This window comes from Eptesicus fuscus, chromosome 6 (assembly GCF_027574615.1).
Source record: "Eptesicus fuscus isolate TK198812 chromosome 6, DD_ASM_mEF_20220401, whole genome shotgun sequence".
Taxonomy (NCBI): Eukaryota; Metazoa; Chordata; class Mammalia; order Chiroptera; family Vespertilionidae; genus Eptesicus; species Eptesicus fuscus.
This window is the reverse complement of record NC_072478.1, coordinates 2,322,618-2,458,422: the sequence shown is the minus strand read 5'-3', so window position 1 is coordinate 2,458,422 and position 135,805 is coordinate 2,322,618. Positions and strand designations below refer to the sequence as shown.

The window sequence follows — 135,805 nt, the reverse complement described above, 5'->3', positions numbered from 1 at the left end:
CCTCACGCCCTGTCTGACCCTCGGGCGTGAATCGTCTCCGACATCGCTGGCTTCCCTCGCCTGTCTCATGCAGAACGTCTGTGTGGCCCACGCTAACCTGCCCTGTCCGGGAAGGGGATGGGAATGGAGCCCCAGCCCAGGAAGTTGTCACTTACATGGTGCAGCCACCCAGGGCTACAGAGGAGAAGAGCGAGGAAGGAGGGAAGTATTGGGCGTAGGGGTTGAAATGTTAGGAGTGTCCAGGGCCCATGTGAAGCTGCCCTTAGGTCACAGTGTGGAGAAGGTGAGGGTACCTGGAGGGAGTATTCTGAGCAGCCCTGCATCCCCAGGGGCGGGACAGCTGCTCTCAAGGCTCCCCATGGTCCCACCCCCATCCCCTCCCTTACTAACCCCCCCTCTCCCTTACTAACCCTCCCTCTCCCTTACTAACCCTCCCTCTCCCTTACTAACCCTCCCCTCTCCCTTACTAACCCTCCCTCTCCCTTACTAACCCTCCCCTCTCCCTTACTAACCCTCCCTCTCCCTTACTAACCCTCCCCTCTCCCTTACTAATCCCTCCCCTCTCCCTTACTAACCCCTCCCTCTCCCTTACTAACCCCCCCTCTCCCTTACTAACCCTCCCCTCTCCCTTACTAACCCCTCCCCTCTCCCTTACTAACCCTCCCCTCTCCCTTACTAACCCTCCCTCTCCCTTACTAACCCTCCCCTCTCCCTTACTAACCCCTCCCCTCTCCCTTACTAACCCCTCCCCTCTCCCTTACTAACCCTCCCCTCTCCCTTACTAACCCCCCCTCTCCCTTACTAACCCCCCCTCCATTACTAACCCTCCCCTTTCCCTTACTAACCCCCCTCCATTACTAACCCTCCCCTCTCCCTTACTAACCCTCCCCCCTCCCTTACTAACCCTCCCTCTCCCTTACTAACCCCCCTCCATTACTAACCCTCCCCTCTCCCTTACTCACCCTCCCCCCTCCCTTACTAACCCTCCCCTCTCCCTTACTAACCCTCCCCTCTCCCTTACTAACCCTCCCCTCTCCCTTACTAACCACCCTCTCCCTTACTAATCCCTCCCCTCTCCCTTACTAACCCTCTCCTCTCCCTTACTAACCCCCCCTCTCCCTTACTAACCCTCCCTCTCCCTTACTAACCCTCCCCTCTCCCTTACTAACCCCCCCCCTCTCCCTTACTAACCCCCCCTTCTCCCTTACTAACCCCCCCTCTCCCTTACTAACCCCTCCCTCTCCCTTACTAACCCTCCCCTCCCCCTTACTAACCCTCCCCTCTCCCTTACTAACCCTCCCCTCTCCCTTACTAACCCCTCCCCTCTCCCTTACTAACCCCTCCCCTCTCCCTTACTAACCCCCCCTCTCCCTTACTAACCCTCCCCTCTCCCTTACTAACCCCTCCCCTCTCCCTTACTAACCCTCCTCTCTCCCTTACTAACCCTCCCTCTCCCTTACTAACCCTCCCCTCTCCCTTACTAACCCCTCCCCTCTCCCTTACTAACCCCTCCCCTCTCCCTTACTAACCCTCCCCTCTCCCTTACTAACCCGCCCTCTCCCTTACTAACCCCCCCTCCCTTACTAACCCCTCCCCTCTCCCTTACTAACCCCCCCTCCATTACTAACCCTCCCCTCTCCCTTACTAACCCTCCCCCCTCCCTTACTAATCCTCCCCTCTCCCTTACGAACCCTCACCCCTCCCTTACTAACCCTCCCCTCTCCCTTACTAACCCTCCCTCTCCCTTACTAACCCTCCCTCTCCCTTACTAACCCCCCCTCCATTACTAACCCTCCCCTCTCCCTTACTAACCCTCCCCCCTCCCTTACTAACCCTCCCCTCTCCCTTACGAACCCTCACCCCTCCCTTACTAACCCTCCCCTCTCCCTTACTAACCCCCCCTCCATTACTAACCCTCCCCCTCTCTTACTAACCCTCCCCTCTCCCTTACTAACCCTCCCCTCTCCCTTACTAACCCCCCCTTCTCCCTTACTAACCCCCCCTCTCCCTTACTAACCCCTCCCCTCTCCCTTACTAACCCTCCCCTCTCCCTTACTAACCCCCCTCTCCCTTACTAACCCCCGCTCTCCCTTACTAACCCCCCCTCTCCCTTACTAACCCTCCCCTCTCCCTTACTAACCCCCCCTCTCCCTTACTAACCCTCCCCTCTCCCTTACTAACCCTCCCCTCTCCCTTACTAACCCTCCCCTCTCCCTTACTAACCCTCCCCTCTCCCTTACTAACCCTCCCCTCTCCCTTACTAACCCCCCCTCCATTACTAACCCTCCCCCTCTCTTACTAACCCTCCCCTCTCCCTTACCCTCCCCTCTCCCTTACTAACCCCCCCTCCATTACTAACCCTCCCCCTCTCTTACTAACCCTCCCCTCTCCCTTACCCTCCCCTCTCCCTTACTAACCCCCGCTCTCCCTTAGTAACCCCTCCCCTCTCCCTTACTAACCCTCCCCTCTCCCTTACTAACCCTCCCCTCTCCCTTACTAACCCTCCTCTCTCCCTTACTAATCCCCCCTCTCCCTTACTAACCCCTCCCCTCTCCCTTACTAACCCCCCTCTCCCTTACTAACCCTTCCCCTCTCCCTTACTAACCCTTCCCCTCTCCCTTACTAACCCCCCCTCTCCCTTACTAACCCTTCCCCTCTCCCTTACCCTTCCCCTCTCCCTTACTAACCCTTCCCCTCTCCCTTACTAACCCCCCCTCTCCCTTACTAACCCCCCCTCTCCCTTACTAACCCCTCCCCTCTCCCTTACTAACCCTCCCCTCTCCCTTACTAACCCTCCCTCTCCCTTACTAACCCTCCCCTCTCCCTTACTAACCCTTCCCCTCTCCCTTACTAACCCTTCCCCTCTCCCTTACTAACCCCCCCTCTCCCTTACTAACCCCCGCTCTCCCTTACTAACCCCCCCTCTCCCTTACTAACCCTCCTCTCTCCCTTACTAATCCCCCCTCTCCCTTACTAACCCCTCCCCTCTCCCTTACTAACCCTTCCCCTCTCCCTTACTAACCCTCCCCTCTCCCTTACTAACCCTCCCCTCTCCCTTACTAACCCTCCCCTCTCCCTTACTAACCCTCCCCTCTCCCTTACTAACCCCCCCTCCATTACTAACCCTCCCCCTCTCTTACTAACCCTCCCCTCTCCCTTACCCTCCCCTCTCCCTTACTAACCCCCCCTCCATTACTAACCCTCCCCCTCTCTTACTAACCCTCCCCTCTCCCTTACCCTCCCCTCTCCCTTACTAACCCCCGCTCTCCCTTAGTAACCCCTCCCCTCTCCCTTACTAACCCTCCCCTCTCCCTTACTAACCCTCCCCTCTCCCTTACTAACCCTCCTCTCTCCCTTACTAATCCCCCCTCTCCCTTACTAACCCCTCCCCTCTCCCTTACTAACCCCCCTCTCCCTTACTAACCCTCCCCTCTCCCTTACTAACCCTCCCTCTCCCTTACTAACCCTCCCCTCTCCCTTACTAACCCTTCCCCTCTCCCTTACTAACCCTTCCCCTCTCCCTAACTAACCCTTCCCCTCTCCCTTACTAACCCCCCCTCTCCCTTACTAACCCCCCCTCTCCCTTACTAACCCCTCCCCTCTCCCTTACTAACCCTCCCCTCTCCCTTACTAACCCTCCCTCTCCCTTACTAACCCTCCCCTCTCCCTTACTAACCCTTCCCCTCTCCCTTACTAACCCCTCCCCTCTCCCTTACTAACCCCCCCTCTCCCTTACTAACCCCCCCTCTCCCTTACTAACCCCTCCCCTCTCCCTTACTAACCCTTCCCCTCTCCCTTACTAACCCCCCCTCTCCCTTACTAACCCCCCCTCTCCCTTACTAACCCCTCCCCTCTCCCTTACTAACCCTCCCCTCTCCCTTACTAACCCTCCTCTCTCCCTTACTAATCCCCCCTCTCCCTTACTAACCCCTCCCCTCTCCCTTACTAACCCCCCTCTCCCTTACTAACCCTTCCCCTCTCCCTTACTAACCCCTCCCCTCTCCCTTACTAACCCCCCTCTCCCTTACTAACCCTTCCCCTCTCCCTTACTAACCCTCCCCTCTCCCTTACTAGCCCCCCCTCTCCCTTACTAACCCCTCCCCTCTCCCTTACTAACCCCCCCTCTCCCTTACTAACCCTTCCCCTCTCCCTTACTAACCCCCGCTCTCCCTTACTAACCCCTCCCCTCTCCCTTACTAACCCCCCCTCTCCCTTACTAACCCTTCCCCTCTCCCTTACTTTTTTTTTTTTTTAATTTCTTTATTGATTAAGGTGTCACATATTTGTCCTCATCCCCCCATTCCCATCCCACCCCTCTCCCCACGCATGCCCCAATCCCCTGTTGAACTTAACTATTGGATAGGCTCATATGCATGCATACAAGTCTTTTGGTTGAACTCTCCCCCTCCCCCCACCCTCCCCCTACCCTCCCCTATCCTCCCTCTGAGGCCCGATAGTCCGATCGATGCCTCCTTGCTTCTGGTTCTGTTCTTGTTCCTCAGTCTATGTTGTTCATCATTTCCCCTAGATGAGCGAGATCATATGTCACTAGATATATACTAATAAGAACTGAATGTGAGACGAGCAATAATAGTTATGCTGACAGGCAAATGAATCAATCTGTAGCGAGCTTCCCCCTGGACCAACAGTTCTTTTGAGACCCAATTTCAATGTCCAGTAGTTCCTTATGTGTACATGTCAGCACTGACCCCTCAGCTCTGGATGGTGGACAAATGGTGGTAATGGAGGTCCGACTCCCTCTAGTTTGGTCTCGGCCGAACCCAGGGGCACGGCGTCACCCGGATTAAGGGGCACGTGGCCTCACCCATACCCAAGGGGCGCGTGGTCTCACCCGGGCCTGGGACCCAGCCTCACCCGGATGGATCCAGGGGCGCATGGCCTCACCCGGACCCAGGATCTGGCTTCACCCGTACCCAGGGACGCTTGGCCTCTCCCAGACCCAGGGGCACGTGGCCTCACCCGGGCTTAGTTGCACAAGGCCTCACCTGGATCCAGGGACACATGGTCTCTCCCGGACCCAGGGACGCTTGGCCTCTCCCAGACCCAGGGCCACTTGGGCTCACCCGGGCCTAGGTGCACGAGGCCTCACCCGGACCCAGGGACGCTTGGCCTCTCCCAGACCCAGGGGCACGTGGCCTCACCCGGGCCTAGGTGCACGAGGCCTCACCCGGATCCAGGGACACATGGTCTCACCCAGACCCAGGGACGTTTGGCCTCTCCCAGACCCAGGGCCACTTGGGCTCACCCGGGCCTAGGTGCACGAGGCCTCACCCGGATCCAGGGACACATGGTCTCACCCGGACCCAGGGACGCTTAGCCTCTTCCAGACCCAGGGGCACGTGGCCTCACCCGGGCCTAGGTGCACGAGGCCACATCTGGATCCAGGGACACATGGTCGCACCCGGACCCAGGGACGCTTGGCCTCTCCCAGACCCAGGGCCACTTGGGCTCACCCGGGCCTAGGTGTACGAGGCCTCACCCGGATCCAGGGACGCATGGTCTCACCCGGACCCAGGGACGCTTGGCCTCTCCCAGACCCAGGGCCACTTGGGCTCACCCGGGCCTAGGTGTACGAGGCCTCATCCGGATCCAGGGACGCATGGTCTCACCCGGACCCAGGGACGCTTAGCCTCTCCCAGACCCAGGGGCACGTGGCCTCACCCGGGCCTAGGTGCATGAGGCCTCACCCGGATCCAGGGACACATGGTCTCACCCGGACCCAGGGATGCTTGGCCTCTCCCAGACCCAGGGCCACTTGGGCTCACCCGGGCCTAGGTGCACGAGGCCTCACCCGGATCCAGGGACACATGGTCTCACCCGGACCCAGGGACGCTTGGCCTCTCCCAGACCCAGGGCCACTTGGGCTCACCCGGGCCTAGGTGCACGAGGCCTCACCCGGATCCTGGGACACATGGTCTCACCCGGACCCAGGGACGCTTGGCCTCTCCCAGACCCAGGGCCACTTGGGCTCACCCGGGCCTAGGTGCACGAGGCCTCACCCGGATCCAGGGACACATGGTCTCACCCGGACCCAGGGACGCTTGGCCTCTCCCAGACCCAGGGCCACTTGGGCTCACCCGGGCCTAGGTGCACGAGGCCTCACCCGGATCCTGGGACACATGGTCTCACCCGGTCCCAGGGACGCTTGGCCTCTCCCAGACCCAGGGCCACTTGGGCTCACCCGGGCCTAGGTGCACGAGGCCTCATCCGGATCCAGGGACGCATGGTCTCACCCGGGCCCAGGGACGCTTGGCCTCTTCCAGACCCAGGGCCACTTGGGCTCACCCGGGCCCCTCTCCCTTACTAACCCTTCCCCTCTCCCTTACTAACCCCCCCTCTCCCTTACTAACCCCTCCCCTCTCCCTTACTAACCCCCCCTCTCCCTTACTAACCCCTCCCCTCTCCCTTACTAACCCTCCCCTCTCCCTTACTAACCCTTCCCCTCTCCCTTACTAACCCTCCCCTCTCCCTTACTAACCCCTCCCTCCGGTGGCAGAGCGATGAGCTGTTGCTGAGGGGACATTGCAGAGGACTCTGACTTGTGTCTGCGGCCATTCTTGGACTCCCTCCTTGAATTGCTCTGATGAAGCCAGCGGCTCTACTGGAGAGGCTCTACCTCTCCCGACACCCGTGAGGACCTGAGGCCGCAGCCCAGCAGCCCACGAGGAACTGAATCCTGTCAGCAGCCAGTACGTGAGCTTGGGCGTGGGGCCGAGAGGACCAGATCTCCCCCCCCCCTCCCGTTGGTGGCAGCCGGGGGGGTGCGGGGAGACCTGCACCCGAGAGCCTGCTCAGCCGCACCCGGCTCTGGGACCTGCGGGGAGCGTGAGAAGTATTGTTACAGCCAGTAAATCCGGGGGTGATTTGTGACCCCGCATCTGTAACTCACATACTGGGCACGTCCAAGGAGCGCAAATGAGGCCAGTCTGGCTGCAGGGAAGCGACGAGTAGGAAGCGAAGCCAGAAAGGAAACGGCTCCTGAGGCCTTTGGTCCTTGTGCGGTTTTGAGGGTGTTTAGGAGTAAGCGTGGCAGCCGCTGGGCAGTTTTGAGTGGAGGAGTGACAAGATGGGACCTGAGGCTTCCATGTTCACAGCTCTGGAGGGGACCCCAGAGCAGGGGTGGGCTGGGGCTAGATAAGAGATGGGTGGGCTCACTGGCACCCGGGCGGAAGCTCATGATCCATTCTGGGTATGTTGTGTGGAGCTGACCGTATGGGATGGTGGGTTGGCTGTAGGACATAAGGACAGGGGTACGGGTATGGGAAGGTGGCCTCAAGGCCTCTGGTCGTTGGCTGAGGTGAGGATGGTGGAGCCGCAGCTGGGCCCAGGCACGGAGCACAGTCTGTTCAGAGCGCTGGAGACGCTGCCGAGACAGCAATGCACGTAGGATGGTTGAGGGTGGGTCCAGGCTGTGAGCCGGGCGTGCTAGGGAGGCTCTGGGCTGGAGAAACAAACATGGGAGCTGGCGGACTGCACGGCACTCAAAGCCATGACTTGGCGTGCTCGTACCCAGGGGCCCCATGTAGACGGGACATGGGACCAAAGACTAAGCCCTCGGGCGTGTCGACATTGACCTTCCAGGAAAACCAGCAGGAAACGGCACAGGCGGTTAAGTGAGGTCGGGAGGAAAGCAGGGGAGTGTCCTGAAAGTCAAGGAGGACGTGTTTCAAATCCGAGGGAGTGACCGCTGTTCGTGGTACCAGTGAGATGGGGGTGGAGACGTGACCTGGGGTTCAGCAGGGCAGGGCACGTAGGACCCTGTTAAGAGCAGTTTCAGAGAGAACGGGAGGGGGGAGAATTGGAGATCGTGGACTTGGAGAACTCCAAAGAGGACGAGAGAGGTGGGCTCCAGAGAGGGGTGTGGGATCAAGAATGGGTTATTTCTGAGCGGAGACGTAAGGCGCATTTGTATTCTGATGGGAAAGACCCAGTGGAGATGGGTGCGGGGAGACTTGGTGCCTGGCCAGGTGGGTCTTGGGCGCACAGTGGGAGTGGGCCTGGGACCGGTGAGCAGTTCACCTGCCGAAGCAGCAGTCCAGGGCCCAGATGCTGGCAGGGAAGGCTGTGTCCTGGGACCTTTGTCATCTTCTCATCCACTAATCCAGCCCTCCCTGCCTGAGTAACAGAAAGCAAGTTCATCAGCAGAGTGAGGGGGGGGAGGAGTGTTGGGTGTGGAGAGGAGAGGAGGAGGTGGAGTTAGGAGAGCGTGTGAATGCATTGAAGGGCAGCAGGGTCCCTGGGCCACACCAGGGCCTGCGTGGGGTCTTGTAATGAATTTAAGTTCATTTCCACTTGAAAAGGAGCAGGGCTGCATTTTCTGCTCACCAAGCTCAGCTGCACAGGTGCAGGTGTGAAGGCGATGAAGAGCTGGAATGAACTAAGGTTGGGGTTTGCCAGGAGAGTAAGCAAAGTGAGCAGGGAAAGGGGTGTGGGCAGGGACGAGAGAGGTCTGTTGACCTGCCATGGAATCTAACCCAGGGGAGGAGGGGTGATGACACCTGAGAGGAGCAGGGGACATTGGAAATGTAGGGTTCGTGAATTTTGAGGTCATGGAGGGTCAAAGGAAATTTGGAGCTGCGGTACTACAGTAAGTGCCTCCACTAAATATCCATAATATACATATTCATTAGCAAGAATCATGCTGAGCCTTGTATGGTTTAGCATAGACATGGAGCTGCCCAGGCGTCCTGTGATCCTAACCCGGCTTCTCCGTGTCACCTGGAGAGGGTTGGCCGGCTTCTCCGTGTCACCTGGAGAGGGATGGCTGGCTTCTCCGTGTCACCTGGAGAGGGCTGGCCGGCTTCTCCGTGTCACCTGGAGAGGGCTGGCCGGCTTCTCCGTGTCACCTGGAGAGGGCTGGCCGGCTTCTCCGTGTCACCTGGAGAGGGTTGGCCCGGCTTCTCCGTGTCACCTGGAGAGGGTTGGCCCAGCTTCTCCGTGTCACCTGGAGAGGGTTGGCCGGCTTCTCCGTGTCACCTGGAGAGGGATGGCCGGCTTCTCCGTGTCACCTGGAGAGGGCTGGCCGGTTTCTCCGTGTCACCTGGAGAGGGTTGGCCGGGTTGGCCGGCTTCTCCGTGTCACCTGGAGAGGGTTGGCCGGCTTCTCCGTGTCACCTGGAGAGGGTTGGCCGGCTTCTCCGTGTCACCTGGAGAGGGTTGGCCGGCTTCTCGTGTCACCTGGAGAGGGTTGGCCGGCTTCTCCGTGTCACCTGGAGAGGGTTGGCCCAGCTTCTCCGTGTCACCTGGAGAGGGTTGGCCGGCTTCTCCGTGTCACCTGGAGAGGGATGGCCGGCTTCTCCGTGTCACCTGGAGAGGGTTGGCCGGGTTGGCCGGCTTCTCCGTGTCACCTGGAGAGGGTTGGCCGGCTTCTTCGTGTCACCTGGAGAGGGTTGGCCGGGTTGGCCGGCTTCTCCGTGTCACCTGGAGAGGGTTGGCCGGCTTCTCCGTGTCACCTGGAGAGGGTTGGCTGGCTTCTCCGTGTCACCTGGAGAGGGTTGGCCGGCTTCTCGTGTCACCTGGAGAGGGATGGCTGGCTTCTCCGTGTCACCTGGAGAGGGTTGGCCGGCTTCTCCGTGTCACCTGGAGAGGGTTGGCCGGCTTCTCCGTGTCACCTGGAGAGGGTTGGCCGGCTTCTCCGTGTCACCTGGAGAGGGTTGGCCGGCTTCTCCGTGTCACCTGGAGAGGGTTGGCCGGCTTCTCCGTGTCACCTGGAGAGGGTTGGCCGGCTTCTCCGTGTCACCTGGAGAGGGCTGGCCGGCTTCTCCGTGTCACCTGGAGAGGGATGGCCAGCTTCTCCGTGTCATCTGGAGAGGGTTGGCCGGCTTCTCCGTGTCACCTGGAGAGGGCTGGCCGGCTTCTCCGTGTCACCTGGAGAGGGATGGCCAGCTTCTCCGTGTCATCTGGAGAGGGCTGGCCGGTTTCTCTGTGTCACCGGCTTGGCTGTAAAATGCGCTTGTTGGTGGGAGATGGCCTCACAGTTCATTAAATATCATGCTGATTGAAATAAGCCAGTCTGAGAAAAATATCACATGATCTCACTCATTTGTGGAATCTAATGAACAAAACTAATTGACCAACAAAATAAGACCCAAAGCAGGGAGGCATGGAACAGACTGACAAACCTCGATGTTGGGGCGGGGGCAAGAAGAGATAAACCAAAGAACTTATATACCAACTAGAGGCCTGGTGCACGAAATTTGTGCAAGGGGCTTGGCTCTCACAGCTGCGGCTTTGTCCGGAAGGACATCCGGAAGGCCTAATTAGCATATTACGCTTTTATTATTATAGATATGCGTAACCCATGGACACAGGCAATAGGGTGGTGAAGACCTGGGGGTGTGGGGTAGGGGCTGGGAGAAGGGGCGTGAAGGGGGCAGAAATGAGAGACATCAGTAATACTATCAATAATAAGATATATATTAAAATATATTTAACATCTCAAAAGCTTGACTTTTTAAAAAATATATTTTTATTGATTTCAGAGAGGAAGGGAGAGGGAAAGAGAGAGAAACATCAATGATATGAGAGAATCATTGATTGACTGCCTCCTGCACGCCCCCTACTGGGGTTAGAACCAGCAACCTGGGAATTGAACTGTGATCTCTTGGTTCATATGTCGATACTCAACCACTGAGCCACACTGGCTGGGCAAAAGCTTGATTTTCTGTTTCTTCTCAGAGGATTTGTGATCCTTAACCTTTGGTTTAATCTATTTACTACGGAGGCCTTTTTGTTTGTTTGTTTTGGTTTGCACACCTTTTTGTAAAATATTGTTTATTTAATACTTAATATAGTAATATATTACATTAAAATGGGAGATCTTATTACTGTTTTAGAGTATTTACAAACTATTATTTGTAAAATATTTAATGCTTTTATGCTAGACATTAAAATAATATGAAAATTTAATGATCACTTGCTAAAATTCTCTTGTGTTTCTTTGCTTTCCTCTATAATATAATATATAATGTTTTATGATTTACTGTAATGCTCAGATCCAGAATTCCTCTGACCCACCATCTATAAGGATTATAAATATCTATATATTTTTAAGTGAAGTTATTTATTTATTTATTTTATATTTTTATTGATTTCAGAGAGGAAGGGAGAGGGAGAGATAGAAACCAGCTGCCTCCTGCCCGCCCCCCACTGGGGATCGAGCCTCAACCCAGGCAGGTGCCCTTGGCTGGAATCGAACCTGGGACCCTTCAGTCCGCAGGCCAACGCTCTATCCATTGAGCCAAACCTGCTAGGGCATAAATATCTATATTATATAAGCTTGTATTTATATAGAACAAAGGAATGAAAATTAGAAACATCTAATTTTCATGAAGCCACTAGGTGGCGATGTTACCCTATTATTTAGGTCTGTTTAAAACTTTAAGGTTTAAAATTAAATACACTCATTATTGTGCATGAATGTTTTGTAAATGAATATGTGGATAATAACCTGAAAAAGTCAGCATATATAATGGTTCTAGCAACCCTCATCTCCACTCTACTTTTATATGATCAGTATACACAGTGAATATTGAAAACCTCCGGTTCCTCTGGAAAGGAATCTAATAAAACCGGAACACCACACACCTTTTTTACATGTGAACTTGATATGCAGGTTTTTAAAACACTAAATTAGCCAAGTAGAGGTGTAACGCCCTTCCTGATATGAGGTATTTAGGTTGATACTTTTTTTCGACTATTTTATTTTAAATCTTGGTTGTTGGAAGTATTACATAGGTCCTCCTTGAGTTGCTACTTTTGATGTGGGGTGTATCACAGTCCACGGATTCTGCTGGGGAAACGACACTCTGCCCAGTCCACCCCAGGACAAGGGTGTCCGCGCACGCGTCTCCCCTGGCGCAGTGCTTGCTGCGTGTGCGAGCTCCGTGAGTGAGTGCCCAGCGGGGAAGCGGGCTGATGAAAGTAAAAACGAATTCTGGGAAATTACACTCTTTGTTCAAAAGGAAAAATGAACTGCAAGGGAGTATATTAAAGCAAAAATGACTAATGTTTTTCGACCTTGGGCACATCTTTACCTCTGTCTTTGCCAAAGTTTTAAATTGAGTTTTTTCCCCCTCCCGTGAGAATACATTTCAAATTTTATAATGGAAATCATTTCACAGAGAAAATTTAATGGCCCATTTTGGAACTGATCCTGTTAGTCAATATTTATAATTGGAATAGATTTTCAGTGCCTTGAATCTCAGGCTTAGAGGTTTATATTCTCCATGAGACAGTAAGGACTATAGTGATCAATTTCTATTTGATCCTCTGAGAAACTTAAGCTTGAGCTGAATCTAGAAATAACATTCTTTTACTTTAAAACAAAAATAAAAGACTTCGAATGGTATATGAGAATACTTCAATTTAATATGTAAGATGTTTGAGTAGTTATTCCTTAATTCTACCCAAGTAAATGCGTAGAACACCAAGTGGAATTAGTGAAAGGGGCAGAAATAGAAAGTGGGGACCAGCTAGGAGGTAAGGAATATCAATCCTGCTCTGTTAGCCGTGACCGTGTTGTTCTGATTAAGGAAGGCACATTCCACCCTGGCTGGCGCCGCACTCTGGACCTGGGGGCTCACCTGGGGATGCAGCCGCCCTCCCCATTTGGAGCTGTTATCACGGAAAGAAACAACTTTGCTGCAGAAACCGGAACCAGCCCTTTTGCATGCCTGCAGGCCTTTGCAAATCTCCACCTGCTCACGGTAACTGCCCGTTTGGCCCGTCCTTTGGCTATTTCCCCTGTAACCCCTGCCCCTTTGCATATCTGTAAACTGCCCTTTTGCCCTTTTGCCTACTTTCCTTTGTCCTACCCCATATAAGCAGCTGGCTTATGGGGGGCAGCGCAGATGTCTGTGGGTGACCTGCTGCTCCCCCTGCTGCCGGCAGGACTGGAATAAACGCTCACATAGGATCCAACCCTGACTCTGCTGAATCGGCTCAGGAGTGACTGGCGCTGGATCCATGGTTTGTCCGGTTACATTAGGACCAGAGGAGTGACTCTTACATTTTTCTGATTTAAAACCCTCCCATTTATATGATAATTTATGTAAATAGAGAGTACGCCTTAGAAATCCAAAGAGCCCTGAAAGAAATCCCAGAAATTCAGTCAGTTTGATTAAAGCGATTAGGAAATGTGGACACTCGTCATTCCTTAGGGCCCTGAGCAGCGTGGCCGAGAAGGTCCGGGAGGGAATTGGTGGGAAATGGGCAGAGGCCTCAGGACGTGACAATAAGACAGCAGCTGATGGTTGTGTGCACTTTTCTGTGCGTTCGTGAGCACATTTCCTCCTCACAGTTGTGTGAGGATTCCTGTCATTATCTCCGTTACCAGACGAGCACATGGAAGCCCAGAGAAATTCAGTGATTGACATGCGGACAGGCCTGGGCGTGCGTGGAGCCCACTGGCTCAGTCACCTTCCTGCCTGGGAGGAAGAGGAGGGTCATGGGGAAAAGGTGAACATCACTCTGGGCTGGGATCTCAGATCTTGGCTTGGCTTCCTGTGAGCCTTGGGAACCACGTCCATTCTCCCCAAACCCGCTTCTTCTCTGTAAAAGGAAGCAGGCATGTCTCCCTTTGCGGTGGTTAGAGAATCCCTAAGAATCCCCTCGTAAGTAGAGAGCTGTCTGTAAAGGTTAGGTGGGATTTGTGTGTGTGCGTGTGTTTTTTATCTTACACTTAAAATTATTTTGCTAATTTTAATTCGTTATTAGGAGTTCATGATTATTTGAAGTCTAAATTTGATTCTTGTTACTTAGAAGAAAGATATAGAGTTGTAAGTCTTTGCATGATTGGGGAAATATATATCTTTGTTAGTTAAATTTATTGATTTAAAAATTTACACTTTTTCTGATACTTAAATGTAGAAAATATGCAATATTAAAACTTTTATCCTTTGCCCTTTTCCTTCCCCATTATTATTGTTAAATCAGTTCATTCATTCAACAAGTGTTTATTGAGCACCCGTTATGTGTCAGAGACTAGGCACACCGATGTGAGGGAAAATCAATGAAAGAAACAGACAAATACACCTGCGTCCAAGAAGCTTATTTGAGAAGGAGACTTGACTTGGGGTGATGAATGCACAATACAATATGCAGATGATGTATTGTAGATTTGTATACCTGAAACCTGTGTAATTTTATTAACCAATTTCAACCCAACAAATTCAATTAAAAATGATTTCTCCCAAAGCTTTCAAAATGATCTATTAAAATTGAAAGACAGAAAAACAAATTTTAGCCCAGCTGAAGTGTCGTCTCTTACACTAAAGGGTTTTGGGTTTGATCCCTGGCCTTAGTCGAGTCTTTTACTTTGGCCATAAATACTGCCCATTGTTTGTCTCAGCGTGACACGCGCACTTTGTTCATTTTCCATTCAGTCTATTTTGATGAGTTCAGGAGGCAATCAATTGATGTGTCTTTCTCATATTGATGTTTCTCTCTGTCTCTCTCTGTGTGTGTCTCTCTCTATGTCTCTCTCTTTTGTCCCTCCTTTCCTCTCTCCTTCTCTCCCTTCCACTCTCTCTAAAAATCAACGGGAAAAATATCCTCGGGTGAGGATTAACAACAAAAAAATAATAAATAAAAAAAGAAGGAGCTTATTGGAGTAGGAGACCACAGATGGAATGAAGTCAGTAAATTATGTAGTTACAAGGTTATAAGTGATATAGTAAAAAATAGGTCAGGTAGCAGGAACCAGCAGTGCAGGGGAGTGGGGAAGGGTGAATTTTCAAACGGGTCGCTGGTGTTGGACTTTTAAAACGATGACATTTGAGCAAAGAGCCAGGTAAATTGCAGGAGTTAGCGACGTGCACATCTGTGGGAGCGGCAGGATGCCAGCCCACCTGTTGCAGACAGAGAGCGGGTGAGCCAAGGCCCTCAAGTCCAGGGACATCAGAGCCTTGAGCTCCGGCTGAAGGATTGGTAACCGGAGACGCCTGGGCCTCAGCCGTGGTCTGTCCTCGCCCCACCGGACGAACCGCCTCCCTCCCGTCTGTGGTGGTGGCCTCTGGGCTACTCCTCGCGGACCTTCAGAGTCTGTGAGGTCAGAGGGCTGCGGACCCAGAGGCCTGTTCCTGGGGTTTCTGCCGAGCCCCTTTTCTTTTTTTTTTTTATTATTCCTTAAATACATCCATTTATTCCCTTTCTACTTCCACAATACTACATTGAGGTCCTCCCCATATTCATCCAATTCTTAATCTTATTTTCAGTATATAAGCTCAGCCCCTACAGATTCTGCCCCAATCCTCTTGCTGGGTGTGTGGTGTTTGTATTTTTTTTGGTTTATCTATTGATTCTGTGGTGTCTTACTCCTGTGTGTGTGTGTGTGTGTGTGTGTGTGTGTAATATATATATATATATATATATATATATATATATATATATATATATCCTATCTAATAATAGAGTAGTATGCAAATTAACCGTACCTCCGCGACAAAAATGGCGGCCCCCATAGCCACAAGATGGCGGCGACCAGTACGCTCAGCCCCGCCGGAGTTCCCCAGTCCCAGGGAGGACTGCCGCTGAGAGCCGGGCAGCTCGGGGTGTCCGGCTGGGAGGCGTCCGCGCCCCCACGCCACCAACCCCGCCTGGAGGCCGCCCGGGGTGTCTGGATGGGAGGCGTCCGCGCCCCCACGCCGCCATCGCCGCCCGGAGGCCGCCCGGGGTGTCCGGATGGGAGGCGTCCGCGCCCCCACGCCGCCATCGCCGCCCGGAGGCCGCCCGGGGTGTCCGGATGGGAGGCGTCCGCGCCCCCACGCCGCCATCGCCGCCCGGAGGCCGCCCGGGGTGTCCGGATGGGAGGCGTCCGCGCCCCCACGCCGCCATCGCCGCCCGGAGGCCGCCCGGGGTGTCCGGATGGGAGGCGTCCGCGCCCCCACGCCGCCATCGCCTCCGGGAGGCCGCCCGGGGTGTCCGGATGGGAGGCGCCCAGGACCCCACGCCGCCATCCCCTCCCGGAGGCAGCCCGGGGTGTCCGGCTGGGAGGCGCCCAGGACCCCACACTGCCATCCCCTCCCAGAGGCAGCACGGGGTGTCTGGATAGGAGGGGCCCAGGACCCCACACCGCCATCCCCTCCCAGAGGCAGCCCGGGGTGTCTGGATAGGAGGGGCCCAGGACCCCACGCCGCCATCCCCTCCCGGAGGCAGCCCGGGGTGTCCGGATAGGAGGCGCCCAGGACCCCACACTGCCATCCCCTCCCAGAGGCAGCACGGGGTGTCTGGCTGGGAGGCGCCCAGGACCCCACACTGCCATCCCCTCCCAGAGGCAGCACGGGGTGTCTGGATAGGAGGGGCCCAGGACCCCACACTGCCATCCCCTCCCGGAGGCAGCCCGGGGTGTCCGGATAGGAGGCGCCCAGGACCCCACACTGCCATCCCCTCCCAGAGGCAGCACGGGGTGTCTGGCTGGGAGGCGCCCAGGACCCCACACCGCCATCCCCTCCCAGAGGCAGCACGGGGTGTCCGGATGGGAGGCGCCCAGGACCCCACACTGCCATCCCCTCCCAGAGGCAGCACGGGGTGTCTGGCTGGGAGGCGCCCAGGACCCCACACTGCCATCCCCTCCCAGAGGCAGCACGGGGTGTCTGGATAGGAGGGGCCCAGGACCCCACACTGCCATCCCCTCCCGGAGGCAGCCCGGGGTGTCCGGCTGGGAGGCGCCCAGGACCCCACACCGCCATCCCCTCCTGGAGGCAGCCCGGGGTGTCCGGCTGGGAGGCGCCCAGGACCCCACGCCGCCATCCCCTCCCGGAGGCAGCCCGGGGTGTCCGGCTGGGCGGCGTCCCGACCCCACGCCTCCAATGCCTCCCATAGGCAGCCCGGGGTGTCCGGATAGGAGGCGCCCAGGACCCCACACTGCCATCCCCTCCCAGAGGCAGCACGGGGTGTCTGGCTGGGAGGCGCCCTCAACCCCACGCCGCCATCCCCTCCCGGAGGCAGCCCGGGGTGTCTGGATGGGAGGCGCCCACGACCCCACACTGCCATCCCCTCCCAGAGGCAGCACGGGGTGTCTGGATAGGAGGCACCCAGGACCCCACACTGCCATCCCCTCCCAGAGGCAGCCCAGGGTGTCTGGATGGGAGGCGTCCATGACCCCACACCACCAACGCCTCCCAGAGGCAGCCCGGGGTGTCTGGATGGGAGGTGCCCTCAACCCCACACCGCCAACCCCTCCCAGAGGCAGCCCGGGGTGTCTGGATGGGAGGCACCCACGCCCCCCAGGGAGCGAGTCAAGTACTGATGATTCTACCAAAGGAAAAGTTTAGAGAAAGAGAGGATAGAAAAGGAATAGAAGGAGAAAAGTAAGAAAGGACAAAAGATGAAACATCAAGCAAAAGAAAGAGAAGAAAAAAAGGAAGAAACAACCACAGGATATCACCTTTCCAAGTCTCATGAAATTCCTGTTTAAGGAGTTTATTTTATGATTCTTTTAGTTTGGGTTTACATTTTTACTGTTTTGTCAAGACCACAGCAGGTACACTGTCCAATATGTTTTTTTAAATAAATTTTATTGATTTTTTTACAGAGAGGAAGGGAAAAGGATAGAGGCTAGAAACATCTATGGAGAGAGAAACATCGATCAGCTGCCTCCTGCAGTATGTGCCCCCAACCAAGGTACATGCCCTTGACCAGAATCGAACCCGGGACCCTGAGTCTGCAGACCGACACTCCATCCACTGAACCAAACCAGTTAGAGCTGTCCATTATGTTAAAGAAAAAACCCTATCTAATAAAGAGAGAATATGCAGGGGAGGGCATTTGGGGGTGACCGGGCTGTCAGGGGAGAACAGTTGGAGATGATCTGGCTGGCAGGGGAGCAGTTAGGCGTCGATCAGGCTGGCAGGGGAGTGGTTAGGGCAGTGATGGCGAACCTATGACACGCGTGTCAGCACTGACACACGTAGCCATTTCTGATGACACGCGGCAGCATGCCGAGGATGAAACATTTGCTGCTCCTGAGGATGAAACATTTGCGACTAGAGTCTTGAAGTTAGTTTTTTCCTCAAAGTGACACACTACCCGAGTTATGCTCAGTTTTTTGGCGAAGTTTGACACACTAAGCTCTAAAGGTTGCCCATCACTGGGTTAGGGGGTGATCAGGCTGGCAGGCAGAAGTGGTTAGGGGCAATCAGGCAGGCAGGCGAGCAGTTGGGAGCCAGCAGTCCCAGATTGTGAAAGGGATGTCTGACTGCCTCTTTAGGCCCGATCCCTGTCGGGCCTAAAGAGGCAGTCAGACATCCCCCGAGGGGTCCCAGAGTGGAGACTGTGCAGGTTGGGCTGAGGGACACCCTCCCCCAGTGCACGAATTTCGTGCACCGGGCCTCTAGTATATATATATATATATATATATATTCAGGCCTAATCACTCCACTCTTCTCTGAACCCATCCCTTCCTTTTCAAGGGTTTTGCTCCTGTCTAAGTGTCCTCTCCATGCTGTACCTTCAGCTTCTCTATACTGAATTATTTCCAGGAATATACCAACTCACTCAGTACCTCCATTTCCCACAAATGTCCTTCTCACTATCACCAATTTGGTTTTTAACAGGAAAACTTCTAGAAAATATCTCTACTCACTATCTTGACACTATTAGCTTTAGCTTCCATCCCTACCATTTGATGAAGTTCCTCAAGCCACTCCCTCCTCAAAATACTATTTTATCTTTGCTTTCATGATACCATCCTTTTCCTATCATTCTTGAACACCTCTTTTACCTAATCGCTAATCTCTTGCTACTCAGAATGCGATCTACAGGAGCAGTGGCACAAGAGCACCTGGAAGCTTGTCAGATTTGCAGACTCAGACCCCAGACTAACTGGATCAGAATCTCCAGTGAACTCCTGGTAACTCCCAGGACATTAAAGTTACAGAATCATTGCTCTAAATGTTCACGCCCCAGAGTCCTGTGCTGTACTCTTCGTCTAGATGACCCCACCCAGGACACTGGCTTTAAATACTATATTTTCCTCCAAATCTCTCTCTCTCTCTAGCACTGATTTCCCTCCTAAATTCCAGATTCATAACTCAATAGCTTATATCTCCATTTAAATGTCTCAAATATTTCAAACTTAATATGTTGAAAACAGAAGCCCTTGCCCACGTCACTACAAAGCCCCACCAAAATAAGACAGCTAAGTTTACAGAGCCCTCTAAGTATTGCAGGTTCTATACTAAGTGCTTAACATTTATCAGTTCCTTTAGTTCTCACCCCACCACCAGGAGACAGGTACCATTATAGTTCTCATTTTAGAGAAGAGTAATTGAAACAAAGTAAGTTGCCCACAATCATACATCTCTTAAGTACACAGCCAGGATTTGAAATTAAATCATCTGATCCAGGAACATGCTCCTGTTATTCTTAATTCCATCTGCCCTTAGCGCAAAGAATTCTAAAAGTCATCTTTTAGTTCTTTATCATCCACTTCCAATCCTGTACGTTACATCTCCAAACATGGTCTTGAGTAGAAGTACTTCTCTCCATATCCACAGCTATCACCCTTGACATAGCCATCATTTTGCTCATGTGTTCATTAACCTCCTAACTGGTCTCCCTCATTCCACTCTGCCTGGTCTTCCCTCACAGCAGTGAGTTTTCTTCTTCCTTTTCTATAATCTGGAAGCTGGGTTTCCTGGGAGGGTGGGCATCTCCCTGGGCCTGCTTGCTCCGCCTTTCCCCAGGACTAGAGGCATCTTCCTCCCCCAACTTGTCCTGCTGCCACAGTTCCTCCTGCTTGTCCTCTTGTGACCTTGGCCTTGGTGGTGACTTCTGCTGCTGCTGGCTTTCCTCTGCGGGACTGGAAAGAGCATCCCTCTCCTCATCCTTCCCATCCTTCCGCAGCCGGATCAAGCCCCGGAGGTCCATTACTGGTGAATAGAGGTCCCAGGCTGGTAGGGGTGCCTTGGGGTCCCTGTAGCCCCAAAAAGAGCAGCTGCACAGGGTGAGCGGGCCCAGCGAGCACTGCACAGACCTGTCCACACGTGGGCTCACCTGCACGCCCACCTCCTTGGTACTGGCCTTGCACAGCCGCAGGCCCAGGCTGGGGTTCATCTGGGAGAGAATGGCCTTAAGCTGTGCCCTCTTGGAAGGGTCAGTGCAGTAGGCCCAGGCATTCGTGGGCACCACCAGCCCCGTCCTGGCCAGGAAAGTGGGGGCACCAGTGTTTTGCCTCCAGTCAGGCTGCTGGTGGTCAGAGAGTCCCGGCTGGCCCAAAGGCAGTGTGTTCCCATAGTGTGCTCCCTGGTACAGGCCCTGGGGAACTCGGACAAAGCGCTCCATCTGCTGTCCAGGCTTAGTGCAATATATCCTGGTATAGTTTGCTTATGTCCTTATTCTGCCTTCCACCTTCATCTGCCCCTTCTTTCTCCTGGTCAAGTTCCCGAGCCCCTTTTCTAAGTTCTGTGCCGATGCCTGCGGTGGGAGCTTGGCCTTTGGAACTTAAGCTACTGGCACCTCCTGTGCCGTGGCTCTCCCACCCTCGGTCCCAGGGGCCCTCTCCGTTTAAAAGGGTTACGAGGACCCTCCAGGGGTGTGCTCATAGGGGGATGCTGTCAGTGCGCACTGCATTAGACATCGAAACCGAGGCATTAAAAGATTAAGTGATGTGCAAGTAATAAGAGCAAACCCATAACAACTGTACTTTTAATGAAAAATAACTGTTTTCCAGAACAAATTAGTGAGAAGGGTGGCGTCGTGTTACCTTTCTGCCAGTCTCATTAACGTCTGGCTGAAGAGAAGACAGCTGAGTCTGATTTCTATTTTCCATTCAGTCTGTTTTGATGAGTTGTCTTTGTTGAAGTGTATAAAGGACATGTGGCCCCACACAGATATGCACTTGGGAAGGGGAGGTGTATCTGTGACCTTCAGATAGCCGTGACCTTTCAGATAGGCGTGCTGTTCTCCTTGGATACTACACGACACCGCGACGCGGGGTATCTCCCGAGAGGAAGTCTGTGGTGTGGGTCCGAGGCCAGGCCAATGAACGTTGCATATTCTGCTCCCGTAAAAGCTGTGCGTCCCTCTCGCCCCAAGAAGGGACCGTTCCACATTAGAGTGGTGGTACTCGGTGCAGCTATTGGGTCCTTTGGAGAATGTGGGCCCACTGAGCGACGCGGTGCTCCCCACGCTGACACATTTCACCCTGTAAAGGTGAGTCCTCCGTGTCCCCGTCGCCGTCCATCTCCTCAGAGAGAGCATCCAGTGCCAGTCAGCTGCTAGGCTCCTGGGAGCGGGTGCGAGTCCGCAGAATTCTCATGTGACCTCGAACGCTCACCTTTCACTTTGGCCATAAATACTGCCCATTGTTTGTCTCAGCGTGACACGCGCACTTGGTTCATTTTCCAAAAACGCCTGGCAGTTCCTCAAGTCTGAGTGACCAAGGTTCTCTGCCAGTCCCTCTTTCAGCTGAACCGTCTCCAGAAAGGGTGCGATGACGTCATAAAAGCCGGGGCATGGACGGCTGGCGTACTAAACAACAGCACCGCTGAAGTCGGGGAGATGAGTTCCAGATGGAGAGCTCGGGGGGCACCCAGCAGGGGGGGGACCCGAGAGTGTCTGATGTCCCGGACGGGCAGGGAGCGGAGGAGAGAAGAGAAGTCGGTGGGAAATGTGGCTAAATGTCCAACTCCCACCCCTCTTCCCGCAGTGTTAATACCAGAGACACCAGCGAACACGTGGGAAGCTCGGAGCCCGTGGGGGCCGCAGGGCGTCTGGGGAGGAAGCGCCCTCCGGTCCCGGGTCTGGGCGCCCAGCCGGGTTCCCTCTCCTCCCAGGCCCCGCGGAGGAGATCTGACCAAGTGACAGTGTTAAAGCAACGTCCGCATGTCGCCCTCGGCAGTTCCCACATCTGTCCGTTCCCAATCCCCGCGGCCGCCTCCCGCCTCCCCGTCTGTCCCCGACACAGCCCGGCTGAGGGGCTCCCGAACCACGGGGCCCAGACGCTCCCTTTTCGCATCACCGTTCGTTGTTGCGCCTGTGAGCGCCATGCTCCTGTCGGAAGCAATGCCAGGTTGGTTTGTTGTTAATTTTAAAAAACTCAGAGGGAAATAATGTTTCCAGTCACTTCATTCAGCGTGAATGACAAGAACCGTGCAGCCATACACACTGAGCCGCCCCTTCGCTTCCTCCCGCGGGATTGCGTGTACCAGCAACACGGGAGGAAGTCTGTCCAAAGCTGGTTTCACATCACATGCTCTCTCACTCCTTCCCGTGTGTCCTCAGGTCACGCTCAGATACCGCGGCAGCCAGTGGGGGTAGGACGCGGGCAGTGTGCGTGTCCTGGGAATGCCACGCTGCCTCCCGGACACGGAGCGGCCGGAGTCCTCGCCCGGGTTTCCCGCTCCAGGTGGCCCGGTCCCTGCGCTGTGAGTGAGGACACTGTGGTGTGCGCCCCTCCTTTTTTCATTACACAAGCATGTGTTTAACCTCTACCTGAAAGCCTGAGCTGGTCAGCTGGCCCAGTTCACCTGGACCAAATCATGCCCTTGGCAGTTGTTTTCAGAAGTTTAAATGCACATCTCGTCATTAGAATATCAGTTTATCAGTTTTCTATTCTTGTTTCCTCTCTTTATCAGCAGCAATGTCCAGTGAAAACATGCTGCACGTGGCTGCTGGGCCCAGCCTCACGTTTGCCCCTGGGCCAGGTTTCCTAGGGGGACGGGAGGGAGGCAGCAGGCGGCCTGGCGGCCCTTCCCCCACGTTGTCCAAATGACTCTGCTCTTGCTCTTACAGCCAAGGTCTTCAAAGCTGACCTTCTGCCAGTTCTGTCTGCTGATAGCGTGTTCGTTTAAAAATTTGTGTATTATTTGGGCACATACAACTTTAAGAGACATTCCTATGTAATAAAAGCCTAATATGCAAATCAACCGAATGGTGAAACTACCTGTGGAACAACCAGTCACTATGGTGTGCACTGACCACCAGGGGGCAGACGCTCAGCCCAGGAGCTGCCCCCAGCTCACAGGCCCCAGGCCAGCCAAGGCTGGTCCCAGCGGAGGTCCCCCCAATTGCCCCACCAGTCGCCCTGCAGAGGGAGGTGACTGGAGGTGGTGGGGGTGGGGGCGGGGCTGGCGAGTGGGCGGTACCAGGCCAGCCAAGGCGGATGCCAGTGGGCCCCCCTCTCCCCTCCCGATAGCCCTGCCAGGCGCCCCACAAATCAGCTCTGATCTATGGCCAGGCCTAGGGACCTACCAATGCACGAATTTCGTGCACCAGGTCTCTAGTTTGTTCATAACTATCATGTAATTTGAAAAATTTATAGAAAGTGGAAGGAGCTCAAAAATTAGTTTCTAATTAGTGAATAATAACAGTTTCACACATAACATCAATAAAATGTGTGGGCTATAGCTTTGCCTTGCACATGTATGTTTTTTCTAGTCATACTTTTGATAACATTTTATAAAAGCTTTCATAACCGCGGCAGGGAATTTATTTACTACTTAAATTTTTTATCGGGAGTGCACATTTTAAAGATGAAGTAAAGATAAGCCCAGGAAAACATGTATGACATTCTTTTCTTTCTTGAATACGTTGCTACTCATACAGTCATTTAGAATGTAAGTGTTAGTATATGTTATAACTGCGCCTGGCTCCTCTTGGAACTTCATCTAATGTGGTTATGACCCAACATGCACTGTGTTCCATTGCCCTCCACCCTCAGCCCCAGCGCTGGCTGAGGAGGACTCGGTCAGTCCCCGTGGCCTGCTGCCCGCTGTTCTGGAGGCGTCGGTGAGTGCTAGCTACACCCGCGGGCGCTGCAGCAGTACCCCCGCCTCGCCATAGAGGAGTTAGATGTTACACAAACGCACCAGACTCTGTTTGGAAATTAACTTATTTTCTGTAGCGTCGCCTTTGGGATGCAGGCGAAGCTCGCTCATCATTTTCCCTCTGATCTCGCACACGCGGTAACTCACGCCTCTGCCTAAGCACTTGGCGGGTCTATATCTCGGCAGGCATCTTTCACGGGGCCCGGCCTGCGCCATTTTAGGCGACGCGGTGAGCTCATCTTGCTTGTTGTGCTGCAGGACACTTTCTAGAACCCGAGAGCAGGAAGCACCGCACCGGCGGACAGCGGCCTCACACCCAGACACGGCCCTCGCTGACGGAGGAAAGGAGCGTGGGGACCGGGAGGCTCGGGTGGGTTTGATGCTCCTGCCGGGGCTGCCGTCACCCGCTCAGCGGCTCAGCGGGCTCAGCGGGCTCAGGGGTGGGTGAGGGGGAAGGCGCGGCCCAGGCGTGACAGGTGCTTCTTTCTCATCACCAGCACGGGGGACTGCGTTCCATCTCCCCCCTGAAGAGGTACGTATTTAACAGCCTTTCCGTAGCTTCCGGAAGCTTCGGGAAGGTTCCCGGGCCCGGGGCCCCGGCGCTACCGGGCCTTCTGCAGCTCTTGGCGCAGCCAGGCCGGCAGGGGCTGCCCGCGCCGGTGCAGCAGCCGGGAGAGCTCTGCGTTGTGGTCTCGGTAGTAGCCGGACAGGAGGGCTCTGCTCTGGGGGGGACGGGGAGGGGGGGAGGAGCGCATTCTGTTTTAGTTTATTACAGCAAACGTCACCCACTCGAGACGCACCCCTGCGCCCCGCCGCCAGGCCGCAGCGAGCCCCTGCACTATCATTTAGCACAAGATGGACAAGGGGCCGGCTCTTCAGCACCCCGCCCGCCCCCCGCACACGCACACGCCTCTCACGCGGGAAGAGTTTCCCTAGAAAACGCGTGGTCTGTTGGATTGCGTGGAATTAAATGTTAAAATCACCAGCCTGAGCGGCTGGAAACACAACGTAACGGCGGGCGGTGTACAGCTTTGCTCCATGAGCGTCATCCCACGCTCGGAGGGAGTTGGCTTGGCCAGTCGGTGCTCTCGCAGCCTCGCAGCCTCGCGGTCAGCGCTGGCTCATTCGCACCTGGAGCCCTCAGAGGTCCTTTAGGGCCGCTACGGACACGGACCGGAAACGCAGCGGCGGACAGGCAACGCCGGGCCTGGCGTGCGGACGGCGCCCCGAGGACGGAGAAGAAGCCTCGCGAGCCCCGGGCTTCCCGCAGAACAAGGTCTCCTCCCGGAAACGGTCAGAAACGGGAGGCCGCGCCCTGGCCTTCGGCGGGTCCGCCGCCCGCAGGGCCGGGCAGCGATGGTGTTTTTGCTTCTGCGCCTGCGCCCGGTACTGTGCTGAGAGTGTTAGTGGAGTTCAGCCTTTTAAAAGGTCCCATTGAATTCGCCACGGGCTTCCCTTTAAAGGCACATGTGGTGCTGTAATGTGCTGGTAATTCAGGGGGGGTGGCAGGAGCCGTGAGCCCTGACACTGCACTGAGTGTGCCCATTCTGAGCCTCCCCGTGGTGAGCCAGAGCCCGTCCTGGGTGTGGCTGTGTGTCCGTCCGTCTCCTCTGCCTGGTGCTGGGCTGTCCCCGCCCATCGGCCCGCCGGCACGCTCAGGCCACCGGTGGTGGAGAGACCTGTGTCCCCCCGGGAGGCTGCCGGTCTGCCCTCCGCTCCAGCCAGCCCCGGAGGCCAGGGAGCGGCTGGGCTTGGGGACAGGGAGTGTCCGAGGGTCCCTGTGTTCTCTCTAGGCGGCTCCCTCCACAGTGTGCCCTTTGCGCCTGGAGCCCTGCGTGCAGGTGGCTGCTGCTACCCCCGCAGGAACCGCTGGTCCCACATCCTGGCCCTTCAGCACGGAGACTCCAGGCTCCGTCTCCTCTCCGTCCCCAGAGCTTGGCTTGAGCCTCCTCTCTGAGGGTCAGTCGGCCAGCTGTTTACTGGCCTGTGGGCAGCGTCTTCACACTGGCCCGGGCGTCCGAGGCCTAGTAACACTCGGAGCCTAGTGCACTGGTGACGGCTGTTACCAGCCACGCGAACGGCTGTGGAGGGACTTGGTGAGAAAAGAAACCTTTTGGTCCTATTTTCAACGTCCCGCTGATACGTCCCGCCTTGGATTCAGTTCACATTTCTCCTGCTAACGTTTCTTTTGGGGACGGGATGCTGCCTTCTTTGTTCGGATTCGGATGGGAGTCCCGTTGTTCTCCATTCCTGCCCGACAGGACCTGCCGCTGGGGCACCAAACAGGCCCCTGGTGCGTGAGCGCGAGCGTCCCCGTGGCGTTAGAGGCTGAGCTGCATCTCAGCCGCCGGCTAAGCGGCCGCACGCGCCCTCTTCGGGATCTTGCTCGCTGAGGGGCACTGTACCCTCTCCTCACCTCGGGGTCCATGGGGGGGGGGGGTACTTCCTGCCCTCGCTCTGTCCCGGCATTTTGTTTTTCCTTCTTCCAGTAGCGGGCACCAGAATCCTTTATGAGAATCAAACCTAAAAAAAGACGAAAGGAAAAAAAGTATTTCAAGCCCGGTGTGTCTGTAATGACCCCACACAGGAATATTTTTGTTTGGGTGTTAATCTGTAACCAGGGAAACTGGCATCACTTTGATGGCATCCATGTGCACCCAGTCCTTTGGCAGAATTCCCAGTCCGTCTGTCATCTCTGTGCGCCGGCCGGACCCCGAGAGAAAGGTTGTCAGCCGACGGCCTCCTATTAATGGAAATTAACAGGCCTCCCTCCCTCCCCTGTGCGGGAAAGGGCTCATACGTCCCAGCCCACTCTCGCCCTTAGCAGGTCTCCAGCCCTGGGACGGACCCAGCCCCTGTGCCACATCCTGGGCTCGGAGAAGAGGAAGGGTTTGGGTGCGGCACGGAGTCATTAGCTTTAGGGTCCTCCAGCGAGAATCCATTTAATTTTGTTCCAGAGCTACTTTCTTATTTTGCCATGAGCTCTGTATTAAAGTAACAGCACCTATACATTTGAATTTCCATGCCATAATTTCAAAAAAATATATTTTTTTTATTGATTTCACAGAGGAAGGGAGAGGGAGAGAGAGATAGAAACATTGATGATGAGGGAGAATCCTGCACGCCCCCTACTGGAGATTGAGCCTGCAACCCGGGGGGGGGGGGGGGCGTGCGGGGGGGGGGCGTGCGGCGGGGGGGGGGGGGACGTGCGGCGGGGGGGGCCCGGCGCCCTCCAGCCCTGCCCCCGATCCTCCCGCTTTGCCCCTCGTGCCCGCTGCCTCACGGAGACGGCCGCGAAGGGCCCGCGCGCCCCTTGTGGAGCTGTGAGCACACAGTCCTCCCGGTGGGAGTGGTTCTGATTTTGAAACGTCACAGCCACTCGGCAAGCACAGTCATCGTAGGAAACGGAACGGACGCTCTCCTTCTCCCCCCTCAGCACCCCGGCTCCGTCCCGGGCCCCTGAGCCCACAGGCTGCAGCTGCTGTGGCCACTGCTTTTCCTGCCAGGACAGTCTTCATGCAGCACCGGTGCGTCCCCACCCTCTGGACGGCCGGGTGGCTCCTGGCGTGGGACCTGGGCGTGGGACCTGGGCATGGGAGCTGGGCGTGGGAGCTGGGCGTGGGACCTGGGCGTGGGAGCTGGGAGTGGGAGCCCGGGGGTGGGAGCTGGGAGTGGGAGCTGGGCGTGGGACCTGGGCGTGGGAGCTGGGCGTGGGACCTGGGAGTGGGAGCTGGGCGTGGGAGCTGGGCGTGGGAGCTGGGCGTGGGAGCTGGGCGTGGGACCTGGGCGTGGGAGCTGGGCGTGGGAGCTGGGCGTGGGAGCTGGGCGTGGGACCTGGGCGTGGGAGCTGGGCGTGGGAGCTGGGCGTGGGACCTGGGAGTGGGAGCTGGGCGTGGGACCTGGGCGTGGGACCTGGGCGTGGGAGCTGGGCGTGGGAGCTGGGCGTGGGAGCTGGGCGTGGGACCTGGGCGTGGGAGCTGGGCGTGGGAGCTGGGCGTGGGAGCTGGGCGTGGGAGCTGGGCGGAAGTGAGGTTCGGCCACGTGGAAGTCCTGCAGGTTGAAGGGCCCTTGCTTCCTCACTCGGTTAAGCCCCACCCACCAACAGAGCAAACACAATCTGTTCAGCCCGGCCTTCGGGCCCGGGGTCCATTCTGGATGGTTTCTCCGTCAGCCAGTACCAAAAATCCGTACGGTTCCGGGGCATTCCTGCTCACAAACGGGTTCCCTGGCAGAGAAGCGGACATCAGGTTCGGCCGTCTAACTAACTAGTGTTTCTAAGCGTGAGCACTCCCGCCGAGGCCAGAACTGCGGATGCACCTCGTCATGGGGAAATTAGAAGTTTATTCCATGCTAAGCATTCTCTCCCCTGCCTTCTCTCAAATGGTCAGTCAGCTTTAAAACACTAGGCCGGTGTGGCTCAGTGGTTGAGTGTCGACCTATGAATCAGGAGGTCACGGTTCAATTCCCGGTCAGGGCACATGCCCGAGTTGTGAGCTCGATCCCCAGTGAGGGGTGTGCAGGAGGCAGCCGATCCGTGATTCTCTCTCATCATTGATGTTTCACTCTCTCTTCCTCTCTGACATCAATAAAAACGTATATATTTAAAACAAACCAAAAACACTAGATAACAGAAACTGTGAAAGCTAAATGTCAGTGTATCGTTCCTATTCACAATTTAGGGGTGCAGGTTCTGTCGGACAAGAGCTGTGGTGTTCATTCACTTAATGGGATGAGAAAGTCCCCGTTTATATTGTTTAAAGTCTATCCTGCTCATTTCAGACCACACCCACATTTGTTAATGAATCAGATTTCTTTTACCCTTTCAGTCCGTCATTTGAAGTCCACAATGACTGTGCAGGGCTTTTAAAGGCACCTCACACCACCAATGTGCTATGACATTTGGAAATATTGACCACTTTCTTTAGGGACCATGGAAAGGGATAAGTAATATTCTTGACGATAGGAACTTATCGCCATGGTTTGGAATTGGAGTTTTTTGTGTTGAAGAGAATCGTTTATAGACTCTTACACAGGGGTCCTCTTTCGCGCCAAGACCATCTGCAGGAACCTTGGACGGACGCGGTTTCATTCGTGTATCTGCTCTGTGGCTGGTTGAGAATTCACATCTGTCTGCGCCTCCCTGCACTTAAGTGAATTTTTCCTAAGATCCAAAGAGCTAGCTTCCCTGTCAGCGGTAGGAACAACATGCTGCAGTACTGACACTCCTGAGACCAGGGGTTTGCCCCGTCACCCCAGCATGCCGAGCCCCACAGACAGGGCTCAGTCCCGCTGCTCTCGCTGGAGGGGCCCTGCAGCCAGTGGGGTGTGCTGTGCACAGGCGTGTCGGCCAATGATGACCACAAAAACAACAGGAAGCTGAGCGGCTGGATGTGATCTCTGCGGGGGAGAGCTGGGCAGCCCCGCTCTCCCGGGACCACAGCCCAACCTGCTACGTCACCCCGTCACCCCGAGCCCACGGGCTGGAGAGCTGTGACGGCTAATCCCGCCAGGTGCACAGGTGCAGGGAGCCTGGACTCTGCATTCAGCACCAGCTTCCACCCCTTCTCTCCTGCTCCCACTCCCTTCCCTTGGCAGTGGGGGCGATGACACGCTCACTGCGAGCTGATGGCGAGGGCAGACACGCGGCAGCTGGCGAAGGGACAGACACACAGTGGCAGGTGGAGGGACAGACAGACACGGGGTGTTAGAGGGTGGGAATTTTTGAGCATGCTTCCAGAGAGGCCGTGGACTGTGCCCCAGATAGAGCTGTCAGAGCTGACACCAGGCCAGGCCTTGAGATATGGTCTCATGGCCCCTTCCCAGCACGTAGCCTTCTTTCATAGAACACTGTCAGCTTTCTGAAGAACAGGATGACCCTGTGAATAACATGGTCGTCATTGGCATGATCCTGACGTTACTTAGGAAAAACTGTTTTGTCTTGGGTTACTTGTTCTGCAAAAACAGGATGTGGTTAATGTGCTTAAAAGTGGTCCTACACAAAGGGTCGCTGCTGCTCTCTGGTCTCCCTGCGTGGAGAATGGCAGAGCAGTCGCCGGCCGGCTATTAAAGGCTCCCTAAATTTTAATTTGGTCTGGGCTCCCGTGGTCGTTTACTCGCCTGCGCTCCACAACAGGGGCAGCGGGCCGAGGGCAGAGGGACAGACACGCGGTGGCCGGCGGAGGCCGCCCATAGGAGGACAGGGCATGTTTCTCTCCTTCTCGGGAGGTACAGGCTGCTGTGTGGCCACTGCAGAGCCGAGATAAGCAACTTGAGTAGAAAATGCAGAAGGAAAGGCTTGCTCCTCGGGGACACTTGGGGAGACAGGAGCAGGAGGGCTGGAGTTCTAACTGCAAACTGAAGGCCCGAGGCTCCCTTTGTGGTCCCGCTGGGTGCTGAGGGCTCCTACAGGCGTCCGTGCTGTCCATGGGGGCTGACCCGAGCCCTGGAGGCACGGACAGTGCTCTCCGTGGAGAAGCCACAGGGCGGCAGGCGCATTGAACCCTCGGGGCAGGAAGCCACCTGCTCCCTGACCTTTGGAACAGAGCGCCCCTCCCACGTGTCTCCATGGGACTCCTGCGGGATGTAAGCCTGCGGGTGCTTCCTGCTGAAAGGGACAGGGCCTGCCTGCCACTGTCTAAACCAGGCGTCCTCAAACTACGGCCCGCGGGCCACATGCGGGTGTTTTTGCCGTTTTGTTTTTTTATTTCAAAATAAGATATGTGCAGTGTGCATAGGAATTTGTTCATAGTTTTTTTTTAAACTATAGTCCGGCCCTCCAACTGTCTGAGGGACAGTGAACTGGCCCCCTGTTTAAAAAGTTTGAGGACCCCTGGAACTGCCGTGGGAGGAGGGGCGCCGTGGGAGGAGGGGCATCATGGGAGGAGGGGCGCGGTGGAGAGAGAACATAGGCCAGTGATGGGCAACCTTTTGAGCTTGGTGTGTCAAACTTCGCCAAAAAACTGAGCATAACTCAGGTAGTGTGTCACTTTGAGGAAAAAACATTATTTCGCAAATGTTTCATCCTCAGGAGCAGCAAATGTTTCATCCTTGGCATGCGGCCGCCTTAGCGGCCACGTGTCATCAGAAATGGCTACGTGTGGCCGAAACCGGTTTGGCTCGTGGATAGAGCGTCGGCCTGCGGACTCAAGGGTCCCAGGTTCGATTCCAGTCAAGGGCATGTACCTTGGTTGCGGGCACATCCCCAGTAGGGGGTGTGCAGGAGGCAGCTGACCGATGTTTCTCTCTCATCGATATTTCTAACTCTCTATCCCTCTCTCTTCCTCTCTGTAAAAAATCAATAAAATATAAAAAATAAAAAATAAAAATAAATGGCTACATGTGTCAGTGCTGACACGCGTGTCAGGTTCGCCATCACTGACATAGGCAGATGTTTAGACCTGAGTTTTAGATGATAAATGCAGTGGAAGAATCCTATTAGTCTTTCTGGTTTCTTTAAGGTGCAGTCTATGACTCTACGATTAAAAACATGTGTTTGTGTGCCCGGCTGGCATGAGTCGGTGGTTGAGCGTCAACCTATGAACAGGAGGTCACGGTTTGATTCCGGTCAGGGCACATGCCGGGGCTGCAGGCTTGACCCCCAATAGGGGGCATGAGGAGGCAACAGTGATTCTCTCTCATCACTGATGTCTCTCTCTCCCTCTCCCTTCTGTGAAATCAATGAGGATGCATTTAAAAACACATATCTGTGTTACTGTGAGCGTCAGGTCATGGCCCATCCCACTCGGTCTCTCTGAGCTGCTCCAGGCGTGAGACATGGGAACAGACGTGACCCTCGTTGTGGACACGGGGAGAGGCAGGTCTGACCTGGCACGCTCAGTGAGGCCCCCCGTCAGGACTGAGGGGCTGAGGGTGCACATCTAAGGAGACACCCCTCCCCCGCATTTGCACCGCCCGAGGGGATGCGCCTCCTAAATGCTGGTGCCTCCCTTGCCTCACCCAGGTCCCTGCCCAGGTGGAGTCTTTGCCCAAGGAAATCAGAGGGAACCAGCGGGGAAACCACAGCCGAGCTGTCACTGCGGAGGCCGAAGGGGAGGGGCCGAGGCGAGGACAGGGCAGGGACTGGGATTGGGGCTCTGGCTCAGCGAGCAGCGCCTCCCTCTACGGCGCCTCCCGCTGGGCTGCTCTTGTTTTCTTTTTTTAATTGTTTTCAAAGTTTTTTCTTTTCCGTTTTAAAAATTCTTCTTTTCATGGATGGGCTGCCTCCTGCACGCCCCACACTGGGGGCAGAGCCCGGGAGGAGCTGCGCATAGAAACCAGTGGAGGTGAGGGCGCCTCCGGCCATACCCCCTCCTCGCTCCCCCCGACCCCCCGGGGTCGCGTCACCCCAGACAGTGTGCACGGAGCAGCTGACCGACACTGCGCCCCAAACCAAGGCATCCTCAACCCTAGCTCTCTGCTGGAACCCCAGTCCACCCATCCGACATAAACTTAGGTTAGAGCTCCGGAGTCATTATAAAGGCGAGCGACCCCCAGGAACCTCTGGACGTCCTCCCTCAGGCGGCGGGGTGGGCTCTCAGCTGCTGCCCATCGATAATCAGCAACTAAGTCACCAAAGGAAAAGAAGGCAGACCACGCTGAGGAAGTCGGCCCCTGTGCCCGCAGCACCCTCCACGCTCACTCGGTGCGCGGGGTGCGAGGGATGTGCGGGGGGTTCTGAGCCGGCGCCCGCCTGCCCACCAATGACCTGGTCCAGGAAACAGTCCGGAATTAAACGCGCTTCGAGAACTAAATGGAATCTGAGGAGTCCTGCAAACCCTGAGCACAAAAGGCCCTTCGAGGCGGGAGGCAGCTTAAGAAACGTGACTATAGCCTGGCCGGCCGTGTGGCTCAGCAATTGAGCATCCACCCAGGAGGTCACGGTTCAATTCCCGGTCAGGGCACAGGCCCGAGTTAAGGGCTCCATCCCCAGTGTGGGGCGTGCAGGAGGCAGCCCATCCACGATTCTCTCTCATCACGGATGTTCCTCTCTCCCCCTCTCCCTTCTCTCTCTCTCTCTCAAAACCAATAAATGGGGGGAAAGAAATGGGACTATAAAACCAGGTCTAAAGACACAAGGCCCTGAGGCGGCCTTCGGGGGAACGGGGAGAGGTTGGAGCAGTACCTGGGGCAGTGACTCAGTTGGACCCCTGAGGGGGCGCCGCCAAGTGTAGGAAACACTTTGAGAGTCCAGGCCCAGGGAAAGCAGGATTCCCAGAGAAGTTCGGGAAGAAGTTCCACCACAGACTGCGTGGAAGAATCAGCCTGGGCGGGTTTGGGGTGCGGGTGGGGGTGGGGCCAGCAAGATGGACAGGACCCCGGATGGAGGGCACCCAACCACAGCCCGGCCTCTCTCCCACGCTTCTCCATGGTTCCTGTTCGGTCCGACCAGCACCTCTCTGTGAGGTAGCCTCTCTGTGAGGATGCCACGTCCCACAGGTGGGTCCCCAGGGGCCGCTGAGCAGTGGAAAAGTGGGGCATGTGACTGAGGAACTGAACTTTAATTTTACATAAACTTCCGTAGACAGTCCAACGGCCCTATGGGTAGCCACTGTGTCACGGGACAGCGTGGTGGCAGGCACACGGGTACGTGGGACGGGACTGGACTGCTCTAGGCCACCAGTGTCCACAGTGACTTTGTCTCCAGGCGGATGGGCCCAGGAGAGACGTGGGGAAGCCAGGAGCAACGGGCCTCATGGGAAATTAACAAAGTGGTGCCGGGGCATAGATGGCACTTAGTTGAGCACACCGGCATCGGCCGGTTCGGTTGAGAGGTGCCCAAGCTCTCGTCTCAGCACAAGAATCAGGGCTACGGAGCGTCCAAACGCACCAGTCAGGGAAGGTGGGACTAGGAAACAGCAGGGAGAATGACCCGGGGACACTCACAGAGAGAAAATTAAGCGCTTCTCTACGCCTGCCTATTTCTTATTCGTCGCCACCATCTCGTTACGTGCAAGTACGGAGTAGACGCTGGTACCGTTTTCATGAGTAAAACTTCCCTCCACGCAATGAACGTGTGACAAGAGGTAGGTGCAGTGAGCTTGTGAGAAGGTGCAGGTGCAGTGAGCTTGTGAGAAGGTGCAGGTGCAGTGAGCTTGTGAGAAGGTGCAGGTGCAGTGAGCTTGTGAGAAGGTGCAGGTGCAGTGAGCTTGTGACAAGGTGCAGGTGCAGTGAGCTTGTGACAGGGTGCAGGTGCAGTGAGCTTGTGAGAAGGTGCAGGTGCAGTGAGCTTGTGAGAAGGTGCAGGTGCAGTGAGCTTGTGAGAAGGTGCAGGTGCAGCGAGCTTGTGAGAAGGTGCAGGTGCAGTGAGCTTGTGACAAGGTGCAGGTGCAGTGAGCTTGTGACAGGGTGCAGGTGCAGTGAGCTTGTGAGAAGGTGCAGGTGCAGTGAGCTTGTGAGAAGGTGCAGGTGCAGTGAGCTTGTGAGAAGGTGCAGGTGCAGTGAGCTTGTGAGAAGGTGCAGGTGCAGTGAGCTTGTGAGAAGGTGCAGGAGCAGTGAGCTTGTGAGAAGGTGCAGGTGCAGTGAGCTTGTGAGAAGGTGCAGGCCCTCACTGCGCGTACCTGGACGTGGGGGAAGTACTGGAGCCATCACTCGAGGTGGCTGGCGTACCACCGGGCACCAGGGCCGAAGTCAGCTGGTGCTCGAGGCCTGGCCGAGATCACCTCGTGGGAGTGGAACCTCAGCGCTGTGGGGTCTTCGTGCGATCGCTGATGCTGCGGGAAAGAGGAGGAGGGTTACGCCGGCGCCACAGGCATCATAATCCCAGACCCCCTCTGGCAAGTCCCAGGCGGGGGGCTGTCTCCACGGGTCAGAGCGCATACAGGCGGGAGCGCTTTCTGGGGCAGCAGGAGTGAGAGCCATGGCCCCGGGAGGGTGCGCTTTTGGGAATTTTTGTGGCGGCTGAATTCTTGTTGACAGGATTCCTAACCTGCTGCACGGAGTCGTGTATATATTTTATTCTGAAAATAAACTTTCTGAGGTTGTGTGAACGCCCCCTTGGAGCCCACAGACAGACGTTTACCTTGTGTGGGAGTGTCAGCATGCCGGGACTCGCTCCTGTCACCTAGGCCCGCCCCCCCCCCCCCCCCCCCCGTACGCACCTTACAAAAGCCCTGAGGGAGACTCTGCTTAGCCCACTGCAGCGCCCTGTCTGAGCCCACAGCTTCATCGCGCACACCACAGCCGGAGCCGGCCTGACTGCGCCGAACGGCAGCCTTTGCCGGGAGCGGAATTGTTCGCTGCACAGAAAATGCAGGGAGCAGCCACCCTCGTGGGAAAGGGTTCCCTCTCGGCCCTGCTGGGCCCCAGGGTGTGAGGAAATCGCCCCATAAACATTGGTGCTTGGGGGTGGGGGTAACCTGTGGGCGTCCACCGTCCCGGAGCAGCGAACCCGGCGGCCCAGTTCCCAGTGTCCGCTGCCCGGCCGCTGGCTGCACCTGCACCTGCCGCTGCGGGTGACCTGCTGGTGAGATGGAGGCGCTTCGTCAGCTGCGGCCTTGCGACCGCCTTTTCCAGGAAAGGCTCCATTTTTCCGGGCTAAGTGGTGGCCAGGCTCCACTTTCCTTCTTTCCCTTTGAGTCAATTACGGCTCATTCCTCTTTCTCCAGACACTTGGTGGAAAAGGAAAAGGACGCAAAATCGAACCAGTCAATTTGCAGTTTGCTGTTCGCTGTGGTTTAAGAGGCGGCTCCGGGAGTTGGCTGCGATGGCTGGGCACAGTTGTGGGTTTCCGCTTCCCAGCATGTCCCCGGCCTGTAGCCACACGCACCCACATGCCGAGATCCCGCCTGCTGGGTGCCCTCCCACCCGGCCCGCCTGCTGGGTGCCCTCCCACCCCGCCTGCCGGGTGCCCTCCCACCCCGCCTGCTGGGTGCCCTCCCACCCGGCCCGCCACGAAACCGCCCGCTGCTGTGCCTTCCCCGCTGTGGACGGGGAGCGGCTCCTGCTGTCAGCAGCGGGCCCTGTGCGGGAACCGGACTCTCCCTGTTGTCGTGACGGGTTTACCTGCGGGAAATCCTGCCGGGGGACCACGCCCCTGTCTCACCTGGAGGCTGCGAGCCGTGGGGCCACCGTGTTGCCCCTCAGGTGCCGAGTTTCAGGAGAGCGGCTTGGGACACAACATCCACGTTTATCTCAGCTTTCTGGTGTCCGAGGAAAGAGGAGCCGGGTCTGCTTCTCAGCCCCGACCCGCCGATACCCCCTCCCTGCCCACAGCCCCGCTTTGTGCCTGTAAGACACCCCCTTTTCATCTCAGGCCTCACAGGGACCCCCTGTCCTCAGGGTTCCTGGTGTGTGCTTTGTGCTCATCCTCACCCGAGGGTATTTTTCATTGATTTTTAGAGAGAGTGGGAGGGAGGGGGAGAGACAGAGAGGGAAACATCCATGTGAGAGAGACACATCGATTGGTGACCTCCCATATGAGCCCAACAAGGGCTGGGCATCGAGCCTGCCCCCGAGGTACGTGCCCTTGACTGGAATTGAACCTGGAACCCCTCATTCCACAGGCGGATGCTCTACCCACTGGGCCACACGGGCTGGGGCGGTTGGCCACTTGCTGTTGTACGTGACGTTTTATTGGAGCCGGCCCAGCGTGTTCATTCACATATCCTCCTGGCTGCTTTCAGAACACAGGGCAGCCTGCAGCAGGACCGAGCCCGCCTGCCAGGCGGAACGACTGCCTCCCGCCCCCACCCCAGGACACGTGGCTTCTGCCTCAGGGAGTAGCCCGAGGTAAGAGCAGCAGCACACACTGTTTTAGGTGAAAAATAACGATGTTACGTGATTATTACCTTTAAGATGCAGACATGCAGAAGCACAGATTACACATCAGCACGTATCATTTTGTTACGTTCGAATTTAATGTCTTCATTGCACTAATGCATCTTATTCAATAAGTGAATTAAATGAGTACAAAATTAATAAAATCTTAAGGAGAAAGTTAGTCTCTCCATGGCAATAAAGGGAGATTTACCAACGCTTGTGCAGATGTGAAAACCAGCAAATCTTTCTCGTTAAAACCTGAGGTGGGCCCAGCGGACTTTGCACAGTGGCTGAGCGTCAACCTATGAACCAGGTCACGGTTCGACTCTCGGTCAGGGCACAGGCCCGGGCTGTGGGCTCCATCCCCATTTGGGGGCGTGCAGGAGGCAGCCCATCAATGATCCTCTCTCATCTCTGATGTTTCTCCTCCCTCCCCCTCTCCCTTCCTCTCTGAGCGCGATTAGAAACAATCACCGCCACCTGAGGGGGGAGACCATCGTCCCGGCTGCGTCCTCCCTGGGCCTGCGGGTTCTGTCGGGGTTTCCTCACCTGGTGCCAGGAGTAGGCGCGGTCCGACGGGTGGATGAGGACGGTGATGATCTTGGCTTTGGGGAGGAGAGACGCGGCCCTTTTGGGGGCCTCCTCGGAGTGGAAGTAACTGGCGCTCTGCTCAAACAGGAAGTCGGTGGTGGCCTTAGACGGCGCCGGGAAGAAATCCAAGTACCTGCGGAAGGAACGCGTCTCAAGTCCGGCCCCGGCGCAGCCTCGGCCCCTGGTGATGCAGGCGTCACAGGCGTCCCACACACTCACCCGTTCCCCAAACAAAAGGGAGAGGGCCGCGGTGCCGCAGGCTGCCGGTAACTCGGTAACTCGGCACTTAGAACCGTGACTGACGCACAGCTTCAGAGGCTCAGCCTGGAGCTGGCTCCCACCCTGCCCCCCGCCCGCTGTGGGACCTGCTCAGTGTCTCAGCCATTCTGTGCCTCAGTTTCCTCCTCTGTAAAATGGGATGATAAGTGTACCTGCCACATACGACAGCTGTGAGGAATCAACGAGTTCCCATGTAAAGAACCCTGTCTGATGCACAGTGACTACCATGTCAGTATCTGCTAAGATGATCACTCTCCTCCGACCACGGAGGGGCGATTAAGTTCAAAACACGCTGCTGCCATCCCAGGGCACACGAGAGTGTATCTAATCCTGGTTACCGGGGCAGCTGGCAGGGGCCTCATTTGTGTGGTATTTTCTCCGAAGAAGCTCACAGCTTTGCCTCGTGACGAGTCATTCCTGAGCTGTGCCTTTAAAGCTGCCATCCCTGCGGCTGCTGGGGCCCCGTGTTCAGACCTCAGCTTGGACTCTGCTCGCCTGACCCTGTGCTGTGTTTGGTCCCTGGAGGGGCGTGCACTCAAGGCGGACCAGCCTGCCCGCCCCACACCCGACACATGTCCTCACCCCGCAGCCAACTGACTGGTCTGCACACTGACCCTCACTCCCCACCAAAACCAGTGCACCCACTGAGCCCCTCACGGGGTCCCCACTGGGCGTGGGAACAGAGGGTTTGCTTCAATTCAGGAAGAAATCGTTTCTCAAGCCTCCTAACCTTTCCAACGTGTATGAACTCCCCGCCCCGCCTGCCCGCCCGCCCGCAGGTGCCGTCACTGTTCAGATGGAATGATTTCCCCGGACTCCAGGCTATGTGCACGGGGGCAACTCATTGTTCCCGGCCCATCCCCGCTGCCAGAGCGGCCTCTGCTCCGGGAAGAGGGAAGTGCGCGGCCAGCGGGCGCGGGCGGCAGCGTCTCAGGCGCAGGTGGGCCCAGCGCTGCCGAAGCGGGCGGCTCAGGAAGGTGCGGGACCCCTGCGGGCGTGGCAGTAGGGGGACAGGTGGCTCAGGAAGGTGCGGGACCCCTGCGGGCGTGGCAGTAGGGGGACAGGTGGCTCAGGAGGATGCAGATCGGAAAGAGGAAGGCACTGCGGGTGAGCCACGGGGCAGAGCCGGGCTTTCTGTGTCCTCGCTGCACGGCGCGCTGGTGCAGGGCAGACCCCTGCCCTCTCTCACGCTCACGCTGCCTGCGTGCCGAGGGGCCTGCCTGCCAGGCCGGAGGACGCTGCCCGGGTGTTAATGTATTTCACAGCGGAGCAGCGGCTGCAGCTGCCAGGAGCCAGGTGGGTGCGGCTGGAACGACGCGGAGGGGTTTGCCCTGTGTGGTCACACGCGCTGGCCCCGTGAGCTCACACTCGGCGGCAGCGGGGTCCCAGGAAAGCGGCTTTTGTGATGTCAGTCTACGAAGGTGCGTGTGACGTGGGTGTAAACACTCCGGGAACCGGCAGCGTCGGCGGGAACCGGATGGCGCTCACAAAGCCCAGGGCCCTGCAGGGCTGCCCCGCCGTGACGGGGACCGTGCAGATCGACCTCGGCCTCAGCTGCGGTCAGAACAAGCCCTGGGTGGTCGCCGAGGGCATGGAGCGGGCAGAGCCGCCGCCAGCATCCGATGCCGAGGCCGAGCACCGAGAGCCGGGCACCGGCTGACGCGGGCCCTCCCCGTGGGCGCAAGGCTCCGGCCACAGAGGCGGTGCCGTCTGAGGGGTCGCTCCCCCCGCACACGGTCCGGGCGTCTCGGCAGGGGGAGAGGGGCACGTTTAGTGCCCCGTGGGCAGCGGGCCAAGGTGTGCCTCCCGGGCAGCTGGCCTGGGAGAACGTCGTGCTCCCTGGGATCGGACGGGGGGGGGGCACACCCCAGCTTTGCCTGTCAAGGAGGGAACGTGGCAGCGACAGCAGCGGGCAGCCAGCGGAGAGGGTCCTGAGGGCGGCGCTCGTGGATGGACAAGCGATGGTAACATGACACCCAGTGAGCACTGGGCCAGACAAAGGTGGGAAACGGAAGAAGTAACAAGCTGAGTGTAGACCTATGAACCAGGAGGCCACGGTTCGATTCCTGGTCAGGGCACGGCCCCCAGTGTGGGCGTGCAGGATCCACGATCCTCTCTCATCATTGATGTTTCTATCTCGCTCTCCCTCTCCCTTCCTCTGTGAAGTGAATAAGATATATTTATTTTATTTTATGTTTCCATGGTGAAAGGGAGTGAGGGGTGAGACTGGCGTGGCAGGACGAGAAGGCCGCTGGTTCTGGTGGAAGGTCTACCTCTCAGGGAGGGGAGTGAGCAGCGAGTCCCGGCGAGCAGATGGGGATGGCTGAGTGGAGGGAGGCGGCCGAGGGCTCACGGTCAAGTCCGAGAGAGCGCTGTGGGGCGTGAGGTCCTCTGTGGACTGTGATGGGTGATCAGGGTCTGGTCACGGATTTCAGCTGTTCATCTTGTGCGGGTCACCTAGTGAGAGGAAGCCGTGGCTTTCATCTCGGCAGAAGAAATGACACGTTGCAGGTGGCAGTGGGAGCAGGTGGGAAGGACGCCGGGCTCTCACAGAGGCTGCCCACACCCGGTGAGCGACTGCGCGAGGAGCTTTCCGGGCTCCGGGGCCGGGGAGGTCAGACAGTAGGATGCACCAAGCCAAACAGCCCTGGCGCTGCTCCGAGCCCTCCTGCCGGAGCTCGTGGTGGGCGCAGAGCTAAGCACAAGGGTGCGCCATCCAGGTGGGCGCGCTAGCGGCCTGCTGCTACAGCCCGTGTCCTCCCACCGCGCACGTCCTTGTCCCGTCCTGCCGGCCGCCCTGGCCGGGTCTCGGCACCAGGAGGCTCAGTTCCCCGTCCAGCCAGCCGGTCAGAATTTCCAACCCATTTTTACATTTTGAACAAAACGGTGCGTTGCCGCTGACACAGTTCATGAGATCTGGTTTCTTTGGCACCATAACCAGGGATCATTTGCAAAATCTCGGAGCGGAACTTCCTGTGCAGACGGATGCTTGTTACAGTTCTCAGGCCTGGACTCCTCTCTGCTCGGGGAGAAGCTGGAACCCGACGTGATTTTCATGTCAAGTTTGGTCCAACATATGGCTGAGCTCTGTGAGGCTCTCCGCGCTTCTAGCCGTTTCCAGCCGCACGGGAGGCGGAGCTGGGCTCTGGCGCATCCATTGCAGGGAGACCGCAGACGTCACGCTGACACAGCACAGCCCTCCCTGCCGCCAGCCCCGCAGCGCACTGCCTGCCTCGATTCCACCTGTCAGTGCTTCTAGCAAATTCTCAGGCATATCAGCCACAGTGGCGGCCACATCCACTCCTCAGCGTGCGGTTAGACAGAATGCATCCACTTCTCAAGGGCAGAATCAAGTTAGCAAAGACCACGACCCTGACAAAATCGGAGCGCTGTCTGTTAGCGGGAAATGGGGACCTGGAGAGGAAGCGCAGCAGCGGAACCTGCACCCAGAGGGCCCCTCCCGGCAGCCAGGCCACGTGGGCTATTCGCGATGGAAGGGAGGTTTCCAAGGCTGCGTGGCAGATTGCGGTCCCGGCTGCAGGGCTCTTGGGCTCCACGCATGCGTTCCTTTCGCAGGACCTCGATAGGAAAGCCAAGGATAATCGGGAAGTTGCTTGTTGTGTTTGGAATCAGAAAAAGAATTAGGATTGAATTCTTCATGGCCCCAGGCTCACAGCCTGATGGGCTCATCCGCTAACTGCCCCTGAACCTGAGTCCATAACCAAAACCCCTGCGAACAGCCCGGCCGGCCTGGCTCAGTGGTGGAGCATCGACCTATGAACCAGGAGATCACGGTTCGATTCCAGTCAGGGGCACATGCCTGGGTTGTGGGCTCGACCCCCAGTGTGGGGGTGCAGGAGGCAGCCGATCAGTGATTCTCTCATCATGGATGTTTCTCTCTCTCTCTCTCCCTCTACCTTCCTTTCTGAAATCATTAAAAAAATATATATATAAAAAAACCCTGCATCCACCTGAGGGGGCGGGCCTGCGACATCCCAGCTGTACGCAAGCAGGCGCCCTCGCTCCTGGATGGCTGACCTCTGTCCTGGTCACTTCACTGTGTGACACTCGCTTGGTCGGCACGTTCTTCTCTGCCACTGAGAAATGCTGAGGTTAAAGGAGAGCATTTCAGGCTGCAAGCTACTCCGAGAGGAGGCTGGTTACCGTGTGAGGAGGCTGGTTACCGTGTGAGGAGGCTGGTTACCGTGTGAGGAGGCTGGTTACTGTGTGAGGAGGCTGGTTACCGTGTGAGGAGGCTGGTTACTGTGTGAGGAGGCTGGTTACTGTGTGAGGGGGCTGGTTACTCCGTGAGGAGGCTGGTTACTCTGTGAGGAGGTTGGTTACTGTGTGAGGAGGCTGGTTACCGTGTGAGGAGGCTGGTTACCGTGTGAGGAGGCTGGTTACTGTGTGAGGAGGCTGGTTACTGTGTGAGGGGGCTGGTTAATGTGTGAGGAGGCTGGTTACTGTGTGAAGGGGCTGGTTACTGTGTGAGGGGGCTGGTTACTGTGTGAGGGGGCTGGTTACCGTGTGAGGAGGCTGGTTACTCTGTGAGGAGGCTGGTTACTGTGTGAGGAGGCTGGTTACTCTGTGAGGAGGCTGGTTACTGTGTGAGGGGGTTGGTTACTGTGTGAGGAGGCTGGTTACCGTGTGAGGGGGCTGGTTACTCTGTGAGGGGGCTGGTTACTGTGTGAGGGGGCTGGTTCCTGTGTGAGGGGGCTGGTTACTGTGTGAGGAGGCTGGTTACCCTGTGAGGAGGCTGGTTACCGTGTGAGGAGGCTGGTTACCCTGTGAGGAGGCTGGTTACTGTGTGAGGAGGCTGGTTACTCTGTGAGGAGGCTGGTTACTCTGTGAGGGGGCTGGTTACTGTGTGAGGAGGCTGGTTACTCTGTGAGGGGGCTGGTTACTGTGTGAGGGGGCTGGTTACTCTGTGAGGAGGCTGGTTACTGTGTGAGGAGGCTGGTTACTGTGTGAGGGGGCTGGTTACTGTGTGAGGGGGCTGGTTACTGTGTGAGGGGGCTGGTTACTGTGTGAGGAGGCTGGTTACTCTGTGAGGAGGCTGGTTACTGTGTGAGGAGGCTGGTTACCGTGTGAGGAGGCTGGTTACCCTGTGAGGGGGCTGGTTACTCTGTGAGGGGGCTGGTTACCCTGTGAGGGGGCTGGTTACTGTGTGAGGAGGCTGGTTACTCTGTGAGGAGGCTGGTTACTCTGTGAGGAGGCTGGTTACTCTGTGAGGAGGCTGGTTACCGTGTGAGGAGGCTGGTTACTCTGTGAGGAGGCTGGGGTCCTTTGCCGGGAGGGGTGTAACTCTGAGATCTCGGAGCCCCTCTCACTCTGTCCTGGTGATTGGGGCCCCTTGTTGTGTGGACACGTGGGAAGTCCTCCTTACATTTTCCTTTTCAACTCTGGTGTGTTGGAATACATGTACTAGTAAGAGGCATAGCTTGTTTCCAGTACATTCTCCCTTTGACAGTGAACAACAGACGCATTTGGTTTCCCCAGTTAACGGCACGTCTGCCCGAGGCCCGGGCAGGTTCAGACGCTGAGCATGGCTCGTCCGATCCCCCTGATGGGAATGCATCTCTCCTGCAGCCAGTGTCCACTTCACCCCTCACCGCTCCCCTCTCCGACCTGAGGAGGAGGGTCACCTGCCCACTCCCAGCATGCACTGGGCCGTTGTCACCTTCACCACAGGCCTGATCTCAACATGGACTTTGGGGTGGAGAGCTCCCGGGAAGCGGCCGCCGGCCTCCCCTGTCCTGCCGGGCAGCCGCCACTGCAGGGGGCGCAGCTCCCCTCGGCAAGGCTGGGCTGCGGCGGGGAGCAGCTCCTTCCCCGCACCCCGGGCTGCTGCTGCACCCCGACATTGGCGGGGGCGCCCAGAGGAGCCAGCGTGGGTTCCGGCCCGCCTTCAGTGTCTGACAAGGCCTGTCGCTTTATCCCCAGCGTTGCCGGAGGGTAACGGTCTCTGACCGTGTTCTCAATCAGGAAAGAGCAGTTTTCTCCTCCTTCCCCCCGGGGATCCGCACAGACAAAGTCGCCAAATGTTATGGATAAAAGCCTGACAAGGGGCACAGTTTGAAGGTTTCTTCAGGGAACCGGGCACTTAGTTCAGTCCAAGTTAGTATCAAGATGCACACGAGCTTACGGCAAGATTATTTTTTCAACTAAGAAAATAATTGGGTTTTCCATTAGTGAAAAGTATACAATATTTCTTGCAAATCTATTGTATATGAATGATCCAAGTTTGAACTTCTCCCTTGTTAAGCGGAACTGATTTGAACCAGAAAGCTCTAGAATTACAACGCCTCTAAGAACTGATTATGTGTCAATGCAACCACTGGTTCGCACGATTGTCTCCTGCTAGTCCCACTGCTCTATGATGGAAGGAAATGCGAAACATCGGATTTTGTAATTATAGATCAACGGCCTTACAATTATTGGCGGAAATGTTAGTGTATCGAGGACAGCATATTTTGAACTGAGTCTCCATCTCAGAATCAGGTGCTGGTTTAACCCTTTGCCTGAGTATTACTCACTGAATTGAGAAAAAGTGAAGAAAACCACCATTTCAGATGATTCTGAAGATACTTCCATTTGTGAAGAACAGGGAAGTTAGGCCCGGCCGTTATTGCTCAGTGATTGGGCATCAACCTATGAACCAGGACGTCACGGTTCGATTCCTGGTCACGGGCACATGTTGGGATGGTGGGATCCATCCCCAGTAGGGGGTGTGCAGGAGGCAGCCGATCAATGATTCTCTCCCGTCATTGATGTTTCTCTCTCTCTCTCTCTTCTCTCTCTCTCTCTCTCTCTCTCTCGCTCCCTCTCCTTTCCTCTCTGAAATCAATAAAAAAATATATTTTAAAAAAAGAACAGAGAAGTTAGACGATCAGGTTATTTCCGGCGTATGAGTCGGGATTGTTGGTGTTGGGGTGGAGGTTAATTGGCACCTGCCCTCACTTCTCATTATTTATGGAGACCTCGGGGGACTTACTGGGTTGAGGACGAGGGTGAAGAAGCGGTCCCTGCCTGGCTGCGCCTGTCCGGCCCCGGGCCCCCCGGGCACTCCCTGTGGAAAACCGTGTGCGTGAAGAGCCCGCACGTTTGTCTTGGGAGAACCTGCAGGAGGAATGAACCGTCAGGAGAAGGAGCCTCTGAAGCCACTCCTGTATTGGAACCCGCTGTTTTTCTCGCAGAAGAAGGCGCACGAGCTGGCGTCAGGCTTCAGGCCGCCCTGGGCGCAGAAGCCCTCCCAGTCTCGGTCCGGCGGGCACGGGCGCGCCCAGGACACGCGTTAAACTAGGCGAGACTGGACTATCTTACCAGCAGGCATGCGTCTGCGTGAAACCCCCAAGCGGCACTTCTGTTACGAGGCCCAGTGTGTTCCAGCGTCTGAGAACTGAAACCACCACGAGGGGCACGAGACCGGGACGAACGGCAGGCGTCCGCGCTGCGTTGATTCTCGTCGGGAAAGTGTCAGGCGACCCTTCCGGCCCGATCCTGCACACACACCGGAATGAGGCCGGTTACTGACATCACGCGGGTCTTAGGAGGTGACATTGTGACTCAGGGCCCACGCTGGAGCCTCGAAGCCTCGTCTGCCCCGTGGGGAGGGCCCGCCCGGGGCCCAGGTCCGCGGCCCCAGTCCCAGAGGTCAGAGGGTGATGCACCGGTCAGTCCCTTTATCAAGTGTCACGGCAAACGGCAGAAGGCCCCTTAGTGGAAAGCCCCCGTCCCGCCCGGTGCATGTGGAGGCCGTGACGCTGGTGATGAGGACTTGCCCAAATCGCACAGCTTCCCCGCATTCTCAGCGGTCACAGCAGACGGTGCGGGGGAGCCGTGCCCTGGGCCGGGCCTGGCATCGCGACCCCGTTCCCGCCGTGTTTGCCATCCCCCCCTGAGCGGCAGGAAGTGAACGCGGGGCTTTGGCCCACGCATTCTACAGACTCCCCCCCGGGCCTGCTCCTGTCCGGAGCGCCGAGTCCGCAGCTGTCTGGCTGGGTTCACAGCGCCCGCCCGCAGTGCCCGCACCCCCCCCCCGCCCCCCCCCCCCCCCCCCCCCCGGCCTTGTCTGATTTGGGAGAAGATGAGGCCGGAATCCCTTTGGGAAGGCTCACAGGTGCTAGGTAGCGACAGGTCTTCACAACATACGTTTGTCACCAGCGTGAAAAGCACAACCAAACACACGCAGGGCGGGTGGAGAGGGAGGGCCTGCCGTGTGCTCACCTGCGACCCGCACGGGTCAGGCGGGACCCCCAGGCGCTGGGCGCGGTCAGCGCTGGGTTCAGTCGGACCTGGTGAAGTGGGGGACACCGGGCCTGTCACGGGAGCACGGTCAGCGTGCAGAGCCCACGGAGGTTACCCACGAGGCCTCTTCTGGAGGAGACGCAGCTCTTACACATGGCTCTCAGATGCCATGTTCCCTTAGCCTACCGCAGTGCAGGCGGCGGGGCAGGGTAAGCTACTCAGGGGTTCAAAGGAGACGCCCTGGCTTAGCTCTGAGGGCGCACCTCCCGCTGGGAGCCATTCCTGCAGGCCACTCCCAGGGGGCCGCTGGGGTTCCCCTCCCAGTGCGCTGGGACCCCGCCCGCCTGCCCCACGCCCCCCCCAGGCGCTCACCATGATGCCGTCGTGGACGAAGCCCCTGCGATGCCGCGCCGGCTTCAGGTGCGGGTACTCCTCCGTGCTGGTCACCTGCACGCCCCACACCTGCTTCCAGGCCGCGTACAGCTGCCCGTGCACCGGGTAGACGCCCGAGTGGTGCGGGGCCACCGCGTAGCCCCGTGTCCGTGAGGAGGCCCTGCGCCGAGGACGAGTAGAGGCTGGTTAGTGCGGGCGCGTCCGGCTCCACCCTTGTCCTTCCCCGAGGCCACGTGTGTTATGCCGCCTTTAACCCCATCGCCCCTTGTTGGTAAAATTAGTCCACGTGTCCCGCGCTAGACGCCCTGAAGCCTGGCAGCTGTCACTGGCAGCTGCGGGGCGTTTGTGTAAGAAAGAGCTGTGAGGCGTTTGTGTAAGAGCTGCGGTGCGTTTGTGTAAGAGCTGCGGGGCGTTTGTGTAAGAGCTGTGGGTGCGTTTGTGTAAGAAAGAGCTGTGGGTGTGTTTGTGTAAGAAAGAGCTGTGGGTGTGTTTGTGTAAGAAAGAGCTGTGGGTGTGTTTGTGTAAGAAAGAGCTGTGGGTGTGTTTGTGTAAGAGCTGCGGGTGCGTTTGTGTAAGAAAGAGCTGTGGGTGTGTTTGTGTAAGAGCTGCGGGTGCGTTTGTGTAAGAAAGAGCTGTGGGTGCGTTTGTGTAAGAGCTGTGGGTGCGTTTGTGTAAGAGCTGCGGGTGTGTTTGTGTAAGAAAGAGCTGTGGGGCGTTTGTGTAAGAGCTGCGGGTGCGTTTGTGTAAGAAAGAGCTGTGGGGCGTTTGTGTAAGAGCTGTGGGTGCGTTTGTGTAAGAGCTGTGGTGCGTTTGTGTAAGAAAGAGCTGTGGGTGCGTTTGTGTAAGAGCTGCGGTGCGTTTGTGTAAGAAAGAGCTGTGGGTGCGTTTGTGTAAGAGCTGTGGTGCGTTTGTGTAAGAGCTGTGGGGCGTTTGTGTAAGAGCTGTGGGTGTATTTGTGTAAGAAAGAGCTGTGGGTGTGTTTGTGTAAGAAAGAGCTGTGGGTGTGTTTGTGTAAGAGCTGCGGGGGCGTTTGTGTAAGAGCTGCGGGACGTATGTGTAAGAGCTGTGGGTGTGTTTGTGTAAGAGCTGCGTTTGTGTAAGAGCTGCGGGTGTGTTTGTGTAAGAAAGAGCTGTGGGTGTGTTTGTGTAAGAAAGAGCTGTGGGTGTGTTTGTGTAAGAGCTGCGGGTGCGTTTGTGTAAGAGCTGCGGGTGTGTTTGTGTAAGAAAGAGCTGTGGGTGTGTTTGTGTAAGAAAGAGCTGTGGGTGTGTTTGTGTAAGAAAGAGCTGTGGGTGCGTTTGTGTAAGAGCTGCGGTGCGTTTGTGTAAGAGCTGTGGGTGTGTTTGTGTAAGAAAGAGCTGCGGGTGTGTTTGTGTAAGAAAGAGCTGTGGGTGTGTTTGTGTAAGAAAGAGCTGTGGGTGTGTTTGTGTAAGAGCTGCGGGGCGTTTGTGTAAGAGCTGCGGGTGTGTTTGTGTAAGAGCTGCGGGGCGTTTGTGTAAGAGCTGTGGGGCGTTTGTGTAAGAGCTGCGGGGCGTTTGTGTAAGAGCTGCGGGGTGTTTGTGTAAGAGCTGTGGGTGTGTTTGTGTAAGAGCTGCTGGGATAGGACCGGCGACTTCCATGCACGTGTGGGACCTGCCTCCGCACCCGGCACAGCCCCGTGTCCCGCGCTCTGTTCCCACGAGTGCTCACCCACTCGGCGTGCCTGCTACACAGACCGCATTCATTAGGACGGAGCCGCCCGGGGCGCTGCACTGAGGCGGCAGGTATGTTGCCTGCTGCCCAGTTTCTAACAAGTCCGCTGCCTTCCTGTCGTCCCTCCGCATGTGGCCAGCGACAGAGGACACTCCCTGCCCGGGTGACCCTTTACAGAGCCCCGATCTGTGACGTCACTGCCCTGTGGTGGTGAGAGTGCAAGGTACTGGGAGCCAAATCGTCTGGAAGCTAAGTGGACTTGAGGTCGAACTGTGGTACTTCCAGTTTAAAGAAATAGTTCCAAATTACACACACACACTCTCTCACACGCGCACACACGCACGTGCACACACACTCACACATATGCACATGCATACACACTCACATGCATGGGCACACATGCACACACACGCTCGCACACACGCACACAGATACAACTCTCTTCTATCGGTTCGTCCTGTGAATTCCAAAATGAAACCGTGTGACCTGGACTCCCCTGGAGGGGCTGGGACACATTGGGCAGCGAGAGGGTGGCTGGTCCGACGGTGTCTGTGGCTGAGAGATGAGCCGGGGTTCCGGAAAGGGCTGTGGCGTGGGCAGCAGGGAATTTCATTTCCCCTCCGGCTCTGTCAGTTGCCCCTAGTCCTCGGCAGCTCCGCCCAGGCTCCCTGTGAGTCAGTGCCGGCTCTCCCCAGTGAGGAGCAGGCGCAGGTGCAGGGGCCATCAGGCTGTGCAGTGCCCTGAGGGGCGGCAGATGCCCCCCGCGGGCACCGAAGAAGTGAGAGGCCGGGCACGATGCCACAGCCTGAATGATGGGGGCAAAGGCGGGTGTGGCGCCCCCGGACACAGGAGGGAGACAGCCACAATGATGTCCTCACCTAGTGTCCCCCGACTCCTTCCCACGGCCGCCTGCCTTCGGGCCTCCCTCCCCCTTTTCCCCACGCCCCCCTGCCCCATTCTGGCGACGCCCTCATAGATGTTATCATAGGTGTGCTGCACACTGTACACCGTACGCCCCCCTGGAATGGTCAGATTGATCATCACTGCAACACACAATATCTCTGCCCCCATGTGGTCAAAGATCCTGCCCCCATGTGGACACAAGATGGCCACCACAAGATGGCCAGCAGGAGGGGGCAGTTAGGAAGCACCTGGCCTGCAAGGGAGGACAGTTGAGAGGGACCAAGCCTGCAAGGGAGGGCAGTTGGAGGTGATCAACCCTGCAGGAGAGGGCAGTTAGGGGTGACCAGGCCGGCAGAGGAGGGAAGTTGGGGGCAAACAGGCTGGCAGCAGAGTGGTTAGGGGGTGATCAGGCTGGCAGGCAGAAGCAGTTAGGGGCAGTCAGGAAGGCAGGCAGGCAAGCAAGTTGGGAGACAGCAGTCCTGGATTGTGAGAGGAATGTCCGACTGCCCGTTTAGGCCCGATCCCGGCAGTCGGACATCCCTTGAGGGGTCCCATATTGGCGAGGGTACAGGCTGGGCTGAGGGAAAACCCCCCTCCGGGCACGAATTTCGTGCACTGGGCCTCTAGTCTATCTAATAATAGACAAATATGCAAATTGACCATACCTCCGACACATCCACAAGCCACGCCCACCATCCAATCAGAGCGAGTATGCAAATTAATTCAAACCAAGATGGCTACAGCCACAGAGAGCAAGGTTTCTTAGGTAACAGAGGAAGCCAAGCTTTCTGCCTGCCCTTGCCAGGCCTAAGCCTCCACTCAAGCTACAAAGTTTCAATTATAGAAGGTAAACAAATTCAAACAGAAATGGCGGCAGAATGGAGCTTGAGAGAGCAGGCCAGGGTTGCCGCTGGCAACAGGGGAAGCAAAGCTTTCCGCACACCCTGGCTGGGCCCACCCGCTTAAGGCAACAAAGTTTCAATTATAACCCCAACACAAATGGCTGCCGGCCTCAGAGGGAGCCCCAGGCTTGGCTCCGCTCCAGGCTACAAAGTTTCAATTGTAGAAGGAAAATAAATTCCAGATACCAGGGCCTCCGCTTGGGTTGCCAGGGGGCGTGGCCAGCCTGCAAACCACCACAGGCCCCTCGCTCAGGCCGCCCCACACCCCAAGGGAACCCCCACCTGATCCAGGACACCCTTCAGGGCAAACCAGCTGGCCCCCACCCCTGTACCAGGCCTCTATCCTATCTAATAAAAGAGTAATATGCAGATTGATCATCACTGCAACACACAATATAGCTGCCCCCATGTGGTCAAAGATCCTGCCCCCATGTGGACATAAGATGGCCACCACAAGATGGCCAGCAGGAGAGGGCAGTTGGGAGGCACCCAGCCTGCAAGGGAGGGCAGTTGAGAAGGACCAGGCCTGCAAGGGAGGGCAGTTGAGAGGGACCAAGCCTGCAAGGGAGGGCAGTTGGAGGTGATCAACCCTGCAGGAGAGGGCAGTTAGGGGTGACCAGGCCGGCAGAGGAGGGAAGTTGGGGGCAAACAGGCTGGCAGGGGAGCAGTTAAGCATCAACTAGGCTGGCAGCGGAGTGGTTAGGGGGTGATCAGGCTGGCAGGCAGAAGCGGTTAGGGGCAATCAGGAAGGCAGGCAGGCAAGCAGTTGGGAGCCAGCAGTCCTGGATTGTGAGAGGGATGTCCGACTGCCTGTTTAGGCCCGATCCCACTGGGTCCCATATTGGAGAGGGTACAGGCTGGGCTGAGGGACAACCCCCCTCCATGCACGAATTTCGTGCACTGGGCCTCTAGTATGCTAATAATATGCTAAGGTCACTAAACCGCTTGCTATGACGTGCACTGACCACCAGGGGGCAGACGCTCCAACTGGTAGGTTAGCTTGCTGCTGGGGTCCGGCCAATCAGGACTGAGCGAGACAGGCCAGACATGCCCTGGAGCCCTCCCATGACCCCTCCCCATCTGGTCAACCTCTCATGTCCCTTCCCGGCCCTGATCATGCACCGGTGGGGTCCCTTGGCCTGGCCTGTGCCCTCTCACAATCCTGGACCCCTCGGGGGATGTTGGAGAGCCAGTTTCGGCCCCATTCCTGCAGGCCAGGCTGAGGAACCCCACTGGTGCATGAGTTCGTGCACAAGGCCTCTAGTAACAAACAAGACAGGGAAACAAAGGGAAACTAAGACTCCGCCACCAGCAGCCCACCCTCGGAAAACCCGCCTTCTTATTGTAGAGCAGGCTTTTCTAAACGAAGACACACTGTCACCCGTCTTACTGGAACATGTTTCCCTACCCAGCACACGTCTTCTGGACCCAGTACCGAGGCCGCGTGTGGACAGGAGGTAAAACCATCCCTACATTGGACAAGGTCACGACAGTGACAGCAGCACAGCCTCCTGGCCACACCGCGCTCCCTCCCGACACCGCCCAGCCGACCGCAGAGCTGTCTGGAGGTGTCGGGTGGGACCTGCCAGGCGGATGCAGCCAGGGATCCCAGACAGGAGAGGCAGGCTCCCCGTTCCGCAGCGGCCCCGGGAGGGGCTCGGGAAGGGTGCGATGCGGCTTTACCCTTCCTTGTCACGGCGACCCCCGAGGAGAGCCACTTGGGGGCGGTGACAGGCTTTCTTCCTAATGGCAGATCCTGTCTTTCAAGTGCGTTTCCACTCAGCAGAGCGTGCTGCTCCCCTCAGAGGCCCTTCAGGATTCTTTAAGTGCCGCCCCATCTTCGTTGCGTGTCTCCACGTAAACACACCACGAACGGGGCACTTTGGCAAGAACACTCCACAGAGCGATGTAAACACTTGTGTTCCCGCGTGGTCATTCTGAATTGCCGTGGTTTCTTCAAGTGGACACATGAAGGGGTTTGTGGAAATGTAAGAACAACCACAACAGAACCTGTGACGCTTCCATTTTGTTCTGCTGCAGCAAAATGACCGAAAATGAAATGCTCTGAGGCCGGTGGAGAGCTCTGTATGACTGTCGCATGCCCCCGGGTGTCGGTACAGCCGCCTGGCCGGGCGATGCTTGTGGTGGAGGCTGCAGAACACAGACATGACGTGAGTCCTGTTCACAGCCATCGGAAAGAAAAACCTGGTAAGAAGTCAGATTTTAATATTCCAAATTTGTTTAAAAATATGACTCTTCAGGGAAGTAGTAACTTTCGGATCGTGAGGTTTTTATTATAGCGATCAATAACAGCATCAATGGGCTGCCAATTTTTAATGCTGGTCCCACAGGCTCTGGAGTGACCAAGGACACAAATCAACCAACAAAATGAAACAAATAAAAATGATATAAAACTAGTGGGAAGGAGGCTGTCTCAGGATGAGTCTATTTCCCCAAAATTGCTGACGACGCCTCGGATCCGTAAGAGATAAACAAGGAATATCACCCCAAGCTCACAGCGGGGTCGGGCCTGAGTACCTGATGTAGCCCTGGCCTGCGTGGCTCAGCTGGTTGAGCATCGTCCTGTGCACCACAAGGTTGCCGGTTCGATGCCCGGCCAGGGCACCGACAATAAAATAAAACACTTGAACTGCCGATAAGAGAAGAGCAGAAAACTCGCTTCTGCTCCCACGCCTGCCAGAGGGAACGCGTCACAGGGCCAGCGGTGGCCGGAACAGCGACTTAGATGGAAAGACAAAGAAACTCAGCTGTCAGCTAGAACCGACGGAATTAGTTCTGTGTTTTCCCGGCTCAGAAGAGCGCATGGTCAGGCAATTTACCAAGTAAAGTGTGGGTTGTTCTGAGTGCGTCTTGAGGTGACTAAGGACGTTAAGGCGGGCCCCTCGGGGCTGCACAGCCCCCCCCCCCCTCAGTGTGACCCTCCCAGAGCCTGGTCCTCCCACGCAGGGGCCCCTCACCCTCCCTCGCTGCCCCCTGCGGGCCACCTCCCTGCCCTTCGCCTCAGCACCAGGTGTCAGGCAGCCAGCACTGGCCACACCTCCGTCTCCGTGCCGCTGAGAGGAGGCAGACCCGCCCGCCCTGCGTCCCTGCAGAAACCACAGCAGCGGCTCCTGCCCACGTTCCCCGCCCTCTCTCTGTCTCGGCCCCTGGCCCCCAACTCGGGTGTAGCTGTAGCCTTGCGTGGCGGGGTGAGCCTGAACCCTAAGATCTGGAAGAAACGTTTATTCACTTTTCATCTCACAGACACCGAGGTGGCGTCGCCACACGGCATCCGCTTCACGAGCAGAAGGCCTCCTCGGAGTGTGCCTGCCCTCGAGTCCCTCTTCTGGGACTAACTGTCCTCCCTCCCTCCCTCCCTCCCTCCCTCCCTCCCTCCCTCCCTCCCTCCCTTCCTTTTTAATTCTTACCTGAGGGGTGAGGACATTTTCCCCACTGATTTTTAGAGAGAGTGGAAGGGAGTGGGGAAGGGGAGAGAGAGAGAAACATCGACGTGAGAGAGACACACACCGATTGGTTGACTCCCGCTTGCGCCTGACTGGGGATGGAACCTACAACTGAATTACATGCCCTTGACCAGGAATCGAACCTGAAACCCTTCCGTCCAAGGGCCGATGCTCTATCCACTGGGCCACCCCGGCCATGGCTGTGACTAACTTTCTGAACACACGGTGCCAGTCCCTCCTACATCCTCAGGTTGGTTGTTCTATTCAGGGGAGACCCTCACAGTATTTGCCAGGCAGTGGGCACTGGCCCTGAGTCCCCGCTGTGGAGCTGGGCCCCGCAGCTGCGGGAGGGTGGGTGGCACGGGGTAAGGCCGCTGTATGAACACATTTCAGTTGTGTAGGAACTGGCACGGCCTGCATGTTTTTAAGCTGAACACTGGCCCTGCTTACACACCCCCGCGCCTCCTCCCTCCCCAGGTCCTTCAGCGTCTCTGTGAAGCCAGCACAGACGTCACCGCGTCGCCACCCTGCCCCCTGCCCACACGTGGCGGGTGCAGTGCCCAGCTGACTCTGCAGGGCCACCCCCTCTGCTCCCACAGGACCCCTGGAACCCCTGTTCCCAATATCCATAAAGGGACATCAAACGTGCCTTCTTATAAAGCGCTCCACTCGGTACAGATCACGGAGTTCATCCCTTCTCCAGCTGCCACGCAAACCGACCAACCCAGAGTCATGTGTTCCTGAAGCCAGCCAGTACAGGGGCCTGATGCGGCGGGGGGCCAGACATGGCGGGGATCTCCCTTTTCCGCGTCCTGCGCAGAAAGAGAGATGAACGAACCGGTTCTAAATGGAGGCGGCCAGGGATTGAGAAATATTAGAAATAAAGAAAACAAGACGCAGAAATAGATTCATGAAGCTGGGAGCTGGGTGGATCTCTCTGTGCCTGGCTGAGGCCACAGAACCGATCCAGACTGCAAAGCTGAGGCTTTATTTATCATCAGGGACAAACAAGGCAATTGACAATGTTCTTGTAAGTTTCACTTGTTTTGGCAGCACTTGCTGCCCCTCCCACAGCCCACTAGCTACCCAGGAAGGATCTAGGGAGCAGTTACAGGATCAGGCTTAATTATGCTGGGAGGGGTCTGCCCTCCAAACGAACTTGTTTGTGACCCTGCCACAGGTCAGTCCGAGGCTTAACCCTATAACCGCTTCCTACAAGCCAGCCTCTCCAGCTCCGTGAAGCTATGAGACCCCTGTGAGGGACGAGCAGGCTGAGCCGAGCAGGCAGCCCCGTGCTTGCTCTACGCGGCGCCAGCGGCAGGTGTGGGCTGTGGGAGGGGATGGAGAGGCCCCAGCAGAGACCTGACCCCTCGTCCCCTCTTCTGAGTTGAGCAGGTATTGGAATGCCTTGAGCCCGGCCGGGGTGGCTCAGTGGCTGAGCGTCGACCTATGACCAGGAGGTCACAGTTCGATTCCCGGTCAGGGCACATGCCCTGATTGTGGGCTCGATCCCCAGTGTGGGGTGTGCAGGAGGCAGCCAATCAATGGTTCTCTCTCATCATTGATCTTTCTCTCTCTATCTCCCCCTCTCTCTCCATTTCTCTCTGAAATAAAGAAAAATATAGTTTTTAAAAATGTCCTTGAACTCAGCCATCCTCTGAGTGCTGAGCTTTGCCTGTGACCTCCTGTCCTGTTTAACCAGCCCGGCTCCCTCGCTGGGAAACCCTCGCGTCCAGTTTCTGGCTGGGAGCCTCCACGCTGGTGGAGAGGAGGCTGCCCGTGTCTGTGAGAGGGCCCTCCACGCCCCCTGCCTCCCCGTCCAGGCCTCACGCCAGTGCTTCCTGAGCCTGAGCCTGTTCCTGCTCCCTAAGCCCCCCCTCACCCCCCCACAACCCCGTCCACAGGGAGCCTCCTGGCCACGCCATGGCCGCCTTTCTCTGACGCGGGGCCTTGTGTCTGTGCTTGGCCCTGGGCCCGGGCGCACCCGGGCTTGTTGGAGGATGGCTGTGTGTACAGGAGGCGCCCGGACGCGGCCGCCTGTCCTGGGCGCTGACCCTCACGCAGTAATGTCTGCGAGTGTCTGGCGAAGTCCCTCTTACGTGTGAGCCCTGGCGCCTGGCTGGTGCTGAGCCGGTGCGGACTGGAAGCCGCAGACGGAGGCGGCCCCACCGAGTCCTCCCGGGCGCACGGGAGCACCTGCCGAGGCGCGAGCCCACGCCCACGCCCGCGAGAGGCCCTCGGTGAGCCGCGTCCCACCCGGTGCACGGGATGCCCAGACGCGGACTCACCGGTGCGAACTCCGTGTTGAGGGCCATCTGCTCCACCAGCGAGGACTCGTTGTGAAGAGGTGGGGCTGCACGTGGCTCCATGTGGGGGGACCACCAGAACGCGTCCACCGACCTGAGCAGCAGGTCGTCGCCCGCGTCCTCCTCCTCGGTCCCTGGCGGGATCATGCAATTAATTCCTGTTGCTCTGGTTCTCCATCATCAGTCATTCTATCTATCTATCTATCTATCTATCTATCTATCTATCTATCTATCTGTCATTGATCAATTTATCTATCATCAATCAATTTGTCAATCTAATATCTATTTATCTATTGATAATCTGTTATCTATCAATCATCTATCAATTAATCTATTACCTATTTATGTATTATCTATCAATCAATTTATCAATCTATCTAACATCTATTTATCATCTATCCATCTATCATCTATCTATTTATCTATCATCTATCCATCATCTATATCTGTCATCTATCTATCAGCCTACCAGTCTATCTATCTATCTATCCACCTGTCACCTATCTAGCTCTACACTCCTAGATGCATATTTAGAAGACGCCATGCCTATGGTCTTAGACACATGAGACTTTGAACATACGAGGCAGCACAACGAGCCTGTTACTTGGGGAGCAGCCAGGGCCCCCGGAGAAAGCCTTTCTGTGTTTTAAGCGGGAGACGCAGGCCGCGCACGGGGCCAGGGCCATGGCCAGGACAGAGGTCTCTTCACTGCGGCTTCTTTGGGTAACTTGTTCGGAAAGTGGGGGAGGATGTGACGGAGGGGCGGGGTTGGGAGCGGTGGCCGGGCTCCCGAGAAGCCTGGACGCGGGTGACGAGTCACAGCGAGCAAAACCAGCGTTGACCTGGCTGCTCCAGACGTGTGAGCAGAAGCTTCCAGAAACAGTGGAAACTGAGGCACGGAAAGGAGACGAGAGGACAGCAGGAATTGCTATTGGGGAAATGAGAGACAAGGGAAGGGAGGGAGGGCGACGGGCGTGAGGAGATGCTGAGGCTCGGTCAGTCCCAGGGACCCTGTGGCTCCTGGTGGCCGCCATCCCCCGTCCCTCCTCTCCAGCGCCGCCAGCAGGAAACACCTGCTCCCTGAGAGTCAGCAGGCCTGTCCTCTGATGGCACGCCTCCTACCTCCCCAAACGCTGTGAGATGGGGGTGCACAGAGGCTCAGCCTGCGGGAGGGCTGCGGGCCCTGCTCCGCCCGCGGGCGCCTTCCTTCAGCGCACCAGGCGCCCGGTGGGCAGTGCAGGAGCGCGCTGTCCCCGTCACAGGCGGTCACGGTGGTCACGTCACGCGGCCGCGCCTGCCTCGGCCACACGGACCCAGCGGCCGAGTAGGGGAGCCTCAGGCCTGGTGTCCCCTCCGCTGGGGACTGCCCTCCGCACCTCCTTGGCCACGCGATGGGGCGGGAGCTCGCTCCCCGGTCCCTCCTCTGACTCCCCAGGAGGAGGAGGGCGGCCCTGGGCCCGGAGGGAGGGGGCCCTGTGACGGGGCGCTGAAGCGGTGACTCCCCAGGAGGAGGAGGGCGGCCCTGGGCCCGGAGGGAGGGGGCCCTGTGACGGGGCGCTGAAAGGCTCGGCAGGACGGGGCCAGGCTGCGGGCGGCTCACTGCTGCAGGGGAGCAGGGCGGCCAGTGAGCGAAGGCGCGTCCTCAGCCAGACGGCAGGGCCACCTGCCCGCGCTCGGCCCTCCGGGCGGGAGGAAGCCTCCGTGCGCGGATCTCTCAGCCGAACCTGCCTCATTCCCCTGCGGCTTCCTCTCCAGCACAGGGGACAGCACCCCGGAGGTCCCCGCTGCGGCGTGTCCCAGCCCCGGCCGTGCTGGTGCTGACAGGCAGGTCCCGTGGCCCTGGCTCACGCATCCAACGTGCCCACCGCCGCCCTCGCCGTCTGTCTTTCCACCCAGCTCTCCCGGGCCTCTCCGTCTCCCCGAGTTTTGTGCTGTTTCCCCCCAATACTGTATGGGGGTGCTCACCCGAGTGACCTGTGGCAGAGGGGACATTGTATTTAGAACCGGCCGAGCCGTCACGTGCACTGGCTGGCCTGGTCGAGGGCACATGGGCGGCTCCGGGGCTCCTGGGGGGTCGTACAGCCCGGGCAGCCTCGCAGGGATGGGAACGGGAGCGTGGCGTCTGCGCTTCAGTCCCCATGCCCACCTCTCAGGGAGGCTCTCCGTCCTGCGGCCTTTCATTTCATTTCATTTTTAATTTTTAAAATATATTTTTATTGATTTCAGAGAGGAAGGAAGAGGGAGAGATAGGACATCAATGATGAGAGTCATTGATTGACTGCCTTTTGCACACCCCACCCTGGGGACGTGCCCTGACCGGGAATCGAACCCTGACCTCCTGGTTCATAGGTGGATGCTCAGCCACTGAGCCCCTCCGGAAGGCTCCGCTGTCTTCCAGGTGCTGAGCGGGGTGCCCAGGGGAGGGAGGGCCAGTGCTACATGGGCAGTGAGGCTTACAGGCTGTGTTCTGGTGTCGCTGGTTGACATGAGGATGTCATCTGGTTTCCCTGAGATTAAACGTCTTACTCGTAGCCGGGGTGCGCCCCCTCCCCCGCGTGCCCTCAGGACCCATGTCCTTGGACCACAACCGGTTCCTCGTCGCAGTTTTACTTCCCACACTGAGAAGGGGCAGGAGTCGCCAGGCGGTTCCCAGCAGCCAGTCACTCCTGAGCTCCCTTCCCGGGTGGCGTGGCGGAGGTTCCTGGTGTGTGAAGCTGGTTGCCGCCGCTCCCTGGGCCTGGCGCCCCACCCCTCCCTGCATCTTCTCATCGCTGCGAAGTCCGAGTGCAGGACCGTCTCCCGGACCTCAGGGTCCTCTGAAATGATGGCTGACGTCTGTCCTCTCCTCAATGCGCGGAGAAATGTGCTGCTGAAATCTGTGCATCTGCCCCCTCGGCGTGGCTCAGCGGTTGAGCGTCGACCTATGAACTAGGAGGTCGAAGTTCGATTCCCGGTCAGAGCACATGCCAGGTTGCAGGCTCCATCCCCAGTGTGGGGCGTGCAGGAGGCAGTCGACCAATGATTCTCTCTCATCATGGATGTTCCTATCTCTCTCTCCCTCTTCCTTCCTCTCTGAAATCAATAAAAAATATATAAAAAAGAAAGAAATGTCCGTGCATCTGAGTTGTGCCGGAGTCAGACAGACAAGGTCCTCCCTCCCGCAGCCCGATGCCAGCTCACAGCTTCCTCTTCTCTTCAAACTCTCTCACCCAAGCTCCTGTCATCCTACTTTGGGGATGTTTTACATCAGAATTAATTATATTCAGAAAAGCCTCTGTTGCTTATTACTTTAAACATTATGATAAAAAGGATGTAGAGAGAGGGACACCCTCGTGCACTGCTGGTGGGAATGCGGACTGGTGCGGCCTCTGTGGAAAGCAGGATGGAGTTACATCAAAAAGTTAAAAATAGAGCTGCCTGTGACCCAGCACTCCCCCTCCTGGGAGTTTACCTGAAGTCACCCCCACACCAGCTCCAAAGCCTACGTGCACCCCGTGTCCGTCGCGGCGTTCATCACAACAGCAGCGTTCGGAAGCAGCCCAGTGCCAGCAGGGGATGAGGGGTGAAAAGGCTGTGGGACATTCACACCACGGAAAACTACTCTGTCGTAAAAAGGAAGAAAATTCTCCCCTTTGCAGCAGCCTGGATGGACCCGGAGAGCATTATGCTGAGGGAAATAAGCCAGTCAGAGAAAGACAAGTTCCATATGATCTCACTCATATGTAGAATCTAGTGAACAAACTGAACAAGCAAAATAGTGACAGACTCATAGACAGAGAGCAGGCAGACAGCTGTGTGTGTGTGGGTGGGGGGGGGGAGGGGAGAGGGGTATGGTTAGGAGTGGGGGTGGAGGATTGAGCAAAAAATAAACAAAAAGAGAGAGGGAGAACCCATGGACATGGACAATAGTGTGGTGATTGTGGGGGTGGAGTGGGGGAGGTGGGAGAGGGTATAGAGGGGATAAATGGTGTTGGAAAAAAATAAATAAAATCATTTGACTGAAGGAAGAGAAACAATATATGCAATTTAAAAACAAAGTTTACTGGCTCTGGGAGGTGTGGCTCAGGGGGCTGGGCATCATTCCATGTACCGAAAGGTTGCTGGTTCGATTTCCCGTCAGGACACATGCCAAGGTTGTGGGCTTGATCCCAGGTAGCGGCATGCAGAAGGCAGTCAATCAATGATTCTCTCTCATCACTGATGTTTCTATCTCTCTCTCCCTCTTCCTTCCTCTCTGAAATCAATAAAAACATATTAAAAAAAAAAAAAGAATTCCCCTGGAGAACAGGAGTACATCTATTGAAAGATCTCACCCTGAGGTCAGAGACAAGACACGTGTGTAACCTTCACCAATTTTATTTAACACTAGAGGCCCAATGCATGAAATTCATGCAAGAGTAGGCCTTACTTCTCCCGGTGGCCTGCACTGGCTTCCCTCCAGCACCCAGGACCCAGGCTTCCCTCTGGTCTAGTTAGCATGTTATGCTTTTATTATTACAGATTATAGTAGAGATCCAAGCTAATGCAGCAGGCAAGGAAAAGAAACAAAATCCATTAGGCTCATAAAGGAAGAAGTCACAGTTTCACTCTTCAAAAATTCCATGATTGTATCAGCAGGAAAGCCAAAGACTACAGTCAGGGTAGCAAGGTTTCTGGAAACAAGAACAACACATAAACTCAGATGTATTTTTACAGACCAACAACAAAGAAATGGCAAATAAAATAAAAACAGGACACCACTTACTACTGCAACAAAAAGCATAGACACACACAAATAAATTCCAGATGGATCTCAGATTTGTAAATTTCAGGAATGTAGGAACATATTTTCACAATGTTGTCATATGTCAAAATGACTTTAAAAAGACAGAGAGTTGACCATAAGGGATAAAGGATAAATTGGACCACATTCAAGTATTTTTGTTCATTAAAAAACACCATTAGGGCAGTTTAAAAAAGAAAAGAAACAATCCACACAGTAGGAGAAACTATTTGCAACACATAAAATTGACAAAGGACTCATTAAGAACATATAAGGAATATTTAAAAATCACTAGTAAAAACAGACAACTCACTAGAAAAAAATACCCATCCTATATAATAAAGAGGTAATATGCAAATTGACTGTCACTCCAACACACAAGATGGCCGCCCCCATGTGGTTAAAGATGACTGCCCCCATGTGGTCACAAGATGGCTGCCTCCATGTGGACACAAGATGGCCGCCACAAGATGGCCAGCAGAAGAGGGCAGTTGGGGGCGATCAGGCCAGCAGGGGAAGGCAGTTGGGAGGGACTAGGCCTGCAAGGGAGGGCAGTTGGGGGCGATCAGGCCTGCAGGGGAGGGAAGTTAGGGGTGGCCAGACTGGCAAGGGAGGGAAGTTAGGTGTGACCTGGCCAGCAGGGGAGGCAGTTGGGGGGGACCCAGCTGGGAGGGGGGAGGCATTAGTGGTGACCAGGCCGGCAGGGGAGGGCAGTTGGAGCAATTGGGCTGGCAGGGGAGCTGTCAGGGGAGTGGTTAGGAGGTGATCAGATTGGCAGGCATAAGCGGTTAGTGGCTATCAGGCAGGCAGGCAGGCAGGCGAGCAGTTGGGAGCCAGCAGTCCTGGATTGTGAGAGGGATGTCTGACTGCCCGTTTAGGCCTGACCCCAGTGGGATTGGGCCTAAACAGGCAGTTGGACATCCCTCGAGGAGTCCCAGATTGGAGAGGGTGCAGGCTGGGCTGAGGGACAGCCCCTGCTCCCCCCATGCACAAATTTCGTGCACCAGGCCTCTAGTGTATTTCATAAAACAGGATATCCAAATGGTGTCCTCGGTAGAAGAAGGCCACAGGAGTTGCCCTCAGGGCACAGGTGCTGTCTGTCTGTCCAGCCCAGCTCACGTACATAGGTCACCAGGAATCTTCTCTGGTCCCTGACACCAGCTTCTATGAGAGCCTCAGAGGTCACTGAACAAGGACTCTCCCTTGCCTTCAACAGCTGGCTGCTCCCTCTCTCCTAGGCCCCCTAAGGGATCAGGGCCTTTGGGAACATGAAAAGCAGGGCAACAGGTCACCAGGCCAACTACGAAAGAGCATTGTGGGGCGAGTTTTCTAGGTACCCCCTGTATGGACAGTGATGATGGGGTGGGGGGCGCCTCCAGTAAGGCTGGCCAAGTCCGGAGGCAGACAAGCAGGACACCCCCCTTGGGATTGGTTTCGTGTAGTGTGGAGTCTGCCTGTCTGATACATACCTGCCCTTTGGGATATATACTCGCCAACTGTGAGAAGTTTGACCAAAGTGCCTCAAGCTTCTTTGCAACGTAGTCTGGCCCCACTCTAAAGTGAGCAATGAAGAGGTTTGGCCAGTTAATAGCACCATTGAGGTTAATGCTACCCTGCCTGCAGCTAGACCAGCTTTCCTATCCCCAGGGAAGTGAGAGGAGGATGAGGCCTTCTTACATCAATGTGTCTTTTCCATACACGCAAGCCGTTATCTATCACTCTCAGGAAGGACCCTCAGCTATGTGCTACCTGTAAACTAGATTTCTCTGTAATTGCTGCAGAGCCTGAAAGAAAAATATACCGAACTGGAGAGAAACATTTCAAAAATGGGTGCTTAAATTTGTTAGCCCTTTGCCAACATTTGCCAAACCTTAGGTATCAAAACCGACTGCCTTTGTTTTACAAATAGTCTTTATAGGACCAAGGCATGGCTCCAGAATACCACAGCCTGCAAAGTCCTTTCGCTTCCCCCAAACCTCAAAGTGCTCATAGATAACTGACCTGAGGGAACCCATGTCCTAGGAGAAGCTTGCATTTCTTTCCCTGTGCCTTCGAGATACCAAAGTCCCTCAGGCTTCTTTTGCAACAAATACCTGGTATTCTTCCAAAACTCTTATCTAGGCCATCTTTTAAAATGCAAGTGTCTGGGTGGCAACTCTTATTGAAAGGAACAAACCTTAGCCATGTGAACAGATCAAATTAACTCATTTCAGCTGTTAAACGCTGATTGCTAGACAAGTCTTTTAAAAAATACATTTTTATTGATTTCAGAGAGGAAGGGAGAGGAAGAGAGAGAGAAACATCAATGATGAGAGAAACATTTGATCGGCTGCCTCCTGCATGCCCCACATTGGGGATCGAGGCTGCAACCTGGGCATGTGCCCTGACTGAGAATCAAACCGTGATCTCCTGGTTCATAGATCGACGCTCAACCACTGACCCATGCTGGTCGGGCAACAAGTCTTAAGTTCATCTAATTTTGGTTGTTTATTACTGGAAAACTAGAAAATACACTTACTTGAAACTGTTATACTTTATTAGAAATATGTCTCTTAAAAGTATGAATGTGTTTGCCAATGGAAGATCCTATGTTTCTAGAAGTTATAAAATGCATTTGCCAATCTAAAAAATGCTAATTACTTACTTTTTAGTTGTCACTTAAAAATTAAGATTTCTAAGAGTTAAGAATTTTAATTAGTTAGAAAGAAATTATGTGGTTTTGGTAATAGAAGGTATAAGGTATGGAAATATATTTTAAATATATTTTTATTGATTTCAGAGAGGAAGGGAGAGTGAGAGAGAGATAGAAACACAATGATGAGAGAGAATCATTGATCAGCTGCCTCCTGAACGCCCCCCACTGGGGATGAAGCCCCAAACCCAGGTAATGTGCCCTGACCAGGAATCAAACTATGACCGCCTGGTTCATAGGTCAACATTCAACCACTGAGTTACACTGGCTGGGCTGGAAATGTATTTTAAAGGAAAAAAGTGAGTTGCCCTAAAGCTGGCTATTTTTGAATGGGTAAAACAAGTTTGTGAAAGTTGTAGAAAGGTTTGTGAGAATTATAGAAGATTCGTGGAGCAGTGTTAAGAGGAAGTTATATAAATGACACAGGCCAATAAGCTAGAACAAGCTGAGTAGGAAAACCAAGGCAGACAGTTAAACCGCAGTTTGCAGCCCTCTAGTAAATCCTACCTTCCCTAAACCAAGACACTAAAGAGTGAATGATTTGTACTTCTCCTCTCCAACCAGAGGGTAAATAGCTTCAACCCACCTTCTCTGGGAGACTGATAGCAGAAATCCAGTAGTGCCATTGCAGACCACACCCAAAGACAGGAGGAGTTAAGAGAATAAACCTCATTTTGGTACATCGGCAGAAAGCTGATGAATTCTATTGAGATCCTCCCCTAAACGCTCAGTCTTTAAAATCTCAAAATGAAGGCCCAGCATGTGCTCTCCAATAAATTCAAGAATCAAAAGTAAGCTAATACAGAGTTAGAATTTAATTCTTTCCCACTCTGTTAAAAGGACAAAAATTTTCCTCTTGCTTTTCAGATACAAGGAAACTCAGTTTTTAAACAATTTGGAGAATTATATATATATTTCCCCCCTACCTTATCCCTCCAGAATTTAGCAATTCTTAATGAGTCAGGGCAATAGGTTTCTTTGCACGGATTCAGTAAGTTTCCAATTGTGGTTTTATTAACTAAGACTTACTGGACTGTCATGTTAGAAAGAATGTGCCTGGGCTCTGGTGCCGTCAGAAAGCCTTAAGGAGCCAATAAGAGCCCCTTGGAAATGGCCTGGTACCTGGCTCGGTCACGGGGTTCATGGCAATCTTTCCAGGTAAGGAAGGAGGTTGCTTTCTTGAGAGATGACATGGAAGAAACCTCAAGATATTTTGGGAACCCAAGCCTACAGGAATTGCAGGAAAACCGGACGGCAACTAGATGGCTCAGCTTCTTTGCTCTGAGGGGCTAATTAAAGTTCAATCATGAAATTCCAGCAAAGCAGATTTTTAAAAGCCTATATGATCAATTGCTATTCTTATTGTGTTTATGCAAATAACCAGACCAAATTGAAACTGGACTTAATACAGTAAATAAATTGGTCTTAATTTGGCGCTTTAATAAAAATGAGGGTGATTTTATGGGGAAAATGTGTTTCAACAGACTCTATAATACACATTTGTGAACAGTAGATTCTAATTCAATTAATTGCCTTCAGAGTTTTATTTTTCACCTATGAATTGAACTAAATCCTGAATTTATCCAGTTTTCTTAAGTATTTGGCTGTAATCCTCCAAACTAATGTTTCATTTTCCTCCCATCTTTTGACTTGGAATTATTGAGAACTGAAATGTTTTCCTTCCACTGGACCATTTGTAATAATTCTTGTTGTTCTAGCTTTTGCCTCAATACTGAGATTTACAACAGTTTGTTTCCACCAGGTTACAAGCCCTACTGGAACTCAAGGATACCACCTCCTTCCATGCCCAGGCCTCATGGTCCCTCTGACAGAGAGCAAGGATCTGAAGAAAAAGTGTTGCACCCTTTCAGCAGGAAGCAGCTACAGAAGAGACCCTGCCCCCCTTTTCTCTGAAAGAATTCAGGGCCAAGATCCTTGAGGGGGAATGGGGTGGGCAGTTAGACAGACTTGAGTAGAGCAAGGACGATGGGCCAGGTGCAGAAGGTGACCAGGGTGGAAAGCCCCAGGTGCCTAGCAAAGGGCAATTGTAGGGTGGGACCCCGCCCCCAGGGTGACCTTTCCTTCCCTGGCATATCCTGGACCCCTGACCTTTCCTCCCTAGAGGCAACATCTAGGTCTCAGTTGTATTTCAGCTCCAGGCCCAGAAGAGCAATAAAACCAGCCAGGCTGACCTCAGGATCAGCTGCATGGAATAATGACCTCCCCACCCCGACCCTGGTGCCCGCCAGTCAATCAGTGGAGACCATGGCCCTGAAAGGACACCCCTGGAAAACTGCTGCATATTCTATTGAGATCTCCTGGGACCACCCCTAACATCTCTACCTTTACCCCTTAGCACCCAAAAGGCTCTCCTTCCTGGGCCCACGCCCTGCCTTTCCTCCCCCGCCCCACCCTATTAGCTTCCTCCCTCCCTTACTTTACCTCCACAAATTGTTTCCTAAACTCATTTCTTCTAGGGATTACTTCCTCTGCCTCTGTGACTTACCCAGTAAATGTTCTCTTACAAAACACACACACACACACACACACACACACACACACACACACACACACACAGAAACTAAAGACAGGAAACAACCCTACGGTCTTCGGTGGAAAGGAACGGAATAAAGAAACCCTGGTATATTCAAACAGTGGGACGCCAGGAAGCAATGAGGACGGGGTTACAACTACACCCAATGCCATCGGTGACACCAAGGCCGCTGGAGAGCGCGGACCGCACTGCATGCGTCTCAGCGCCAGGCAGGTGCAGTTAGGAAGGAGGGAGGGGCAGGGGTTTCCTCTGAGGGAGGCTGGTGGCGGTAAGGGGGCCGCGGCGGGGTGGGGCGGGGAGGGCTCTGGGAGCGTTCCCTCTGTGGTCTGCGTGCCGCTCACACGCCCTGTGCACTGGGTGAGCACTGGTGGGCACCCTTATTACTTAGGCACTTCTGTGAGTGCAAACTGTCGCTCGATAGAAAAGGAAAGCCATTAGAGAATGCCACGGGAAACAAGCTCAACCATTAGCATTTTGTAAAGGTTAACACTAACAGGCTAAATGGAACCGAATGATGGGGAGAAAATGCAGTGGGGGCAGTGGGAGCGTGGGGCGGGGTGCGGGGTGCGGGGAGGGGAGCGCGATGCTAAGCGGAGGCGCCCCTTTCTTTCCTGTGTGGTAAACCTCCCTGAGCATCCCAGGGGAAGGTGAGATTGGGGACCTGTGCGCGCAAAAGGCTCTGAGTTTCAAGCAGGGCCTGAAAGACATGATGTTCAGGAAAGTCTCAGGGGGAGAAGGGCATTGGGAAGCTTTCAAATGCCTTCGGTCCGCGTTCAGAGGGGAGCGCTCTGCCCAGGGGAGCGTCGCGATGGAGAGGGGCCTTATCACGCAGCGGCAGAGAGATGCTCTCGGGGTTACAGATACTCCTCCCTCCCTCCCGACAAACCAGCCGGCGTGTCAGCGGGAGCAGGACGGAAGAGGAAGCGTGTTCTGCATGCACCAACAAACCGCGTGTAGGACGTAAAATATATCTTCTCTTACCCCCAGGGCCAGGTCACCCCCAGTCAGAAGGTCACCCTCCGGCACGAGGAGGGACAGACTTACTCCTCACACACATCTTCGTCCTCAACATTCAAGTCCTCTCCTTTCTTTTTAGATGCCCCCTGAGGACATTTCCCCTTTGGTTCATTTTGTTTTTCAAAGTTATTTTTATTTTTGGTCAATCCTCGCTGGAGGGTATTTTTCCATCGATTTTGAGAGAGAGTGAAGGGGAGGAGGAGAGACAGAGAGAGAAACATCCATGTGAGAGAAACACATTGATTGGTTGCCTCCCACATGCACCCGACTGGGGACCGAGCCTGCAACCGAGTTACATGCCCTTGACTGGAATCGAACTGGGGATCCTTCAGTCCTCAGGCCAGCGCTCTATCCACTGAGCCAAACTGGCTAGGGCTCCATTGATTTTTTTAGGGAGAGTGCAAGGGAGGAGAAGAGACAGAGAGAAACATTGATGTGAGCGAGACATCAATTGGTTGCCCTTGATCAGAATTGCAGACTCAACCCTTCAGTCCATAGGCTGATGCTCTAACCACTGAGCAACCAGCGAGGGTGGCCTTTCCATTTCTAAGTCTTGCCACTTCATTGAAAGGCAGAGAAACAAACATAAAAGCATTCTTCAGACACAGGGGGATACTCATGAGCATGTGTGATGCTATGAGCAGTATTTAACAGACTCGTTCTGCTTATTTTCTCATTGCTCTTTAAATTCCTATTCTTCCCTTGTTAATCCTTACCTGAGGGTGTTTTTCCCATTGATTTTTAGAGAGAGTGGAAGGGCGGGAGGGGAAGGAGGGTGTGTGTGTGTGTGTGTGTGTGTGTGTGTGTGTGAGAGAGAGAGAGAGAGAGAGAGAGAGAGAGAGAGAGAGAGAGAGAAACATCAATCTGAGAGAGAAGACACACGAGTTAGCTGTCTTTGGAATGCACTCCGCCTGCGGCCAGAGATGGAACGGGCAACCCAGGTACTTGCCCTTGACCAGAAACCGCACCCAGGACTGCTTGGTATATGGGCGACGCTCTAACCACTGAGGAACACCAGCCAGAGCAAATTCCTAATCCTCTCTCCTCTCTCTCTTCTCTTTCTCCCCCACCCCGCCCCCACACACCCAAGGTACACGAACGAGGGAGGCAGAAAGTAACACTAAAAGGTAGACGTGTCAGGATCTGAATCTAAACTTCTGCTACTCAGAAGGAAGCGGGAGAGGTGACGCGCCCATTCCACAGTGCACCTCGCCCAGATCCGCGATCAAGGACGCCTTCCGGATCCTGCTCCTTTGCTCTGCGCACTGAGCCCTGTGGTCTCGCAGCACAGCTGGGCCGCTGGTCTAAGAGCAGAGCCGACCGGGAGCCAGTCCCATACTGTTTGCGGGCTTCCCTCCCTCTTTTGGGGGTAAACAGACAGACCGGTCTTATTGAGAGACCACCCCCCAGGGCGTGACTTGTCTGTGGGTGCCCTTGATTCTCCCTGATGGCCATGGCAGGAGACAGCGTGGGAACCGGGTTAAATTCATCTGAATGGTGAGTTCCTGAAGTTCAGGTGCCTGAGTCTTTTTATCACTTCCCTGTTGGCTTGGCCCCCTCCTCGGCGTGCATGACTGGCTCGTGTAACAGGGGTCCCCAGGGGCCCCAGAGGTGGGACCCGGGACTGTTGGTGTGTTGCACACCCTGCAGAAGTGCAGGTGTTACTGATGGCAGGCGGGCCCTGGGGACAGGGGAGGCCCCGTCCTGGAGCGGGGGCGCTGGGTGGGAAGGCAGTGAGGAGTGGGGCTCACAGGAGGCACGCAGGGCCTGGGGTGCTGCCTGCTGGGAGGGCCAGCCTTCCTGTGTGCCCTGATGGAGGAGCGTCAGGAGGGAGTCTGAGGTGTGGGTTCAGCGCCAGCTCCAGCGGAAGGGGCAGTGACTCCGAGGGCAGGCATGGGGCAGCCTGGCTCAGCTGCACTCCCCTCCGCTCCGGGCATGTGGTTCAACTTCCCACGCCTCGGACTCACCGTTTGTAAAACAGGGATAATGCTAAGCACCTGGAAGTCCTGTTGTAAGGACTAAATGAAATACTTCCTGTACACTCTTGGCCTGGTGACTGGCCCCGAGTATGTGCCTGACAATGACGAGGTCTCGCTCTAGGTATGGCTGCTGCTACTGTTACTGCTGCTACTCATGTACAGTGTGTTAGTGTGTGTCTAGAACATTAAATAAGTGTGTGAAAGTCCAACTCACGTTTATTTCATGTTCTAGACACACACCAGTGGTTACTGTCACTGGTGTCAGACCTCTCCTAGACCTCTGAACTCTCCCTTCGTTTGTTAAAGTGGAAGCAATGGTCTAACTCACAGAATTGTGATGAGGATTATAAAAGACTAGAGGCCCGGTGCACGAACTCATACACCAGTGGGGTCCCTCGGCCTGGCCTGCGGGATTGGGCTGAAACTGGCTCTCCAACATCCCTTGAGAGGTCCTGGATTGCGAGAGGGTGCAGGTCAGGCCGAGGGACCCCACCGGTGCTTGATCAGGGCTGGGGAGGGAGCGGGAGGTTGGCCAGTGGGGAGGGACTGAGGGAGGGCTCCAGGGCATGTCCTGCCCATCTCATGCAGTCCCGATTGGCCAGACCCCAGCAGCAAGCTAACCTACCAGTAGGAGCATCTGCCCTCTGGTGGTCAGGGCATGTCATAGCGACTGGTTGAGCAGCCTTAGCATATCATTACCATATTATGCTTTGATTGGTTGAACAGCCGACCAGACTACTGGACACTTAGCATATTAGGCTTTTATTATATAGGATAATCTATGCAAGGGTGCTTGGTACACTTTAACAAAAAGTGGCATAAAACATTAGTTGATACTGTAATTATCAGCAACATCGATCGCATTTCTTTTTCCCTTCATTGTATTTTCCTTTGGGCTCCTTCTCCTCTTCCTCTTTCTCACCTCCCTGCCCTTCACCGAGCCCTGCAGTGGGCGCTCCTGTCTTCCCTTAGTTCTTCCCTTCTTCACCCATGTTACTCACTTCATTTCATTCTCTTACTTTTGCTCCTTTCACGGATTCAAAGTCCATTTTAAAATTATTTCTTGTGTGTTTAATGCTTTAACATCGGGTATGTGGGACATTTTTCCTCTTTGTCTTTCTAAAAATAGAACCCCCAAATTAAACTTTACCTTGAACCTGTGACTCTTGATTGCTTTTTAAAGCTTACATTTACAATACTTGGTGGGAAAAACCAACAAACCTGTCCTGTTCTCATTAGGACTTAGGGGCCATGTGAATGCCTGTGAGCCAGCCGCTCAGTCAGTGCAGTTATGTGCTACTGGCCCTGCTTTTGCACGTGCGAGTTGGCCTTCCACATGTTTATTTCATGTTCTAGACACACACTAACACACGGAAGCTGCCCTGAGACACAGCAGGTGTGAACAGTGTGCCCACGAGCTTCTCTGAATCACGTCAGTCAGTCCAGTACCCTGCAGTGCAGCACCCCTTCACTGAGGTGGCTCCACCCCTCAACCCCCCCCTCAGGGGTGAGGGTCCTTGCCCCTCTGCCAGGAGTCCTTCCATGCCCCTTGACCCCTGGCTGGGCCCACCCACATCTTGGGGGCACTGCAGAACCTCTCTCTCTCTGCAGATGAGGCAGATCCCTGCCCTAGGTCTCCGCAAAGCTATGAATCTGTGGCCAGAGGCCTGGTCTGGTTCTCAGCAACCACATGCCTGCAATGTTCCCAGGGACCCTGGGAGGGGCTGGGCGAGTCCTGCCACACCCCCCCAGGGTGGCGATGGCCGCCCGGGACACCCGGCAGCGCCTGGCTCGGACCGCACACGCCCCCCCCCCCCCCCCCCCCCCCCCCGGGTGGCGATGGCCGCCCGGGACACCCGGCAGCGCCTGGCTCGGCCCGCACACGCCCCCCCGGGTGGCGATCGCCATCCTGGGACCCCAGGGCTGCGGGAGCTGCTTCATGTCCCCGGAAGCCATTGGGCTGGTTTCCAACTTCATGCAGCTGCTGGCTCTGGCACGTGGAGTGGAGAAAGAAGGTTAACAAGCTCCAGTAAGTCAGGGAACAGTGGCTTAGTGGGAATACAGCAAAGGAGCATTTTTTTTTCTGCTTTAAATGCACCCAATTCCCCCAGGCCATGCTCTGGGGCAGGAAGGATGTGCCAGCAGCCCCTCCCTGGGTGCCTGCAAATCTGTGAGAGCGGAACCCGCGCCCCGGCAGCAGGCCCTCCTGCAGGCGGAGTCTTGTGCCAATGTTTTAATTTACAAAGAAGCCAGTTTGCTTATGTGAAGCTGAACAGCACATTATACCTCAAATGCTTTCACACCTACAGAGAACACACACACAATCTACCACCTGCGTTGCATGCATTATTTAAAAACACACTAGATGTTACAAGTACACAACGGTAATGTGTACTGAGGCTAATGGACCCACAAGTACAAAAAGCCTTGATGTTTCTCTCTCCCCCTCCCCCTCCTTTCCTCTCTGAAACCGATAAAAAATCTATTTAAACATGAAAGATGTTAAGGGACTTGTGCGAATCTGAGATCTGCACGTAAGTCCTTGCCCAAGTGCAAAGCCCATAGCTCTCCACGTTACATCGCTCCTTTGCCGCAGAGGACGGTGGGTCCTGGGGAGACACACAATCGACGAGCTGGACTCACTGTTGGGTTTCCAAAGGGGCCATTTTCCTTCTGCAATAAAATTTAATTAATCCTCTTCCTCAGAGCAAGGTAACCCCGGCCTCAGCACTCGTTATTCACGTGGGGCCACGCACAGACGAATCGTCCCTCGGGGTCTCTCTGAATAGCTGACCCACAGACTCGAGGGCGCCCGCGTGTGCTCCCCTGCAGCGGGCAGTGAAGGACAGGAGTCACCTCGTGCCCGCCGGCGTGGCTCAGCGGCTGAGCATTGACCCAGAAACCAAGAGGCCGCCGGTTTGATTCCCGGTCAGGGCACATGCCCGGGCTGTGGGCTCGATCCCCTGTGGGGGCAGGCAGGAGGCAGCCCTCCATGATGTTTCTCTCCCATGGATGTTTCTGTCTCTCTCTCCCTCTCTCATCCTCTCTCTCTAAAAAATCAATAAACACTTAGGGCAAAAAAAGTTTGCCTCGTAATCTAATCACGAGGAGCGTGCATGCTGACGGAGAAGCGTGTGTCAGATATAAATGGAGGGCAGTCCGACCCAGAACTCCCAGTGGGGCTCCACGACTAATTAGGAATAGGAGGCTCCCTACAGACGGAAAATGAGATGGAGGGCATTCAGCCGCTCGGCCGTTTCTGTGACATCTAACTTAGACAGGCTGCCCCCTAAGTGTGTACACACACTGTGAATAATGACAAAGGCAGTGTTTACTAAAACACATTCCATTTTCAAAATCGAGCCATCAGCTCTTAAAGTGTGTACACATTTTGGGGGACATCCTGTGTATACAATGGTGTGCTACTCAGCCATAAGAAAAGATGAAATACTGCCGTTTGCAACAACATGGATGGATCTTGAGAATATCGTGCTAAGCGAAATTAGAGAGAAAAAGTCAAGGACCCTATGATTTCACTCATATGTGGGATCCAAGACTGAAAGCAGCAAATGAACAAATAAGAAAAACAAGCAAGCAAAAACTCATAGAGCCTGGCCGGCGTGGCTCGGTGGTTGGGCATCAACCTACAAACCAGGAAGTCATGGTACGATTCCTGGACAGGGCACATGCCAGGGTTGTGGGCTCCATATCCAGTGTGGGGCGTGCAGGTGGCAGCCGATCAATGATTCTCTCATCATTGATGTATCTCTCTCTCCCTCTCCCTTCCTCTCTGAAATTAAAAAAATAAAAGAACCCTCATAGATACAGTCAACATCTGGGTGGTTATCGGGGGGAAGGCGGCGGGGGAGTAGTCAAGGGTAACGGGGATCCAATCTATGGGACGGAAGACGACTTGACTTTGGGTGGTGAACACAGTGCAATAGACAGATGATGTATCGTAGAGTTGTACACGTAACCAATGTCAGCCCTATCACTTAATGAATAATAAACATTTCATTGGATTTCATATTTAGACTGAAGACGTAGATCAGTAATAGCTTCCTAAGGTAGATAGTTTCTGGAAAGTAATGAAACAAAACGGCTCTGCTCGAGTTTTATTTCAGGATCCAGCCACATGCAACCAGTCCTTCAGACCAGGGCTGGGAACGTCCGGGCCCGGGCCGTATCCTTCGGCCTGGCCCTGCCAAGGCAACCGCAGGCGGGACTCGAAATTCAATAACCTAGGTCATTTTTTCATAGCAACATGATTTCTAAGTTGATAGTTTTGTACGGCCTACGAATGATGTTATAAATATCCAAATGGCCCTTGGCAGGAAAAAGGTTCCTTACCGAATAATCCTCATCTTCCTTTTTTTTTTTTTTTTTTTTTTTTGGTTAATCTTCATCCGAGGATATTTTTCCACTGACTTTTGAAGAGAATAGAAGAAGGGAGGGAGGGGTGGAGGGAGAGAGAAAGAGGAACATTGATTGCTTCCTGCATGTGCCTGACCAGGGCCTGCAGCCCAGGTACATGCCCTTCAGCAGAATCGAACCCAGACCCTTCAGTCCGCAGGTCGACGCTCTATCCACTGAGCCAAACCGGCTAGGGCTATGCTCATCTTTCTTAATTCAGAGAGAAATATATTCTCTACTTTGTTTTTCTAGGGCTGAGAGACAGGGAGGCCACTGACCGCAATGTGCCCAAGGCTTTCCTGACATCACTGGGGTCCCGAGTCCTGGGAAAGTGGGCGCTTGGTGAGCCCCCTGAGAGGTGAGGCCACCTTGGAGCGTTCAGACCCCAGAGCCTTACCTTCACGTCCTTGACGTTCATCCGCGTGCCCTCCTTCCCCACGAAGATGTCGTCGATGTCCACGAGCAGGTACCTGTCCAGGGACAGGGTCAGCCTCCTCCCCGACAGGAAGGACACGGCCTCGACGAAGATGAGCGTGTGCAGCCAGAAGTTCAAGTTGTTGCCGGAGAGCACCCGCCGGATGCCGTCGTGCAGCCCCAGGTCCTGGACCACTGTGGCGTGGGAGGCGCCTTTAGAGACGGGAGGGGAGGCGTTCTCCGGGTCCTCACTTTGGCCAGTATGACCGGTTGGTATGTGGAGTGATTGCCCTGAAGGACTGTCCAGTCAGCTCCGGGGAGCGAGCCTTCCTCCAGCCTCGACGGCTTGGTCGCCGGAGCAGCGGGGAGTGAGGGCTGACGCAGCAGCCCTGCACGGCCAGGTCTCCGCAGCGGACAGAGGGGAGCCCTTCAGCTGGGCGCCCTGCAGGCCCCTCTCGCTGGCGCGGTGGAACCCGGTGACGCCACGCTGTGCTCCGCGCAGTACTCGTCCAAGAGCCTCCGGTTCCAAGAGTCCAGATGCACGTACTTCAAGATGTTCTCCTAGACGATGCGACTGTCTTTGCCTCTCCCTCTCTCTGTAAGTGCCGGAGGCCCCCCTCCCGGGGGCAAGTTCCACATGGTACTGGACTCTCCCTGAGCCAGGATGGAGACGATGTCCTGGCCAGCGGTGAGTACTGGCTCTCTAACACCAGGGCCCCGGGATCCGGCCTCGAGGCGCCCGAGCGTGTCCTGGCCCTCACGTCCCCCGGCCGGGGCGGGGGGAGCTGGAAGCCCCCGCAGTCCCCCTCGGAGTGCACCTCGTTTCCCTGCGTGTAGCCCGCGTACAGGTAGTAGGCGGACACGAGGATGCTCAGCGCGCAGAGCGAGGCCAGCAGGACCACCGTCCTCCGGAAGTGCCGGTGAAGCTTCATGGCCAGACTGGGGCTGGGGCCCCTCCTAGGGACCGGGGACCGGGGACTTTCCCCCAGAGGCACCGTAACACGGGGAGGGGAGAGATGGGGCTTGGCCGCTTCTCCGGGCTCAGCCAAGACTTAGATCGTATTGCAGCTCATTGGGGAGGCTCTATCGGGACTCACAGAAACAGTCTGCAAAGGAGGGAACAACAGAACAGAAACCATTCAGTCTGGGGCGGTGACATGAGCAGGTGTTCACCCCTCAGCCTGGCACAGTGTGCATTCTGTAGGAAACCTTGTCTCCTCATCGGGATGAGGGCAGGCTGCGGGGAAGGGCTGGGGGGCCTGGTGGAGGAAGACCTGGTGAACGGAGCTTTGCCTCAAGCTCTGAGGCCACAGACCCCAGACCACAGAGGTCACCTGAGCCACTCACTGCCACGTCAGAATGTCCTCCGGGTTGTTTGCGTTTGATTGCGTGTGCTGACAAAGTATAAACGTTTGGACATAGTTCGTTAATGCTACAATGAAGACACTCGTGTGTTTTTTTCTGAAAAGTATTGATGCAATGAATTTTGACATTGCATTTATGTTTCAAGTCTATTAGATAAGCAACCCTATCATGGTTGCTTTCATGAGACTAAACCTTTAACATGCAGACGCGGCCTCCCAACCCAATGACCACTTTAGAGCTGTGCACATACAGAGTGCATGAGATGAGCGTGAGGAGTAAATACCTCCTCAGGGGCTTGGTGGCGAGAGATCACGGGGCAGCCTGTACTTCTGTGGAGGAAGCATGGACCTATACACTCATTTTGTTCTGTTTCTACTTTTAGGAAGAGCTCAGTAATTTTATGAAGAACTAGAGGCCTGGTGCACGAATTTGTGCATGAGTGGGGTCTGGCTGGCCCTGCCTCTGATCAAGGTAGGGGGCCGATCAGGAATGGGACCAGCTTGGGGGAGGAGCCACAGGCGGTTGTGGGGGGGCAATTGGGGCCCTCATCGGGCTGGTTGGCCTCTGCAGTGCCCATCATAGTGACCTGTCATTCTGGTCATTCCGGTCTTTCCACCGTTCCAGTCATTTGGCTTATATATATATAGATACTTAGAAACTACAGCAATATTGTTTTGTGTTAACAATATTGAGAAAAAACATTTTTAAAGTTCATATATATACATATATATATATACACACACACACACACACACACACACACACACACATACCCATATATGTACATTGATTTCAGAGAGAAAGGGAGAGAGTGAGAGAGATAGAAACATCAATGATGAGAGAGAATCATTGATGGGCTGCCTCCTGCACATCCCACACAGGGGATTGAGCCCCCAGCCCTGGCATGTGCCTTGACTGGGAATCGAACCGTGACCTCCTGGTTCATAGGTTGACACCCAACCACTGAGCAACACTGGCCGGGTGAGAAAAACTATTTTTGATTCCGCCAGGTTCACTGTCTGTGTGGAGTTTGTGTGTTCTCTCCATGTCCCCGTGGGTTTTCCCGGGGACTCCAGTTTCCTCCCACACTCCGAAGCTGTGCACACAAGGTGAATGTCTGTCCATGTTGTCCCCAGCTGCTGTGGGTGGCCCTGCAAAGGTGGCCAGTCCAGGGTGCGTCCTGCCTGCACCCTGAGCTGCTGGAACAGGAGGGGACATGCTCCAGCCCAGGGACCTGACATCATCAGTTAGAAAATAATGATCTAACTGGCTTTTATTCATGGTTCTAAAATGTCTGTACAGCCCGGCCGGCATGGCTCAGTAGTAAACCTGTGAACCAGGAGGTCTCGTTGGATTCCCGGTGAGGGCACATGCCCGGGTTGCTGGCTCAGTCCCCAGTAGGGATCATGCAGGAGGCAGCCAATTCACGATTCCCTCTCATCATTGATGTTTCTATCTTCCTCTCCCTCTCTCTTCCTCTCTGAAATAAAAAAATATCTTTGAAAAATGTCTGTATAGCCCACAATTATTTTCATCTTTCAGTTTAGAAGGGCTGTGGGTCTTTATTTAGAAGTTTGGTGATGTTTTTGAGTGATAAATACGCTGTTGGAACTTAGCTCCAGTTTCTATCAATTGCCTCTGGTAACATTGGTTTTGTTATCAGTCATGTGCTGCTTAATGATGGCGGTTTGACCTTAAAAATGTGTTATTGGATGATTTTGCAGTTGTGCAAACATCACAGAATACACTTACACAAACCTAGATTGTATAGCCCACTGCTGTAGTCATATGTGCTGGACTTTTATACACAGTAACACAGTTAGGTTGATTACTTACACAAGCATCAGCACACACACACACACACACACACACACACACACACACGTGTGATGCACTATGACACATGATGGCTTCAACGTCACTAGGCGATAGGAAATTTTCAGCTCTGTTATAATCTGAGAAGACCACTGTTGCTTATGTAGTCCATCGTTGACCAAACATCATATGTGATCCATAACTGTACGCTGTTTCACTTAAAGTCACAGTTTCCAAGAACCTATAGATGATGTCAAGTAAGAACTTAATGTAGTTAAAAAAAAAAACAACATAATGAAAACAATGGACACTTCATGAAGCACCTTATTACACTATAGTTTCAAATCTTTCTCAAGTTATAGTAATCTTTGAAAAATACAGTAACTTTTGAAAAATCATGAGAAAGAAACATGTGTGTGTGTTATTTAATTAAATATACATTTTTTAAAAATTGATTTCAGAGAGGAAGGTTAGAGGGAGAGAAAGAAACATCAATGATGGGAGAGAATCACTGATTGGCTGCCTCCTGCACACCCCACACTGGGGATCGAGCCCACAACCCTGACATGTGCCCTGACTGGGGATCGAACCATGACCTCCTGGTTCATAGGTCAATGCTCAAACACTGAGCCACGCCAACCGGGCAACATGGGTGCTTTTTATAGCTTAAGATTAATAGAGAGGTATGGCTTTGGCACTTCTCAAGACATCATCATGGAATCTGAAAACAAATTATGGACGGCCCCTCGTCGTCTGGAGGCAGGCTGCAGGCCAGCTGGGGGAAGTCCTGAGAGATAGTGTCTGGCGTTTCCCATGAGCTCATGTCATCACATCTCTCTCTGACCACGTGTCCCTTTACCCCAGTCCGTCTCAGGTGAAATCATGAGGTTGGAATAAATGATCACCAAGAACATTCTGGCCCTAAAATTTTGTGAAGCCACCTGTGAAATAAGCAGTGAACAATATTTTGAATAATAGATGTTTATCTTTATGAATAATATATTATGGAGTATAGCTGCAGTATATTTGCAGGATAAATATGCTATTTATCCTTTAAATTATCTATTATAGTTTATCCATTTAAATATTTAGGGTATCTATGTCATTCATTCAAATATTTATAGGGTAATTGTATTTCTATTTAATCTATAAATGTTCAGCAGAGTGGATTTCTTTAAAAGGTCCAAAATTATAGAGACAGAGATGAGGATGGAAACATTGGTGGGTTGTTGATTAGAGACGAATGACTATAACGGATGAGCAGAAAGAGACCAAGGTGAGTTGGGACCCGCAATGCCCTGGGGGGCGGAGGGTTTGGGCAGATTCTTGAAGGATGAGGGCATTGGAATAGGCATCTGAGACAGGAAGCTTTACCGAGGCAGGAGTGAGTGCAATCCTGCGCAAGGGACACTGGGAGGGCGAAAGGAAAGAGTGAGGAGCAGTTAAAACACATTTTATTGCCCAGCCAGCATGGCTCAGTGGTTGAGTGTAGACCCAGGAACCAGGAGGTCACGGTTCGATTCCATGTCAGGGCACATGCCTGGGTTGCAGGCTTGATCCCCAGTGTGGGACGTGCAGGAGGCAGCCAATCTATGATTCTCTTATCATTGATGTTCCTATCTCTCTCCCTCTCCCTTCCTCTCTGAAATCAATAAAGAAATATTTAAAAAAATAAAATGAGTTTTGTGACGTGTGGGTGACTCAGGTGATGGAGAAACCGACCCAGCAGAGGGCATGGCTGTGGGAGCGCACAGGCCCCGACTCCTTCCTGGTCGGGGGACAAGGACCAGGGCGGAGCTTTCAGAGGCTGCATGAACCAGCTCCTGGGGTCACGGTTAACCAGACCCTCAGGTGAGAGCAGCCGGACAGTCAGGTGAGAGCAGCCGGCTGTCCCTCCTGGCAGCTGGTATCGCTGATTCTTTACAACCCGGTTATGACCTGCCAGTGACCGCAGGCCAGGAGAGTGCAGGGAGGGGACAGCGAGGGACACGGGACAGCGAGGGACATGAAACAGCGAGGGACACGGGAGAGCCAGGAACATGGGACAGCCAGGGACACGGGAGAGCCTGAGATACGGGACAGCCAGGGACATGGGACAGCGAGGGACATGGGAAAGCGAGGGACACAGGACAGCGAGGGACACAGGAGAGCCAGGAACATGGGACAGCCTGGGACACAGGAGAGCGAGGGACACAGGACAGCGAGGGACACAGGACAGCGAGGGACACAGGACAGCGAGGGACACGGGACAGCAAGGGACATGGGACAGCGAGGGACATGGGACAGCGAGGGACATGGGAGAGCCAGGAACATGGGACAGCCTGGGACACAGGAGAGCGAGGGACACAGGACAGCGAGGGACATGGGACAGCGAGGGACATGGGACAGCGAGGGACATGGGACAGCGAGGGACATGGGACAGCGAGGGACATGGGACAGCGAGGGACATGGGACAGCGAGGGACATGGGAGAGCCAGGAACATGGGACAGCCTGGGACACAGGAGAGCGAGGGACACAGGACAGCGAGGGACATGGGACAGCGAGGGACATGGGAGAGCGAGGGACACAGGACAGCGAGGGACACGGGACAGCCAGGGACACGGGACAGCCAGGGACATGGGACAGCCTGGGACACAGGAGAGCGAGGGACACAGCCCTGCGAGGGGGAAGAGACCCAGGGGGACCCGTGAGGTCACGGCACACCCCCTGCAGGTACAGCGCCATCGCTGAGCTGACGGGCTCCAAAGTGAACGCGATGGGAAGGAGGACACCTGCCTTTTAAAGAAGCGGAGCGTCGGGTGTGAGTGAGCAAGCCCACCTTCCAGGGCCCGGAGCTCCCCTCGCACCCGCAGTCGCTTCACCTGGAAGACTAACTGCTCTGCTGACATCCGGCATGTTTGGGTGTCAGGGGTCAGCGGCAGGACCCGCTCCACCTGTGGGTTTCCCCGGGAGGCGCTCGGCTGGCACAGGGGGTCGCCACCTCCTGCATTTCAGGCAGCAGCATCCGTCCCGTGGTCTGTCCTGTGTCGGAAGGGAGACCGTGTGTCCCAGGCCACGCTCACCTGCAGTGAGGCGAGGAGCACCTGCTCCTGCTCTGGGGAGACCTGAGGGCCTGCTGCAGCCGCCTTCCCCACCAGGATCACACGCTGGCTGGCTCTTCCTCTCCGCAGTCCCCTCCAGCTCCCTCCCGGGGCCCAGTCCCCTCCAGCTCCCTCCCAGGCCCAGTCCCCTCCAGCTCCCTCCCAGGCCCAGTCCCCTCCAGCTCCCTCCCAGGCCCAGTGCGCTCCAGCTCCCTCCCAGGCCCAGTCCCCTCCAGCTCCCTCCCAGGCCCAGTCCCCTCCAGCTCCCTCCCAGGCCCAGTCCCCTCCAGCTCCCTCCCAGGCCCAGTCCCCTCCAGCTCCCTCCCAGGCCCAGTGCGCGCCAGCTCCCTCCCAGGCCCAGTGCGCACCAGCTCCCTCCCAGGCCCAGTCCCCTCCAGCTCCCTCCCAGGCCCAGTCCCCTCCAGCTGCCTCCCAGGCCCAGTCCCCTCCAGCTCCCTCCCAGGCCCAGTCCCCTCCAGCTCCCTCCCAGGCCCAGTCCCCTCCAGCTCCCTCCAGGGGCCCAGTCCCCTCCAGCTCCCTCCAGGGGCCCAGTCCCCTCCAGCTGCCTCCCAGGCCCAGTCCCCTCCAGCTCCCTCCAGGGGCCCAGTCCCCTCCAGCTCCCTCCCGGGGCCCAGTCCCCTCCAGCTCCCTCCCAGGCCCAGTCCCCTCCAGCTCCCTCCCAGGCCCAGTCCCCTCCAGCTCCCTCCAGGGGCCCAGTCCCCTCCAGCTGCCTCCCGGGGCCCAGTCCCCTCCAGCTCCCTCCCAGGCCCAGTCCCCTCCAGCTCCCTCCCAGGCCCAGTCCCCTCCAGCTGCCTCCCAGGCCCAGTCCCCTCCAGCTCCCTCCCAGGCCCAGTCCCCTCCAGCTGCCTCCCAGGCCCAGTCCCCTCCAGCTCCCTCCCGGGGCCCAGTCCCCTCCAGCTCCCTCCCAGGCCCAGTCCCCTCCAGCTCCCTCCCAGGCCCAGTCCCCTCCAGCTCCCTCCCAGGCCCAGTCCCCTCCAGCTCCCTCCCCGGCCCAGTCCCCTCCAGCTCCCTCCCAGGCCCAGTCCCCTCCAGCTGCCTCCCAGGCCCAGTCCCCTCCAGCTCCCTCCCAGGCCCAGTCCCCTCCAGCTCCCTCCAGGGGCCCAGTCCCCTCCAGCTCCCTCCCAGGCCCAGTCCCCTCCAGCTCCCTCCCAGGGCCCAGTGCATGCAGCAGCCTCCTGGGGCAGGACTCGGCCTCACCTATTTATGTGGGTACATTGAGATGCACTCAGTTTTCTACAAACCTTTTTTTAACCGAACATCTCATGGTGCTGTGGCCAAATGTAGTCTCTGGTGTGGGCTTGTGAAACATATGGGCCTTCCGCGACCCTGTCCACCAACAGGGCTTCCATACCCTGTGCGTCTGCCGCCTCTGGTCGCCTGTGGCTGTCCCTCCTGCACCCAGTGTGGCTGTCCCTCCTGCACCCAGTGTGGCTGTCCCTCCTGCACACAGTGCGGCTGTCCCTCCTGCACCCAGTGCGGCTGTCCCTCCTGCACCCAGTGCGGCTGTCCCTCCTGCGCACAGTGTGGCTGTCCCTCCTGCACCCAGTGTGGCTGTCCCTCCTGCACACAGTGCGGCTGTCCCTCCTGCGCACAGTGAGGCTGTCCCTCCTGCACCCAGTGCGGCTGTCCCTCCTGCGCACAGTGCGGCTGTCCCTCCTGCGCACAGTGTGGCTGTCCCTCCTGCGCCCAGTGTGGCTGTCCCTCCTGCACACAGTGCGGCTGTCCCTCCTGCACACAGTGCGGCTGTCCCTCCTGCACCCAGTGTGGCTGTCCCTCCTGCACACAGTGCGGCTGTCCCTCCTGCACACAGTGTGGCTGTCCCTCCTGTACCCAGTGCGGCTGTCCCTCCTGCGCACAGTGTGGCTGTCCCTCCTGCACCCAGTGTGGCTGTCCCTCCTGCACCCAGTGTGGCTGTCCCTCCTGCACAGTGCGGCTGTCCCTCCTGCACCCAGTGCGGCTGTCCCTCCTGCGCACAGTGTGGCTGTCCCTCCTGCACCCAGTGTGGCTGTCCCTCCTGCACACAGTGCGGCTGTCCCTCCTGCACACAGTGTGGCTGTCCCTCCTGCACCCAGTGTGGCTGTCCCTCCTGCACACAGTGTGGCTGTCCCTCCTGCACCCAGTGTGGCTGTCCCTCCTGCACACAGTGCGGCTGTCCCTCCTGCACACAGTGTGGCTGTCCCTCCTGCACACAGTGCGGCTGTCCCTCCTGCACACAGTGTGGCTGTCCCTCCTGCACACAGTGTGGCTGTCCCTCCTGCACCCAGTGTGGCTGTCCCTCCTGCACCCAGTGTGGCTGTCCCTCCTGCACACAGTGTGGCTGTACCTCCTGCACACAGTGTGGCTGTCCCTCCTGCACACAGTGCGGCTGTCCCTCCTGCACAGTGAGGCTGTCCCTCCTGCACCCAGTGCGGCTGTCCCTCCTGCACACAGTGCGGCTGTCCCTCCTGCACCCAGTGTGGCTGTCCCTCCTGCACCCAGTGTGGCTGTCCCTCCTGCGCACAGTGTGGCTGTCCCTCCTGAGGGACATGCACGATGGTGGCTCCTCCTGAGCTGGCCTGGGGCGCCATTAGGAAGAAGGTGCCTGTGGAACGTGAGGCTCCTGTCAGTCCCCGGGACCCCTCGCAGGTGGAGCTGGCTCCAGAGGGGCCGTGCCCAGCCGTTCCATGTGGCCCTGTGGAGGCATCTCTCCTTTGCACTTGGCCTGTTCACTGACATCTTGTTTGAAGTCCACTTGCTGCCTCACTGTGCGCTCCAGGGGGCCCAGGTAACGCCCCAGTGGTGCATGGAGGGCCCGGGGCCAGCTCGGGGAGACCAGTGCCGCTGGGGAACTGGCTGAATATAATCGCACGTTAACTGGAGGCTAATCTGACACTCCCAGCCAGTCCGTGCCTTCGCTGGTGTTCCCGGCTACAGATCGCTGTAATGTAACTGCAAACATGCTGATGTGATGTCTCTGTTCTATTAAATACTAAGGAAATATAATCACACTGTCCCAACAAAGATGAAAAAAGCCACTATGGTGGGGGCCCTGGCCGGGTGGCTCAGTTGGTTGGACCGTCGTCCCATGCACCAAGAGGTTGCGGGTTCGACTCCTGCTCAGGGCACATATGAGCAACTTTATTGGTTGAATGTCTCTTTCTTGCTAGATTGAAATTTCCAAGAGTGTAGGATTCATGGTATTCCCAGGAATCTTTCAAATAAGAAACAGAATAAAACTATTTTTTACTCTTTATTGTTGAAAGTATTACAATGCCCCCCCGTTACCCACTCTACACTGCTTTCCAGGCCCTCACTGCACTATTGTCTGTGTCCATGGGCCATGCATACATGCATACAGGTCTTTGGTTAATCCTCCCCCCACATCCCCCACTTCCCTCTGAGATTCCACAGTCTGTCCCATGCTTCCATGTCTCCGGATCTGTTTTGTTCATCAGTTTATTTTGTTCATTAGATTCCACATATGAGTGAGATCATGTGATACTTGTCTTTCTCTGACTGACTTATTTCACTTAGCACAATACTCTCCAGGTCCCTCCATGCTGTCCCAAAGGGTATGTATTCCATGCCTAGTATTCTATGGTGTAAATGTACCACAGCTTCTTTATTCACTCGTCCACTGATGGGCACTCGGGCTGTCTCCAGATCTTAACTATTGTAAATTGTGCTGCTATGAACATAGGAGTGCATATATTCTTTCTGATTGGTTTCGGGTTTCTTAGGATATATTCCTAGAAGTGGGATCACTGGGTCCAATGGCTGCACCAGTCTGCATTCCCACCAGCAGTGCACTAGAGTTCCCTTTTCTCCGCATCCTCGCCAGCACTTGTTGTTTGTTGATTTGCATCTCTTTGATGATCAGTGACGTTGAGCATTTTTTCATATGTCTCTTAGTCTTTCGTATGTCATCTTTGGAGAAGAATAAAACTATTTTAAGGGCCAACTTGATCAATAGGCAAACCCTTCAGAACAGTGAAGCCCGTGTTATTAAAGTGCTCTCACAAAAGTGTGTGGAAGTGACAGATGTCTGTGTGGCCGGAGGGCTCTACGAGTGGCTGGCCAGCAGGTCCAAGTGTTGCCATGGACACGCAGTTCCTCTCAGAAGCACAGAACTCACCACTGGGGATGAATTTGGCTGCCTCATCAACCTATGGTAGGTAGTGTGCTGTATGACTGAGAAATTATACATTGAATTAACCAAATCGACAAACCATCTAGGCAGGCACTTTGATAGATTTTTATTGATTTCAGAGAGGAAAGGAGAGGGAGAGAGAGATAGAAACATCAATGATGAGAGAGAATCACTGATTGGCTGCTCCTGCATGCCCCTTACTGGGGGTTGAGCCTGCAACCCAGGCATGTGCCCTGACCAGGAATCGAACCATGACCTCCTGGTGTAAGGGTTGATGCTCAACCACTGAACCACCAGACTGGGCCAGGCAGGCACTTTGGACTGGTCACAGTGGACAGAGAGTTGCAAGGTGGGGCCACGTCATCAGGATTCCCCTTCGGGCACCTGATGAAGGGCGAGCATCGGGACGGGTACGGTAGCAGCTCTGTTATAATCTTAGAAAACCACTGTTTTCTGGCGGCAGCCATTTCTGTTGGAATTTATTTATCTTCTATAATTGAAACTTTGTAGCCTTAAGCGGAGGCCTGGGCTGGCCAGAATGTGCAGAAAGCTTGGCTTCCTCCATCGCCGGGGGCAACCCTATCCTCCTGCTCTCTCTAGCTCCATGGCTGCTGCCATTTCTGTTGGGATTTATCTTCTTTAATTGAAACTTTGTGGCCTGGAGTGGAGGCCTCGGCCAGCAAGGGTGTGCAGAAAGCTTGGCTTCCTCCATCACCAGGGAAACCCAAGCCTCCTTCCTGCTTGCTCAGTGGCTGCAGCCATCTTGGTTGGGATTAATTTGCATACTTGCTCCTTATTGGCTGGTGGGCGTGGCTGGTGGGTGTAGCAGAGTGATGATTAATTTGCATATCACTCTTTTATTAGATAGGATATATTTTCATTGATTGCAGAGAGAAAGGGAGAGGGAGAGAGAGAGACACACACATCGATGATGAGACAGAATCATGGATCAGCTGCCTCCTGCACGCCCCACACTGGGGATCGAGCCCACAACCCAGGCATGTGCCCTTGACCAGAATCAAACCTGGGACCCTTCAGTCTGCAGGCCGATGCTCTATCCACTGAGCCACACCAGCTAAGGCTCCTCTACAGTCTTGATAGCAGCATGGTGCTTGAAGGAAGGGCATCCACTGAAGACGTGTGAAATGAGTGGAAACGGAGCCTCCACTGACTTGGGAGGAGCGGCCACGCTCACACGCGAGGGCAGCCATGACCATCTTCCCTGGATGGACCCCCCATCAGGGGCACTGGCCTCAGCCCGTCAGGGAGATCAGGTAACGCCGCGGCGGGCCGCCTCAGCCACAGCGCAGACCAGGCGCACCCGCGGGCTCCTTCCCAGGCTTGCTCCGAGACCCCCCTTCCAGTTCTGATATTTCAGACTCCATGGGCGGGAGTGGTTTTGCCCTGCATCTGTTTTTAAAAAGGAAAACACCTGTCTTCCACCGGGAAACGGCCATTAGGTAATGAGCTGCCATTACCAGGAGGCAGACGGAGCCACTTATTTTTGGAATCACAGGCCGTTCCATGCACAGCGGAGAACTGAATACATGCGCACGTGCGTTTTGCAAAGCCCTGCACTATCGCAAGGGGAGTGCCGCATGGCGCTGCCACCCAGCTCGTCCCTCCCACCAACACCCACGGTCTTCCCAAAGTAAAACCGGAATCCTGTTGGACTTGGCGGCAGAGAGCCGTGGGGAAAGGTGGCCATCCGGAGCAGGAGCATAATAACCGCAGGACGTCAGGTGAACACGGGAGACACCTCAAAGACCCTGACAGATTCCTCTTCCACAACACGACCTCTATTGCGTGGTGTCGAAAATGCACTGGGAGGCGTCGAATGCATTACGTGAATTTGCTGAGAGTGATTCAGTAATACTAGAAAGGGACAGAGCATGCTTTTCTCTGGGAAAGAATGCGGGAATGCGTGGTGCTAATTGAACCTGCTGTGGGCGAACAGAGTGCCTGTTTGCATGGGGAGCGCCCAAGGCTACGCCCTGGCTAGGTCTGGGAGTGTTGTTTTGTTTTTTTTTAATATACATATAAATTTATTGATTCACGTGAGAAAGGGAGAGGGAGATTGAGATAGAAACATCAATGATGAGAGTCATGGATCGGCTGCCTCCTGCATGCCCCCTACTGGGGATGAAGGCCATAACCCTGGCACGTGCCCTGATTGGGAATCGAACTGTGACCTCCTGGTTCATAGGTCGACGCTCAACCGCTGAGCCACGCCTGCGGGGCTGTGTCTGGGAGTGTTTTAAGATGGATGAGAGAGTGGCGGGGCATTCACTTTCTTTGATACATTTAATGAAAAACGGCTTTCTGTTGCCATTTCCCGCCCCTGCGTTTAGAAATTAGGAGGAATACGCTTTGTTCCCACCCCCCAACCCCATTTTGCTGTCCAGGCGGCAGGAGCACTCTCCCGCTGCCCATAGGACTAAGCTGGTTGTGCAGGAAAATCACTTGTCAGAGCAAACAGTCACCACGGATGCAGCCTCCCTGTCCTGGACAGGATGCCCGAGAGGCCTTTCATGCATAAGGAGGCCACGTCCATGCCAGGGCTCCAGGCCTCAGGGGCAGGGCAGCAGTCCTGCTCGGGGCAATGCTGCCGGCTACACATGGAAACCCTTTGTGGTCTGACCGTGAGGACGCCGGGGCCCCTAACCACACCGATGACCACACGCTGCCAGCACAGCACCGGGGCAAGGAGCTGTCACGGGTGACCCAGCTCCTCCTCCAGGAGGCCCTCCTGCATTGCTGCAGCAGCAACAGGGAGAAGTACTGTTAGGCAATGACAGGCCTTTCAAGATTTTGCTTATTGTTGGCAATGCTCCTGACACCTCCCTTTTATTGGCGATATTCATCCCAGTATGCACTAGTATTTCTCCCTCCAACCGACGGATCAAGGAATGATAGCAGCTCTTAAGGCCTCCTGTTGCTGCAGCCGAGGGAGACACTGGAGGAACTGGTGCGATTCTGGAGGGGTGACAGCCTCCGTGACTGCATCGGAGCCTTGCCTGAGCTCGAGGTCACCAAGGATGCACGATGGATGGGGAAGAAGGCACTCGAGAAGTTAGTCCCCGACTTCAAAGGATTTGCCAAGGATGGGGCGGGTGCAAACACCACCGAGGCTGCAGGTGAGACGGCAACAGCCCTAACCTGTGGATGCGGGTGACACTGGGGAGCTCTGAGGGGCGGTTCCGGAGGAACTGGCGAAGGAGGAGGTGTGCAACTGGACCAGGAACGCATGGCTGATGGAGAGGCAAGAGCAGAGGAACCTGCAGGAGGAGCATGAAGAAGAGCCCGGGAACATTCACGGAGCAGGGTCAGCAGAAGCTTTCGCCGACCTCAACAAGCTCCCTAAATGTCTGAAAACATGGACCCAACTCAGAAAGGTTTTCATTCCCGGGGAGGATGTTCACGGGGAATTATCTGCTCACCAGCAAGTCTGTGGTGGGGAAATGAACACCGAGCAGGCCCCCAGGACATGCTTCTGGAAAGAGTGGCACCTCCTCACCAAGAGCTTCAGGCAGGCCCTTCAGGGGATGCCCAGGAACGGCCTTGTTGTCATGGGAACCAGCAGCTCCAGGCCTGTTATCCCCCCAAAGGTCTTGCAGTGGGACAGCGTGTGGAGGTGGCAGAGCGTGATACTGATGGTTCTGGCCTTAGTAGGCCTAATGTGTGTGCTTGCATCTTACCTTTTAAAAAAATTTTAGAAAGTTAAAAAAATGTTTAAGCACAAAAAAGTGTATAGTATCTATGTATATAAAAGCCCAATATGCAAAGTGTCCCCTCGGGAGTTCGACCAACCATGAGTTCCATCACTCGCTATGATGCGCACTGACCACCAGGGAGTGGTGCGGAACGAAGAGAGGCACTGACCAGCAGCTGGCAGCCACTAGGGACCCTACCCATGCACGAATTTTGTGCACTGGGCCTCTAGTAAGGATATAAAGAAAAAATATTTTTGTACTGCCATACAATGTGTATTAAGCTAAGTGGTGCTACAAAAGAGTAAAAAAGTTAAAAAAATTAAAAAGTTTATAAAGTAAAAAATTTACAGTAAGCCAACATTAATGTATTATTATTATTTTCTTCTTGAAGGGAGGGGGAGAGACACAGAGAGAGAGAAACATCAATGTGAGAGAAACACAGCAATAGGTTGCCTCCCGCATGCGCCCTGACCAGGGCTGGGGATCGAGCCTGCAACCGAGGTATGTGCCCTTGACAGGATTCGAACCCGGGACCCTTTAGTCAGCAGGCTGACGATCTATCCACTGAGCCAAATCGGCCAGGGCCATTAATGTACTATTGAAGAAAAAAAAATATTTTAAAAGTAAGTTTCATGCAGCCTAAGAGTACAGTGTTTATAAAGTCTACAGCCGGGCACAGTGGTGTCTGAGGGTCTCACACCCCTCGCCCTCATCCCTCCTCACCCAGAGCCGCCTCCAGGCCCACAGGCTGCACTCCTACTCCTCGCCCTGAGCAGGGCCCATTTTCACCTTTTGTCCAGGACTTCCACTGTACTTCTTCTATATGTAGACGTGTTTAGATACACAGATGCTCACTGCTGTGTTACGTCGCCTACTGCACGCAGTACAGCACCCGCTGTGCAGTGCGCAGCCGGGGAGTGGAGGCTGCCCAGGGGCCCAGGGGCGCCACCCGGGTCTGTGGGCGCCTCTGCGATGCTCACACGTGGAGACCTCGCCCGACGTGCAGTCCTCACACAGGCCCTGCCGCCGAGTGACGCAGGGCTGTGAGTGGTGAAGGCCAAGGGCCCTGCAGCCAGCCTCAGACTGCGCCGGCTTCCCGCCTGCAGGGCATGTGGTCTGAGCCAGGTCACCTCTCGGGGCTCACGTTTCTCTGTGTGAAAGGGAAGCAATACCAGAATCCGCATCAGGTCGTCTTTGTGAAGGTGACAGGAGCCAACAAGGAACAGTACGGTGCTTAGAACAGTGCCCGGTGCCAGGCCACCAGGCCACCAGGCAGGCCGTGAGTGTTCACCGCTACTTCCGTGTCTTCCGTGTCTGCCAGTGAAAATCCAGACCACAGCACTTGTCACCAGCTCCTTGTGTGTTAGTCTCTAAAGTTCTTCTTGTCTGTGTGTTCTGTCCTCCGGGACAATTCCCTCGGCGCGGACAGGGAAGGGCCTCTGAGATCCTCCGTGTCCTTCTGAGGGACCACGGCCCCGGGCGGCAGTTACCCAAGGCTGTGCTAGGACGGCCCAGTCCATCAAACCTCATGTTATCCTCTAACACTGAGATCAAAGGAAAACATTAAAAATGAAATGGATGTAGCCTGGCTGGCGTGGCTCAGTGGTGAGCATCGACCTATGAACCAGGTCTGATTCCCAGTCAGGGCACATGCCCGGGTTGCAGGCTTGATCCCCAGTGTGAGGCATGCAGGAGGCAATTGATCAATGATTCTCTCTCATCATTGATGTTTATATCCCTCTCTCCCTTTCCCTTCCTATCTGAAATCAATAAAAAAAAAACCCACACAAATGGATGTAAAATGGGGACCCCCCACCCACCCAGATGCTAAAAGGCACCTGTGCAGTCCACTACTTGACTTCTAAGCTCGTGTTTGGCACGGGGTAATGAAGAGCTGCAGCTCAGTCATTGTAGACTTTGTGATAGAATTCATTCACATGTTGTCGGAGAGCCTGCTCTCCTCCTAGTTGTGCAACTTCCATGAAACGGATGGAACATGTTTAGCGCAAGCAGAAGGGACCCGTTACTCATTGTCACACATCCCAGGCTAACGGTACAGTTTTTACTAACACACACACACACACACACACACACACAAACACACACACACCAGCCATTTGGTTTCTATAAAACCAGCTCGTGGGTATTGCAAGGGAAACTGGAGCCACAAGACAGCTGTGAGCTCCATGCAGACTCACTGTCTCTGCAGTGCCAGGCGGCCGTCACTGGCCTGGCAGCGTCCTCCGACCTGGACAGGCGTTGGGGCTCGTGCATTCCAGTGTGAACAGGAACCCTCAGCAACAAAGCACAGGAGGAGCCATCTCGCCAACTCCCACCCTCTCCTCCCCATCGTCCCAGCTGCTAAGCCATCAGAACCCAAGGCGTGCATTTAGTTGAGAATAGTGTTTCTATCACTAATTCCATTTCTCTGTGTTTATAGTATGTACAAACCACAAAGTATTAAAATATAGTTTTCTTGGACATATTTTATGCCCCAACAAATACATGCTTAGGTCTGAGAGTTGGCACTAACCACCAAAGACACATCGAGACTCAACCAGGTTTCAAGGGATTCATATACTAAGGTTTCCTGATTAAAAGAAAAAGTAGTCATTTCTTTCCTGCTTCAAACTTCTGAAATGACAAGCCAACCACTGAATATTTAGCTCCTGGCTCGTCATAACTTCTTCAGCAGAATGCACAAAAAGAACCTCAGATGCCTGGTCATTTCTTCTGTATGGTTTTCAGCAAACCTTTCACTTGCACCAAAAATTGCTCTAATACTTGCTATAATCATCAGAGACAATACTTCTCTTTTAAAAAAGTATTAAAGAGAAGATATACTGCCCTGGCTGGGTAGCTCAGTTGGTTAGAGCATTGTCCCAATACACCAAGGTTGCGGGTTCGATCCCGGTCAGGGCACACACAAGAACCAACCAATGAATGAATGCACCAATAAGCAGAGCAGCAAATCTATGTTTTTCTCTCTCAAATCAATAAATAAGAATTTTGAAAAAGAGAAGATTACGATAACTCAACCAAGCTCCTTGTAACAAATCTCTCCAGAAAGAGGTAAACGTTTTGTTTTATCTAAAAGATTTTAGTAACCCAAGAATTCTTCATTTTAAAGACCAAGGCTCATGTGACCAGTTTGGTTTGATATTTGCTCATACAAAGAAAGAAGCCTTCTGTTCCGCCTGTGAGATGGAGAAGAAGAGCAACAGAAGTACCCCGGAGCCGGCAGGTGCAGGGCAGCTGAAGGGGGCCGTGAGCCCTCCGGGCAGGGCTGCTGCCGGGGCCAGCCTCGTCCTGCGTTCACGACTGTTTTTCAAGAGTCCCTTTCAAATTGGTTTTTGAAAGCTCCGTGTCAAATGTAACATTAACAGGGAACTGATCGAAGGGAAGGGGAAATGCCCTTCAGCTGAACGTCAGATGCTGCGCGTCCCACCCCGGCCACCTGCTCTCGGGGGAGCAGCACGGCTCCGTCGCTGGAAATATAATTGCTGAGGCCAAAGAAACAGGGCCTCTGGGATCAGTTCCTCATAATCTGATTTTAGTCTATGATGAAGATTCGCGGTTTACATGACTTAGGAGTGATTGCCTCAAAACTGTCCAAGCTCACGTACAACTCCGTGTTTGTAAAGATGTGGATAAAATGTCAGCTGTGAATGAGTCTGAGGCGCCAGGAGTTTCTAGCCATTAGAAGACCTCGTGGGAAGATGATGTAGGCAAACCCCTCAAAGGGTGTCACTTCGTCCTTTCCCCCAAAAGTGGATGGATAAAGAGAAAAGATGATGCGTTTTCTTTGAATTGAAAGCATCGAATTCAGTACTTGGGCTGGTTATTTCTTTCCAGTTGCACTGAATTGTATTAATTCTATAACTTTAAACAGTGTTTGTAAAATGAATTGCACCGAACAGGAAGATTTGTTGAGAATCACTGCTGTGTAGAAAGGTAGTTATGGTTAAAATTTTAGTCCAACCAGCGGCATCTGTTCTGTGTACAAGTCTAATGTGGAATAGGGACAGGTTGCTGGGGGACCCTTAACAATTGTAAGGAATCGCCTCCTTAATACTTTAACTCCATGAACGAGAGAGGCTTTAGAATGACCCGGAATGATACGCTGGTCCTTTGTGCCACCTACTCCAAGCAAAGCGCTCCATTTCTTCACCAAGAATAAGGCTGGGCACCAGTGCAGCCTGAACTTCTTAGATGAATGGGACACAAAGTTGCCATCTCTTACTGAAAAGCCCTGCATTAGGAGCCGGCCACTGGCTACTGTGTCATAAACAGACGCACTCACCTGCAATGAAGGCTGAAAGGGCTGAGACCGGCTGGGAAAGTTCCGGCAGAAACACGGACACGCAGCCCCGCAGCCAGAAAAGGCAGCACCCACTCCCACCCGCGGCCGCGCTCTCCCAGCGGCAGCGACAGCAGCACCGCGGTGGCCGGTCCGGTCAGGTGACACCTGGCTCATGGGGCCACGGGCGCTGGAGGGCAAGCGTGTCACACGGAGATGCGCGCCCAGGGCAGCTGGGTACCAGCCACGGGAGCGGATGCCAACTCAGCTGATGGGTAACTCGGGGCGGAACGCAGAGGCGAACGTGTCACGTTCCTCAAAGAATATTGAAATGTCAGTTTCCTGCCCAGCGGCCGAGTTAGCAGGTTAGCGAAGGCGCACGAGCCAGCAGCCGCGCCCGCAGAACTTGGGGGACACTACCCACCTGCCTCACCCAGGAGGCGGCATCTCATGGTCCGAGTCCCCGGATCCCAGCGCAGGAGCGAGCTGCAGCCAGCGGCTCTGGGTGTCGGGTGGTGCGCTCGCTCCTGGCGCCCGGACCTGGGCCCGCCCCGCACCCCCTCGGGGAGGGAGGGAGGGAGGGGACAGGGAGGAGGGGCCTCTGACTGCTGAGCGCTGCGGGAGCTGCACCCCGGCCTGTGCGGGGGACCCCCAAGTCCTTTGCCCACGCCGCACGGGGTGGCGCCGCCGCCGGGTGCCTCAGGGAAGTGGGCGCCCCCGGGGTGACGCTGGGGAGGTGGGGCGCCCACATCATCCCGCCTCTGCCGGCGCCCGGGACCTGGCCGCGGGGACTTGGCGGGAGTTCCCGCTCCGGGGAAAGGTAGGCCGGCGGCTGAGCGGCCCGTGGGCCCAGGTGTGGGAGACACTCTCCGTGTCCTGTGATCAGGAGCCCCAGGGAGTGATTTTAATCTCCGTTTGATCCACGAACGCAGCCGTGTGAGTCTTAGGAAGTGGGAGTGGGTCCCCCGCGGTGGGCTGCCCAGGGCTCACCGGCCCCTCCACCCTTTGCCCGGGTGATGGATGCCAAGTCCCCACGCCCCCTGGTGGCCGGGACCCAGCCGCCACGGAGACATGTAGGACCTGCTGTGGCTGGCATGGCTCCCAGAAGAGTGTGTGACCCAGGTCTGTGGTCAATCAGAGACAAAACCTTTCTGGGACTCCCCTCCTCCGCCCCCTCCCCGTTAGGGACCTCGGTTTTTGTACCCACCATCCGGGACCTATTACTATTTACATCAGTACTGGCGCCTCAGGGAGTGGGAGAAGCCCTGATACACTGCGGGAGTTTTATCTGAGATCCAGCTTAGACACGAAGGAAGAAAGGAAGCGCTGTCTGTAAATTAAGTCACTATGGAAACCATAAGAAGATCAACCAAAAGGGCTGTGTTCACTTTTTTAACTGAAATCATCAGTGCTTACGTTCAGTCACTGAAGTAAGGTGAATTGCGCTGATGTGGAGATTTACCAACGTGGGCTTCCTGTAGGGACACAATATATCTTCATGTAGGGACACAATATATCTTCATATAGTTACAAATGATAGTTTCATATAGGAACACATATCTTCACGTAGGGACAAATGATATCTTCATGTAGGGACACAATATATCTTCATATAGGGACACATTATCTATACTAATAAAAGGTTAATATGCTAATTAGACTGGATCAACCAAGCATCTTCCGGTTGTCCACTCCTTCCGGACAAAGCCACAGTGGCAGGGGCTGAGGCAGAGGCGGTTAGGGGCGATCAGGCTGGCAGGGGAGAGCAGTTAGGGGTGTTCAGGCTGGCAGGGGAGGGCGGTTAGGGGTGTTCAGGCTGGCAGGGGAGGGCGGTTAGGGGCGTTCAGGCTGGCAGGGGAGGGTGGTTAGGGGTGGTCAGGCTGGCAGGCAGGTGAGCAGTTAGGAGCCAGTGGTCCCGGATTGCAAGAGGGATGTCCGACTGCTGGTTTGGGATTGGGCCTAAACTGGCAGTTGGACATCCCCCAAGGAGTCCTGGATTGGAGAGAGTGCAGGCTGGGCTGAGGGGACCCCCTCTCCCCACTGGTATCCGGGCCTCTAGTATCTTCATATAGGAACACATTATATCTTTATATAGGGACACATTATATCTTTATATAGGGACACATTATATCTTCATTTAGGTGAAAATTATATCTTCTGATAGGTGTTTGTCCTTCATCTAAATCAGTGGTTCTCAACCTTTCTAATGCTAAGGGTTGAGAACCACTAGCAGGGTCGCCTAAGACCACCGGAAAACACAGATATTTACATTATGATTCATAACAGTAGCAAAATTACAGTTATGAAGTAGCAACAAAAATAATTTTATGGTTGGGGGTCACCACAACATGAGGAACTATTAAAGGGTCACGGCATTAGAAAGGTTGAGAACCACTGATCTAAATGCTTCTATGTGGAGGATGATCACAGAAGCATTTGGGAAACTCATTTCAATTTACAGAGCCCTCTTCTCTCTTTCAACATCCAATTAAAGCAATATGTTATTCTCACAAGTTTTTAAAAATGCAAGTGTTTATGGAAACCGCATCACTGTTCCTGACCTGACATAGCTGGTACGTGTGAGTACGACTTTCCTTGAAAAACAGTCAGAGTGGACGGACAGACACAGTAATTAGTGACCCGGTTAAGCTGCTGAAAAGTAATGGGGCGAAGGCTTACAAGGCACAGTCAGGCGGGAACTGCTAATCAGCTCCAGATAATGTGCCCCACTTGTCTGGAGAGGTGTTAGAGTGAAAGTAGATCAAAACCAAAGTCTGGGCACAATGACTGCTGGGAGGCAGGGAGATGGCAGGGGCATCGAGCCTCAGAAGGTGGATTTGCCTGCCTAACCGCCTCCTCGATAACAGTGGCCGCGGGACGTGTGCAGGGCTGACTTCCTCATGAAAATCCCGTCTTATCTTACAAAACACGCCGGAGCTTACTAGGCTAGACTAGGGCGGCGGTTCACAGACCAGTGCCTCTCAGGGTGGTGGTGGGGGGCATGTTACGTCACAGGTCGCCAGGCACACCCCGAGTGTCGGATTCAGCAGGGGTGGCGGTGTAGGGCCTGAGAATTGGCATTTTAAACAGGTTCCCAGGACACAGATTGTCTTCATGTGGGTCTATAAGAGTCAACATTTATTATTATATGAATTATTTGATTTTCAAATTAATGCTGCTTTTATGTTAGTCATGTTACATCTGTACAGTAAAGTCAGGGTTGTCCTTGGTTTACCAGATAAGCTCTGGGAAAAGCGGACGATGGTGTGTTGACAAGTAGAGGCTGTTTGGCGTAGGAAAGCAGCAAGATTTGGAAGCAGCAGGAGTTTGGCTGCACGCAGCCCTGGTACTGCCTCCTCCCCGGGTCCCTGGTCCTTCGCTGCGGGGCCCAGGGCCTCACACAGCCTCCTGCGGAACACCGAGGAGAAAGGAAGTTTCCTTAGTACGCTAGAGGATGTTTTACCCTGTCCCTGATGCAAGAGGTCACCTTGCTCTATCCCGTCATTAAATGTTTTTATTCCTTACACACACACACACACACAGCTCTACGTATTATTTTCAAATGCTTGGTCCTCAAAAGTCTCGTTTTTCCTGCTAGCAGCCAGTTGGGGTCCGTGTGCTGCTGGGCCGTGGGGATGACGGCGGCCTGGGGTGGTGGCTGGAGTGCAGCATTGCGCACCCGCAGGCTCAGCATAAGCCAGAGAAGACGGCTTTGCTCCGTCCTGATGGGAGGGCACAGGGAGGACCAGGCTCTGGGACTCACAACAGTCCTTACAATAGTTGGGGGCCCGGGCATCGCGAGGTGTCTCTCTGGTCCAGCTTGAAACGTTAAAGCATCCTGTTGGAGCTTGGCCTATGCCACGTGGTACAGGGAAATGCACTGTGAAATGAGTGAAATGGATGATTTTCTCCCAAAACGCGTGACAATGGGCTTCAGGAAGACCCGGCGTCCTTGGCCTGGCTCCTCAGGTGATGTTTTTAGCAGATCTGATCCTTCGATTTCAAGAAGTGGGGAAGTAGCCACTGTCACAGGAGCTGGAGTTGTTGGAATTACTCTTGCTTTGGCCCGAGGCTGTCCCGGTTCCCGTGCTGTGAGCGGTGGTGGGAGGCGGGATGGCGGAGACCCAGGCGCCTGAGCTCGCACAGGGACAGAGGGAGGCTGATTCTCCACCGAAAGCCAGAGCGGTGTGAGCGGGAACACGGGCCGAGGCCGGGAGAGGGGAGGTGGAGGCGGCAGCGTCTCTCCCGGGACACGGGACACGGGACACAGGACACGGGAGGGACACGGGACACGGCGGTGCCCCGCAGTCACGGGTGGAAGAAAAGGGGCCCGTTCACTCGGCGTTAATGACACCTTCGCGTCGCTCGGCCTGTGGCGTTCCGGGAGCAGAGCAGGACTCTCGGTCATTGTCCTGAAGCCGCACGCTTGACCCCCGTCTCAGACCCCCGCAGGAAGTGGACCTGAAGACCGGAGGGTTAACCGCAAAGCCGTTTCCTCCACAGTCTCATTCGGCGGCCGGGACCCAGGGTCGTTCTCTCCCTCCCTCGCAGGACGCTGCTCCCGCCCGGGGGCTCTGCCTGAGCCCCGTGTGTGTGTGTGTGTGTGTGTGTGTGTGTGTGTGTGTGTGTGTGTGTGTCCCTGGGAACCAATGTCTGTGCCTGGGGTTCGTGTAGAAATTACACGTTTAGAACTTAATTCTCTCGTTGCTCTGGGCGAGGAGTAAAGGTGAGCAGACACCATCTCGAGGTCTAGAACGTCTAATGGCTTTGCATTTACAGCCGAGAAGTAAGTTTAAACTGGGCTAATGGTCTGGGGTGGGAGCTGACGTATTTTTCATTCCAGCCTGACTGCTCTGGGGCCGGCAGTTTTCTGACTCTTGTGAAAAACCTCGACTGTAACTCAATATAGAAAATGATTACTTTTCCCTAGAGGATGGGATTGATGGAAGCCAGGGGAACCGTGTCCATTTTACTCATGTGACTGCCGGAGCCATGGGTCTATGTCCGCGCTCCTTGCCTCGGTCGTGGTCATTGTATACAGGTGTCCACCGCGTCTGTTTCCTATCGCCTTCACCGAAGAGCTCACCCAGCTTGACGAACAGTAACCACAGAACTTCTACAGTCACAGCAACAGCCACGACAGCGAGCAGGAAACAGAATCAGTGCTTGTCCCCGGGGGCGCTCTGGACGGGCTGGGTTAACGTAATCCGAACGAGAGCCCCACATGTACGATTAGAACTGTGCACACGTAGGAGTCCAGGCCTAGCACGGGTAAGTGATGGTGACCTTCCAATGCCTAACTCATGAAGGTGACCTTGGCGGTGGGCTGGGGTGGGGTGGTGAGGAGAGAGAAAAGAAACAAAGATGGGAGGCAGAAATTGAATTCCAGAACTCAGGCTCATTTCACTCTATGGTGATGCTTTCCCCATGCGTATTTAAAAAAATATATTTTATTGATGTTGGGGGTGGGGGGGTACGGGGGGGAGAGAGATAGAAACATCAATGATGAGAGAGAATCATGGATCGGCTGCCTCCTGCACGCCCCCCACTGGGGATCGAGCCCACAACCCGCCATCTGCCCTGACCAGGAATCGAACCGTGACCTCCTGGTTCATAGGTCGACGCTCAACCCCTGAGCCACGCCAGCTGGGCATGAGTTAGTGTTTTTAGACCGTCAACAAGTGGGGCTAAATCCACGCACAAGGTCATATAAGGGTGAGCTGGAGTGATACATGGCATATCCTGACCTTCACACCGTTACACACAGCGCGGCCTCCCAGTGAATCAGTGCAGCGTCACCCACCATCACGCGCTGTTTGAATGGGGACGTGCTGCGTCATGAGTGACCGCGGGCCCCTGTCCTGGTCTGGGGGTGGCGGTGGGGGGGTTGGAGAAAGTCCCTCTGGGCCTGCCGCCCAGGGCATCACATCCCAGCCTGGTTTCTCTGTTCCCAGGGAAAAGCCACAGCCTCAGGGACAAGGAGACAGAGCGCGCGGGCGGAGAGGGCAGGCGGGAGCGTGTGGCTGAGCAGACGTGCGTGGAAAGGTCTGTGTCTGCATCTACTGACCCACTTAGTGTTTCCGGAGGGTTGGATCGACACGTAATAAATGATTGTCTTCCGTGGGACGCTCCGCAGTCACGTGTGCACAACGTGAAGCCCGTGGGGACCCGGGCTCTGTCAGCCCCGGGCCTGCCCCCTGCCAGCAGTGGGTGCAGGAGCTGGGTCAGCCGTGTGTGCGGGTCTGAGGGCACGTTCGGTGCGGCTCCCGTCCTCGGTTAGCCCGGCAGGGTCCTCCGTGGACGCACACCTGTCTGTGCAGTCCTATTGTATCCCCTTTGAAAATGAGGGAAATAGAATACAGCGATGTGAGGAGCACAGCATGGCAGTTACAAGCCACGGTGGTGCCCAGTGGGCGTGGCTCAGTGGTTCAGCGTCGACCTATGAACCAGGAGGTCATAGTTCAATTCTCAGTCAGGGCACATGCCTGGGTTTTGGGCTCGAGCCCCAGTAGGGGGCGTGCAGGAGGCAGCCGATCCATGATTCTCTCTCATCATTGATGTTTCCATCTCTCTCTCCCTGTCCCTTCCTCTCTGAGATCAATAAAGATATATTAAAAAATAAAAATAAGTAATAAAAGCCGTGGCGATAGTTTTTAGAGGCCCCGATTGCAGGTGAAGGTGCGGTGAGCCCCTGAGGCTCTCCCGGGGAGGAGTCCCGCGCAGAGGCCGACGGGCTCTCGGGGTGCCCCTGGGAGGGGACCCCACCCTTAGCTGTGCCTTCACAGCACAGGACCCGGGACCCGAGGGCAGGGCCCGGATGCCCTTAATGGAATGCTGCCTTTTTCTTTTTTTAATTTGGTAAATCCTTATCATTCTTTTAGACACTTAAAAAAACTGAAATGTGATTTCTAATTAGAAAATCCTATATAATAAAAGCCTAATATGCAAATTGTCCACTTGACCAAGAGTTCAACAAGGGGGCGGCAGTGGTGGCAGCAGGTGGCCTGGGGAAAGTAGGGCCCCCCGACCCCCGCCCCGGCCAGTGGTGGCAGCAGTGGCAGCAGGCAGCTGGGAGAAGGGAAGCACCCTGGATGGCAGCCGCTAGGGACCCTTCCCATGCACAAATTTTGTGCACTGGGCCTCTAGTTAAAATATAAGTGGGATTAGAAATATGACTTTATGGTTTCCAAAAGGACTTTGAATCCCCCAATTTCATGGAGCGCTTAGGATTCCCTGTCTTCCCGACAGGAGGGGCGGGGCCCGTGAGTGGGAGGGACGCCTCCAGCCCCATCCTTCCTGCTCTGCACCCCGCTCGCCTCCCCGGGAGAAGGGACTTGTTTGTGGGGTGCGGGCCTTCGCATCCGTGCCGGGGAACCAAGTGAGAGAAGAGAAAGCGTGTTGGTATTTACATGGCAAAAAGCTGATCATTATCCTAAATTAAACAGCTCTGTTTTCTCTCTGACTTTCTGAAAAACTAAAAAAGAAGCCGTCTACCATGTTGCTTGCATCTGGCAGTTTTAGATCCAGTTGCTTTTCTACCTGATGGAGGCGACCAGCAGAGTACGGCCTCGGAGGGGCCGGGAGCTGGTGAAGGTGGGGTTTCCTTTCTTCCTCACTGGCCCGTGGCTCCCACGTGGGGCCTACAACTCCGCACCCATTTCATCGTGTTTTATTCTCTAGGTTTCCATGTCAAGTAAACCATTCCAATGATTTTCCCTTTTGAGAATAATTGCCAGCTTCAGAGAGATGCAGAACTTTTTTAAAAAACCCAGAGCACATTTAGGGATGGTGTTACCAACTAAAGGGCCCCCACCTGCCGTGTCCAAGCCTCGTCAAACGCACAGGAGCTGTGTTTGCCAAGAAGGTGAGGGTTTATGCGATGAGGACGTGGCCTGGAGCGGGGTCATGGGCAAGCTGCTGCGCCAAGGCCGGCTCCGCGGCTTCCAGGGATGGAGCCAGGGAGGGCCACTGACCAGGATGCAGTCAGGGCCCTGGTCTCTCATGATTGGTTGATCCCGGCAGCGGGTCCTGGTGTCCCTGTGGCCTTGCTGTGTCTGCTTTTGCAAGGATGTGATCAGTGGGCTGTCCCACTTTTCTGGGCCTGGAGCTGAAACAACCGAGGCCCAGATGTTGTCCCCGGTTTGAAGCTCAGACTCGGAGGTCAGCGATTCCAGGCGTTGTCTGGATATTATTTGCTGCCACCAGGACCCCATGGTCCTGCGGGCTCCGTGATGAAGGGAGGGACGGGCAGGGAGGGGAGGCCGGGGAGGCAGGCACTGGGGAGGCCAGTGAGAATCAGAGGGAAAGAAGGAGGAAAGATGACATGAAGGGAATGAAGTGTCTGCACGGTTCCCGTGGTGCTTCCTGTTCAGGGCACGGTTCCTGTCCTGCTAACTCTCACCACTGGTCAGTGGTCCCGCCCAGCCCAGGGCAGTGCTCCGAGTCCCTGGCTGTGTCTCTGACCAGAGACCACGCATCCGGTCTCAGCATCCCTCTGAGCCCGCACCCCCGAGGGGAAGGGTAGCATTTCCAGCGACTAACCCCTGTGAATCATGGCCAACACTCAGTGGACACTTTGAAACTGTAATTCCAAGTAGCAGCACCTTGTTTAAAAATGGGATTTAAAAATCCCTTAGAAGTCAAAGGCCTTGTGAAATAGCAGAAACTATATTGAACCCGGAGCCTAGGGCCCGAGTTCTGCCCATTCATTCAAAGTGGTTCTTAAACTAACGCTGAGCAGAAGCACTGGGAATATTTGCTACATGCAGATCCCCAGATCGGCCGGCTGGCTCAGGGGCTGAGCGTCAACCTATGAACCAGGAGGTCACGGTTTGGTTCCCGGTCAGGGCACTTGCCTGGGTTGTGAGCTTGGTCCCCAGTGGGGGGCATGCAGGAGGCGGCCGGTCAATGATTCTCTTTCATCATTGATGTTTCTATCTCTCTCTCTCTCCCTTCCTCTCTGAAATCAATAAAAATATATTTTAAAAAATAAATAAAATAAAAATAAAATGCAGATCCCCAAATTCTGCCCCAGGCCCATCAAATTAGAATCTTGAGGGGGTACTTAGGGAAGCTGCATTTTAACCAATCTCCTTAAGCAATTCTTAATCAATCGCCTTAAGTAATCCTCTATTCCTTTTTCTGTTTCCTAAATTTTCCTTACCTATAGCGTGAAACCATCAAATATTTCAAAATTTTAAGTTGCTTTTATTTTCTAGCTCTGTTGATTCCATTCACCTCCAGGTACTGCCTTTTTGGAGCACAGTCGTTATTTTGTTTAAATTATCAGCTCTATAAACAAAAAAGGTACAATGTATAAGTATAGCTAATGGTTACAATTAGCAACAGTGTAGCCATCTGTTATGAACTCATCAGGGCTATTTTCCATGTAAAATGTCTGAAGAAGTAGTGCTCTTTCTTGGCTCCTGGTTTTAAACAGACAGAAAAAGATTTCTTCCCAGGGAAAGGGCCACGTCAGTGTTACGTTAGGAAGATAGACAAAGGAGCTGCTCACGAAATCTTTGTTTTTTGTTTTAATCCTCACCCGAGGATATTTTCCCATTGATTTTTAGAGAGAGTGGAAGGCAGGGGGAGAGATAGAGAAAGAAACATCCGTGTGACACCCAGATTAGTTGCCCCCTGCACACGCCCCACTAGGGCCGGGAATCGAGCCTGCAACCGAGGCATGTGCCCTTGACTGAATCGAACCCGGGGCCCTTCAGTCCTCAGGCTGATGCTCTATCCAATGAGCCAAACCGGCTAGAGCCAAATCTTAATGATCGCGCTGCCGACAAACCCTACAGTGACCCGCAGTCAGGCCTGATTGCTGCGCGATTTTGGTCCCCGAGAGAAGCCGGACAGTAGACAGGAATGATGGCGAGGCTGCAGGGGCGAAGAGAGCAGTCAAATGGAATTGGGGGGCACTGAATCAGGGTGGAGGAACCTCCCGCCCCTGAGTACCGCAAGCTCCCAAGGGCAGTGAGCCCTGTACAATCCCCCGAGGAGTTTTATTGTGTGTGATTTTAAAATACTTTTATTGATGTCAGAGAGGAAGGGAGAGGGAGGGAGAGAGAGACACATCAATGATGACAGAGAATCATGGATTGGCTGCCTCCTGCACACCCCACATGGGGGATTGAGCCTGCAACCCAGGCATGTGCCCTGACCAGAAATTGAACTGTGACCTCCTCGTTCATAGGTCGGTGCTCAACCACTGAGCCACGCTGGCAGGGCACACATGTGTGATTTTTATAAAACATAGCACGGCTTCTTCTTCCCGTGGCTTCCTCCTCTGCTGGCACCCTGACTGCCACAGAGGAAACACACAGATGCGCCATAAAGATGAGGAGAGAGCAGAACTAAGGTGTTTTTGTTCTGCAGAGGAGGAAGGCAGGTGCAGACCTGAGGTCATGGTTGTGTGGGATCGTGTTTGAGGCCTGGGACCACCACCCCCAGGGCCCTGTCCCCCAATACCTTCATCTCTCACATGCCGAGAGTTTACATGAGAGAGATCAGAGTAAACTTTTCCATCAGAGAGAAGTTAGCAGGAACATATATACCGGCAGGCCTTGCAGCTGGAGGCCTGGCGCAGGATTAGGAGAGAAGATGGAAGCACTTTTGCCTTGAGGCCCACGGGCCGTCTGCAGGAAGCGCTGGCCGAGCATGAATCTTCCTTCTCCATCTCGAGGACGCGCCCTCAGCCCGGGCCTGGGCTGGGGCAGATGGGAGTTTCTCGGCTTCAGTTACTAGCCTCCAATTCAGGAGGAAATACTTTTTCCCATCTCCTAACATGGACGGTTAAAATAAAGAGTTTAAACCTGAAACTAGAAATATGTAAGAACATTCCAGCGTGTGTGACCACTGCTTAACTATTGCCTTATAACGACTAATGAAAAAGCCACAAATCCCAGATCTCGATTTTTCATAGCATCGGATGGCAGGAGCATTGTTTTAAAGCAGATAAACAAATAACCACAAAACATCGGCGGCGTTGAGGTCATTGTCCCAGGCGCCCCATCCATCTGGTTGACCTTGTTATCAGACACACGATACGGGCGGCATGCGCCTTACACAATGTATTTCCTTCCGCCCTTCTCCTAATAGCTTTAAGACAGATCTCCAAGGACTGGCCTGGCCGGAGACAGGAGGAGAACAGCACGGGGCTAACACTTAAGCTCCAGTCTCAAATAAATTATTAATTATTAGGACAGTAACTAATGCATCATCTGCTGATGGTATGCATTATCTACAGGATGATATTTCCAGTCCTCTCCCACGCAAACTGATCGATTGGCTCTGTCGCTACCATCACGTGACTTAATAAAAGACGTCACCTGTAGTACATGTAGAACAGCTGGACTTTGAAACACTTGGTTTCCCTCATGTTTACTGGACCGTGATTTTTGCGAGCACAAGGTTGTTTTTTGTTGTTTTTTTTTGAGCATGAAATGTCTAGGTCTGTCCTGCCTGGTTTTTCTAATTCCAACAGCCCTTGGAGCTTATTGCTGCCCATGGATGAGGGCGGTGAGTTCCGTGCCTCCGCACAGGCGTCCGGCCTCCCTTTGCCTTTCTGCTGTACTAGTTCTCCTCCTTGACACCAGCATGTGCACAGGCTCCCGGGAAGGCACACGGCTCACAAATGCACAAACACGGTGATGTGTGCACACTCGAGTGTGTCCTGTGCCCTAAAAGACGATGCTTACTGGGCAATGCAGACACCTCCCCCCAATTTCTTTGTTTGTAGATTTCAAGGATTTGGTCTTAGGTCTAATGAGAATGTGGTTTTTTGTGTGTGTGCGTGTGTGTGCGTATGTGTGTGTGTGTGTGTGTGTGTGTGTGTGTGTTTAATATCAGAGAGGAAGGGAGAGGGAGAGAGAGATAGAAACATTGATGATGAGAGAGACTCATGGATCGGCTGCCCCCTGCACGCCCCACACTGGGGATTGAGCCCGCAACCCGGGCCTGTGCCCTGACTGCGAATTGAACCACGACCTCCTCATTTACAGGTCGATGCTCAACCACTGAGCACGCCGGCCGGGCTGAGAATGCGTTTTTGGCTCTCACCACTGTCTTCCTCTCGCTGGTGTCTGCCCGTGACCCTCACGGCAGAGCTCCTGCAGGAAATCGGGGCTGCGTTCCACTGTGGACAGAGCCCAGCCTATGAAAGCGTCTGCCTTCTCTTCCGGTTATCCGTGCCTCTGTGGTTCCAGCTGAAAGACGGCCAGTGGTATCTGTCATGTTCAAGCCGTGGTCACGCGCCGGCCTCTGTCCTGCCCGTGCCGCTGTGTGAGGTCACTCGGGAACGCTCTCCACGGCTCTTTGCTTAAAGCACTCGGGCACAAAGCGTGGCTTCCAGGGTCAGGGACTAGGGAGCCTACAGCAATGCGTCAGCGTAGAAGAGGACATTTGCTGTAACTTCACAAACGCACGCTGCCCTGTGGCGTGCGGCAGGCGTGCCGGGCTGCGCTCTGCGGATGGCCACGCCCGGTCCCACTGCGGCTCCATCAGGAAGGGCCGGAGGAGAGAGCCAGAGGCCCAAGGAGCCCAAGGAAGGCTGCCATTCCACCCTTCAGCCTCGGCAGACGTTTTGTGTAAAACCAACTCCCTGGTGCCTTTGAGCTTAGGAGTGTGAAGGGCCTTCGGTTTCTCTTGTTTGATTCTGCCAGCGAGCTGGGAGGTCAGATGGGAAGGACAGTTCAGTAATTTGACACTGAAAGGCGCATGGTTCCGTCAGCTGCGTGTTCCGTCATCGCTAGAAAGCGCACAGCTGCTTGTATGTGTGTGACGAGAAAGCTGCACTCCAACACGGCCAGCATAACCACCCGTCCCTCTAGGACCCGCGCTTAATCTCCAAGCATTTAAAAAAGCCTGTACTTTACTCATTACATTGATGGTGACTGGTGCACAGGAGCATACAGGCTCCAGGGGTGGGCTTCTGTGCGACAGATCTGTGTGCGGCACCGCGCGCCCGCCGCCCAAAGTCAGATCTCCTCCTGTCTCCTCATATTAGGGCACCCTCCCCACCCCTCCCTCTGGCAGCCCCACACTGCTGTTGGTGTTCACGAGTTTCAGTTTCATATCCCACGTATGAGTGAAGTCACATGGTTCTTAGCTTTTCCTGACCGACGTATTTCACCTCACATAATGTTCCCAAGGTCTATCGGTGGTGGAGCAAATGGCGCTATTTCATCCTTCCTTGTGGCTGAGTGTATGGACCGCATCTTCTGTATCCAGTCCTCTATCACTCACTTTGGTTGTTTCTTTTAATCTGGTTCTCTAAGTAAAAGCTCTAAAGTTGGTCTGATGTAAAAAAACAGAAGGAGATCTCTAAAATGTTTGCATAGCACCCTGGCTGGTGTGGGTCAGTGGTTAGAGCGTCCAGCTGAGCAGGGAAGGGTCCGGGTTCAATTCCAGTCAAGGGTGTGCACCTGGGTTGCAGCCTTGATCCCCCGTCAGTCGGGGGGTCGGTCAGGGTGCATGCGGGAGGCAACCAATCGATGTGTCTCTCTCACATTCACCTTTCTCTCTCCTCTGTCTCTCTCTCTCCCTCCCTCCTTCCCACTCTCTCTGGAAAGCAATGGGGAAAGATGTCCTCGGATGAGGATTAACGAAAAATAATCTGTCAGAAAGCAATAACATGCTTGCAGACGTGACCAGGCTTTTCTTTCTACAGCAGCTCTGTTCCGGAGCAGGAAGGAGAGGAGCTATTTGCCAACTTGCCACCCAAATCTTACCTCATGTCAACAATGACGTCACCAAAGCTTGAGGAAATCACCGACTTGCTGAATTTTACATTAAAAAAAAGAGAACAATTCAGGCATTTTGATTTGGAAGGAAAATCTGGGAGGCACAACCAATGAGAGGACATTCCAGATTAGGCAATCCCCAGATCCACACAGCCAGGCCAGCGCCGCCGCCCGCTGCTTAGGAAACCCGCCAAAGCTTTCCCACTTTCCGGGAAGTTACCAGCTCTCACCGCCCGGAACGGCAGGGGTCGCTCTTCATGAAGAATGGGTATGTTCTTAAAGATCACATGGCATTCAATTAAAATTTCCATCTCAAATAAGTATCTTATCACAAAATGGTTTTCTCAGGCAATAAAATATTTTACTACTTATTTATTTTTTTTACTACTTACTTTGAAAATACTTAACTACATTAATATTAATGTTTACTAATAATTATTGATGATCATTTCCTTGAACCTATTGATTATTCCCTATTATTTGGGGATAATTGATATATCCAGAGCTCTGTCTTTCAGGAATTTATTTCAGTCTTTAAAGCAAAACCTTTGGCCTGGCTGGCATGGCTCAGAGGTTGAGTGTTGACCTATGAACCAGGAGGTCATAGGTGTAATTCCCCAGGTTGTGGGCTTAATCCCCACAGATCCCCAGTGGGGGGCAGCGGGGAGCGTGCAGGAGGCAGCCAATCAATGATTCTCTCTCATCATTGATGTTTCTCTCTCTCTCCTTCTCCCTTCTTCTCTGAAATCAATAAAAATATATTTTTAAAAAATAAAGCAAAATCCCAGAAAGGTTTTAAACTTTTCTTCACGGAGGTCCTTCAGTTAAGCTTATATTTTCATATTGCACATATTTTTGTTATTGTGAATGGGGGTCTTTTAAAACAATTTGTTACCGACTATTGTAATCTAAATGTTTAGAGGATTCCTGCTTTTTATTTGTGGGATCTAGCAATTAGATGGGTCTGACTCTGTTTATTTGCTTTTTGTTGCAGCCGTGTGGCATACCTGTGTTTGCAGCAAATCCCGTGTGTCTAACTGACTGGCGATCGTTTATGAGGGGCGAGTGTTGCCCACCAAAAGGACGAATTGCATTAGAGATGGGAGAGGCCCCCAAATTCTTTTTCTGTGTGTTTTCATTCAGCCGCTTGGTTGCATTTCTCATGAAATCTAAGGATTTCCTAGTTGGTTCTCTTAGGCTTTCTGGGCAAGCAACCGTGTAATATAAAGCTATCATTCTCACTTTCCTTTTCCAATTGAAACAGTTTTTTGGTCTACTTTTGGCATCCTGTGGACATGTTAGGGTACGGTTTTGGTGTTGACAGGGGGCGCCCTGACGTGCCCCCGGTGAGCGGGATGCCGTGGTGCTGGGCATTGGGGAAATGTCTCACAGGCTCCATTTATCACATTAAGGATGGCTCCTTTAGCCCAAGCTTCACTTACTTTTCTCTTAATCAAAAGCCTTTTCAGCATCCGAGACAGTCCTATATTTTCAAATTGACCCGTTAATTTAATTATTATACAGATAATTCTTTCTTATTTATCGGAATACCCGCCTCCCTCCCTCCCTTCCTTCAGCCAACATGCTGTCCTGTGCCTGCCATTGACGGGGGCAGGAACAGAAGGCGGGGCCAGCGGTGATTGTAGGAGATGTCAGTCCTGCTCCGCTGGCCCTGACTGGGTTGCTCTGGTTAAAGAAGCACATTCCAGCCTGGCTGGGAGGTGCAGGGGCCCTGGGGGCTCCCCTGGAAATGCGGCCCCTCCCCCCCAGCCGGAGCTGCCTATTATCATGGGAAGATCAACAACCTGTTGCAGAAACCAGAGCCGCCAGCCCTCAGTAGACCCCCAGCCTTTGCACACCCGCAGGCCTTTGCACACCCACAGGCCTTTGCAAATCCCCAGCCCCATTGCCTGCAAACTGCCCCTTTGGTGTACCCTTTTGCCTACTTCCCCATGTAATCTTTGTCCTTCTACCCCATATAAGAAGCCGGCTTATGGGGGTGCAGAGCAGATTTTTGTGGGTGACCTGCTGCTCCCCCTGCTGCCGGCAGGACTGGAATAAGCGCTCACATAGGATCCAACCCTGTCTCTGCTGAATCGACTCAGGAGTGACAGGCGCCGGACCCCCCGGTTGGCCGGTTACACCATGAAGTATCCTTTAACGTAAAGGAAGGGGCATGTCATAGCTCCCTGGGCTACGGCACTGAGTTAACACTATTTTGGAGTCTTGAAACAACAGAAATGTATTCTCCCATAGTCCTCCGTCCCAGAAGTCCAAGCTTAGGGTGTGGGCAGGGCTGGAGCCGCTGGGGCTGTGGGGGAGAAGGTCCCAAGGCCTCCCCTCGCTTCTGGGGGTGGCCGGCAGCCCTTGCTGCTCTGGGCTTGCAGACACCAATGCTTCCGTGGTCACACGGTATTCTCATCTGTCTGTCTGTCCGTGTCCTCTCCTCGTCTTATCAGGACACCTGCCTGGGACTGAGGGCTCTCCCTACACCAGGATGATGTCATCGCGAGGTCCTCACCTAATCACATCTGCAGAGACCCTATTCCAGACCAGGTCAGGCTCTGAGGTTCCGGTGGGACATGGTTGGAGGGAGACACTATAACTCCGGACTCACTGGGATTCCGGGAAGGGCAGGGGCCTGGCAGGGAGGAAGTAGCCTCCTTGTTAAATGCCGGGGCGTTTCCCACTTATCTTCCTCCTCGGCTCCCCGGCGTTGGGGACTATGCGGTACGTTTACGTCTTGGTTTATCCAGAGGCCATTGGGGACCTGGAGTGTCCGTACAGGAGGACGGTGCGGGCCCTCCGTCCGCAGCTCTGCCCTCTGCCCAGCTCTGCGGGCGCTCGCCTCTGGGCTTCCACTCTCCACTGCTGATGTGACCTCTTGTCTTCCCACTGTTTCCACATCTTGGGAGGATGGCGTCTCACTGTGGAGGTTCTTATCCAGACGATCCATAGCTCAGAGCTGGGCCAGAGGAGACATTAGTCACGCCGCGTGGGGTCCCTCAGGCTCAGCTCGCCTTCGTGGTTGGCCGCTGTGAAGGGATTCCGCGCGATGGCACGTTGGGAGCCAAGCTGGCCATCCGGGTGTTTGTAGGGAATCGGCCTTGGACCATTTCAGCATCTGACTCCAAGCCTCTGTTCCCCTCTTCCCTCTCACCTTTGCCTCTTATTTTTAAAAAATATTTTATTTTCATTTTCTAAGTTCCTGTGCAAGGTCAAAGGTTTTCACACACACACACACACACACACACACACACACACACACACACACAGGACTCCCCTGTACTACCAGGACACGGACATGCCTGTTACTGTTTTATTCCCGAGGGTTCACACCCAAGCGCTACACCTGGACCTCACACCTGCCCAGCGCAGGGCGGGCCCCTCGGATGGCCTCTCTCATGATGGGCGAAACCGGTCTATGCCCACACTCTTGTGTTCCTGTGTTACTGATGGAATTAAGCATCGGTTACCACCTGTTAGAACAACCATGACCAGACACTGTACCAGGTGCATCTTACACCTGCCCGCTCCCTCAGTGGACACGGCTGTAGGTCTTTACTATTCTCAGTTTTACTGAAACAGGATTTAAACAGCCTGACAGAGGTTGCAGGACTAGCATGAGCCAGTGCTTCCTGCTGCCTCCATCACCCCTGGGACTCTGCACCTGGTCAGGGTTCTGCACCTGGTCAGGGCTCTGCACCTGGTCGGACTCTGCACCTGGTCGGGGCTCTGCACCTGGTCGGGGCTCTGCACCTGGTCGGGGCTCTGCACCTGGTTGGGCCTCTGCACCTGGTTGGGCCTCTACACCTGGTCAGGGCTCTGCACCTGGTCAGGGCTCTGCACCTGGTCTCTGCTCCCTGGTTGGACTCTGCACCTGGTCGGGGCTCTGTACCTGGTTGGGCCTCTGCACCTGGTCAGGGCTCTGCACCTGGTCTCTGCCCCCTGGTCGGACTCTGCACCTGGTCAGGGCTCTGCACCTGGTCTCTGCCCCCTGGTAGGACTCTGCACCTGGTCAGGGCTCTGCACCTGGTCTCTGCCCCCTGGTCGGACTCTGCACCTGCTCGGGCCTCTCCCACCTGGTCGGACTCTGCACCTGGTCAGTGCTCTGCACCTAGTCTCTGCCCCCTGGTCAGACTCTGCACCTGGTCAGGGCTCTGCACCTGGTCTCTGCCCCCTGGTCGGACTCTGCACCTGCTCGGGCCTCTCCCACCTGGTTGGACTCTGCACCTGGTCAGGGCTCTGCACCTGGTCTCTGCCCCCTGGTCAGACTCTGCACCTGGTCAGGGCTCTGCACCTGGTCTCTGCCCTCTGGTCGGACTCTGCACCTGCTCGGGCCTCTCCCACCTGGTCGGACTCTGCACCTGGTCGGACTCTGTACCTGGTTGGGGCTCTGCACCCGGAAGAGGACGTAGGAAGGGAATGGGAGACCACCTGGAGCGTGATAAACAACCGAACCAGACGGAGAACTTGTGGCAGTGGCGCAGGGCTCGCAGGATGGAGAGGTGCGCACCTCCCTCCCTCGCTGGCTGCTGTCTTCTTGTGGGACACGGTCCTGCCTCGTGTTCCTTCATGCCCTTTCATCGGGGGACTCCTCTCCTCCTGCCATGCCCGGCCCTGGCCAGACAGGAGTGAAAGGTGCTGTGCCCTCACCTGCTCTTCATGGACAGCAGAACGCCCGGCTCCTCTGACTGTTCCCAAACCAGGCCTGTGGGATGGGCCTTTTCTCAGGGGGACCCTCCCCATCTTTCTTCTTTTAACCTGGGAAGAAACGGAGCACAGACTCAGGGAAGGACCGGGAGACTGGGGCTGGCTGAGCCTGGGACTGGCTGGGCCCCTGGGGCTGGCTGGGCCCGGGACTGGCTGGGTCTGTGACTGGCTGGGCACCCCTGGGACTGGCTGGGAACCCCTGTGACTGGCTGGGCCCCCAGGACTGGCTGGGCCCCGGGACTGGCTGGGCCCCGGGACTGGCTGGGCCCCCCTGGGACTGGCTGTGTACCCCCGGGACTGGCTGGGCACCCCTGGGACTGGCTGGGCACCTCTGGGACTGGCTGGGCCCCCCTGGGACTGGCTGGGCCCCCCTGGGACTGGCTGTGTACCCCTGGGACTGGCTGGGCCCCGGGACTGGCTGGGCCCCCCTGGGACTGGCTGTGTACCCCTGGGACTGGCTGTGTACCCCCAGGACTGGCTGGGCCCCCCTGGGACTGGCTGGGCCCCGGGACTGGCTGGGCCCCCCTGGGACTGGCTGGGCCCCGGGACTGGCTGTGTACCCCTGGGACTGGCTGTGTACCCCCGGGACTGGCTGGGCCCCGGGACTGGCTGTGTACCCCTGGGACTGGCTGTGTACCCCCGGGACTGGCTGGGCCCCCCTGGGACTGGCTGGGCCTGGGGCTGGCTGGGCCCCTGGGACTGGCTGGGGTCCTGGCGGCCAGCCGTGTGCCCGCTCTGTCCTATTCTCCCTTCTCTGTGCACGTGGACACCAGCCAGAGACGGGCCGTACGGAGAGTCTCCAGAGTAGAATGGGAATAAGCACCTTGAGTGGAGAAGCCTGGGAGTTTGGAGAAACCACCTGGCACGTGGGCGCAGGGACCTTTCGTTAAAGGGCACAGGAGCCTGTCGGCGGCCCGGGCCCGTCCCCGTGGCAGAGATGAGAGATTTCAATGGCCGTTAAAGAGGATTGCTTTTCCAGACTCACAGAAACACCTGCCACGCAGCTGTTGCTCTCACTTCGGGAAACGGGTGAATAAAAGGGCACATCGCCTGCATCTTAGAAAGACGATAAATCAGTGAATAAATGCCGCGTGGTATCTATTTCTCCTTCGGCTGCTACCCAGGGTCCATTGCATTTCCCACAGCCCCCCGGTTTTTCTGGGAAGGAGACACATTTGTCTTGTTCTAAGTACACCTTTCAAACTTCCCCACTGCCGTTCGCAGAAAAAAATGACACCACTCCCCACCAAGCACACACGTTCGTACGAAGCTAAGCAACTTTCAACAGGAATCGTGACCGGCAGCAGTGGCCTGCGGCATTTCTGTTTTGCTCTGGATTAGTCTGTTCTTTAACAACTGCTCCCTCTCCCTGTGTTGAGTGTTTGGCCGCAGGATGAGTTATTATTATCGACAGTGAGAGCGCTCACCTGCTCCCCTCCGGCTGGAGTGGCGAACTGACCAGGAGCGGCCAAGCACTGGCCCTGGGCTCCTGTGATGAAGGTTGTGCTGAACTCCTTGCCCGCAGGCCATGCCACCTGGGCGGGTGGGCGGAGCCAAGGCCATGCGCTCAGGGCAGAAGCGGGGCGCGCCTGGGAAGACGCAGAGCCTGGGGGATGCCGCTGGAGTCACTGTGTCGAGTCCCTTTATCGGGTACCTTTCGAGATAGTCCGGCGTGTAAGCCAACACCCTCCCTGTCTTGTTAGGAAAACTCACAGGTTGAACGTTTAAACTTGTCATTTATAATTTTACCTACTATGTTCCATTTAAAAAATATATACATTTTTAGTGATTTCAGAGAGGAAGGGAGAGGGAGATAGAAATATCCATGATGAGAGAGAATCATTGATAGGCTGCCTCCTGCACGCCCCACACTGGGGATCGAACCTGCAACCCGGGCATGTGCCCTTGACTGGAATTGAACCTGGACCCTTCAGTCCGCAGGCCAATGCACTATCCACTGAGCCAAACCAGCTAGGACTAAAAATGTTCCATTTTTAATTTATTGTTTGACTTGAGAAAGATCGAGAGAGAGAAAGACAGAGAGCGAGAGCGAGAGAGAGAGATTTGTTGTTCCACTCATATTTGCATTTATCGGTTGCTTCTTGTTCGTGCCCTGGCCCTGGATCAAACCTGCAACCTTGGCATAGCGGGGTGATGTTCCAACCAGCTGAGCCGCCGATTGGGCATGGTTCCCAGGAGGTGGGGTCAGATGGTCAGCTCCGCTCACAGCTCGCCTCCGTGGACGCTGGGTCAGATACAGCTCTGACGTGGACGGCCTCCGGGGACTCATTCCTGGGGGAGTGACCGCTCCCTTCTGTGCACAGGGTCCCATCTACGTGGAGAGAAGGTGCTGTCCCCTGGACATCGTCACGGGCGCTCAAGCAGCCTGCCTGGGCTCCGGAGCCCCGTGGGGGTCACTGAGGGAGCGAGGGGTGTGGTGTGAGGCAGCCCAGCTACAGGCGCCCAAGGACACGAGCAGGTGACATGGGACGGGGAGGCGCTGCGGTTTGGGTTGAGAGGTGAAAATTACTTTTGAAATCTGAAGGTCACCTTGGGAATGAAGATGGTGAGACATGGATCCGGGACTTGCTGGTTTATGATCTCGGGTTAGTTTTGGGCTGTAACAAACCACTCAGACACACTGTTTATGAGGGCCCTGGGTGCTTCCAGGGCGTCCTGGGAAAGCCACAGGTCCCACGTCCTGCTGATGCTAATCCCCGCCTTCATGTCACTCGGGGCCTGTGCTGCCCGTGGGAACGGAGGGTGGAACGGACCCGCTCTGCCCACGTCACTGAGGTCACCATGGCTATTAGAGGGGAAAGGCGGGAACGACTGCTGTGAAAACTGCCAAGTTCTGTGAATATCAGCCATCATTTATCTACGTTCATAGGAGGGAGCCTCGCCCTGCTTCTCACAAAGCCAACGGCATTTAAAAAGAAATTAAACGAGTTCCTAGTTAAAGAGGGCAAGCCAGAGGAAAATCATTTGGGCAAAAAATGAAATAGGATCAAAGTCAAATTTATAGAAAATATTCCTTTATTAACTTTTGGTCGAGAATATGTTTGTATATTTTCAGAAAACAACTCCGAGACCATGTGGATTCCAGCAACAGAGAGGAATCGACAGGACTACTCCAGCCATGAAGACAGAAGAGAAGCAGTCCAGAGACGGAAGACGCTGATGTGGCCTTCCCATACTAGCAGTCAGCAGATGTGCGTCACTGCAGGTTGCCCAGGACCAAACCAGAGAGGGTTGGACCTGCATTACCACCATTTGTCCACCATCCAGAACTGTAATGTCAGTGCTGACTTAAGGAAATGTTGAACATTGAAATTGGGTCTCAAAAGAACTGTTGGCCCAGAAAGAAACTCACTACAGACTGATTCATTTGCCTGTCACCATAACCATTATTGCTTGTCTCATTTTCAGTTCTTATAAGTGTATTTCTAATAGCACATGATCTCACTCATCTAGGGGAAATAATGAACAACATAGACTGATGAACAAGAACAGACCCAGAAACAAGGAGGCATCGATCGGACTGTCGGGCCTCAGAGGGAGGGTAGAGGAGGGTGGGGGTAAAGGGGAGAGATCAACCAAAGGACTTGTGTGCAAGCATATGAGCCTAACCAGCGGTTAAGGACAACAGGGGGTGGGGGCATGTGTGGGGAGGAGTGAGGGATGGGAATGGGGGGATGAGGACAAATATGTGATACCTTAATCAATAAAGAAATTAAAAGAAAAAAAAGAAGAAAAAAGAGGGCTGGGGAAGAAAGGGTCTCTGTGTTTACAAGTTCAGTACCCTTGATTCTAAAAGTGCTTATTAAAATTCATGTGGCGCCAGGCTGGAGTGGCTCAGAGGTGGAGCGTTGACCTGTGACCCAGGAGCTTATGGTTAGATTCCCGGTCAGGGCACATGCCCAGGTTTCGGGCTCCATCCCCAGTGTGGGGCGTGCAGGGGGCAGCTGGTCAATGACTCTGTCTCATCATTGATGTTGCTCTCTTTCTCCCTCTCTTCCTCTCTGAAATCAATAAACATATTACGTATATATCCCCTCAGCGTCTGCTGTGGACTGAGGGCCTCCACTCAGCCACTAAAAGACCAGAAGCCGGAGCTGCCGCCACGGAGTGTGGACGCTGCACCGTCACTGCTGACGCCGAGCCGGAGCCCGGCCGCCCTGGGGTCTGACCCTGAAGAGCCAGACCCCTCTGCTGCACGTTCCCTGGGAGACGGGTCCCGTCTGCACCTGTTCTCATGTCGCCGTGTCCCAGACAGCAGTCCTGTGTGGGTACATCGTGCATGACACGCATTTACCCAGCGGTGTGCAAGACTGGAGTTCCAGCCTCGACACAGAAGAATCTGGATGCAGAACATGCAAAGTGCGCATGCACATGTAGCATGTTCTAGGGGCTGGGCCAGACGTGACGGTGCTTAGCAGAGCCCACGCGTGGTCGTTAGCAGCCGGGTAGGTGGGTGGGGGGGGCAGTCCCGGCTTAGCAGACGCACCGTGTAAGGCAGGCGTCCTCAAACTACAGCCCGCGGGCCACATGCGGGTGTTTTTGCCGTTTTGTTTTTTTACTTCAAAATAAGATATGTGCAGTGTGCATAGGAATTTGTTCATAGTTTTTTTTAAACTATAGTCCGGCCCTCCAACAGTCTGAGGGACAGTGAACTGGCCCCCTGTTTAAAAAGTTTCAGGACCCCTGGTGGAAGGAATGCTGCTCTGCATTGGCTAAATACAGAATAAAGTCCTGCAGGGTGACAGGATCCTTGGTTCTCTCTGACATGGGAGTATGGTAGGACTTTTTTGCTTTCAGGGGACTTTGTAATCGATCTTGGCAACGAACTGTCAACACTCTCAGTTCTAAGAACGCTTTGGAGTAAATGTGGAACATAGACTATCACCCAGGCAGGAAATCAGAGGATCGGGCACACCGCGTTCACTTCCACACGAGGGTCGGACTTGTCTCAGCACACGTCCTCCTCCCGCTCACACGCCCTCCCTCTCCCTCAGCTGCTGTTTAAGCAGGAGGGACACCTCTCCCACAGGGTAGGGGTGACCCTGTACTGGTGCACCTGTGAGGCCCCTCAGACCGCCCCTCGGGCATGGCTCCTGCTCCATCTCCACGGCAGGGGACCGTGGGATCTCGGTCACCAGGGGTGGCTGTGGACAGCCCTCTGGCTGTGGGTAGCAGGTGTGACACCTCCTTTCTCGGGCACTGGGAGAACCAGCAGGAATCACTCATGTGACAGCTCAGACATCTCTGCCCTGTCAGGGCCTTGTCACGGGATAAAGGTATGTCAGTCTCCGAAGAAGGGACCTTGTGGATGGGGACTCACAGGGTCAGAGGGAACTTGGTGATGGGGACTCACAGGGTCAGAGGGGACCTTGTGGATGGGGACTCACAGGGACATAGGGGACTTTGGTGATAGGGACTCAAAGGGTCAGAGGGGACCCTGTGGATGGGGATCACAAGGTCGGGGGGACCTTGGTGATGGGGACTCACAGGGTCAGAGTGGACATGGGGAATGGGGACTCACAGGGTCAGAGGAGACCTAGGTGATGGGGACTCACAGGGTCAGAGGGGACCTGGGGGATGGAGACTCACAGGGTCAGAGGGGACATTGGTGATGGGTATCACACAGTCTGAGGGGATCTGGGGGATGTGACTCGCAGGGTCAGAGGGGACCTGGGGGATTTGACTCCCAGGGTCATAGGGAACCTGGGGGTATGACTACCAGGGTCGGAGGGGATATGGGGGATGTGACTCACAGGGTCAGAGGGGAATTTGGTGACGGGGACTCGCAGGATCATAGGGGACCTTGTTGATGGGAACTCACTGGGTCAGAGGGGTCCTGAGCGATGTGATTCACAGGGTCAGAGGGGAACATGAGGATGGGGACTCACAGGGTTATAGGGGACCTTGGTGATGGGGACTCATAGGGTCAGAGTGGACATGGGGAATGGGGACTCACAAGGTCAGAGAAGACCTTGGTAATGGGGACGTCCAGGGTCAGAGGGGACCTGGGGGATATGACTCACTGGTTCAAAGTCCACCTGGGAGATGTGACTCAAAGTATCAGAGGGGACCTGGGGGATGTGATTCACAGGGTCAGAGGGGACCTTGGTGGTGGGGACTCACAGGGTCAGAGGGTACCTTGGTGATGGGGACTCACAGGGTCAGAGTGGACATGGGGAATGGGGACTCACAGGGTAAGAGGAGACCTTGGTGATGGGGACTCACAGGGTCAAAGGGCACCTGGGGGATGTGACTCACAGGGTCAAAGGGGACCTGGGGATGTGACTCGCAGGGTAAGAGGTTACCTTGGTGATGGGACTCGCAGTGTCAGAGGGCACCGGGGGGATCTGACTCAAATGGTCAGAGGGGAATTTGGTGATGGGGACTCGCAGGATCATAAGGGACCTGGGGGATGTGACTCGCAGGGTCAGAGGGGACCTGGGCGATGTGACTCACAGGGTCAGAGGGGACCTGGGGGATGGAGACTCACAGGGTCAGAGGGGACATTGGTGATGGGTATCACACAGTCTGAGGGGACCTGGGGGATGTGACTCACAGGGTCAGAGGGGACCTGGGGATGTGACTCACAAGATCTGAGGGGACCTTGGAGATGTGACTCACAGGGTCAGAAGGGACCTGGGGGATGTGACTCACAGGGTCAGAGGGGACCTGGGGGATGTGATTCACAGGGTCATAGTCCACCTGGGGGATGTGACTCGTAGTGTCAGAGGGAATGTGGGGGACATGACTCACACAGAGGAGACCTTGGTGATGGGGACTCACAGGGTCAAAGGGCACCTGGGGGATGTGACTCATAGGATCAGAGGGGATTGGTGGATGTGACTCACAGGGTATGAGGGCACCTTAGGGATGTGACTCGCAGGGTTAGAGGGGATCTGGGGGATGTGACTCACAGGGTCAGAGGGGACCTTGGGGAAGTGACTCACAGGATCAGAAGGGACCTGGGGGAAGTGACTCACAGTGACAGAAGGGACCTGGGCGCTGTGACTCACAGGGTCTTAAGGGACCTGGGGGATGTGACTCACAGTGTCAGAGGGGACCTGGGGGATGTGACTCACAAGGTCAGGGGGATATTGGTGATGGGGTCTCACAGAGTCAGAGTGGACATGGGGAATGGGGACTCACAGGGTCAGAGGGGACCTTGGTGATGGGGACTCCCAGGGTTAGAGGGGACCTGGGTGATGTGATTCACAGGGTCATAGTCCACCTGGGGGATGTGACTCACAGTGTCAGATGGGATGTGGGGGACATGACTCACAGGGTCAGAGGAGACCTTGGTGATGGGGACTCGAAGGGTTTGAGGGGATCGTGTTGATGGGGACTTATAGGGTCAGAGGGGACCTGGGGGATGTGACTCACAGGGTCACAGGCGACCTGGGCGATGTGACTCACTGGGTCAGTTGTGACCTGGAGGATGTGACTCACAGTTTTGGAGGGTACCTTGGTGGGCATTCACAGGGTCAGAGGGTCCTGCGGGATGTGACTCACTGGGTCAGAGGGGACTTGGGTGATGTGACTCACAGGGTCAGAGAGGACCTTGATGATGGGTACTCACATGGTCAGAGGGGACCTGGGGGATGTGACTCACAGGATTAGAGGGGACCTTGGTGATGGGCACTCACAGGGTCAGAGGGAAACTGGGGGATGTGACTGATGGGCTTGGCCCTGGAACTGGATGCAGTCCCCTGACGCTGAGTCAGTTTGCAGACTGACATGCATCTCACGGAGGGTGCCACTCACCTCCCAGCCCCTCAGTGAGCCGTGGTCGCCGTGGTGCCATTATCAGCACCACTGTTCTTTCAGTTTACCATCCCCTGCTCGGGTGGACTGCAGATGGCAAGGCGGCCTTTGCTCTTCTTATGGAAGACCTAATTCACTTCTCTCCGTCCACAGCCTGTCAGCAGGCGCAGAGCGGGTGCTGGGGGCTTTCTGCCAAGGTCTTTGGGTGACCCAGGGAGGTCCTCCCTGGCCTGCTGTCCCCAGGTGACCGTCCGGCCCGCCAGTGAGCCTGAGTACCTCTGTCACTGGGGGTGACACAGGGGAGCGAGCAGCTCCCTGTAATAGTGACCTTTAAGGAAATGCCCAGGTGGAAGGGCAGTGGTCATGGTTCAAACCCTCCCCTGTGTGGGGGCTCGGGCACAGCAGGCAGTACTGGGTCTGGAGCACTGAGGCTTCTCCAGCCTCTCCTGGCCAGCAGTCCTGGCAGCAGGGCTGGGCCCAGGAGGAGGAGGGCTGGGCCCAGGGGAGGAGGGCTGGGCCAATGCAGAACCTCCACCCACAGAGGCCCGCCTGCCAGCCCTCCAGCCTGCCTGCCTGCCCTGTGTTCCCAGTTTGCAGCCAATGGCTGTTACTGAGGCTTCACACCCATAGAGGGACATTTGCAGCTGATCTGTGTGGTGGGCAAAGGCAGGATGGAAACCAACAGTGTGTTCTTTCTTTTTCTCTGTCTATTTCCTTTCCACCAAGGCCACCTCGAAGCCCAGCTCCACCAGTCAGCTGAGGGGACCCGAGTGTGCCCTGCATCATGGAGCCTCTCGCACTTTCTTGTGAAAGTTGGCAAGAGATCTACCTGATATACTTCAGGTAGATAAACTTCTACCCGAAGTTTATCAGGCCGCTGTGGAATGGAGGCCGCGAGCCTTCCCCCTGGAGAACATCAGGAAGCCACATCCTGTTGTGAGGCCTGTGGGTGAGGGCGAGGGAGAGCAGGTGTCGCAGGAGTAAGGGCCCTGCATGCACACGGGGAGGCCTTCCCGGGTTCTCCCCGCGCACCCAGCAGATGCCCCGGATGTGCGCACATCACTTTCACTCTCCGCGCACTTTCAGCTTTACACCATCCTTGGCCAGCTGGATATGGCTCGGGCATCAGTCCCAAAATAGCATCATTTACAAGGACATTCCAGTTTTAAATTATAAAGCCAAGTTCTGCCAATATTTGTAGGCCTGATAAAATTACAAGGGAGGATGGGAGATGCTAAATTATAGCTTAATATATGGACATTGACAAGTTTTTGTCATGAAACATTATTCCCACTTATGTATATGCAGACTTACGTTAGGACTTTAGAAATATTAGATATTTTTCTTTAAAGTGAATTAAGGTTTTAAAAAATTCCTTTTTAAAAACCAAATTGTATTCTAATGATTTGACAATTGAGATTGGATGATTGGTACTGGGACTCTAATTTTCATATTGCCACTAACCTTATTAGCAAAGCAATTAGGGAAATGTTATTCTGTAGACTTCTCAATCCCAGCTACTTAGAGAGGAGATATATATAGATGAAATACAGATGACACATATATAATCGTTAGATAGATGATAGATAGATGATAGATGATAGATAGATGATACATAGGTAGATAAATAGATAGATGATAGATAAATGATACCTACATAGATGGTAGATAGATAGGTAGATGACACATAGGTAAGTGTAGAGATGATACACAGATGATAGATGATACATAGAAGGTAGATGATAGATGATACATAAATGATAGATGATAGATTATAGATAGATAGATGATACATAGATGATGCATGGGTGATAAATGATAAATAGATGATACATAATCATTAGCATCATTGGTTCATGTATAGTCATTTGTTAAGCATCAGTCATGGTGAAGAACTGAGACACGAGGGGAATGAAAGCATGAAGATGGCAGTTCATCTTGGGTAGAAACACAAAGACAAAAGGCGTTGAGTGTTTGGGTTGGTGCCATCACTAGTGCCACTCGGTGGTGGCTCCTCTCTGACCCCCTCCATCCAGCCCCCGTACCCCCGACACATGGGTCGCTTTCCCACATGGCCGGTCCCTGCCACCTGCCGTCCCGCCCAGCGCTGGGGTCCTCCGGCACCTTCAGCCTTCTCTGAGGTTGTCCGTGTCTCCATGACGGACACGCTGCTGCTTCTGTGCTCACGTCTCCTCACAAAGGGATGGTGCCTGGTGAGCGCGCTGGCTCAGAGCGAGACGCTCCGTCCTTCTTCTCCAGGAGATTCGGCCCAGAGCAGGGTTCCATGGCCACGGCACCGGCACCAGGGGTTTCACCCCAAGGGCAGCTGTGTGGCTCTTCCTGCCGAAAGCTGGCTCTCAGCTGGGGAGGGCCTCGGCCTCTCCTCCCGCTCAGCACAGGCAGCTCCCGCAGATGCCCCTGTTCACCCGCCTCCAGGGCGGCGCCAAAGGGCTGAGTCTCACACTCCTGAGGGGTCACTGTCTGCAACGGAGGGGCCAGGGGATGGGAAATGATCCTTCTTTGGAGGGGATCGGCTGCATTTCCGGAACAGCCAAGCACCTCACCTGAAAGCTAAGTGTTATTTCAGATGAGAAACGTTTAAAAGACACAAAATGCTGATAAAAATGCATAAACTCTTCTAATTAGATTAATACTATAAAGAAGGTCAGAAGACAAATGGTGAACTATGGGAAATATCTGGAAATATATGAGAAAGACCTAACTACAAAATATAAAAAAGCTCTTACCAATCTATTTAGAAAGACTATATAAAGGCAATTAAACCATGAGTAAATAGCATGATTGGATTTTGTGGGGAAAAATAACAATGATTTTTAAGCAGGATATTCAAGTTTACATATAATAAATGCACAAATTATATTAAATAAATATAATATCACCTATTGGATTGAGGAAATTTTTAGTAAAAAACTGGTAAATAGCTGGACAGGAAATTTATTTTCTCTTCTATTGAGGGCAGTGTGAAATTGCCAAAGCTCGATGGAGGGCTATTCGATAATATCAACTAGAATGCTAAATGCATATACGAACACATTTACCCAGCAATTCTACCTTGAAAACTACTTCCTGCAGTTTAGATAAGCAGCATGTGTGGAAATATATCTAACTTCATTAGGAGAAGACGTTTTGATACAGCCCAGGATTGGGATCCACAGACAGCCGCGTGGGTTGTAGGTTGGATCTGCTCTGAAACGGCGTGGAGTGCCACGCCGCCATTACAAATGACGCAACAGCCCTGTGGATTGTCAGCACGGACACGAGCCTCAGAACCTACGGGGAAGTGAAAAAGTTAGCCACAGAAGAGGATGCACGTGTGTGTAATGTACGTATTATACCCTCATGTGTATGTTAGCATGGGAACATGGCCAGAAGAGCGTCTACTGTGTCTGGAGTTATGAGAGGAAGAGGAGATACCACGGGGGCTGAAAGGGGATCTATTTTTTCTCTATTTCTTTTTCTTGATCCAGAGTGAAGGGGGGGTGTGAATTGATAACGAATGTTTACTAGCCTTGGGAGGCTTTGTCTTGTCTAACACCTGTATTATCACATAGTTTAGAGATCAGATTAACACACAGACAGTATGTCCATTTTACAGACGAGGAGTGAGAGGCTAAGAAGATCTAAGTAAGTTGCACAAGGTCAGAAAGCTTGTTAGAGTCAGAATCAGGGGGTGACTCCTAAAGGTACTCAGTGGGAATGGCCCCAAGTGGGTCAAATTCTGCCTTTTGGTTGTTGCCACCCTCTGAACATGCCTGCACATCTTCCGACCCATGCTACGCGGTCAGCCTTGGTGATATCTAAGGACAAGACCACCACTTAATATCTGGAAATGTACACATGCACAGCACATACACATACATGCAAACACACACCACACACCAGTACACACACACACACACACACACACACACACACACACACACACACACACACTGATGAGTTTATTCCTTGCTTGGTAAGAAGAGCTAAGCTGGTTCGGCAGTCCTCTCTGAGCTCTACAGGCACTGACTGTGTAGGGGAAGCACATAAAACTCGCGGCCCACAACGAATACTTTTGCGGCCCAGCCGATGTGACGGTATGTAAGAAACGTTTTAATAAAAATTTCATAACTTAATTTTTACAATGTCCTGTTATACATAATTATTAATAACAAACTACACAAATCGGGACCTGGGTAACCGACAGAGACTTGGCTGACAGCAGCTGCCCTCTCACTGCAACAAGAATTGTTTGAGCTGTCTTGAACCCATGGTGTGGGGAAGAGGGTTTTTGAGATCTAAATCCAGCCTACCACCAGGAATGCTCAGGGCCTACTCAAGAAGGCAAATAATCCTTTCCACTAATATTTACAGGGTAAAATAAGATTGCTGTTAGAGTAATAAATTTGACAGTAAAATAGTAGTCAAGTTTTCAGGCTAATTTAAATTGGCTAATTGAAACAAGCGAATATTCTAGAAAAATTAATAGTACTGGACAAAAAGCAGTTCCTAAAGTGTTAACTAAAATTTTTTATTGGTAGTTCATCTCATGATAAAATTGCTTAACATGTAATGAACCTAAAGCAGTCATATTATAGTGCAAAAAATTAAAATTTAAAAGCTATCAAGACTACATTATAAAATTTTCAAAAGCCTCCTAATATTTAAATCAAAAAAAGGGGGGATAGTAGAAGAATATCATGTAAGGAAAAATATCCTGTAAGTAAATTACATCTAGAAAATTTGTACTTTAGAAAATTAATTGTAATGCTAAAAGCAAGACACTCATGAAAAACACACATGGTGTCAAAACAAGCCAGAGGAAAATCATTTGGGCAAAAAATGAAAAAGGATCCCAAGTCAAATTTATAGAAAATATTCCTTTATTAACTTTTGGTTGAGAATATGTTTGTGTATTTTCAGAAAACAACTCCGAGACCATGTGGATTCCGGCAACAGAGAGGAATCGACAGGACTACTCCAGCCATGAAGACAGAAGAGAAGCAGTCCAGAGACGGAAGACGCTGATGTGGCCTTCCCATACTAGCAGTTAGCAGCTGTGCATCACTGCAGATTGCCCAGGACCAAACCAGACAGAGTCGGACCTGCATTACCACCATTTGTCCACCATCCAGAACTGTAATGTCAGTGCTGACATGTACACATAAGGAACTGTTGGACATTGAAATTGGGTCTCAAAAGAACTGTTGGCCCAGAAAGAAACTCACTACAGACATCATGATTCATTTGCCTTTCAGCATAATCATTATTGCTTATATCATTTTCGGTTCTTATAAGTGTATTTCTAGTAGCACATGATCTCACTCATCTAGGGGAAATGATGAACAACATAGACTGATGAATAAGAACAGACCCAGAAACAAGGAGGCATGGATCAGACTGTCGGGCCTCAGAGGGAGGGGAGAGGAGGGTGGGGATATAGGGGAGAGATCAACCAAAGGACTTGTGTGCATGCATATGAGCCTAACCAGTGGTTAAAGACAACAGGGGGGTGGGGGCATGCGTGGGGAGGGGTGTGAGATGGGAATGGGGGGATGAGGACAAATATGTGATACCTTAATCAATAAAGAAATTTAAAAAAAACCCCACAAACTACGAAGTTCACTAATGATGACTATCATCGTGTTGCATTCATTTCCCTTACACACCTTATGTGCAGGTGCACCATTTCTCTCCACTAACACCAGCAGTGAATATTTTAGCAGCTGATGGCCACGTCATTAGTCTTGGACTGACTTGTTGGGTGTGCGCAACAGGAAATATTTAGCTTTCAGAGAACAAGAAAAATAGGTTTATTGGCGTTACACTTATTAATTTGTGCAGTGATTCAGTGTCCGGTAGGTTAATGTTCAAGAAAAAATATTAATTTTTATTAAAATGTTCTATTATTTTTTGTTAACGATGACTCATTTATTTTAGCCCTTTGTATTCAGCATGTCTCTATTGAAATAAATCTACATTTCTATGACAATGGAAGCTTTTGTTGTTTTTTTGTGGCCACATCCACTTACACCTTGTGTATTTGGCCCGTGGTAGCCTTTGGGTTTGTCATGCTGGCTGTAGGTCCCTGGGAAATGCTGAATCCGGGAGCTGGTGGAGTGTTTGAGACGGACTGGTGGGCTGGTGTCAGCTTCTGAAACAGGGGCCCCTGGGTAAGCGCGGGGCTGGTGGATTGGCTTTTAGGAGCTTGCATGTTGGGGTGAGCCCATAGCTAATCGGCTGACTTTCACATGAGACTGTCCATGTGGGTGGCAGAAGTGTGTTCATGGGGCAAGGGTCCCTGACTGATTACAGGGATAAAACCAATTCTAGGGGCTATTTGTTGTCATGGCTAAAACACAATCAGCATTCTCCTTGGTGTTTGGGAACTTGCAACGTTTTAATCTGCCAGGAGTGAGACATCTCATTCTGGGTGGTCTCTCTGGCTTGTCCCCTCATTTCCCAACAATGTCCCTCTTCAGTGCCACACAGGTGTGCCTCCCGGGTCACTCGGTACAGCCAGGGGTGGGGAACGTCGAGCCGAGGGCCCAAGAAATCACTTGCTCTGGCCGGGCCAAGGCATTAGGGGTGAGTTAAATGTTTGACCAAATAGAGCAGGCTCGTGTGTGTGCGTGCATGTGTGTGTATGTGTGTGTGTGTGTGTGTGTGTGTGTGTGTGTGTGTGTGTGTGTGATAATTACTTTTGGTTTTATTCTTTGCAGGCTAACTTTTAAGTTGATGATTTTGTATGGCCTCTAATGATGTTATAAATATCCAAATGGCCCTTGGTAGAAACAAGGTTCCCCACCCCTGACGTCGACAGCCACGGTTTGTTGTCCCAGCTCAGCCTTATTTTCTCCTGCACATGAAGAAGCAATGACATTGTGGGGCAATATTCTGAAATTATGACCTCATCCTAATCCTCGCTGAGCCCAGAGAGAGTCCAGATTTCCTGGGTCTGTCTGAGGAACCTGTGATTCGGGCATGTACTGGTCTATGTCGGTGGCAGCCTAACTGTTGGCAGAGGGAGGAGAAGGGCTCGGTGCTCAAGGGCTGAGAAGGATGGAGAAGGAGGAGAAGGGGTCACCATGCCCAGTCCTCTCTCCAGCTTCCTGCGCACTGTCTGGGCCCCGGTGGACGAGGTGCAGGATGAAGCTCTGTCTTCATGAGACGCTTCTTCAGACGTGGTGAGGAGAGCACCCCAGTTCCCCTGAGAGCACCCGGGCAGCGGAGATGGTTGCAGAGGAGCGGGGCCCTGGTTCGGGTGGGCAGCGGCTTTGCACTCTGGGGAGACAGCATCCCGCTGACTTACTATGGGGGGGCACCACTGGGAAATGCCCGTGAGGCACTCAGCCAGGGAGGGAGCAGGGCTGCCCAGGAGGCCCGGGCAGGAGAGGAGGCCGGAGGTGGGGCAGGTTTTATAGCTTGGAGGTCCGTTTGCCAGCCCAGGGGTCCTCTCCCCTGGGGAGGCCTAAGAAACACCGGGGGCACATTTCAAGAAGACTGGAGACTCTGCAGGTAGATGGGGACAAGGGCAGATTACCTGTGTGGCTGTCACTCTACAACTCTGTGTGCAATTGTTCAAGTGACTCCCATCGGCATTGATAGGATGGAGTCAGCGCATGAGTTTACATTTATTTAATTCTGATTAAAAACCAATGTGGATCCTGTTCTGACTTTGACTTTTTGTTGCTTCAAGACTCATGAACATTTATCTTTTACTGTTTCTGTTCATAGCCAATTCATTCATCATTCATTCATCTGGTCATTTCATACAGGTGTTCAGACAAACTTCGAATAGGTGCTGACACTAGTGAAAAACATTTTCTGCGTTCATAATGTGTTTTTGATCTAGATGGGAGTCAGCCATGGACAACTACCACGTTCTGATGGACATCATGGAGTTATATCCAGAGTTAAAAAGTTACAGAGCATTGGAGCTGGAATCAGCAGGGCCACGTCAGAGTGGCTCCCACAAAAGGCATAAACTGGGTCCTAAAGGACGTTGAGCTGGTTTCCAGATGGGGAGGTGGAGGGAGCATCCAGGCAGAAGTGCCAGCCAGGGCCCTGGAGATCTGTTGCGACCCATGGGGACCTTCAGTTTCGGGAGTCTCTGGGGTAGAAGTGCAGGGTGTGGGATGGAGGTGAATGGGTTTAAGGTAAGGTGACCAGATTTTAACATTGGTAAAGCGGGACACCATTGACCGGGGGGGGGGGGGTTCTTTTTAAAAAAAATATATTTTATTGATTTTTTACAGAGAGGAAGAGAGAGGGATAGAGAGTTAGAAACATCGATGAGAGAGAAACATTGATCAGCTGCTTCTTCCATATCCCCTACTGGGGATGTGCCTGCAACCAAGGTACATGCCCTTGACCGGAATCGAACCTGGGACCCTTGAGTCCGAAGGCCGACACTCTATCCATTGAGCCAAACCGGTTTCTGCACAGGGGGGTTCTTGATTACAAATTTGGTCTATATTGTAATCGCTTTTGTTTTTTTTTAATAAAAGGAAATTCACTTCTTAGATCATCGTTGAATTTGCATCCTCTTTTCTTACTCATTATGTTAAAAATCTAAAAAAAATAATTTAAAATTATATTATAAATTATTATATACATATTGCTTAAAAACACAGTAAGTAGGTACGTAATTACATGAACATATTTTATTGTTAGCTTATAAATTAAATTAGATGGTTATAAAGTAACTATATTTTAAAAATTATTTTAATCCTATGTTTCTTTCTAAATAATAACAATACTAACTTGTATTATTTTTCCTCTGAATTTGCCGTAACGTAAGTCGTAAGTCGTAAGTGTCACTTTCAAGGCCGGCGCTAGACTTTTTGTCGCCACTATAAAATTTAAATAATATGAGTACTGTCTGCTAAATTCAAGAAAATTTATGTATTTATGAAATAAATAAATAAATTACTTACCTAAATTATCTGAATAGCTGATTTGTAATGACATCACTTGTTTAACTAGCTTACTAGCACGCAGTACGATGTGTATCGTCTGAAAGACAGTTACAAAATGTTTTCGTCGTTGCCAATCCCAAAAAATGCCATTGTTCATTAAGTCCAAACAATGGTGATCGAATTCTAACAACTGATCCACAATGCGAACTTTGATAAGCAGTTCTCGATAATCAGTTCTCAACAATTATTTGTTATTATTAAAGTTTAACATTATAAAATTAACAAAAATAATATAAAACTCATATCCTGGCTAAATAGCCACATGGCCTTCGAAAACCATATATTCCCTTCCCGTTCTCCTGCCGTTCCCTAGCTTGTCGTGCATTCTTTTCAAAAATCGGGACTTTTTTAAAACGCCGCGGGACGTGGGACAAATTGTTAAAAATTGGGACTGTCCCGCCAAAAGCGGGACGTCTGGTCACCTTAGTGTAAGGACACATCATGGAATGCCCCATCATGTCATGCTCCAGAGTTCAGTTCACCTTTGTGGCTGGAGGGCCCGTGATCACACGGGCACGCCCTCCACCAAGAACAGACACGCTTGATATCCGAAGGATCAGACCTGAGATCCAGGACAACCGGGGGGAGGGGGAGAGGATCAGACCCGAGATCCAGGACAATCACAGGGAGGATCAGACCTGAGATCCAGGACCATCACAGGGAGGATCAGACCTGAGATCCAGGACCATCACAGGGAGGATCAGATCTGAGATCCAGGACAATCACAGGGAGGATCAGACCTGAGATCCAGGACAACCAGGGGAGGATCAGACCTGAGATCCAGGACAATCACAGGAAGGATCAGACCTGAGATCCAGGACAATCACAGGGAGGATCAGACCTGAGATCCAGGACAATCACAGGGAGGATCAGACCTGAGATCCAGGACCATCACAGGGAGGATCAGACCTGAGATCCAGGACCATCACAGGGAGGATCAGACCTGAGATCCAGGACCATCACAGGGAGGATCAGACCTGAGATCCAAGACAATCACAGGGAGGATCAGACCTGGGATCCAGGACAATCACAGGGAGGATCAGACCTGAGATCCAGGTCAATCACAGGGAGGATCAGACCTGAGATCCAGGACCATCACAGGGAGGATCAGACCTGAGATCCAGGACCATCACAGGGAGGATCAGACCTGAGATCCAGGACAATCACAGGGAGGATCAGACCTGAGATCCAGGACCATCACAGGGAGGATCAGACCTGAGATCCAGGACCATCACAGGGAGGATCAGATCTGAGATCCAGGACAATCACAGGGAGGATCAGACCTGAGATCCAGGACCATCACAGGGAGGATCAGACCTGAGATCCAGGACCATCACAGGGAGGATCAGACCGGAGATCCAGGACCATCACAGGGAGGATCAGACCTGAGATCCAAGACAATCACAGGGAGGATCAGACCTGAGATCCAGGACCATCACAGGGAGGATCAGACCTGAGATCCAGGACCATCACAGGGAGGATCAGACCTGAGATCCAGGACCATCACAGGGAGGATCAGACTTGAGATCCAGGACCATCACAGGGAGGATCAGACCTGAGATCCAGGACAAGAGGGGAAGGATCAGACCTGAGAACCAGGACAATCACAGGGAGGATCAGACCTGGGATCCAGGACAATCACAGGGAGGATCAGACCTGAGATCCAGGACCATCACAGGGAGGATCAGACCTGAGATCCAAGTCAATCACAGGGAGGATCAGACCTGAGATCCAGGACCATCACAGGGAGGATCAGACCTGAGATCCAGGACCATCACAGGGAGGATCAGACCTGAGATCCAGGACAATCACAGGGAGGATCAGACCTGAGATCCAGGACCATCACAGGGAGGATCAGACCTGAGATCCAGGACCATCACAGGGAGGATCAGACCTGAGATCCAGGACAATCACAGGGAGGATCAGACCTGGGATCCAGGACAATCACAGGGAGGATCAGACTTGAGATCCCGGACGAGAGGGGAAGGATTGCATGATGTTGGCTCACTTCCTGAGCTGATCCCTCCCCCACTCCCCACCCCAACCCTCACTGCTCTGCGCACCTGCAGAGCTCCCTGGCACGAACCACAGGAATGAAGAACAGAACTCAGTGCACATGGCACACAGACATACCCCCTTCCCCAGGAGACGGTGACAAAATGCCACGGTGAGATGCTCCTGCCGTGGACTTAGAAGAGGGAATGATGTTTTCAAGAAAAGGTTTAAAATTTCCTCGTTATTTTTTTCCAACGGCCTTAAACCTGGACAGTTCTCTGCGGAAGCCCTGTCTCAGCCTCCCTCCAGCCCGGGGACCTGGGTCAGTTTCTCGGTGTAGAAACTGGGACGCTACATCCACTTCTCGTCGTTACTGTGAGAACAGGATCGCACGTATCCATTTCCTGTGGTGGCCGTACAAATGACCACAGCGGTGGCTTAGGCAACAAAAGCCACGTACTTGTTCTCACAGGTGTGGAGGCCGAGGTCCAAATCCCAGGTGTTGGCAGGGCACCCTCCCTCGGGGACCACTCTGTGCAGGGTCTGCGGCTCCCAGGGGTCCCGGGCTGTGTCCCCCCATCTCTGCCTCCGCCTCCGCCTTCCCATGGCCTCTGCCTTGTCTCCTAGAAGGACACCTGTCTTCGTATTTAGGGTCCCACTTAATCCAGGGTGCTCTCATCTCGAGGTCCTGATTATATCAGCAAAGACCCTAGGGCAGGAAGGTCCTGTCCACGGGTGGGGACAATCGGTCCCCGGTACTTCCGGGGAGAGTGTCTGCTCCGTGCCTGTAGTGACTCCTGTGGTCCTTCTTTATCGTCAGTTTCATGAGGGCTAGAGAAGGAGCGTCGCCGTCACTGAAGTCTCCAATGCCATGGGCCCTCCTGTAGGCACCCTAATGCATCAGCAGGTCATTCCTGACACTAATGGGCATTCTTTAATGAGCCCCTCTCCCAGTCCCCAGACCCGGGTCTCCTCCGGTCTTCTTGCAGGTGTGCACATAGCCTCCCCCCACCCCCCGTTCCCCTGGGAAGCGGGGTTCCCTACCTGAGCAGCTCTCAGGCCCCGCCCTCCTCTGCTCACCTGCAGAGCCTCCTGCCTTGAAGCCCTGTTCTCCCTGAGAGCAGGCTGAGGGTTTTTGTCTCATACGCGGTTTTAATACCAAATGCGTCCTGAAGCGAGGAGCGTCACTGAAAGGAAGGTGACAGTGGACACCAGCTGACAGCCAGGGAGGAGGCGGGACACAGCTGTTTAGGGCCTTCATTGACGGGTCTGATGGGCTCCCTAGCCAGCTGGGAGCGCCCGGCTGTTCCTCTCGGGCCACACAGCCCCGCAGAGGCCAAGGCGCTTCCCCGGGTCAGGGATGTCGCCCAAGTGACTCGGCTGGCTTCACGGGCACCCCACATGTGGTGCGATTCCTATAACACACAGAACATCCAAACTCAGTCCCCTCCTCCTTGCCGAGTCGCACATTTTAATTATGTGCCTCTTAGCGTAAGAGCTGTAAGAGGCGTGATTCAGCCCAGCTGGCGTGGTGAGTGTCAGCCTACGAACCAGGAGGTCAGGGTTCGATTCCCGGTCAGGGCACTTGCCTGGGTTGCGGGCTGGATCCCCAGTGGGAAGTGTGCAGAAGGCAGCCAATCAGTGATTCTCTCATCGTTGATGTTTCTATCTCTCTGTCTCCCTAAAATTTAAAGAAATAAAAAGGTGTGATTCAGGCGAATCTCAGCTTTGCTGGGCGTGGGACTCTGTTGAGCAGCTGAAACCCGGGGAAGCCAGTCTCTGTCCTTCTCGGAGTCCGTGACCAGCTCTGTCCCTCGTGTCCCTTGCGGTGCGTGCAGGCCCAGGTGTTCTGTCCATGACTCGGCACAAGCTCACGGGGGGTGAGGGCACGGAGTGAGGCTCACATGTGTCTGCACCCAGCGCTGGCAGCCATTCTGTCTGTTTCCTGTGATCCCAGGGCATCCTCCCAGCGGGGAGGCCGGAGCAGCCGCGGGGAGCAGGTCCCAGGCCCTGTCGGGCGCCCCGGGATGTCCGCCGTCCCTGCTGCGTCTCTCTGTAGGTGGGGCTCCGCCTCGCCTTCCGGTCCCTGAGACCTTTCCCGTTGAGTGACAGGTGCTTTCCCTGCTCATTGACTGAGAAGCTGGAAACAGAGGGAAACAATGAAAATATTGAATTTGCTCATGCATTTCTCGTCTAAATATAAATGCCTGAGGTTCTTCTCCCCAGTAGATGCGTGTGAGCACATGTGCGCTCCTCCCTCCCCTCCCCCCTCACACACACATATGTGGTTGCTCCATTCTCATGATATTTTCTAAGCAAATACCTCGGGCTTGTGCAGCCTATACAGATGCACAGAAACGTGAATTTGACCAGTCTGGATGAGGGATCTGGGGGCAGCCTGGCTTTGTTTATTTATTTGTTTATTAATTTGTTTATTCGCAGGCGAGGATTGTAAACCAGCGTCCGTTCAGTGTGATAAGAAGGGCAGGTTGTCTGTGGGGAACCATGAAGGCTGTGAGTCACACTGCGCGGGGGGTTGGCCTGCAGCACATGTAGAGGCTGAGGAAGGGCATCTTCATTTAAAGGAGAAGAAGCAGTCCCTGGCTCGAAGTGAAAACTTCCCCCGCCTTCTAGTTTCCGTCATTTCTTTCTTCTTTTCATGGACAAATGGAGGTGATGTTCTCATCAGGCGAGTCAGGTCAGGCATTGAAGTTAGATGTCCAGTTACCCTGGAAGGAAGCTGTGTCCCACGCTGGGTGGATTCCCTGGAAACAGCGCCCAAGAGAGGCTCAGGTGCGGTTGTTTTTTTGCGTGAGTGGAGGTGGGCGAGCTGGGAAACCCTTGTGGGGCATGAGAGGAGCCAGTTGGAGGGGAGAAGGGGGAGGGGAGGGCTATGCCCCAGGTGATGCCCAGCATCCCTGTTCATCCTATTTAATTAAAGGCTAATATGCAAATCGACTGAACCGCGAAACAACTGGTCACTATGACGTGTGCACTGACCACCAGGGGCAGATGCTCGATGCAGGAGCTGCCCCCTGGTGGTCAGTGCACTCCCACAGGGGGAGCGCCACTCAGCCAGAAGCCAGGCTCACGGCTCTCAAGTGCCGTGGCAGTGGCGGGAGTGGGCCTAATCCATCATTCGGACATCCCCCAAGGGGTCCCGGGCTGCAAGAGGGTGCAGGCCAGGCTGAGGGACACCCCCCCCCGCCCCAGTGCACGAATGTTGTGCACCAGGCCTCTAGTAATATTATAAACTGTAATGTCTGGGAGAGACCTTAGAGATTGAAGGATTAGTTTCCCAAAGCCCCATTTTATAGGTGAAGGCAGTGCCCAGACATCTAATTCCTTCCAAACAAGAAAAAAAAAAAAGAAAAAACTGGAAGGAAGAACCAACCCAAACCAAACAAAATAGCTGCTATTAACTGAAAAATACACTGTGAGGAGAGTAGAAATAGTAATTTTTGAGTGTTCTTTCTTCATTCCAATGAATTCCTGTTTTAGTTTGGTTTTACTTGCTCATATGGGGGTTACCCAAACATAGAGTCGTTTCTAGAAATTATACGTTTTAAAATCGTTTTATTAGATCTCTTTCACATCAGGTTCTAACGTTTTTTATTTCTCTGACTTTCGGAACATTCTGACAAATCCTTCTACTCCGCACCTGCACGGAGACAGGGAGTTAGCCAACGGCCCCGTGTCTGGGAGGCAGACCTGGAGGGCCTCGCGAGCCTCTCACAGTGCCCGCTGCTGGGCAGGCTCACGCCTCCCTCCTGCCATGGGCACCCTCGCCCAGAGGGCTCTCTGTTTGAGGAGCATCTTGGTCCGGCCAGGGAAGCCAGGGGTGCCGGCAGGAAGTGCGGGCAGGAGCACAGGGAAGAGGGTCCTCGCCCAGGAAGTGTGAGGACGAGGCACGCACCACCTGGTAGGAAGCTTCAGTCACCTCCACGCAGGTCGCTGGGGATCCTGCATGGGACAGGGCCCGGCACTGGCTGGTCTCTCCAGCTGGCGTTGGGCCCTCAATAGAGCTGGCACCATGGAGCTGAGCCTGGGCATGGCTCCACCCTTAGCAGCTCGATCAGTCCCCTAAGGCTGTGGTCAGTCCCCTCAGGCCGTGGTCAGCCTCCTCAGGTCGTGGTCAGTCTGCAGGCACACTGGCTGAGGACAAGGATGGGAGTGGCTGGGAAGACTGACCGCCTCAGGAGGGCCACCTGCTCCTGGTGCTGGCAGCTTCAGACCTTTATCCATTCTCTCTCTCTTTTTAAAATATATCTTATTGATTTCAGAGAGGAAGGGAGAGGGAGAGAGAGATAGAAGCATCAATGGTGAGAGAGAATCACTGATCAGCTGCCTCCTCCTGCACGCCCCCTACTGGGGATCAAGCCTGCAACCCGGGCATGTGTTCTGACTGGGAATAGAACTGTGACCTCCTGGTTCATAGGTTGATGCTCAACCACTGAGCCATGCTGGCCAGGGGTTTCGAGTTGATTTTTGTACTTTGGAGTGAGCGCCCAGTTTCATCCTTTTGCATATGGCTGCCCAGCTTTCTCAGCATCATCTAGTAAAGGACGACACCTCTGTCCCATGCCCTGGTCTGGATGCCCTTGTCCAAGATCCGCTGACCATCTAACTGTGAATTTATTCCTGGTGTCTCTAGTCTGGTCCGTTGGTCTGTATGTCTGTCTTTACGCCAGCACCATACTATTTTTTTTAAAATTTTCATTGAATTTATTGGGGTAACATCCTAAATAATAAAAGGTTAATATGTAAATCGACTGAATGGTGGAACGACCGGTCGCTATGACGTGCACTGACCACCAGGGGGCAGATGCTCAACACAGGAGCTGTCCCCTGGTGGTCAGTGTGCTCCCACAGGGGGAGCGCTGCTCAGCCAGAAGCTGGGCTCACGGCTGGTGAGTGCAGCGGCAGTGGCGGGAGCCTCTCCCACTTCTGGGGCAGCACTAAGGATGTCCGACAGCTGGCTTAGGCCTGCTCCCCGGGAGTGGGCCTGAGCCATCATTCAGACATCCACTGAAGGGTCCTGGACTGCAAAAGGGTGCAGGCCAGGCTGAGGGACCCCTCCCCCTGCCCCCCAGCCCCCAAGTGCACAAATTTCATGCACCGGGCCTCTAGTTGGTTAATGAAATGATATAGGTTTCAGGTGTACAATTGGGTTACTGTAGCTTTGTAATCTATTTGGAAATCAGGAACTGTGATGCCTACAGTTTGTTGTTTTTTGCTTCCCAAGACTTTTTGGCTATTCAGTGTCTTTTGTGGTTCCAGCTGAATTTTAGAATTGTTTTTTTCTATTACTGTAAAAAAATGCCATTGGGATTTTGCTAGGGATTGCATTGACTCTCCCCATAGCTTTGAGCTGTAGAACATTTTAACAATATTAATTCTTCCGATCCATGAATGTGGGGTATCTTTCCAATTGTTTTTTTAATTTTTTTATCAGTATTTTGTCAGTATTTCCAATTGTGTTCTTTAATTTCTTTTATCAGTATTTTGTGGTTTTCAGTGTTCAAGTCTTTCATTTCTTTAGTTAAACTTATTCCTAAATAATTTTATTCTTTTTGATGCTATTGCAAATGGAATAGTTTTTCTTTTCAGGTAGTTTGTTATTAGTGTGTAGAAAGATGACTGATTTTTGTATATTGATCTTGTGTCTTGCAACTTTACTGAATATATCTGATAAGAGTTATTTTCTAAAATATATAAGGAACTTCTACATCTCAAGAGCAAAAATTAATAACTCTATTTTTAAAAATGGGTTAGGAACGTAACTAGACATTGCTCCAAAGAAGACAGACAAATGGCCAACAGGTACATGAAAAGATGCTCAATGTCACTAGTCATCAGGAAGCACAAATCAGAACCACAGGGATAGATCCCACCTCACACTTATTAGAATGGCAAATATTTATAATATAATATATTATGCATATATGTAATATATATTTAACATATGTATTAAAGTGTTGGACAGGGTGTGGAGAAAATTGGAACCCTTGTACACTGCTGGTGAGAATGCAAAATGATGCAGCCACTATGGAAAACGTTATAGAGGTTCCTTAAAAATTAAAAACAGAACTACCATATAATCCATAAATTCTACCATTAGGTATTTATCTAAAAGAACTGAACTAGAATCCTGAGGAGATGCTAGCACTTGCTGTTCATGCAGCATTATTCACAATGGCCTCGGTGTGGCAACAACCTCAATGTCCACTGACAGGTGAGTGGGGAGTGCGGTCTACACGTGATGACATTTATTCAGCCTCTAAAAGGACGGAAATCCTCTCATGTGAAACAGTCTGGGTGGGCCTGGAGGACATCCTGCTGAGTGCAACAAGCCAGCCACAGGAGGACACACATGCATGACTCCACTTTCATTAGATTCTAAAACCGTCAAATCCATAGATCAAAGACCGGACTCACACAGCCATCTCGGCTGTCGGCAGGCGCAAGAAGGCCCCACAGTGGGGTTCTGGAGGCAGATGGAGCCGCTGCTTCTGTCGGTTCCTGGCTCCCTGTCTGATGCCCGGACGTCCTGCTGGCTACCAGGGCAGGTGCCCAAAGGGCCTCCGTCCATCACCACAGAGCAGAGTGAAGGGCACATTTGGGCAGAAAGCTGATAGCTGGCCCACAGGCACATTGTGCTTTGGCATAAAAACAAGTTTGCAACCTCAGCTTTAAATGGATCTAATTTTATCCAAATAGCACTGTGCTCTTTTATCATTTCCATCCATTTGTAAGTCACATGACCCAAGTCTTTAATAGTCAGAAATTTGGTGCCTTTTTCTTTTTATTTAAACTAGTATTTCCATTTCACTTCTAAATAACTTCACTGCATTTTATTCATAATTTGTTATTCAGAGTTTGTTGTGAGTTGGAACTAAATATTTAAATTTCTTACTACCATACGGGAAGACATGGAATTTGAAGGAGTCTTGTATTAGCAATGTTACTCAGTTCTCTTCATTTTTTCCTGGATAATGCCAAATATCTAAAAACT

General features: G+C 54.1%; 1 protein-coding gene and 1 pseudogene across 1 annotated transcript; both read right to left on the bottom strand.

The window, feature by feature from the left end:
- Positions 1-19,604: 19,604 nt before the first annotated feature.
- Positions 19,605-20,303, bottom strand: LOC129149543 (protein ZAR1-like). Its single transcript, XM_054718299.1, has one exon. It carries the CDS (start codon positions 20,301-20,303, stop codon positions 19,605-19,607), a length of 699 nt encoding a protein of 232 aa, XP_054574274.1.
- Positions 20,304-24,390: 4,087 nt separating this feature from the next.
- On the bottom strand, positions 24,391-79,219 carry LOC129149542 (bifunctional heparan sulfate N-deacetylase/N-sulfotransferase 3-like; annotated as a pseudogene).
- Between the last annotated feature and the right edge of the window lie 56,586 nt (positions 79,220-135,805).

What these genes read in the sequence shown, in the direction of transcription:
- LOC129149543 (XM_054718299.1), bottom strand. Translation starts at nt 20,303, where the DNA reads ATGGAGCGCTTTGTCCGAGTTCCCCAGGGCCTGTACCAGGGAGCACAC.